This window comes from Danio aesculapii, chromosome 21 (genome assembly GCF_903798145.1).
Source record: "Danio aesculapii chromosome 21, fDanAes4.1, whole genome shotgun sequence".
NCBI lineage: Eukaryota > Metazoa > Chordata > Actinopteri > Cypriniformes > Danionidae > Danio > Danio aesculapii.
Window position 1 is genome coordinate 43682985 of NC_079455.1, and position 134108 is coordinate 43817092.

The 134108-nt window shown below is 36.4% G+C and overlaps 13 protein-coding genes across 14 annotated transcripts; all 13 read left to right on the plus strand.

The window, feature by feature from the left end:
• Positions 1-2: 2 nt before the first annotated feature.
• Positions 3-6013, plus strand: si:ch211-241b2.4 (C2H2-type zinc finger protein). Its single transcript, XM_056447127.1, has 2 exons — positions 3-93; positions 5124-6013. Exons 1-2 carry the CDS (start codon positions 48-50, stop codon positions 5903-5905), a joined length of 828 nt encoding a protein of 275 aa, XP_056303102.1. The 5' UTR covers positions 3-47; the 3' UTR covers positions 5906-6013.
• Positions 6014-10110: 4097 nt separating this feature from the next.
• Positions 10111-13788, plus strand: LOC130215211 (zinc finger protein 239). Its single transcript, XM_056447126.1, has 2 exons — positions 10111-10344; positions 10555-13788. Exons 1-2 carry the CDS (start codon positions 10287-10289, stop codon positions 11559-11561), a joined length of 1065 nt encoding a protein of 354 aa, XP_056303101.1. The 5' UTR covers positions 10111-10286; the 3' UTR covers positions 11562-13788.
• Positions 13789-18241: 4453 nt separating this feature from the next.
• si:ch73-299h12.9 (gastrula zinc finger protein XlCGF8.2DB) lies at positions 18242-19596 on the plus strand. Its single transcript, XM_056446011.1, has 2 exons — positions 18242-18406; positions 18579-19596. Exons 1-2 carry the CDS (start codon positions 18349-18351, stop codon positions 19583-19585), a joined length of 1065 nt encoding a protein of 354 aa, XP_056301986.1. The 5' UTR covers positions 18242-18348; the 3' UTR covers positions 19586-19596.
• Positions 19597-25010: 5414 nt separating this feature from the next.
• On the plus strand, positions 25011-31031 carry LOC130214361 (gastrula zinc finger protein XlCGF7.1). Of its 2 annotated transcripts, XM_056446014.1 has the most exons (4): positions 25012-25444; positions 25722-25836; positions 25921-25980; positions 30295-31031. In XM_056446014.1, the coding sequence occupies exons 1-4, from the start codon at positions 25433-25435 to the stop codon at positions 30972-30974; spliced, it is 867 nt and encodes a 288-aa protein (XP_056301989.1). In that variant the 5' UTR covers positions 25012-25432; the 3' UTR covers positions 30975-31031. The 2 variants fall into 2 exon arrangements, with proteins under 2 accessions (XP_056301990.1, XP_056301989.1); XM_056446015.1 differs by lacking the exon at positions 25921-25980 and having other exon boundaries at positions 25011-25444.
• Positions 31032-32266: 1235 nt separating this feature from the next.
• Positions 32267-40905, plus strand: zgc:193790 (uncharacterized protein LOC557346 homolog). The gene is made up of 3 exons (XM_056446016.1): positions 32267-32347; positions 33541-33626; positions 39192-40905. The coding sequence occupies exons 2-3, from the start codon at positions 33569-33571 to the stop codon at positions 39998-40000; spliced, it is 867 nt and encodes a 288-aa protein (XP_056301991.1). The 5' UTR covers positions 32267-32347; positions 33541-33568; the 3' UTR covers positions 40001-40905.
• Positions 40906-44025: 3120 nt separating this feature from the next.
• Positions 44026-60767, plus strand: zgc:66483 (uncharacterized protein LOC327554 homolog). The gene is made up of 3 exons (XM_056446019.1): positions 44026-44121; positions 55991-56086; positions 58605-60767. Exons 2-3 carry the CDS (start codon positions 56041-56043, stop codon positions 59246-59248), a joined length of 690 nt encoding a protein of 229 aa, XP_056301994.1. The 5' UTR covers positions 44026-44121; positions 55991-56040; the 3' UTR covers positions 59249-60767.
• On the plus strand, positions 44043-49796 carry zgc:113348 (uncharacterized protein LOC503599 homolog). Its single transcript, XM_056446012.1, has 3 exons — positions 44043-44121; positions 48068-48185; positions 48329-49796. The coding sequence occupies exons 2-3, from the start codon at positions 48104-48106 to the stop codon at positions 49222-49224; spliced, it is 978 nt and encodes a 325-aa protein (XP_056301987.1). The 5' UTR covers positions 44043-44121; positions 48068-48103; the 3' UTR covers positions 49225-49796.
• Positions 60768-65405: 4638 nt separating the features above from the next.
• LOC130214360 (gastrula zinc finger protein XlCGF52.1-like) lies at positions 65406-70298 on the plus strand. Its single transcript, XM_056446013.1, has 2 exons — positions 65406-65513; positions 69447-70298. The coding sequence occupies exons 1-2, from the start codon at positions 65456-65458 to the stop codon at positions 70289-70291; spliced, it is 903 nt and encodes a 300-aa protein (XP_056301988.1). The 5' UTR covers positions 65406-65455; the 3' UTR covers positions 70292-70298.
• Positions 70299-75667: 5369 nt separating this feature from the next.
• LOC130214363 (gastrula zinc finger protein XlCGF7.1-like) lies at positions 75668-84399 on the plus strand. Its single transcript, XM_056446017.1, has 3 exons — positions 75668-75809; positions 76331-76435; positions 83705-84399. Exons 1-3 carry the CDS (start codon positions 75779-75781, stop codon positions 84379-84381), a joined length of 813 nt encoding a protein of 270 aa, XP_056301992.1. The 5' UTR covers positions 75668-75778; the 3' UTR covers positions 84382-84399.
• A 6560-nt stretch (positions 84400-90959) lies between these two features.
• On the plus strand, positions 90960-95070 carry LOC130214365 (gastrula zinc finger protein XlCGF7.1-like). Its single transcript, XM_056446018.1, has 3 exons — positions 90960-91066; positions 91617-91736; positions 94323-95070. Exons 2-3 carry the CDS (start codon positions 91679-91681, stop codon positions 94991-94993), a joined length of 729 nt encoding a protein of 242 aa, XP_056301993.1. The 5' UTR covers positions 90960-91066; positions 91617-91678; the 3' UTR covers positions 94994-95070.
• A 10993-nt stretch (positions 95071-106063) lies between these two features.
• Positions 106064-107754, plus strand: si:ch73-299h12.4 (gastrula zinc finger protein XlCGF8.2DB). Its single transcript, XM_056446010.1, has one exon. It carries the CDS (start codon positions 106170-106172, stop codon positions 107322-107324), a length of 1155 nt encoding a protein of 384 aa, XP_056301985.1. The 5' UTR covers positions 106064-106169; the 3' UTR covers positions 107325-107754.
• A 6205-nt stretch (positions 107755-113959) lies between these two features.
• On the plus strand, positions 113960-122657 carry bif1.1 (BMP-inhibitory-factor 1.1). The gene is made up of 2 exons (XM_056445879.1): positions 113960-114017; positions 121666-122657. Exons 1-2 carry the CDS (start codon positions 113960-113962, stop codon positions 122655-122657), a joined length of 1050 nt encoding a protein of 349 aa, XP_056301854.1.
• Positions 122658-129803: 7146 nt separating this feature from the next.
• On the plus strand, positions 129804-131172 carry LOC130214296 (gastrula zinc finger protein XlCGF8.2DB-like). The gene is made up of 2 exons (XM_056445904.1): positions 129804-129988; positions 130155-131172. Exons 1-2 carry the CDS (start codon positions 129943-129945, stop codon positions 130994-130996), a joined length of 888 nt encoding a protein of 295 aa, XP_056301879.1. The 5' UTR covers positions 129804-129942; the 3' UTR covers positions 130997-131172.
• Positions 131173-134108: the final 2936 nt, after the last annotated feature.

The window sequence follows — 134108 nt, forward strand, 5'->3', positions numbered from 1 at the left end:
GAGACAACAGATAATAATATATATATAAATTAGAAGAGGAAGACGACATGAGTGATCTTGATTCATGCGGAAAGTATAAAGAGGAGCAACAAGGTTGGTGTTTTTCTTGATTCTTCAGTGATGATTGCTGCAAAACATTCAGAGAAGAAACCTTTAGGGGCTGAAAAAATACCTTCTATCGTTTATTTATATGCTGCAGCTTTCATTTGTAGTAAATGCTCTAGTGTTCTGACCCGTACTATAGTAAAGTGTATTATACTGTATATATTATAGTATTTACAACACTTTGTTAATGACAGCATGCTGATACTGAACTGATAACCTGTATATATACTGAATATATACTGTAGTATACTTTAGTTTTTACTAAAGTAAGGTGTGGTGTATTGTAATATAATATAGCCCATAGTTGGAGATAACTACAGTATTGGGTCATTTGTTTATATTACTATAATTGTTGTGTTATCATAGCAAATATACAACCAAATCTAATATATAATTAATAAAATGTTTAGACTTTGATTAGAAGATTACCATAACAAACATTTTTACATTTTAAATCTGTGGATTAACTTGCACTTTAATTGTTCATCTAAAGCAGAGATGCACTAGCTAGTGCCCGCAGGCCAAAGTTGGCCTATGGTACTCTTTTATTTGGCCCACCATCCCATCTGAGAGGGAGAATAATGGGAATCCTTTTGATATTGTCTATTCAAACTTAATGTAACCCTTTGTTTGTTTTATTGTTATAAGCTAACTGAAATGAAATGTTTCAATTAAATGGTGGGGCATCATGGTGGTGCAGTGGGTAGCGCAATCACCTCACAGCAAGAAGGTTGCTGGTTCGAGCCTCGGCTGGGTCAGTTGCATTTTTGTGTGGAGTTTGCATGTTCTTCCCATGTTGGTGTGGGTTTCCTCCGGGTTTTCTTTTCGGCTTTGTCCCTTTATTAATCTGAGATCGCCTCAGCGGAATGAACCGCCAACTTATCCAGCAAATGTTTAACACAGCAGATGCCCTTCCAGCTACAACCCATCACTGGAAAACACCCATGCACACTCATTTACACACATACTCTATGGACAATTTAGTTTCTTCAATTCACCTAGAGCACATGTGTTTGGACTGTGGGGGAACCGGAGCACCCGGAGGAAACCCACGCCAACATGGGAGCATATGCAAACTCAACACAGAAATGCCAACTGAGCCAGCCAGGACTTGAACCAGCGACCTTCTTGCTGTAAGATGATCGTGCTTCCCACTGTGCCACTGCGACACCTATTTTAAAATATTATTAAATAAATTATGAGATTAGCCATGGCAACTTTAATGTAAAATAGTTTAGTATCTTTATCCTCCGCCCACGGCTCTCAATGATATTTAGTTTTGGCCCTTCATACGAAAAAGTTTGGGAACCCAGTAAATCATATAGCACTGTATGTTTCATTGGTTTATAAAATTTTATGTAGATGCACTCCCTTACAACATCATCCCAATTTATAGAAAATTATTAATTAGTTCCAGACATATTCATTTCATCTGGAGAAATTATACCGTCAATATTGCAATATACATCGTAGAAATATAAAATATTGCAATTCTTTCGATATAGTGCATGACGTGCAGCCCTAATATAAACCAATCACTCTCTTTTTTAATTGTCTAATCATCTTATTTAATCCCGCCCCTTTTCGCAGCGCCGAACGACATAATTTTGCATGCTCAATCTCTAGTATGGCAACGGCATAAGAGGACTTCCTTCTTCATAGACACTAGTGGTGTAACAGATCACAAATCTGACGGTTTGGATCACATTATGGTTTTTTAGTCACGGATCGGACCATTTTTCAGATCAGCCAAAAAGGGGAGGAGACCAATGTAATTTGCTTTCCATTTATTACAGAAACAGCGCTGCAAGACACTTTTGGTTTCATAAAATAAAATGAAGAAATAATCAGCTGAATAAAAATAAACTAAAATATTCAGTGCTGTGAAAATGTACTGCTACTACTGCTGCTGCTGATGCTAAATGTAGAAAATAAACGTTATAATTTGTACAACCCATGTTTATTTTTAGTCTCATTTTCAATAAATGATTGCTATTCACTCATAAAACTTCATGTTTCATTGCTAGATGATAATTTCTGAGGAATTGTTCAGTGGTGTATTTTTGATGGCTGGTTGTCGCCACCTATTGGTTAAATAATGTAACTGCTGCCTACAATTTTCATTTTTGAGCGTTGTTAAATGATGGTGATTTTAATCTTTAGCATAAACATCAGTGGTTTTATCTAAGCTATAGACTGTTATCTACAGTGGCTGGGAAGTGCCAAACAACATTACTACACTGTTATGAAACTGGAGACAAATTTACATTTTGAAAAACATTTTAACCATCATAAGACACAATTACATAAGAAAAACAATTTTACCAAAGACGAAACAAATTAACAAGACTCAAAACACTTTTACCAGTCCCGAAACAAATTTACAATGACAGATTCTTTACGGAAAGGGAATGTACCACACACTGGAAGTGAAGCGGAAAATATCAGCTTGTGTGTGACTTTGTAGACACAGGTTAGCACGAGTCCGTGGGACACAGGTTAACACAGTCCAAAGGTACAGGTTAACTTGAGTCTACAACTATAAAAATCATGGTTTGACCAACTGCAATAAAACATTGATTTATCATTTAGAGCTATTCTGAGAAAATATCGGCGTCAGAGTATGTGGAAACATGTAAATGCGAGCACATGCAAACACGTTAACACAAGTCCACAACCAAAACACAACAAATACTGACTGATAACAATATTCAAACTGACCTCAACGTGTAGTCCTGAATGGCTCAGATAGGTCAACTGATACTTGTGATTAACTTTTTGACTTCTAATCCCGTTGATGACATGTAAATTATAATTATTTCTTTACATTAATTTTGGTTATATACCGTTCCGCCTCACAAATAATAAAATCAATCATGTTTATAATGAGACTGACACCAAGTGATACGAATATTTATTTGGTATGCGCATATTTTGTTGCTGTGACGAATCTGCCAATCAGCAAACGTGAATAGTTTACATCTGGAAAGGACACCAGTTAACACAACTGTAACACCGGCTTCGTTCAGTTTAATTTTAAGAGTCCTCAAGCAGATGTTTACACCTTGTAGACTTGACATCATGTCCATGATTACAACGTACGAGTGGCCCTCGTTAAAATATTGAACACATTGATGCCGCGTCTGGTGTTTCCGTCTGGTCTGCGTCCTTTAGAAACTCCAAACAATGACCACAGGTGAAGCAAAACCGCGTTAAGCTGCTCATCTGTTTGTCACAAAACAACCCTCAAACGGAGTCCATGTTCGGTCTCTATAAACTTTATTTACCCTATGTCACCACCAACAACACTTTTCACCACGTCACTTCCTGAGTGTGGTGCATTCCCTTTCCGTAAATAATCTGTAATTGGCTTGTGCGGTATCCAAATTTTGATACCGTCAAACCTCCTCCCTATTTTACCCTGGTATCCGGTATTACCGTGCATAATAAATAAAATTATGATGGAACCTCAGACTGCGTCACCGAACTGTTGGCTTGTGCCTAAACCATTCAGAAACTGAATACTGTATATGCAACCTTAGGTTCGCGGTCTTGTTCGTATTAGAGATCTGCACAGGATGCTCTCTCTCATACGCACACACACACACACACAAACACAGAGAGAGAAAGAGAGAGAGACGCACAGCACTACACTCTCTCTCTCATTCACACACACACACACACAAATGCATCCACGCTGGCTCGGGAGCGATATTATTAGACCACGCGTCCGCTCCCTTTCAAATGACACCAGAGTTACCGACCGCTCCTGCGCTTTATTCGGAAATTTGTTCCCGCACCGCAAGAAATCTGGTCAGCTCCGATGGTACAACAGCGGGAATGCAGACCTCTAGTTCGTATTTACCACGTCTCCCTTCTTGTTCGATCGAAACTGGAAATGCTGCCAAACTGTAGATCACTTGGTGCGCGACTCGCCACCTCTCTTTCTCTCTCTCTCTCTCTCTCTCTCTCCTCCACACTGTCCCGTGATGACAATCACGCAAACGCATTTGTAGGCATCAAATAAATAATAATTACTATTTAATACTTGTCTCCTAATTAAGTGCATTGTTTTTTTGACGGTATAACGGTATTGAAACTGACACCGTTGCTATTTTTAGATCCCGCGGCATACCATATTACAGTATTCCCGCCCAAGCCTAATCTGTAATGTTAAATTAGTTTTGGGACCGGTAAAAGTGTTTTACGTTATGTTAGTTTTTTTTCTAAATTGTAAATTTGTTTCGTCTTTGGTAAAATAGTTTTTCTTATGTAATTGTGTCTTGTGATGGGTAAAAATGTTTTTCAAAATGTAAGTTTGTCTCGAGCTTCGTAAAAGTGTAATGTTGTTTTGCACTTCTCGGCCTCCGTCGTTATCCCGGTACTGCTGTGTTATTTGACTGTTCGTAACTTCATAACTAACTCAATCCTGATGTTTTAATGATTAATCCTGCAGCTTACACTGACTGCATTAATGCAGGCTAAACAAGAAGTGACAGAAAACACCTTTAATAACCTAAGAAACCCACCACATGCTGAATAACCCACCACAACTTCTTCCATCATCATTATATTTTACAGGAACGCCTAAATGCTTTCATACGTGTGATTTAAATGATGCGAAATGCAATCTCTTTGTGATCGCTACAAATTTAGGATTAATCTACAAGTAAAAATAAATGGATTAATCCGCAGATCACGTGTGTTCTGAATCGTGGGTTGTTATCCATACTAATCACGGATCCGTTACACCCCTAATAGACACTGTGACTATGCTGACACGCAGGCATTTTTAGCCCCGCCCTCTTTTGAATAGAGCACAGTCTCATTAGAATTTAAAGCGACAGTCACCAAAACAGCACAATTAGCATCAAAGCCCAAAAGGGGCAGTTTCAGAGAGTTATAAAACATTATTAGTGTGGTATTTTGAGCTGAAACTTCACACACACACACACACACACACACACACACTTTAGGGACATCAGAGACTTATAAATTGCTGTTTAATGTCATTTCAGATCTGCTGACAATCATTGAAGTGCAGGACACACCTCACCATTTCATAACCGGAGACGCAAGTTCACAGACACACCTCAGGGATGATTTCCCCTGCACTCACTGTGGGAAGAGTTTCAGCTGTACATCAAACCTCAACAGACACAAGAAAACCCACACCGGAGAAAGACCCTTCATATGCGTTCAGTGCGGAAAGAGCTTCGCCCGTCGAGAGAACTTCTATAGACACAATCAAAGCCACATCGGAGAGAAATCCTTCGCATGCATTCAATGTGGTAAAAGCTTCGTGTTTGTGGACGCGCTCAAAAAACACATGCGCTGTCACTCTGGCGAACGACCGTATGAGTGCGAACAGTGTGGAAAAACATTTACTTTGCTGTCCAGCCTGAAGAGACACATGATCATCCATACTGATTTAAAGCCGTACGCGTGTTCTCAATGTGAAAGGAGTTTTTCCCGGCTGGACTGCTTGAAGAATCATCAGAAAACACACACCGATGCCAGACCTCACTTGTGTTTGCAGTGCGGCAGTGCGTTTAGTTCAGCCGACATTTTAAAACGGCACTGTAGGATTCACACCGGAGAAAAGCCCTACTCCTGCACCGAATGCGGGAAGAGTTTCACTCAATCGGGACACTTAATACAGCATGAAAGAGTGCATACTGGACGAAAACCGTATATCTGCTCCATTTGTGGACAGAGTTTTAGCACTGCAAGGAAACTGCCGGCTCACATTAAGAAACACCTTACAATGACAACTGATGCGTTCGGAAATCTGATGTAATCGATTAATCTGATGAGCTTTTTCCATTATTTGAAGATCTTGTGACTTAAAAAGTGTAGTAATTCAAATTAAATTGCTTAATTATATCGAGAAAATCAAATAAATGTTATGCAGACAGATAGTGATGTGTGTTTTTTACAGCTTGTCGATCGCTACTAATTAATTCAATAATGTTTTTGGTAATCAATTAAATAGAATAATTGGATTATTTCATTATAAATTTCAACCCTAATTTATTTATTTTGCTTTATTTACACTTCTAAACTACATTGGGGGCGTCATGGTAAGAAGGTCGCTGGTTTGAGCCTCATGTTCTCCCCGTGCTGGCGTGGGTTTCCTCCGGTTGCTCCGGTTTCCCCCACAGTCCAAACACATGCGGTATATGTAAATTGGGTAGGCTAAGTTGTCCGTAGTGTATGAGTGTGTGTGGATGTTTCCCAGAGATTGGTTGCAGCTGGAAGGGCATCCGCTGCGTAAAAACGTGCTGGATTAGTTGGTGGTTCATTCCGCTGTGGTGACCCCGGATTAATAAAAGGAATAAGCCGAAAAGAAAATGAATGAATAATTGGATTATTTCATTCTAAGTTCCAGCCCTAATTTATTTTTTTTGTTATATTTACACTTCTAAACTATATACTGCGGTGGTGCAGTTTGTAGCACGATCGCCTCACTGCAAGAAGGTCGCTGGTTTGAGCCTCAGCTGGGTCAGTTGGCGTATCTGTGTGGAGTTTGCACGTTCTCCCCATGCTGCCGTGGGTTTCCTCCGGTTGCTCCGGTCCAAAGTCCAAAAGATGTGCAATAGATGAAATGGATAACCTAATTGTCTTTAGTGTATGTGTGTGAATAAGTGTGTATGGATGTTTCCCAGTACTGGGTTGCATCCGCTGCGTAAAACATATACTGGATAAGTTGGTGGTTCATTCCGCTGTGGTGACCCCTGATTAATAAAAGGACTAAGCCGAAAATAAAATAAATGAATGAATAAATAAACTATATTGAAATACAGAAACGCTCTCTTTTAGCCTCATTAGGGTGTATTGCTATTATTATTTCACTGTAATACTAATAAACACTGTAGGTCATACAGTACACTGTGCACAGCTGTTAGGAAAGTTGTATTTTTAAGGATTCATTTTGTTACTGTACAACTACAGTTCTCTTGGTCAATCCAAAATGTTGAGAAACCCTCAAACTTGAACATTTTAGTAGTAAAACTGAAGTTTAGGCTTTCTTAAAAGAATATCTATATGTACACCATTATTCGGCAACTATCCACTGCCATATCACCCTGCAGCCCAATAGCGGTTACTTACTGAAGCTAAGCAGGTCTGAGCCTAGTCAGTACCTGCATGGGAGACCACATGGGGAAAACTAGGTTGCTGTTGGAAGTGGTGTTAGTGAGGCCAGCAGGGGGCGCTCAACCTGTGGTCTGTGAGTCCTAATACCCCAGTATAGTGAAGGGGACACTATACTGTCAGTGAGCGCTGACTTTTGGATGAGATGTTAAACCGAGGTCCTGACTCTCTGTGATCATTAAAAATCCCATGGCACTTCTGGTAAAGAGTAGGGTGTAACTGGCCAAATTCCCTCCATTGGCCCTTTCGATCATAGCCTCCCAATCACCCTGTACCTGGTGTGTGGTGAGCACACTGGCGCCGTTGTCCTGTGGCTGCCATCGCATCATCCAAGTGGATGCTGCACACTGGTGGTGGTGTGAAGACCCTCCTCATGATTGTGAAGCGCTTTGTGTTTATGGCCATACACAATAAATGCGCTATATAAATACACATCACTTACTTACTATTCATGTGCAGAATTATTATGCAACTATATTTTCCCACTTGTTTATTTAAATTTTTTTATTTATTTTTATTATTTTTTAGGGGTTTTCACCTTTATTGTGATAGGAGAGGAGATTTACAGACAAGAAAGTATGGGGAGCAGAGATAGGGGAAGGGTCAGTAAAGGGCCTCGAGCCGGGAATCGAACTTGGGTCGCCATGAGCACCTCAGTGCCATGTGTCGACGTGCTAACCATAAGGCTATTGGCGCCGACTCACTTGTTTATTTTCACCTGTTAAAGTGAGAATAATTAACAAAGAAACAATTATGAAATTTAAAAAACTAACCAAAACACCTGACCAATATAGCCACCATTATTTTAGATAACAATCATAAGCCTTTTATTCACAGAGTCAGTCAGTTTCTTGATCTGGTCAGAGTCATTTTTTTGTGCAGCCACAACCAGCGCCTCTCAGACACTGTTCAGAGACGTGAACTGTAGTGCTCGGCGATTAATCGAAAAGTAATCGAAATCAACATTCAAAACCTATAATCAATGATTTTTTTCAATTGCTTTCCCTATGTGTCAGATGACCCCTCTAAGTTAAAGACTGTGGCTGATTTCTTCTGGTCACATCTGATCTCTAGTCAAGTAGGACGATGAACTCATTCTTGAGCTTTACTTTGCACTACATTGACGATGATTGGAAGCTGGGCCAGAGATGCCTTTAGATGGCATATAAAACTTGTCAGTGAACTATGAGGACAAAATAATTAAATCAATAAATAAAATAATCATTCATTAATCGTAATCGGGCTAAAATTTTCAATTAATCGAGATTTTGATTTTAGGCCAAATCGCCCAGCCCTAATGTACTGTTAACTTTGACTAAATTTTCTGCTTAAGAAGCACCCAAATGTTCTCAATAGCAGTTCTCAATGTCATTAGTATTTCATCTTTAAGGCTTTTACTGGTCAGCCACGCAGTGGAGTACTTTGATGCATGTGATGGAGCGTTATCTTGCATAAAAGGTCTTCTTGAAAGATGCAGACTTTTTCCTTTTAACCATTGCTTAAACAAAGTGTCTTTTCAAAATTGGCAGCAGGTCTGCGAGTTGATTTTGAGTCCATTTTCAACCCAAAAAAGGTCCAACTAGCTCATTTTTAATAATACCTGCCCATACCTTGCTGGTGTCTGAATTGAAGTGGATCTCTGTGTCTGTTACTGATCCAACCCTGTGCCCGTCTGTCTGGTCTATCAAGAGTCACTCATCTCATCAATCTAGATATTCAGTCCAGTCTTCAGTTATCTCTTGACCTATTGGATTTTCACGCACAACCATCTCTAGGGTTTACAGAGAATGGTCTGAAAAAGAGGAAATATCCAGTGAGTGGCAGTTCTGTGGGCGCAAATGCCTTGTTGATGCCAGAGGTCAGAGGAGAATGGCCAGACTGGTTCCAGCGGATAGAAAGGCAACAGTAACTCAAATAAGCACTCGTTACAACCGAGGTCTGCAGAAGAGCATCTCTGAACACACAACACGTCCAACCTTGAGGCGGATGGGCTACAGCAGCAGAAGACCACACCGGGTGCCACTCCTGTCAGATAAGAACAGGAAACTGAGGCTACAATTCACACAGGCTCACCAAAACTGAACAATAGAAGATTGGAGAAACGTCGCCTGGTCTGATGAGTCTCCATTTCTGCTGCTACATTCGGACGGTCGGGTCAGAATTTGGTATGAACCGCATGAAAGCATGGATCCATCCTGCCTTGTATAAACAGTTCAGGCTGCTGGTGGTGGTGTAATGGTGTGGGGGATATTTTCTTGGCACACTTGGCGTCTGTTAGTATCAACTGAGCGTCGTGTCAACACTACAGTCTATCTGAGTATTGTTGCTGACCATGTCCATCCCTTTATGACCACAGTGTACTCATCTTCTGATGGCTACTTCCAGGATAACACACCCTGTCATAAAGCGTGAATCATCTCTGACTGGTTTCTTGAACATGACAATGAGTTCACTGTACTCAAATGGCCTCCACAGTCACCAGAGCTCAATCCAATAGAGCACCTTTGGGATGTGGTGAAACGGGAGATTCACATCATGGATGTGCATCCGAAAAATCTGCAGCAACTGCGTGATGCTATCAAGTCAGTATGGAGCAAAATCTCTGAGGAATTTTCTAGTACCTTGCTGAATCTATGCCACGAAGGATAAGGAAGTTCTGAAGGCAAAAGGGGGTGCAATCCGGTACTATGATGTACCTAATAAAGTGGCCGGTGAATGTAAGTTGAATATTTTGAGTTTCTCAATGTAGTTATGACGACAGTCCTCTAGATGGCGCCATTTGTTTGTTTGTTTTTTAATCACGTGAGCTTGTTGAATCCTTCTTTGTTGATAAAAAATCTGAAGCCATGGGTGGATTATTTTACATCGGAAGATTTTTACGAGAAAGTGAATCGACCCGTGTTTGATTCCGAGCGAATGATTCTTAAGAGTCGGTTCATTTCTACGGGATTAAAACGATCAAGTGTGTCGGTTATTTTAGCTCTGCTATTGAAATCTGATCATAACCGACTTGAAATTGAGGAAATATGGAGACTGAGGAAGAACCCTGCATAATAAAAGTTGAAGATACAGAGGAACTAATAGGTTTGTGTTTACATTGATTAATTCTATGTAATGACTAATGAGGAATATTAAAATGACTTCCTGTGTGTAGGAACTGGATAACGCGTAACAGTTGACGCATAGTCAAACTGACGTAAAGCCAAAGTAGATTTGTGCTAGTAATATTTGATACTTTTTTAGTTATTTACTCGTTATTTTGTTAAAATATGGTGTTTTTACTGTTGATTTTAGACCTGGTGGAAGTGAATGAAGACAAGTGGCATCAGAAACCTCATTTCATGAATGTAAACACAGACATTACAAAGGCTGAACAGAGTTTCACAACAAATCAAGCTGGAGTTTGTCTTGAAGGAAATGTAACTGAGTACATAAGAATTAACGGCAGGTTCACCTGTCTTCAGTGTGGAAAGAATTACGAGCATAAGGGAAACCTAAACGTACACATGAGGATTCACACTGGAGAAAGACCATTCACATGTGATCATTGTGGAAAGAGCTTCAGTAACAAAGGAAACCTTGAAAAGCATTTCAGAATTCATACAGGAGAGAGACCATTCAAATGTCATCACTGTGGAAAGAGCTTTTACGACAAGGGAAAGTTTAATGAGCACATGAGGATTCACACTAGAGACTCGCTGTTCACCTGTACTGAGTGTGGAAAGAGTTTTATTCAGAAAGCAGGATTGAAGAGTCATCTGAATGTTCACTCTGAGGAAAGACCGTTCGTGTGTGCTCAGTGTGGAAAGGGTTTCAAAACTGAAAGCAACCTCAAAAGTCATCAGCTCTCTCATTCTGGAGTGAGGTCGTTCAACTGTGATCAGTGCGATAAAACATTTATTCGTGCGTCAAACTTGAGGGAACACCTTAAAGTTCATGTCGGACTGAAGCCTCATGTTTGCTCCTTATGTGGAAAGAGCTTCTTACGACTGGAAACTTTACAAGTTCACCAAAGGATTCATACTGGAGTGAGACCTTATATGTGTTCAGACTGCGGGAAGAACTTTACTATATTAGGCGACTTAAAGAAACACCAGAGGATTCACACTGGAGAGAAACCGCACAAGTGTTCACACTGTGGAAAGAGTTTCACTTTTTCAGGAAACCTGAAAAATCATGAGAGAGTTCACACTGGAGAAAAGCCGTATGCGTGCTCTACATGTGGGAAGAGCTTCAATCAACTTTCTAATCTACGAGTTCATATTAAACATAACAAGTGTTGCCTAATGTCGCCTAAATAAGAAATGTTTCCGAATCAGATCTGTCACTTACAAGACAATCATGCGATATTTAAAAACAATACATTCATTTTTCTTCGGCTAAGTCTCTATTTCAGAGGTTGCCACAGCGGAATGAACCACCAACTATTCCAGCATATGTTTTACACAGCTCTTCCAGATGCAACCCAGTTCTGGGGAACACCCACACAAAACAATACATTTGGAATCATTTCGAACATTTCATCTAATAAATTAATTGTGCATTTGAGCTTTTCTAAAATGATGGCAACATCTGTTAATCCAGTCGTTTGTTTACATGTTGATGTGTTGCTCCAGGGGCCTGTTTCAGTAAGGAGGTTCAACCAACTCTGAGTTTAAACTTGAACTCTGAGTTGATTTACCGAGAGATTAAAAACTCAGAGTTTTCAGTTTCGGAATAGCAGATCTGAATTGGATCAATCAACTTTGAGTAGAGCAACTCAGAGTTAAGCGGGCACACCGCGACAATAAAAAGGCATTTTCAATGGAGCGCAGATATTACGAGTGACTATGGCAACATCTGAAAAAAGAGATCAGCATTTCTTTCTCCAGCTGAACTTGATGTGCTCATGCAAAGTTATAGCAAATATGACCATGGATTTAAAAAGCAACACCACTGCATCAGGGAAACAGAGACAGTTAGCATGGGAAAACAGCTGCTCAAGTTAATGCGTAATTTTACATCTAAAGTATTTAAATATTTAAATATAATTAAATAAGTTATGCTATGTGTGATGTTTATAAGATTTTTACACACGTTCCCACTTTTATACACGTTTATCAATTTTAATAGATGTAAAAGTGCACTTGTCTGCCTTTATTATTGATCAAGTGATTGAGGTTAATATGACATTTAGAATGTAAGCAGAACTAAACAATAGTTTTAGAAAGAATAATAATCCCATTAATCTAGTTACAGCACATGTCGAAGGTCTGTGAATTTAAGCTAATTATTTATTAAAAAAGGACAAGCCATTCTCGTACGTGACATTGTTCTTTGTTTGACTGAAATGTAGGCAATAGCTATGTTTCCATCCAAATATTAGTTAAATTTATGTGCAAAACCGGAATAAATAAAAAATGTCCAAATAAAGCAGCGTTTCCATCCAATGAGTCAAAGAGAACAAAATCGTCACTTCCTGATTATCTGGCGCCAAATATCAACAGTAAAAACAGAATTTACTGCAGTAGAAGAAGCTGCGTCAGTCTTTTCTTTATTTAATAAATGTACTTGCTCCTCAGAAGACACATGCTGACACACAATGAACACGTGGGGGCGTTTGACACTCTTGACATGCTCCAGATGCTCTGGAGGTCATTAATATTATCTTAATGATAAGATAATGTACTAATGTACTTATCCAGAGCGAGCAGAAGGGCTGCCAAAATCACTCTGGACCCCTCACACCCAGCACACTGCCTCTTTGAACTTTTACCTTCTGGTCGACGCTACAGAGCACTGCGCACCAGAACAGCCCGACACAGAAACAGTTTCTTCCCTCAGGCAATCCATCTCATGAACACTTGATGATGATAATTGTGGAACCAACATCACTACTTGCTATACACTTTTATACACATATACACTTATTTAACAACACACTTTACATGCCAATTTGCACATAACAGCTGCACATATAACGTTGTATATAGTAATAAACATGTACATACACTTGTCAATCTGTATATTGCATTCACTACTTACTTCTATTTTTTAAATGTATTTATTATCTGTTTTTTGTCCTGTCTCTGTAATTCTGTTGCACTGTAGAAGCTCTGTCACCAAAACAAATTCCTCGTATGTGTGAACATACCTGGCAATAAAGCTCTTTCTGATTCTGATTCTGATAATAATATACATTAAAACTGAAACGGTTAAGGTGTTTTAGAATGACTAAATCAACATTTCAGATGTGTTGCAGTGTGCTCAGCCTGCTGATTTGTCCATTCACACATATTTTCATCATCATCTCTTATAACAAACCTTTTTTATTGCACATAATTTGTGGAATAAATTTGTCTAGTAAAAGAAATGAAGAAGATTTCTATTTACTAAACCTATATGAAGACACATTTAATTGGTTGAGTGGAGGGCCCTACGATTCTGCCATTATATATCTTTGAAAACAGGTGATAGGTTAAGGCAAAGGGGTCATAAAAGAGCATGAGAGAGGACTTGGGGATGCATTGAGAAGCATCTGTGTCAGAAAGGCATGAAATATATACAACACATGCTGAAATGGTCATGTATATTTAAAAAGACACACACTGTATGGGAGAGAAAAGTCCAGTTTAGATGTTTGAAACATAGATACTAGTCATGATTACCAAATGTGAACTGTATGTGGAAAAACGGTGATGATTATATTAGATCTGTACATTATAAGGGCCAACAAGAAGAGTGGTCTTTAAATAGGGGTCGTAAAGGAGTAGGAGCTGGGAGAGGCCTGTTGAACCAGTAAACAGCTGTGAAAACACAAAGGTGGGAGGAAGCAAGGATAAAGGGGATAGCAAATTTGAGGAACATGGGATTTGTCCTGGGGAGAGACTGAGATGGGTCTGCTCCAGGCTGTCTCTGCTTTTTTGGGAAATATTCCAATAAAGTATATTCTTCTGATATTCATAACCCCAGTCTGAGCTTGATTCAGTAAGAGGAAAGCCAGAAACCACATCAGTTTCCATCGCAGTTTGTGTACATCTTTTCACTTAACCTCCTTTCTGAAACGGACCCTAGGTGTTTTGGCAGAAAACTACTCTTGAAATACAAATATATATATATATATAATTGACATGGGATGCCAGCTTGAAGAAGTTTTATTAAAAAGGATGCCTTTACTAAATATCTGCCCTCTGAAATGTTATGTGTGATGTACTGACTTCAAATAAATGACAATTGGATCATGTATTCATGTATACATGTATAAATTAAATTATCATGGTATTAAAATGGGTTAAAGTTGTATTTTCCATTGGTATTTTTATTGTTGTCTTCACCGTTCAACGAATATCAAAAGACAACTTTTTGAATTTAACAAATGATGTATAATAATAATAATACTAATAGAATCATGCAAATTTTATATATATATATATATATATATATATATATATATATATATATATATATATATATATATATATATATATATATGCATACAGTTGAAAGCAGAAGTTTACACACACTGTATAAAAAGGCACATAACCATTTTTTAAAAAGTCAGATGTTAATGTGACTAAACTTTATCTCTTTTAGGTAAGTTAGGATTATCACATGTGTTTCTGTTCTGCTTAACAGCAGAATAATGTGAGAGATTTTGAGAAATTGTATAACTGTTCTTGAAAGTCAAGTTTACATACAATAAGATTATTACGCCTCTGAAAAAGCTCAGATGATGGTGTCAAGGTTTTGGAAGTTTCTGATTGGCTAATTGACAACATTTGAGTTAATTGGAGGCACAACTGTAAAATAGAACACACTGCTTCCTTGTGTGACAACATGGGAAAATCAATGAGCCAGAATCAACAGAAAGCCAGACAATTTGCTAAATTACACTGGGAAAAGACTAATATTTGGAGGCATGTCCTGTGGTCTGATGGAACTAAGATTGAACTGTTTGGCCATAATGACCAGTGTTACATTTGGAGGACAAATGGGAAAGCTTACAAGCCTAGGAACACCATCCCAACTGTGAAGTATGGGGGCGGCAGCATCATGTTGTGGGGCTGTTTTGCTGCAGGAGGGAACATTATGTTGAAAGAACATTATGTAGAAATACTGAAGCAACATCTCAAGACATCAGCCAGGAAATTAAAACTTGGCCACAAATGGGTCTTCCAAACAGACCATGACCCTAAGCATACTGCCAAATTAGTTCAAATGTGCTTTAAGGACAAGAGAGTGAATGTTTTGGAGTGGCCATCACAAAGCCCTGACCTCAATCCTATAGAAAATTTGTGGGCAGAGTTGAAAAAGCTTGTGGGAACAAGACGGTCTACAAATCTGACTCAGTTACACCAGTTCTGTCAGGAGGAATGGGCCAAAATTCCTTCAAACTATTGTGAGAAGCTTGTGGAAGGATTCCCAAAACATTTGACCAAAGTTATACAGTTTAAAAGCTAAAAGCTAAAAAAGTACCAAGGAAATGTGTGTCAACTTTTGACTCTAGAAATTAATTAAAAATTCTTCTAGAATTTAGCAAATGTAAATCATTTAGGAAATCCTAAAGGACCTAGAGTAGTAAACGTTTAGTTTGATTTACCATCAGACATTTTTTTTAAGGGTTATGTTCCCATTTTTAGAGTGAATGTATTTTTCTGGTTTCAACTGTATATATATATAATTTTATTTATGTGGTTATATTTATATAAACAAATATATGAAATTAAACAAACATCATGTGAAATAATGTGTGGAAATTCTTTTAAGTGTCTTTTAATTATTTTATGTGTGTGGATTGGTGGGGGAAACTGGAGCACCTGGAGGAAACCCACGCCAACACGGGGAAAACGCAGCACAGAAATGCCAACTGACCTAGCCAGGACTCAAACCAGCGACATTCTTCCTTCTTGCTGTGAGGCGTCTGTGCTAACCACTAAGCCACTGTGTTGCCCAATCTTTTTTCAAATGCATCAAAAAAATTATGTATACAGGGTGGGCCATTTATATGGATACACCTTAATACAATGTGAATGGTTGGTGATATTAACGTCCTGTTTGTGGCACATTAGTATATGTGAGGGGGCAGACTTTTCAAGACGGGTGGTGACCATGCATAGATATATACATTAGATGTCGCCTTACTTGTTGTCTATTAGAAGGAATGCGTCAATAGAGCTGCCATTTTAGTACAGGGTAGCGCTCCTTTGAAATGAATGCGGGACCAAGCTGCAGTGGAGGACTGAGGCCATCCAGAGCCAGAGAAATACACATATACACATATATCTATGATCAGGAGTTTTCCCAGAGGTCAGTTTGCAATTTTTTTTTAATTACGAAACTTATAATTTTACATCACATTTCTACATTGATGGATAAGTGATCACTCAGGCATTCACTGATTCCTGATCTTATCTGTGTCCTGAAACACACCCCCTTCTCCTGCTTTCACTTCTCATACTGACGGAGGGAGCGATTAGTTTGTAAATGAATCTCCGTTATGAATGACTCCTTTACTAGCCGACAATAATACAAGTAACGCCGGCACCGCAGCATCTCCTTGTCACATTTCTTTTGCTTTGTTTGCTGATTTTATTCAACAAATCTAGCATCAATAACGCTACCTGTTTAGCACAGAAGTTCATAACATAAAAAACGTAAAAAACAAGATCTTACCTATGAAATGTCCTGCTTTTGTGCTTTGTTTTCTTTGTTTGCTTGTTACTACACCTGTACACAGCGCTAAAGTCCAGCATTATCATGTAGTAACACTGTCTTGACTAGTGCGGTGACACTTGTCCTGGGAGCCCTGTACAAATATGGCGGCGCTATTGACGCATGCTCAGGGTCCATATGTGATATCTAGTGTATATATCTATGGTGATCATGGTGGCCATTTTGAAGTCGGCCATCTTGGATCCAATTTTTTTTTTCAATAGGAAGAGGGTCATTTGACACATCAAACTTATTGGGAATTTCACAAGAAAAACAATGGTGTGCTTGGTTTTAACGTAACTTTATTCTTTCATGAGTTATTTACAAGTTTCTGACCACTTATAAAATGGGTTCAATGTGCTGCCTATTGTGTTGGATTGTCAGTGCAACCCTCTTCTCCCACTCTTCACTCACTGATAGCAACACCGCAGGAGAAATGCCAGCATGGCCTTCCAGTATCCGTAGTTTCAGGTGCTGCACATCTTGTATCTTCACACCATAGACAATTGCCTTCAGATGACCCCAAAGATAAAAGTCTAAGGGGGTCAGATCGGGAGACCTTGGGGCCATTCAACTGGCAATCCACTTTTTTTAGGAAACTGTTCATCTAGGAATGCTCGGACCTGACACCCATAATGTGGTGGTGCACCATCTTGCTGGAAAAACCCAAGGAACGTGCCAGCTTCAGTGCATACAGAGGGAAACACATCATCATGGAGCCATTTCAAATATCCAGTGGCCTTGAGGTTTCCATTGATGAAGAACGGCCCCACTATCTTTGTTGTCTATGGTGTGAAGATACAAGATGTGCAGCACCTGAAACTGAGCATGCTGGAAGCCTGTGCTGGCCGACTTCAAAATGGCCACCATAGTCATCTCCCATCTTGAAAAGTTTGCCCCCTCACATATACTAATGTGCCACAAACAGGACGTTAATATCACCAACCATTCACATTTATTAAGGCGTATCCATATAAATGGCCCACCCTGTGTGTGTGTGTGTGTGTATATATATATATATATATATATATATATATATATATATATATATATATATATATATATATATATATATATATATATATATATATACATACATATACATACACACGCACACACTGATGAATCTCAAGGAAGTCTGAATGGTGATTGCATGTGTTTTGTAGTTAGTGTCAATGGTCTATTTCAGAGATAGGAGGCGGTAATGCACTGATTAGTCTACGATGTGCTGTAAAACCAGTAGTAGAAGAAGAGGCCATGATTTTTTTACGTGTAGTGAATGATTCTTAAGAGTCGGTTCATTTGTAAAGAATCAAAACGATCAAGCGCGTTACTGTTACAACGGTTACTGACTCTGCTATTGAAATCTGACCATAGCCGACTTGGTATTAAGGAAACATGGAGATTGAGGGAAAGCCCTGCAGAATAAAAGACGAAGATACAGAGCTACAAATAGGTTTGTGTTCACATTAATTCTCTGTAATGACTCGATTTAAAGGATATCTGAACGGCTGATTTGAACGCAAAGTATATTTGTGCTAACATTACGTTAAATTAATGTATATTTGTTTCATTTCCTCATGTTATTTAGTTGAAATATGGTGATTTACTGTTGATTTTATTCCCAGTGGAAGCAAATGAAGACAAACAGCATCGCATTCACAACATACGTCCACACTTGACGTATAAACAGAGTTTCACACTGAATCAAGCTCAACAAGCTGGAGTTTGTTTTGGGGGAAATGTGACTGAGCACATGAGAATAAACAGCAGGGTTAAAAAGTTCACGTGTCTTCAGTGTGGAAAGAGTTACGAGCATAATGGAAACTTTACAGTGCACATGAGGATTCACACTGGAGAAAGACCATTCACATGTACTGTTTGTGGAAAGAGCTTCGTTAGCAAAGGAAACCATGATAAGCATTTCAGAATTCATACTGGAGAGCGACCATTCACATGTGATCACTGTGGAAAGAGCTTTTACGACAAGGGAAAGTTTAATGAACACATGAAGATTCACACTAGGGGTGAAGTCTTCACCTGCACTCAGTGTGGAAAGAGCTTCTTTCAGAAAGCAGGATTGAAGAGTCATCTGAAATTTCACTCTGAGGAAAGACCGTTCGTGTGTTCTCAATGTGGAAAGGGTTTCAAAACTGAAAGCAACCTCAAAAATCATCAGCTCATTCACACTGGAGTGAGGTCGTTCAACTGTGATCAGTGCGATAAAACTTTCCTCCGTGCGTCAAACTTGAGGGAACACCTTAAAGTTCATGCCGGACTGAAGCCTCATGTTTGCTCCTTATGTGGAAAGAGTTTTTCACGACGGACGACTTTAGGAGTTCACACGAGGATTCACACTGGAGTGAGACCTTATACGTGTTCAGACTGCGGGAAGAACTTTACTATATTAGGCGACTTAAAGAAACACCAGAGGGTTCACACTAGAGAGAAACCGCACAAGAGTTCACACTGTGTGAAGAGTTTACCTTCTACAGGACACCTGAAAAATCATGAGAGAGTTCACACTGGAGAAAAGCCATATGCGTGCTCCTTATGTGGAAAGAGTTTCAGTCAGTTAGGTAGTCTACAGGTACATGTAAAATATAAAAGCTGTTGCCTAATTGTGCCTAAATAAGCAATGTTTCAGAATCACTTACTAGTAAATTATATGATGGTTAACAAGAGTAAATTGTGAATTATTTTATAAGAGGTTTAGTTCATGTAAGAAGAAATAATTGTGTAAATTGAGCTTTTCTGAAATGATGGCAACATCTGTAAATCAGTCTTTGTGTGTGTCTTGATGAATTACTCCAGGAATATGAAATATAAAACGAAAAACGTAGGATGTCAGCGTAAAGAATGTTTAGTTACAATTATGTATTTTAATAAATATCCTCCCTCTTAAATGTTATGTGTAATGTACTGACTACGCATACTGAAACTATGAGAAATAAAAAGGTAAATTAATTAATTTCATCTTTATTTCTCTGGCGCTTTTACAATGTAGATTGTGTCACAGCAGCTTAACATAGACTATTTTTGTGACTTAAATTGATATATAACAGCAAGAGTGATTAATGAATGCTTCATTTATTGTTTCATTGTCATATTGTGAATTTATTTACCTTGGCATTTATATATATGCTGTTTTACTTTAAGAACAGTTTTCCTATAATGCTTAGCACTACTGAAAGCGCGCCTGTAACCATTAGCAACTGACTCCGTGTGTGTGTGTGTGTGTGTGTGTTCAGAGTTCGGAGTCCAACTTCAGTAAACAGTTCATTTTCGTTTTAAACAAAGTTTCCAGTCGTCATTATTGCTGCTAAAAGGAAAAGACAGAGCCACTATAGTAGATTGAAACTGTGTCAGTCCAGTTTTCAGAGTTGGAGTTCAGTGTGGTTTCAAGAGTTCACACTTAGCTGATGATTGATTACGAAGCGTGTTTGGGATGCTGTCCCGGGAGAGAGCCCTGAGGTCATAAAATCCTCGAGGCTGGGGCTCCCCCCCATTTGCAGGGAGTTTGAGCTTAGGAAGATCTTGAGAACTCCCCTGCTGTAGTAGCTAATGAACACATTTGCTCTTAAGAGATAACTACTTACTAGTAGCATGTCTGTGGTGCCGATTTGGATTAGTTGATTAACTTAAGTTGCATGTTTTTGGATGGTGGGAGGAAACCAGGGAAACCCACGTGAGCATGGGGAGAACGTGTAAACTCGGAAACGTCGGCTGGCTTGGTAAGGACTAGAACCAGTGACCACCAGTAGGGGTGATTCTTCAAAACGAAGAAGGCTGTTATATGGAGCTTAGGGTATTTATAGTGGGTTAGGAACTGTCTGATTGGTGAATCATAAATTGGATAATGCAGGATCAGCCGCAAGCAATCATAAGCATGTGATCCTCTCCAAATTAGTTTATAAATAAACTTTTCTTAATTTTCACTGCACATCGATGCACAGCTCCACAAGTCCCAAACCAACCAAGCCAGTGGTCTTTGGACTAAGGGGAAACCAGAGGAAACCCACTGTCAGGCAGTCACCAGATTCACCCCAGTCATCTAAACCCACCCACAGCCGTTCACTCTCCACTCTGATTACTGATTGACTGCACTTGTTCGCAGACACAGTAAGAGCACTCACCTTCACACAGACATTGCGGTCCTGATACTCGCATCTAGCATCATCTCCCAATCTCTCCATGCTACTACTCCTGTGTTCTTTCTCCTGGATTCCAGCGATCTCCTGAATTCTGGTATTGACCTGTATGTACTGATGTTTACGTCTTCATAGATTTCCCCACTTGTGTGTGTCATGTACAGGGGTGTAGTGGACATTTTAAAAGTGGGGGGGACAGCTGTATGAAATCCAAAGATTTACATTCTTAATCACCTGTTTCTAAATGGTCAGTCTCTAAAAGTGCGGGGGACATATCCCCCCGTCCCCCCGGTTGCTACGCCCCTGGTCATGTGTATCTGCAACGGACTTCTCTTCATATTCCCTCAGACTTCAAGAATTCACAGCTAAGAATTTGTTTGTCAATTCTTGCTTGTGTATTTTACTCATACTTCTGTGCTGTTCCTTTGTGAGATGTGACACCCACGGGGAGAACATGCAATACAGAAATGCCAACTGGCCCAGCCGGGACTCGAACCAGCAACCTTGCTGTGAGGCAACAGTGCTAACCACTGAGCCACCATTTCTATATTTTCGCCTATTATTTCAATACATCATATAAGAAATCTCCAAGAAAGTACTCCCCTGCTGAAAAATCCAGCCGAAACCAGCATAGGCTGGTTGGCTGGTTTTAGCTGGTTGACCAGCCTGGTTTTAGAGGGGTTTTGGCCATTTCCAGGCTGGTTTCCACCATTTCCAGCCTGGTCTTAGCTGGTCAGGCTGGAAAATGACCAGCTAAATCCAGCTAAAACCAGCCTGATCGCCTGGTTTAAGCTGGACATAGCTGGTTTTAGCTGGTCATCACCGAGCCTGGCCAGCTAAGACCAGGCTGGAAATGGTGGAAACCAGCCTGAAAGTGGCCAAAACCCTTCTAAAACCAGCCTGGTCGACAAGCTAAAACCAGCCAACCAGCCTAGGCTGGTTTAAGCAGGATTTTTCAGCAGGGTCTTGATACAAGTACTAGTGTATTTGACTTTTTATTTAGGCTAAACTGTAAGTTAGCAAATTTTGGCAAATGATAAATGTAACATTATACTATATATAGAGTTATTTCTTCAACTCTAATGCAACTCTAATGTTCTTTTATATGCTGTTTTTCTTATTGTCGTCAAGTGTTGAACATAGATGACAATTTTTAAAGATAAAAATATAATAATAAAAACGAAAGAAAGAAAAAAGGGTGAGTTAATCATACAGATTCTCATATAAACTTTCTTTTGCTTTACTATGTTTCAATCTTAAGTTACAATTCAATATAATGTTTCATATCTATCTTAAATATCAAACGATTGGGTTTTCCTTTAGCCCATATCTGTTTGTGTATATGGTACTTCATCCATTAACAATGAACATCACATTTAGTTGTAAACCTTCTCTTTAAAAATTAAAAAAAAAATACATCTTTCTCAGATAAAAAAAAAAAAAATCTTAATTACTAAATATTTACTTGGTTTTTGGTTTTCCATGGGTTGTTTTCTATCTGTATCGGGTTCCGCCTGTGGTGGCGCTCGAGGACCAGAAACAATCACGAATATCTGAAAACAATAGAAGAAGAAGCGAGAAGAACAGCCGTTCATTATGCTGTAAATCAGCTGGTAAGTACAGTAACTTCATTACTTAATTAGTCAAAGTGTCTGCAAGACTTGGATTATTATATTACACTCAAAACATGTATAAACCTGCCGGAGTACTTACAGAATTATCATTAACCCGAATTATAGCTTCACTACCGAAATAAGATTACGTCTTTATATGGATTAAAACAATGGGACAATGATAAATATAATTAGTATAAGATTACGTCTTTATATGGATTAAAACAATAGGACAATGATGAATATAATTAGTATAAGATTACGTCTTTATATGGATTAAAAAAATGGGACAATGATGAATATAATTAGTATAAGATTACGTCTTTATATGGATTAAAACAATGGGACAATGATGAATATAATTAGTATGTCATAATTTAAAATGCAGTAAATGGTTAAACATTTCTTGACTTTCATGGACCTCTTATTATTATAAATGCTGCTGTGTTATTACAGTTTTGAAAAGCTATGTGTGACAATCTCAATCATATAGTATAATTTACAGCTCTTATTAATTTAAATAAAATTGTAAAATCATTAATGTCTCACTTTATAATAAGTGGCCTTAACTAATATGTACTCGCTGAAATGATTAACATCTTACAATGCACTTATTGTATAAGTGCACGTTCTTGGTTGTGCTTATGCTTGATTAAATGTCTGCATGTAATTATATCTGTAATTAATTTATGTAATTACCTTTAGAATAACACTGTTGACCACACCTTACACTGTAAACCTACCCATACCATTAAACCTGCCCCATTAATACCATTACGCTACCCTTATCCCACATCAAGAGCACCAGATATGTTCTGCAATACATTATGAACACATCAAGTACATTGTATTTACTTTTTAATGTAAGCACCTGGTACTTATGGCCACTTAATATAAAGTGGGACCATTATTTATATTTACATCTGGGCTAATTTTACAAGTGTGTATTTTAGTAAATAGTTTAGGCAAAATTTTTTTCCATCCAATACCATACCAACTTGACACATTATTTCACTAAAACCATGTCCTCTGTGACATGTTCAAGATCATGTGACTGAAGCCTCTGTGAAGTTTTTGTTTCAGCACTTCATTCATTCATTCATTTTCCTTCAGCTTAGTCCCCTTATTCATCAGGGGTCGCCACCATATCCAGCATATGTTTTAGATTAGATTAGATTCAACTTTATTGTCATTACACATGTACAAGTACAAGGCAACGAAATGCAGTTTGGGTCTAACCAGCAGTGCAATAGCAGCAAGTGCAGGATACAGGTATAAGTTATAAAGTGCAGTTATAGAAAAACTATGGTAATATTTACAGATGGATGTACTGTGAATATTATATACAGGCTGTATTAGCTATGACAGATTTACAATAAATTAATATATGTACAGATTGCTGTTAGTAATCAGAAGTGTGCAGATAAACATAATTATATATGTCTATGTGCAGTGGGTATGTACAGTTCAAATAAGTGAATCAGTGCAATGAATATGTGCAAACTTTAAATGGGAAATGTTAAGTAGTGCAGTGATTGTGAGAAGTTTAAGTTAGAGGAGTGTGGGGGGTGTATTGGGGGGCAAAAGAGTCAGTGAGGGGCAGAGTTCAAAAGGAAGACAGCTCTGGGGAAAAAGCTGTTCCTCAGTCTGCTGGTTTTAGTCCGGGGGAGCCTGAAGCGCCTGCTGGAAAGCAGGAGTCAAAACAGTCTGTGAGCAGGGTGAGAGGAGTCCTTAAGAATACTGCGTGCTCTGCGCAGACAGTGTCTCTTCTGTATGTCCTCAATGGCTGGCAGTGTAGTCCCTGTGATGCGTTGGGCAGTTTTCACCACCCGCTGCAGTGCCTTACGCTCAGCAACAGAGCAGCTTCCATACCAGACTGTGACGCAGTTGGTCAGGATGCTTTCTATTGTGCAGCGGTAGAAGTTCACCAGGACGGCTGATGAAAGCTGGTTCTTCTTAAGTTGCCTTAAGAAGAATAGGTGCAGGTGAGCCTTCTTGACCTGGCTGGAGGTGTTGGTCGTCCAGGAAAGGTCCTTTGAGATGTGGGTCCCTAGGAACCTGAAGGATGAGACAGGCTCAACGGCCATCCCATTGATGTGGATGGGATCATGTGAGCATGTTTATCTTTTTCTGAAGTCCACAATGAGCTCCTTGGTCTTGTTGGTGTTAAGGAGCAGATTATTGTCGGTGCACCAAGTGGCCAGATGCTGTATCTCCTCCCTGTAGGCAGTCTCATCATTATTGCTGATTAGACCAATCACTGTGGTGTCATCTGCAAATTTGATGATGGTGTTGGATCTGTTCACAGGCCTACAGTCGATGGTAAAAAGGGAGAAGAGGAAGGGGCTCAGCACGCAGCCCTGTGGTACACCAGTGTTGAGTGTGACGGTGGTGGAGCAGATGTGGCCTGATCTAACATTCTGAGGTCTGTTAGTCAGAAAGTCCATAACCCAGTTGCAGAGAGACGTGTTGATATCCAGGTCTCTGAGTTTGATCAGTAACTTAGAGGGTATGACAGTGTTGAATGCTGAGCTGAAGTCAACAAACAGCATTCGTGCATAAGTGTTTTTATTGTCCAGGTGAGTGAGTACAGAGTGCAGTGCTATGGAGACGGCATCTTCTGTGCTCCTGTTGCCACGGTAGGCAAACTGATGTGGGTCCAGTGTGGATGGCAGAGAGTCGTTCAGATGTGCCAGGACCAACCGCTCGAAGCACTTCATGATGATGGGTGTGAGTGCTACAGGGCGGTAGTCATTCAGGCATGTTGGGCTGGAGTGTTTGGGCACTGGCACAATAGAGGTGGTTTTAAAGCATGTTGGCACAGCTGCTAGGTTAAGCGACAGGTTGAAAATGTCTGTGAATACCCCAGCGAGCTGTTCTGCACATGCTTTTACACAGCGGATACCCTTCCAGCCACAACCAAAAATATATGATATGACACTAAAACATACATATGTGTGATTTACAGACTACTGATTTCTCTCTAATTTTTCCCATCTTCCTACAGCTGAAGAAGCAGCAAACAGGAGGAATTACTGCAGGAGAAACAACTGACATAGTAAAGATGGAGATTGAGGAAGAACCCTGCAGAATAAAAGAGGAAGAGACAGAGGAACGAATAGGTTTGTGTTTTAATTATTTCTCTTTAATGACTGATGAAGAAAGTTAAGAGGAAAACTGAAATATAACAATACATCTGTAATTAGTAAAGACAGAGTTTAAGGAAGAACCCTGCAGAATAGAAGCTGAAGATCAAGAACAAACAGGTTTGTGTTTTCCTTCTTTCTCTTTTGGCTCGTTTCCACTGACTGGTACGGTACGGTACAGTTCGGTTTGGTACGGGTCACCTTTATCAGGCTTGCGTTTCCACTAACAAGGGTACCCTTTTGGTGGGTGTGGTGTATGACAGAAAGTTTCAGTAAACGTTATTTTGGCTGGAGGAAATGTCTACAATAAAGCTGTACAGGTCGCTCACATATCATATGAGAAGCTCTTCTCATAAAACAGATGCTTCATACACATAAATACTTGTGTAGAAATGTTTATTACTAACTGTTCTATGAACATGAGTTGATTATATCTGCAGATCAATGACAGTGCGAAACAGCCTACTGTAACGTCTGTAATTATATTAAATAACTAAATAAATGAATATATATAAACACATACAGCCCCTTACAGTCTCCGATATGTTATCAAGTACAGAAGAACTACACACAGCAGACATTTCGTCCGTATTTAGGTTTAAAAACAACACTAAATATAGCCTGCAGTCAGTGTAAACCTCTCATCTGTGTCTGTAATCTTCAGCAGCACATGTAGCCTCTGTTAGACAGTAATTCTGTCATTCCCAGTTCATATTAGTCAAAAAGGTGAAGATAATAAGTTAGTTAATCAAGGCATTTTGTTCATGTTTGCTGAAAAATAATGTGCTCCTTTTTCCCGGCTTCTCCTTTGTTTCTTCGCACTTCACTCTCGCGTTTGTCAGTGTCTGACAGGATCGGGTTTCAAAAGCACGTCAATAATCAAGCACAGGTTATTATCATCAGCTCAAGAAGTTTGTTATTTCAGATACAAGCGCGTGGCGAACGCAAGCAAGAAAGCGAAACGGCTCGCACCTCAGACTGGTTCGTAAAAAACTACGGGGGCACAGGGTAAATCTGCTCTTCTTCTTGGCTTTGTGGCTGTCCATTAAGATGACGACAAGGTTTGTTTGAGCCCAGATCGACCATGGCTTGTTATTATATGTATATATTATTCAGCTGTAATGTCTCGGCTCGTCGGCTGTGTATTTTAAACATGGCGGGTTTTTTGTTTTCATTCCAGCTTGTTGCGTAAGCGAATGACGCCTCTCTGTAAACCAATAGCGTTTAGCTGCGCGTCTAGCTCGCGTCTAGCTGGCCGTTTCCACTATCAAAAGGCGTACCGAACCAAACCGTACCACACCACTCAGTGGAAACGGGCCATTTAATGACTGATGAGGAACGTTAATATGTATATTTTGCTAATATTAGATAAATTCCATTTTTGTGTTTCATATGTATCCTTATCTAAAGAGCGCCTATTTTGCATTAAAAAAGGTCTTATTTTGGTTTTAAGGGTCTCCAACAACAGGCTGATATGCGTGCAAGGTCAAAAAACACTTTCATTGTTTTATAATATGCATTTTAAGAGTTCCCACTTAGATATGCTTAGCGTTTATAGCAGGTTTGGCATGCTGTCCCGGGAAAGAACCCTGAGCTCGGAGATATTTGAGCCCAAGACTCCCGCCTGCTCAATAAGCATATCAGGAGATTTGAGATGAGGTAGGTCTCGAGAGCTTCCTCTTGGAAAAGGAGGACATGGGGTGGAAGGTGGGATTCTTCCAAAACGAATATAGAGCAGTAGGGAAAATCGATCCATTTATTGTAAACAAGGATCAATCTGATTGGATTATTACTGATTGCAGATGAGCAGCCAGTCTTGCTCAATCATATCACATGCTCCTCTCGAAATTAGTTTATGAAACTTCACTTATTGTTACCTAATTATCCCAAGGACTCCCATATGATGTGTTCAGCGATTCATTTGTTCCCAAACCCCTCCTTAGCTTGAAGCTAATCTGCGCTGATTGGACTGATGACCCAGTCTGTTGCAATTGGTCGACTGCTTTCAGCACGAGACAGACAGAAATGCCCACCACGGCTACAGTATGAAGTAGCAGAAAGTATGTGAGAGCCCAATGCAGAAATGCAATAAAGAATGCAGTTAAACACCAGCACACTCTTACACCTAACCCCAAGTAATAACAACGACACACATTCAGTATTAATCCACACAGTGGCAAGAGTTGAACTATTTTGAAAATTGACCACGCGTGAGGATCAGCTGACTGTGGCCAAAGCAACAAACAGCAGAGGATCACTAGCTCAGAAACGCATTTAAAATCGGTAAAGGAAGAAGCACGCGTCGCGTTTTCAACGTGGTTTTGGACACAATATGTGAATAGCCCCATACAGATTTAACCTGAGAGATGCAGTACAAGCACTGATCTATAATAGATAAGTGATTACAAGCCACGCGGCGCGATTAGAACTTATAAAGATCCACGCAGAATTCCACAGATTTTTAGCCTGTTATTAATTCTGTTTATTTACTTGTGTAATTGTGTGTAAATTTATATTTATTTAGTTTTAATTTAATTTCAGTAATATTATTGACTAATATGGAAATATTTATATGATTTATTCACAATATAGTTTGTACAGTAATATTTTCTGTCTTTTAGTAGAGATATTATATGAGAGGCTTGCTTTGTTTACCAAATAAAGAGGATCTAATTGGATTTGCTTTGTAAACATTAAATACAAGTTATAGTATTACTCTTTATTTCATATATTAAGGTTTTAGTTATGATACTCCTAATATCATTCCGCATAAATTCGCAGATTTTTAACAAAATTCTGCGCAGAAATAGCAAAAAATGTCCGCAGGTTCCATCTGACCCAACTTATAACACTGAATTAAACACATATTTTGCAAACTACACAAAATGAGGCAACAATTTTAATTACACTTACATGTTATGATCCAGAGGAAGAAGAAACTGGTCCATTTGAACTAAAAGTTACTGACAAAGTCCTATAGTCTCTGCTGCTCCTTCAATAGCAAATGACCAGCGAATTGTGCCTTGCAGTGTAGCTTATTGTATCAATCATCAAAAGAATGACAGGAACAAACACAGCACTATGTTGGCTATACTGTGGTGTTGTTGTGAAAATGAACTTTAACCCTTTATTCCCCACAGCCGAATCTCCATCTGTCAGTGATCGTCATCTTCACGTCATGATCCGTCCTATGATCCCCCGCGCCTCCGCTAGTATCTGAAGTTAAAAGCGTTCACATTTTACCAGAACTGCAACTACATATTTGTTGATTTACCGTATCGACGTCGATACAATCAAACAAAAGATTCGAACCCAACTCGATTCATTTATTCGACTCTGAGTCAAATATTTCTCTAAAGAATCAATAGTTATAAACAAGGTGCTCTTAGATTTAAACCTCAGCTGGATGTTTTCATTCACTTAGTGCTGTGTTACACACTGCATGAAGCTTATTTTCAAAAGCCTATAATAGGGGCTCTTTAAAGAGACTTATTATACCCCTTTTTGCAAGATGTAAAATAAGTCTTTGACGTTTATAGATGTGAAGTTTCAGCTTAAAATACCACACAAATAATGTGTTATAACTCTTTGACACTGCCTCTTTTAGGCTCTGATCCTAATTGCGCTGTTTTGGTGACTGTCGCTTTAAATTCAAATGAGCTTGTGCTCTTTTTAAAAGAGGGCGGAGCTACAAAGGCCTGCATGTCAGCATAGCGGCAGATTCAATAACAAGACTAAGGTCCTAGGCTAATGGGGGAGAGATGGGCACTAGTGGGCGGGGCTTTCCCCCTCTGATGACACGAACAAAGGGAGAATGTCGATCAAAATGTTTCTGCAGACTGTTTCTATCAAGTCTGATTATAAATAATACAATTAATTCATGTTTACCATTAGAAGCTGGTTATATTCACACACTGCTGACACACAACTGTGTTTAAACCCCTTATAAAAGTAATTTTTGCATAATAGGTCTCTTTAATATTGAGAATTTAATGAAATGATGGTGGCTCAGTGGTTGGCACTGTTGCCTCACAGCAAGAAATTTGCTGGTTTGAGTCCCGGCTGGGTCAGTTAGCATTTCTGTGTGGAGTGTGCATGTTCTCCCCGTGTTGGCGTGGGTTTCCTCTGGGTGCTCTGGTTTCCCCCACAGCCTAAACACATGCGCTATAGGAGAATTGATCAACTAAATAGGCCATAGTGTGTGACTGAATGTGTGTGATTGAGTGGTGTTTTGGGTGTTTCCCATTACTGGGTTGCAGCTGGAAGAGCATCCGCTGTGTAAAACATATGCTGGAATAGTTGGCGGTTCATTCCGCTGTGGCGACCTCTGATAAATAAGAGACTAAGCCGAAGGAAAATGAATGAATAATGAAATGATTTCAGACTGTATTAAAAACAAACACCATTGGTTTAATCGTCTCGATCTTTTCACAGATGCAAACGCAGTCAAGGCATCTTTCAGCTGCTCCGAGTGTGGAAAGAGTTACAAAAATAAATCAACATTCAGAGTGCACATGAGATTTCACACTAGAGAGAGACTGCTGACATGCACCGAATGTGGGAAGTATTTCGCTGAGAGAAGAAAGCTGGATAGGCACACGAGGATTCACACTGGAGAAAAGCCGTACACATGCACTCAGTGTGGAAAGAGTTTCACATCTAAAAGCACTCTCAAAGAGCATCAGCTCTCTCACACCGGAGTGAAGCCGTTCAGCTGTGATCAGTGCGAGAAAACATTTGTGTCTGCATCATACCTAAGGAAACACCTTAAAGTTCATGCTGGACTGAGGCCTCACTGTTGTACTTGTTGTGAAAAGAGTTTTTCACGACTGGAAACTTTGCAAATTCACCAGAGGATTCACACCGGAGTGAGACCGTATACGTGCTCAGACTGTGAAAGAAGCTTCAGTACGTCAGCTAACCTAAAAACACACCAGAGGATTCACACTCGAGAGAAACCACACTGCGAGAGGAGTTTCACTTTGTCAGAAGCCATGAAAGATCATCAGAGGATTCACTCTGGAGATAAACCACATCAGTGCTCCTCATGCGGGAGATTTTTCAGCGTTTTAGCAAGATTACGAACCCATGAGAAAAAGCATTGCACAAAGTAAACAAAGTCTCCATTGAAATACATTATAATCAAGTAAATAAAGTGGTGTTTGAATCAAGCCTGACTGGTTCTTGTGTTGAAATTAATATTAAGTTTGATTATAGGTGGCTCAGTGGTTAGCACTGCAGCCTCACAGCAAGAAGGTCGCTTGTTCGAGTCTCGGCTGGGTCAGTTGGCATTTCTGTGTGGAGTTTGCATGTTCTCCCCGTGTTGGTGGTGCTCCGGTTTCCCCCACAGTCCAAACACATGCGCTATAGGGGAATTGATTAACTAAATTGGCCGTAGTGTATGTGTGTTGCTGCTGGAAGGGCATCCGCTGAGTAAAACATATGCTGGAATAGTTGGCGGTACATTCCACTGTGGCGACCCCTGATTAATAAAGGGAATAAGCAAGAGGAAAATGAATAAATGAATACGAAAGGAGTCTTAAAAATCAATCGAGAGTTGAGGGTTAAATAGTTTACCTTTATCTAGATCCTCGAGGGCCGGTGTCCCTGCATAGTTTTGCACCAACCCTAATCAAACACACCTGAACACCCTAATTAGCGTCTTCAAGATCACTAGAAAGCTACAAGCAGGTGTGTTTGATTAGGGTTGGTGCAAAACTATGCAGGGACACCGGCCCTCCAGGATCGAGTTTGCCCATCCCTGATCTAGATGAAAGGTCATTATACTGAAACAAAGGGACTTCTTAATGAATTACATCAAGAGTATATTTAATAATTAATAGTGAAACATCTTTAGATTCAGATAAACAATGAATATAACTAGTTTTCTTAGTTCTTTTGTAAACCTGAAATCTCAAGAATAATTTAAAGACATTTTAAGACTCGATTTGATCACGTGATTTTGATGTCGTATTGGATATACAAGATTAACTCACGCCTTTTTAATTAAAGATGAAGACCCCACTCAATGTTTGTGCTGCACAACTCCCCTTACTGTAAAGTCTTACTGAACTGTCCTGCTTTTAATGCTTCCAGAAGACTTTTTTTATAAAATGAACTCTCTTAAGGACATTTTTAGCAAAGTGACACCAGAAAAACTATTTGAATTCTTATCATGTATTAACACTAAACATATTATTTAACTTGTGTATTCATTTGTTTGTTGTTCTAAATTATTTATTTATTATTGAAATGTTCTTGCCATGAAAATAGCATTAGTTGCTGACATGGCAATAAATAAAAAACACATTACATAGTTCTTTCATATCCAACCTACGTATAATAACATGTATCGGGTTCCACCAGTGTTGGCGCTCTAGCACCAGAACCAGTGTCTACGAGGAGACGAAGAAGAAGAGCGCGGAAAAGTATAAACAAAAGAAACAGCTCTACGTTATGCTTTAAAATCTGCTGTATTCATCAAGCTGTAAGTATATTAACTTTATTAATTATTAGACAAAAAATAAACTACAAGACTCGCTTCATTTTACTTAATCCAATATACGTATAAATTAACGTAAATCCGAATCATATCTTCTTAAGGTCTCTCATAACTTAAATAAGGGAACGTTTCAGAGCGTATTACTATAGATATTTCACTATTTTGGAAAATCTACGATATAATTTTTTACCATATAAAGTTTGAAGAAATGTATATTTTTAAAGTTTATTTTATAATATATTTTCTGTTATTTCGATATTTTAATTGAGCGTTTTACGTGAACAGACACAAATTCAACACTTTCATGTACTTGAATGTAAATATAATAAACGTAAACCCCAATTAAGGATTTGTTAAACAAGAATTGGAACTGTACTTACATACAATTTTAACATCTAGTAATAAGAAAGCAGTTAAAACTTCTCAAATGAGTGCCTTGTTTAATATTCTGCATTAATTTTGCCCTTTTGTTTTCTCTACTTTCTTATACTATTTTAAATGTATAAGAGTACATTTCAGGTGTTCAATATGTTGCGTGTCAGTCTTGAAAATAAAAATAGGTGCTGGAAAAAGTACTTAAAAGTCCTTGATTTTCATTAGGCTGTGCCTGTATGAACCCTGCCCTTTTTTTCCCCATTATTTTATTATGTTATGTAGTTAGAGTTTTGTTTAAAGTTCTGTATTTTTATTATTATGCCTATATGTTTGTTTGTTGCTTTGACTGATTGTTCTATTTCTTTTATTTCTCATAATTATAAATATAAAATAAATAATTTATTTGAATGTTTGTTTCAGATACCATCTAAACCAGGGGTCGCCAAACTTGTTCCTGGAGGGCCGGTGTGCTGCAGATTTTAGCTCCAACCTTAATCAAACACACCTGAACGAGCTAATCAAGGTCTTACAAGGTATACTTGAAACACCCAGCCAGGTGTGTTGAGGCAAGTTGGAGCTAAACCCTGCTGGGACACCGGCCCTTCAGGACAGAGATTGGTGACCCCTGATCTAAACAATGTACCTTTATTCATAGCTGCTTCTATAATTATATTAATAGTCTGTTTTCTTTCAAATATTTGATGTTTCTTTTCATTTTGATCAACCTAAAATAAAACTAAAATAAGTGCTCATCTGTGATGTGCAGTTCATTCCTTTGTCTCTGCTTTTCACACATTCTGCAGGAGAAACAACTGACTTACTATAGTAAATATGGAGATTAAGGAGGAACCCTGCAGTATAAAAGATGAAAGGGCAGAGGAACAAACAGGTTTTTATTTTGCTTTCTTCTCTTTAATGACTGATGAGGAATATTTGGTGCCATAGAATGCAGCAAGAGTACATGTTTAAACAGTTCACTGATATCTGCACAGACACTAAGGGGCTTTGTGACTTCAAGTGCAAAAAAAACTCCAGATATGATTTTACATGTTCGTTTACAAACCCTTATGAACTGGCCTTGGAATTTAACATGTTTTTTTTATTAATATCTATTTAGTTTAGTCTGTTATTTTCAATATATGTCACAATAATCATAATCAGCCTGTCACAATAATCAATATATTGATCGTGCAACACATGGACACGACCTCAATCATTTTTGATGATGCAATATATATCGCTCATACATAAAAACCAATTCTAGCAACATTTTATCTGATTGTGCAACATCTCGATCTTTATTGGAGGTTGATTAATGTATGACTAATAAAAACTGTAGTATTTACTATAAATTACTATAGTATGTCTTCATGTGGGTGTCTGACAGCTGAAAATAGATCTGGCAGCAGATATCGCAGCCTCTGTATTATTATTATTATTATTATTATTATTATTATTATTATTATTATTATTATTACTATTTATTTAGGATATGTGTTTTCACATTCTGACTCCAACGACTCATTATTAAACTGTTTCAATGATTATAATTAAATGAAATATTCTTCAGAATAAAATATGATGTGATTTTAGAAGAGTATACTTGCTTTGTGATGATATTGTATTGTCATTCTGCCATTATGAGTGGCATAAAATGGTCCTAAAATGCCAACAACATCGTTTATCCCAATATATTTTGGTGCAATGTATCGCACAACAAAAATAGATATGGTGACAGGCCTTATTTGGAAGCATCATGAATAATAATGAGCTCATCTTTCATGGTTTTAGCTAATATCAGTCCCTGATGGTCACACTGTGTGATGTACACTGAAATATACACATTTTGTAGACGCCTTCTTAAATTACAATCCTTTCAACTGAAGTGATGAAGCTAACAATAATCTAGTTTAGTTATGTGCTGTGAATGAAATATAGGGCTAATTATAATCATGTCCTACAAACGGGACTGGCATTGATATATTTAGGGTTGTATTTTGTGGTTTTAACGTGGATGAAAACATGAGCAGGGATTAATATCAACCTTCACAATAACAGATCAGAATAATGACCAAAACTTTGTTTTTTGAAGGTTTTTGCTATCTTTTAACTCCAGAAAAATTAAAGTAAGATGATAAATGATGGGCGGCATGGTGGTTCAGTGGTTAGCACTGCCACCTCACAGCAAGAAGGTCGCTGGTTCGAGCCCTGGCTGGGTCAGTTGGCATTTCTGTGTGGAAGTTTTTTCCGTGTTGGCGTGGGTTTCCTCCGGGTGCTCCGGTTTCCCCCACAGTCCAAACACATGCGCTGTAGTAAAATTGAATAGACATTATAGTCATTGTGTATGTTTGTTTCCCATTACTGAGTTCCAGCTGGAAGGGCATCTGCTGCTTAAAATGTATGCCAGAATATTTGGGGGCTCATTCCCCTATGGCGACCCCTGATAAATGAGGGACTAAGCCAAACGAAAATAAGGAATGAAGGATAAATGTTAAGACACAATATGTTCTGATTTGCATATTTCTTTCTTCTGTCTTTTTACTCAAATGGGATCTTTGTTAGAACAAGGAAACAACGGTGTTTGAGACTCATGGTATGATATTACCATGCACAGATCTATTATTATTCAACTATGCCTACAGTTAAAGTCAGAATTATTCGCCCTCCTGTGAAGTTTTTTCTTTTTCAATTATTTCCCAAATGATGTTGAACAGATTCAGGAATTTTTCACAGTATTTCCTATAATATTTTTTCTTCTGGAGAAAGTCTTATTTGTTTTATTTCGGCTAGAATAAAAGCAGTTTTTAATTGTTTTAAATCCATTTTAAGGTCAATATTATTAGCCCCCTTAAGAAATATTAATTTTGGATTGTCTCCAGAACAAACCACTGTTATACAACTACTTGCCTAATTACCCTAACTTTAACCCAATTAACCTTTAAATGTCACTTTAAGCTGAATATACTAGTGTCTTGAAGAATATCTAGTCTAATATTATTTACTGTCATCATGACAAAGATAAAATAAATCAGTTATTAGAAATGAGTTATTAAAACTGTTATGTCTTCCCTCCTTTAAACAAAAATTGGGGTAAAAATAAACAGGAGGACTAATATTTCTGACTTCAACTTTATATATAGTTTTCCATTCTATGGCAACTTTAAGATTAAAACTGATACACAATGAAACAAACTATAGATTATTTATATTTAAATAAAATTAAATAAATTCCTTTTAATGCTTCTCATTTATGCTTCTTTAATATTGAGAATTCAATCCATTGATTACAGATTGAATAAAGAGGAACACAACTGATTTATTAAACCGGTAATGTGTTAGTTTATGTTAGGTAATGTATTTAATAACATGAACAAACATTAAACAATACATTTATTACAGTATATGTTCATATTACAGGGTTCAACGCTAAGGATTTTTTCTATTGGCCTGATTGGGACAGTGGTTCAGATTTTTACTTGCCCTGCCAAAATTTTCACAGGCCCCACCAAAAAAAGAATTAATAGCCATTTCTTAGCCAAATATTTTAAATAATGTGTCAAAACCCATTAATTGTACACACATAAAACATTAATTGTATACATACACTTTTTATTCAGCACAACTTTTCTATAAATACAAGTGACAATTAAAAAAAATACAATTGTGATGAAACTAAATTTGAGAAAATAAATAAATAAATAAATAAATACATATTTTTTATAAACAAAAAAGTGCACTTTAATATTTTTTAATACTTTATAAGGATTTTTTTTATACATTTGCACAAAACAGAAAAAAAAAACAGTCAACAACAACAAAACAAAATATACAAACAAATATCCCCAACACTACTTTCCCTTTTGTGGCTATAACAGAAGATATACATAGCTAATAGTCTGCAAATATAAAGTCATCAAGCGTCACACAAATGCAGAGCCAGTGTACGAATAGGGCGCATACACAACTTTAATACAGTAATGGCAAACAGAAGAATAAATGTAAAAAAAGGAAAATGCATAAAGATAAACGATACACATAAAAAGTGAATAATTCAGTGTGTAATAAAAGGAAGGTTCTGTATACCTTTATTACAAGCACTACCATTGTGAAAGGCATTACAAAGTTATAGTGACATGAAAGAGGAATAATACAAAATTTAATATTAATAATAAATTAAATAAAAAAGAGGGGGGAGGGTCTTTTGGGATTATATGAGATTTTATATATCCTCCTGCTCTAAAAATTGTAAATTGTCAACGTATGTAAGAAAGGGAGACCATGTTTTTAAAAAGTTATTCTTTGAACCTTTGAGAGTAAATTAGATTTTTTTAAGCTGAATAAAATACATCGTCTTTAATCCATCTACTATGTGTTGGGGCCTCAGTTTTTTCCAATACAGAAGAATTAAACGCCTTGCCAATAGTGTGGTAAAAGCAATTACTCTACATATTTCTTCTTTAAGCACAATATTTTCTGGGCTTGTTCCAAAAATTGCCAACAGGGGTTCAGGTTCAATAAGAAAACCATACATGTAACTAAATGATTGAAAAATATCTTTCCAAAACCTCCCTAGATTTGGGCAGAACCAAAACATGTGGGCAGTTGTGGCACGTGAATTTGAGCATCTACTGCATGCTGGGCTAACAGTAGGATAGATCTTAGACAATTTTAAATTTGTGAAATGTAAGGTGCACTTTAATTTTGACACCCACAGATATCACCACCAAATAAAAATCAGCAAAGTAACACTTTCTCATACAGCCTCATTTCAGTTGTCAAGTTTTGTAAAAATCTGTTGAAATAATCTGTTAATATAAAAAAACATTGGCTAGAATTCTATAGAGAGATAGAGAGAAAGAACAGATGAACCGACACTGCAGTCTGACCATGAAGCACATGTTGATCTATGTTCTGTCGAGGTGTCAGTGCAGAAATGAACAAAACAACAGGCCTAATACAAAATATTATGAGATTAAAATATGGAAAAGTTATCAGATGGTAACTTCGGTCAATTTTACTAACGGAGAAACAGCTCTCCGTAAAATTTCAGCATGCTTTCACTTTTGTATTCGACATGAAATGCACATTTACCGGTGGGAATAACATCCTACTCAAAATTCTCTCTTCATATAGCCGTATACGATTGAAGTCAGAATTATTAGCCCCCCCCCTTTAAAATTTTTTTCCTTTAAATATTTCCCAAATGATGTTTAAAAGAGCAAGGAAATTTTCACAGTATGTCTGTTAATATTTTTTCTTCTGGAGAAAGTCTTATTTGTTTTATTTCAGCTAGAATAAAAGCAGTTTTAAATTTTTAAAACCATTTTAAGGTCAATATTATTAGCCCCTTTAACCTATACTTGTTTCTGATAGTATACAGAACAAACCATCGTTATACAATAACTTGCCTAATTACCCTAACCTGCCTAGTTAACCTAATTAACCTAGTTAAGCCTTTAAATGTCACTTTAAGCTGTATTGAAGAACATCTAGTCTAATATTATTTACTGTCATCATGGCAAAGAGAAAATAAATCAGTTATTAGAGATGACTTATTAACACTATTATGATTAGAAATGTGTTGAAGAAATCTTCTCTCCATTAAACATAAATTGGGGAAAAAATAAACAGGAGGGCTAATAATTCATGGGGGCTAATAATTCTGATTTGAACTGTATATAGCTATTACGTAACCATAATACCCTGTGATATAGCCTGGTTCGTTGGATCGTTTTGCTTTCTCACTACAAACGATCTGCTCCAGAGTTTGTTTCAATCGAGCCGAGACCACCTCATTCAAGAAATCTCGGACTGATCGATTTGGCGTATATCCGAGCACAATTGTGGGATTCACATATGCCAAATGCCCAATTGGGCCAGTAACGATCCTGTCTACTGTCCCGAGCATTTTGCACACTGGCCCCAGGCCATTGGGCAGTCCTTATATCAAGCCCTGTGTTCGCTAATAAAAATACAGTTATTGATTGTTAGTTGATGTAAACTTACGGTGCATTTGCTAATGCAGACATCCCAAGTCTACTGGAAGTTCCGGGAGTCTCCCGCAAATGCATAGAGACTCCCGGATGCCCGAATGAAAATCTCCAGGAAATCGCGCATCTCCCGCCCGGTCCTTAAATACATTGCACACTGCATCCTCCCAGCTCTTCAGGTACGTCGCGCACACACGCCCCCACCGCTCTTTGGATACATCGCACGCCATTACGTCGTGACTCTCCAGCAAATCATCTCTGCCTCCCCCGGAAATGACTTTTCCCAACTTGGGATGTCTGCTAATGTTAGCAAGCATGAATTTGGGTGTTAATAATGCATTAGTAAATGTTGAACTATGATTAATAAATGCTGTAAATTGTTCATAATTAGTTCCTGTTAGTAAAAACATCCACTAATGGAACCTTATTGTAATGTGTGACCGATAAACCTAATCTTTTCACAGACGCATATGGAAGTACAATCAATACACAGACTGAAATGAAAGTCAAAGAAGCTTTCAGCTGCTCGGACTGTGGAAGGAATTACAAATATAAATCCGATCTTAACCGCCACATGAGGACTCACACAGGAGAAAGGCTGTTCACGTGCACTAAATGCGGGAAGGGTTTCACAACAAGCGGAAAGCTAAATGTGCACATGAGAGTTCACACCGGAGAAAAGCCTTTCGAATGCAGCCAATGTGGACAAGCCTACAAGGATAATGCAGACCTCATCAACCACATGAGGGTCCACACCGGAATGAAGCCTTTTAACTGCAAGCACTGCAGGAAGAGTTTCACAAGTAAAGGCGCTCTCAGACACCATCTGCGCTCTCACGCTGATAAAAAGCCATTTAGTTGCGGTCACTGCGATAAAACGTTTCTGACAGAAACTATATTAAAGCGACACCTGGTTGTTCATACTGCTGCCAAGCCTCATGCTTGCTCTTTCTGCGGAAATACCTTTTTATATCTGCAGAAGTTAAAAGAGCACCAGCTTATTCACACCGGAGAGAAACCTCACGAGTGCCCAGACTGCGGGAAGAGCTTCACAACATCAAGCAACCTTAAAATACACCGGAGGATTCACACCGGAGAGAAACCGCATCAGTGTTCGGACTGCCAGAAGAGCTATCCTACTTCGTCAGCTTTGAAGATTCATCAGAAATCACACGGGAGAGTAATCGTGTGCTCTGTGTGTGGGAGGAGCTTCACTCGGTTGTCATCCTTGACGAATCACCAGAGAGTTCATACTAGAGTAAAGAAAAAGTGATGATGTTTTGTTTAATGCAGGGGTGTCCAAACTCAGTGCTGGAGGGCCGGTGTCCTGGAGAGTTTAGCTCCGACCTTAATCAAACACACCTGAACCAGCTAATCAAACCCTTACTACATGCGTCAAAGTCAATTCCGGGAGAGCTGCAGCTCTGCACAGTTTTGCTCCAACCCTACTCAAAAACAGCAGATGCAACTAATGAAGGTTTTCAAGATTCATTTAAACACCTCGATTAGTTGGATCAGCTGTGTTTAATTAGGGTTTAATTAGGGCTCTGGCTCTCCAGGAATTGACTTTAACAACTATGCCTAACTACACAGGTTTCAAAGGCAGTTCCCGGAGGAGCTCTGCAGAGATTAGTTCTGCTTTAACACACTTTACTATAGGTTTCAAACAAGCCTGAAGGACTCAACTACTTTGATTAGGTGTGTTTAATTAGGGTTGGAGCTAAACTGTGCCGAGCTGCGACTCTCCAGGAATTGATTTTGATATCTATGCCTTACTACACGGGTGTCAAAGGCAATTCCTGGAGGGCCGCAGCTCTGCGCAGATTAGTTCTGCTTCAACACACTTGCCGAAAGGTTTCAAACAAGCCTGAAGGACTCAATTAGTTTGGTCAGGTGTGTTTAATGAGGGTTGGAGCTAAACTGTGCCGAGCTGCGGCTCTCCAGGAATTGATTTTGATATCTATGCCTTACTACACGGGTGTCAAAGGCAATTCCTGGAGGGCCGCAGCTCTGCACAGATTAGTTCCAACCTTGCTTTAACACACTTGCCTATAGGTTTCAAACAAGCATGAAGGACTCGATTAGTTTGGTCAGGTGTGTTTAATTAGGGTTGGAGCTAAACTGCGGAGCTGCGGCCCTCCAGGAACTGACTTTAACACCCATGCTTTACTACACAGGTGTCAAAGCCAGTTCCTGGAGGGCCGCAGCTCTGCACAGATTAGTTCTGCTTCAACACACTTACCTATAGGTTTCAAACAAGCCTGAAGGACTCAACTACTTTGACCAGGTGTGTTTAATTAGGTTTGGAGCTAAACTGTGCCGAGCTGCAGCCCTCCAGGAATTGATTTTGATATCTATGCCTTACTACACAGGTGTCAAAGGCAGTTCCTGGAGGGACGCAGCTCTGCACAGATTAGTTCCAACCTTGCTTCAACACACTTGCCTATAGGTTTCAATCAAGCATGAAGGACTCGATTAGTTTGGTCAGGTGTGTTTAATTAGGGTTGGAGCTAAACTGCGGAGCTGCGGCCCTCCAGGAACTGACTTTAACACCCATGCCTTACTACACAGGTGTCAAAGCCAGTTCCTGGAGGGCCGCAGCTCTGCACAGTTTAGTTCCAACCTTGCTTTAACACACTTACCTATAGGTTCAAACAAGCCTGAAGGACTCAATTAGTTTGATCAGGTGTGTTTAATTAGGGTTGGAGCAAAACTGTGCCGAGCTGCGACCCTCCAGGAATTGACTTTGATATCTATGCCTTACTAGATATACTAGAAACGTCCTGGCAGGTGTGTTGAGGCAAGTCGGAGCTAAATTCCGAAGGACACCGACCCTCCAGAACCGGTTTTGGACACCCCTGTGTTATGTTGTTTGTTTTATTAATTGTACGAACTTGTTTGCCTCATTCAAACATCACATGAAGTTTCGTTTAATGCAGGGGTGTCCGAGCTTCACTCGGTTGTCATCCTTGACGAATCACCAGAGAGTTCATACTAGAGTAAAGAAAAAGTGATGAGGTCTTGTTTAATGCAGGGGTGTCCAAACTCAGTGCTGGAGGGCCGGTGTCCTGGAGAGTTTAGCTCCAACCTTAATCACACCTGAACCAGCTAATCTACATAGGTGTGAAAGTCAATTCCTGGAGAGCCGCAGCTCTGCACAGTTTTGCTCCAACCCTATTCTAACACAGCAGATGCAACTAATGAAGGTGTTCAAGATTCATTTAAACACCTCGATTAGTTTGATCAGCCGTGTTTGATTAGGGTTGGAGCAAAACTGCAGAGCTGTGGCCCTCCAGGATTTGACTCTGACACTTATGTCTTACTAGATATATTAGAAACATCCTGGCAGGTGCATTGAGGCAAGTTGGAGCTAAATTCAGGAGGACACCTGCCCTCCAAGACGGAGTTTGGACACCCCTGTGTTTTGTTGTTTAATGGATTGATTGTACGTTTCAAGAATATGACTGAACTTGTTTGTCTCATTCTACACTTCAACTGCGCTGCCATCTAGTGGTTAAAATGTTTAAGATCGCGCGTTCCCCTTTCATTGGACATATATATGTTACTTTTGAGAAAATGTTTGCATTAAGGAGAATTGATTATTGGCTGAATGGTATTTGAGAGGTCAGTCAATGGTCAGAATACTAGTGTGTGTCTGAGGAAAGCTGATTTATGCAGATTAATAATGTTGAGTTCAGTTTAACACACTGTTCATATCTGTTTGTGAATCAGTGGCAGCGTCATAAATCTCCATCTGCATCTTAAAGGTTTGTTAATCTGTTTACAGGAGATGCATTGAGAATATATCTGTAAACCCTGTATATCTGAGTTGTTTATTTATCAGGGGTCACCACACTGGAATGAACCGCCAACTATTCCAGCATATGTTTCACACAGAAGATGCCCTTCCGGCTGCAACCCAGTACTGGGAAACACCCATACACACTCATTCACACACATACGCTACGGCCAATTTAGCTTACCCAATTCCCCTGTAGCGCATGTGTTTGGACTGTGGGGGAAACCGAAGCACCAGAAGGAAACCCACGCCAACACGGGGAGAACATGCAAACTCCACACAGAAACGCCAACTGGCCCAGACGAGGCTTGAACCAGCGACCATCTTGCGGTGAGGCGACAGTGCTAGCCCTGAAGAAATAATAATACTATAAAACATTCATTCATTCATTTTCCTTCGGTTTAGTTCCTTATTTATCTGGGGTCACCACTGCGGAATGAACTGCCAACTATTCCAGCATCTGTTTTAAACAGTGGATGCCCTTCCATCTGCAACCCACTACTGGGAAACATCCATACACTCATTCACACACATACACTATGAACAATTTAGCTAATCAATTCCCAGATAGCGCATGTGTTTGGACTGTGGTGGAATCCGGAGCACCCGGAGGAAACCCACGGCAGCACGGGGAGAACATGCACAGAAACTCCACACAGAAATGCCAACTGACCCAGCCGGGACTCGAATCAGCGACCTAGAATAGGTGGCAAAACAATGGGAGGAATAAAGAAATGGCAGGTGGTTGTTTAATATACAAAGAAATGTGGAGAAAGGAGGAATAACAAGTAGAAATATGAAGGAAGAAAGCATAATTTCAAGACTTAGATTTGGACTCAACAGTACATTGTACAAAATGAAACAACATCAGGCTGGAAAATGTGATTATTATTGGCAGGAATAAACAGTGAAGCAATGAAGTGCCCGAAATACAGTAGGGAAAGTTCATTCATTTATTTTCCTTTCAGCTTAGTCCCTTTATTAATCTAGTGGCGCCACAGTGGAATGGACTGCCAAATTATCCAGCACATGTTTTACGCAGCTGCAACCCATCTCTGGGAAACATCCATTCACACTCATACACTACGGACAATTTAGCCTACTCAATTCACATGTACCGCATGTCTTTGGACTGTGGGGGAAACCGGAGCACCCGGAGGAAACCCACACGAACACAGAAAGAACATGTAATCTCCACACAGAGACGCCAACTGACCCAGCCGAGGCTTAAACCAGCCTTCTTGCTGTGAGGCGACGGCGCTACCTACTGAAATTACTACTTTAAATTTGAGAAGAGTTAAAAGGAATTTTAGTTTGGTTAAAGTGTTACAAAACAAGTCAAATGAGGACTGTATTGAATATTGAATGCTATATCTGAAATGACTAAATTAGATGTCTAAATTATGTAGGGAGGATTTTTGAAGATCGCTTGTATGTTCAAGCGCAGCTCACACTCTTTACCAGCAGGTGGCGGTAACGCACCTAGAAGTTGAATACAATCCAATAGAGCTCAAGAAGAACGATTTCAGTGATGCGAAGAACAGATGTGCTGAAGCAGATCAGCGGACTTGCATTGTTTGTTCTTTAGGCAGACGGTTAGTATTTCTTTTCTGAAATTGTTTTATATGTTGTTTTTTTGACTGGTTTTTCTTTTCGTTTCCCTTCACGCTCACTTATATATGAAACGTTAACGGGTGTGCCGGTGCCGTAAACAATAGCGGGGCAGACTGGGCCGACAGCATAGACGCAGCGTTATTTTAGGATATCTCAGTCATGATAAAACAGTTTTCATAATCTTGATTGTTGTTTGCTCACAATAAGCGTTTATTAGCCGTATCTGGAGACAGCATCTCATCTGGTGCAACTCGTCCTGATATTCGGAGTCAAATTAATTTTAGCATTGACCGTAAATCATAAATCATTTTAAAGCATGTTTTAGCAGGCTATAGACCTAATTTTATTAAACTACTAATAAGAAACTATTCATTTGGACAATGCACGTATACGACCACATTAACCGGCATACCTGTCAACATTGGAATGTGAAAATAAGGGATATGCCCACTATAATAAGGGATCCCCCCCTTTAAAAAGTCCCTAGATTACTAAATATGATCATTTGGAGCTGTTTCATTGTAAATAAAAAGTTAAATGGTCTGTAATATGTTTTATTATCACTATTTACAAAAGAAAAATTAAATAGTACACATTAGCAAACAGTTCAGCTTATTAAAATGAATAGCTATTATAATGAAAAAGAATCAAGCTATAAAATCTCATTAGCCGTTTATTCACTGTATAACTTACACATTCTGATTAAAGAGCGACGAATGAATCTCTTATTTATTTAGATTTTTTCTTTTTATTACATTAAATAAAAGGTGTCACTTTAAAAATGCGATGATCCAAAGTTATAATAAAAGCTTTCGATTGCTTTCCTAACTGTTTATGCTCATTTAGGATGAAATTAGTTGTGTTTGAAAAAAAAAAACCACCAAGATCGACATCTTTAGATGTTATTATTATTATTAATTATGTGTATATGTCCGTTCAAACACGCACCCAAATCCAGGACTTTCAAGCGTCTATTGATCACTATGGAGCGCGTCAGCTGACAGTCACGCACTGCTATATGACTGTTTTGAGGATTGCATATGAAGGGGAGACGGCACCTGAAATGAATAGGAAAGGAAATCCCACCATTTTCATATTTATTTCAAAGTATTTTCATGCCTAAATAAAGCGAAAGCACAGAACAGACTCTCATTTAAGAGCAAGGGGCGGCCCCTGGTGGTTCGGCGATATGTGTTGCGTATAGGGAGACTCGGCTCTTTAAAGTTTATATGCCACCCTTCAGAGAAAGACTGAAAATACAGGAAAATGCTTTCACAGGATGATACCGGGATAGAACTGTAAAATACGGGAGAATCCCAGGAAAAACAGGAGGCTTGACAGGTATGACCGGGAGGCAGGTCACTCGTGCTATTAGGATCGTGAACAATAACATTGACCTATTCTTACATTTAGAGTTATTTAATGTAGCTACTTTCTGTTATTTCACATGTCACTCTGCAATATCTAGAGCAGAGATGCCTAAAGTAGGGCCCGTGGGTCAAAGTTGGCCTTGTAACCTTCGATTCGGCCCACCATCCCATCTGAGAGGAGAGTGAGAAGGATGGAGAGGGTTGGGGAGGTTGCCTTTAGAGAGGCAATTTCTAGATCGTCATTTCTAATTTGACGCAACTTTTAGCAGCAAAAAAGCAGACTGGAATGAAATGTTTCAATACATGTTGTAAATTAATCTGCGTTTTAATACTGTCACACATAGAGGACTATACAGAATCAAATCTAGGCAAAAACAAGTGTAATTCTGTTATAAACTAGATTGTTTTTACTGTATTACATTATAAAATGTTAAATAACTTTATTAGTTAATAGTGAGCAGTGGTTTTTGGTATTTTTTAAACATTATTAAGTAAATGACTATTAAGTAAATTATCCATGACAACTATATTTACCTCCGACTCACTTGCTAGCCTCAATCAAGTTTGGTTTTTCAAAATCTATCAGCCCAACAAACACCTCTCGTTGTAGCGATGTCTGCACAACGTTGTATTTTTTCAAGATAACGTCGCTTACATTCTAGCTACATTGTCACAACGTAGAAATGTAAGACGTGAGAAGGCTGTATCAACGTTGTCGTGTGACTTTCAGCAACCGCGAGACGGCGTTCTTACCACTTGTGTTAATATTTTTTCTGGCAGTTTATCAATACTGCCTAGGATACAGGATAAGCAGTAATTCTCTTCCAGTATTGCTTAATATTAAATATTATTCATTTATTTTGGGGCATTTTCATTTAAAAATGCCCCACAAATGATTTTAATCAAACTTTTTATTATATATTTCACAACATTTAATACATATCTTATTTAGCAAGAAGAAATAAAAGAATACTCACGTCTCCTTGGTCGTTGATGAATGAGACGACGGTCTGTTGATATTTAAACTGATTCAGCTGTGACGAGTAAATGTTGTACAGTGGTCGTCCACGCCACCTAAGCACAACCTAAAGCATGCGGCCCTCATGATGTTTAAATGGCAACATTATGACATCGTTGTGACAACCTTTACCAACAACGTAGAATCCTCAACCTTTTTGGAAGGTTGGTACAACGTTGAGGCAACGTTGTGTGTTTGTTGGGAGGCTACAGTGAGTAGGTAGGCTTTAACGTATTCAGCCTTTTAGTATAGGCCTACAGCAAAGTAGAAAAAGTTTGGCCTCATAAAATAATCCCCCAAACAGCTGTCAAAATTCACCAGAAATAATACATTTTATTGTCACTAATTGAGATATATATATATATATATATATATATATATATATATATATATATATATATATATATATATATATATATATATATATATATATATATATTCATCACAATGGAAAATATTTTTTAGAAATATTAAATAATTTTAGAATGAATTATTCTAAAATAAAATTATTTAGAATTATTATTTAGAATTATTTAGAATAAAATTATTTTAGAATTTTAAATCTAAAATAATTTTAGAATATTTATTGGTGATGCATGCAGTAATTACAGAATAACCAAATAACTGCAAAGATTGACAATCACTGATTTAGTGATCCTGAAACGTTCCTATCTGGATCAGATTGATCCAATTCTGGATTACGTGATCACGGATCGCAAAAAAAGGATTACTAAATCCGGATCAATTTTATCCGGATTAAACCTTTTGAAAAACCCTGTTGACATTACCTGTTTCAAATCGCATCATTAATTCACTACTTTACCTGATTACGAGCCCTAAACTGCTCCCGTCACAGCTTTTTTGGAACGTGTTGCAGGTCTGAGCGACAGGAAAGGATGTATACTTACAAATGAAATGAAGTTAACAAGACAAAACATGAAATAATTTGTGTTCAAATTGCCTGAAATGAAATACAAGTCAAAGTAAATATAGAAATCACTACTTTCTTTTTTTATTTGCGTTTTCCATACTGTCCCAACATTTTCTGATTTGGCATTGTAACTCTGATACTTTAACTGATAGCTTTCCTTATGTCTGACGCCAAATTAATTAACTCATCTACATAGTGGGCCATTTATATGAATACACCGTAATAAAATGGGAATAATTGGTGATATTAACGTTCTCTTTGTGGCACAGTAGTATATGTGAGGGGGCAAACTTTTCAAGATGGGTGGTGACCATGGTGGCCATTTTGAAGTCGCCATCTTGGATCCAACTTTTTTTTTTTTCATTAGGAAGAGGGTCATGTGACACATCAAACTTATTGGGAATTTCACAAGAAAAACAATGGTGTGCTTGGTTTTAACGTAACTTTATTCTTTCATGAGCCCCCTCGCATATACTAATGTGCCACAAACAGTACATTAACATCACCAACCATTCCCGTTTTATTAAGGTGCATCCATATAAATGGCCCACCCATATTTTAACATGATGAGAGTTTAAATGCTGAGGAATATTCCCATGTTCCTACAGCAGACAGGAGGAATTACGGCAACTGACATAGTAAAGATGGAGATTGAGGAAGAACCCTGCACAATACAAGAGGACGAACCCTTCATAATAAAAGAGGAAGAGACAGAGGAACTAATAGGTTGGTGTTTTCAATCGTTCTCTTTAATGACCGACATGGAACGTTAGCATAAATTTAGATTAAACAAATCATGTATCCTCCGTTGATATGAATTAATTAATTAGAGATTGTATAAAGACAAAGTAAACCTAATCTTTTCACAGATGAGGATGGATATACATTCAGTTCACACACTGAGCCAACGTTCAGACAGAAAATGTCAGGATGTTTCTGCTGCCCCGAGTGTGGAAAGTGTTATAAATATAAAGACAGTCTTAGCAGACACATGAAAGTTCACACTGGAGAAGGCCTGTTCACGTGTATTTCATGTGGGAAGAGTTACACCGAGAAAGGAGCGCTGGAATCGCACATGAGATTTCACACTGGGGAAAAACCGTTCGCCTGCACTCTGTGCGGACAGAGTTACACGCGTAAAACAGACCTCAAGAGGCACATGAGGATTCACAGTGGGGAAAGACCCTATAAATGCCCTCAGTGTGAACAGAGCTTCACGTCTAAAAACGTTCTCAAGGATCATCTGAGCCGTCACATTGGAGTGAAGGCGTTCAGCTGCGATCAGTGCGAGAAGACATTCGTCACGGCGTCAAACTTAAGAAAACACCTTAAAGTTCACACCGGGGAAAAGCCTCATCTGTGTACTTTGTGCAAAAAGAGTTTTTCACGGCCGGAACACTTACAAGTTCACTTGTATATCCACACCGGAGTGAAACCGCATGTGTGTTCAGACTGCGGGAAGTGCTTTAAAACGCCCAGCAACTTAAAATCCCACCAGAAGACGCACAGCGGAGAGAAACCGTTCAAGTGTTCGCACTGTGAGAAGAGTTTCACTTTCCCAGGAAACCTGAAATATCATGAGAGAGTTCACACTGGGGAAAAGCCCTATAAGTGCTCCACTTGTGGAAAGAGTTTCGGGTTTTTGGCCAACGTACGAGCTCATGAGAAAAAACAGCTGTGCAAAAAAGCCGAGAGTTCAACTCCAAGTGAGCAAAGCACTTCAAAGGAAGGCGAAAGTTCTGAAAAGTCTGAAAAATCTCCCTGAAGAGAGACGAGGTCTTTATCATGAAGCTGTCTCTGAATAAATATGGATGTAGTCTTTGTATTTAGTTCAGTTTAACACACTGATCGTTTACATCAGGATGTTGTAAATCATATTAAAATAATTAAACTGCGTTTAGAAAATGTTCAAAATTACTTGTTTAGGACGTCTTGAAACAATACTCTGAGGGAAAAAAAGATGAATAAAACAATAATAATAATCTTTTTGTTTGTGTTTGTGAAACTCTCTAAGCAATTTACATTTATTCCTTGCCGATTCTGTAGTTTTCTTAAATGCCTAGTTCATTTTAATAGTTTGTTTTTATATACACTCATCGGCCACTTTATTAGGTATACCTGTCTAACTGCTTGTTAACGCAAATTTCTAATCAGCCAATCACATGGCAGGAGCTCAATGCATTTAGGCATGTAGACATGGTCAAGACGATCTGCTGCAGTTCAAAGCGAGCATCAGAATGGGGAAGAAAGGGGACTTAAGTGACGTGGCATGGTTTTTGATGCCAGACGGGCTGCTCTGAGTATTTCAGAAACTGCTGATCTACTGGGATTTTCACGCACAACCATCTCTAGGGATTACAGAGAATGGTTCGAAAATATCGAAAAGTGGCAGTTAATGGTGTGGGGGGTATTTTCTAGGCACACTTTGGGTCCATTAGTACCAATTGAGCATTGTGTCAACGCCACAGCCTACCTGAGTATTGTTGCTGACCATGTCCATCCCTTTATGACCACAGTGTCTCCATCTTCTGATGGCTACTTCCAGCAGGAAAACGCACCATGTCATAAAGCGTGAATCATCTTAGACTGGTTTCTTGAACATGACAATGAGTTCACTGTACTCAAATGGCCTCCACAGTCACCAGAGCTCAATCCAATAGAGCACCTTTGGGATGTAGTGGAACGGTAGATTCACATCATGATTGTGCAGCTGACAAATCTGCAGCAACTCAGTGAAGCTATCATGTTAATATGGAGCAAAATCTCTGAGGAATATTTCCAGTACCTTGTTGAATCTACGCCATGAAGGATTAAAGCAGTTCAAGGGGGTCCAACCCGGTACTAGTAAGGTGTACCTATTAAAGTGGCCGATAAGTGTATATTGTATCTGATGACTTTAACAAGATTTATTGTCATCCTAATGTACTGGTGTACACAGAAGAAATTATTTAGCGTTGGCTCTGCAGTTTCTGTAAAGAATAACACTAAACAATTTATAAGTTAATAAATAATATAGCATACCAATAATCATATACACAGCAGCTGGCTGAAGGTCCTTATTGTCAAGTGAATCTATAGTGCAAATCATAACAGTGCCATACACACTCCCTGACAGAAGTCTTGTTGTGGATCCCAGTTGTAAGAGCATCAAATAATAACTTGACTTCTAGTTGATCATTTGAAAGTGTCAGAAGGTGGATTTCTCTGCTGAATCATCTGTTGATCTGCATCCCAATCATCATCAAATACTGCAGAAACCTACTGGAACCCACATGGAGCCAAGATTCTCAGAGAATCAGTCAAGTTTGGTGAAGGAAACATCATGGTTTGGGGTTTACATTCAGTATGGGGGGCGTGCGAGAGATCTGCAGAGTGGATGATCAACATCAACAGCCTGAGGTATCAAGACATTTGTGCTGCTCATTACATTACAAACCACAGGAGAGGGCAAATTCTCCAGCAGGATAGCGCTCCTTCTCATACTTCAGCCTCCACATCAAAGCTCCTGAAAGTAAAGAAGGTCAAGGTGCTCCAGGATTGGCCAGCCCAGTCACCAGACATGAACATTATTGAGCATGTCTCGGGTAAGATGGAGGAGGCATTGAAGATGAATCCAAAGAATCTTGATGAACTCTGGGAGTCCTGCAAGAACGCTTTCTTCACCATTCCAGATGACTTTATTAATCAGTGATTTGAGTCATTGCAGAGATGTATGGATGCAGTCCTCCAAGCTCATGATGGAGTCAGACACAATATTCATTCTGTTTCCACTGCAGCATGACCATATATTCTATACTGGACATTATTGCTGTTCAGTGACGAGACTTTTGTCAGGTAGTCTTTTTAAAATTTATTTTAAACCTGATCTGTTTTTATTTACTTTTAATCTTTGTTAGTTATACTTCCTATGACTGATGTACTTTAGATTCCTTTTATTCTTGTTTAACTAAAGCACATTGAATTATCGTGGTTTGTTTTAAATAGCATGTTTTCTGTATATCACACTACTTGTGTCTTTCTTTTCCTTTTTCATTCCTTTTAAACTTGTTTTAGCACATTAAAACAGATTAGAAAGTTGTTAAAACAGCTTTAAAAGGAGTGAAAATGACACCAATAGTACCATATAAAGAAAAACATAATTATTATTTTTATTTCTTATCTTGTTGTATTTTATAGTTCATTTATACTTGTTTATGTAAAGCACTTTGAGTTACAATTACATATGAAATGTGCTATATGAATAAACATGCCTTGCCTTGCTCTATTTCTCCAAGTGAAGCAGTGGTATCTTAATCAATTTGCATTAATAACGCGCTGCCTTAATGTATTCTGATTGGTCATTTAACATTTCCATATAATAATTTCCCAGATAGTTATTGCTAAAACTAATAACATAGGCTCATTTGCGTACTTTGAATCATCTTAGCTGTCAGTAATTCCATTCACACCCATATTTATATGCTTGTTAATGCTGTTTTTGAGTGTTTGGCGCCTCTAGTGTCTGAATAATACGTAGGTTAGTGTATGCTCCATTCAGCCATTTTCATTTCTGTCAGCTATGCCTTTAATTAAAGAATTAATAAACTCTTATACCTGAGAACTATGTTTTGTGTCTTTTTTGTGTGTTTTGTGGAAAGTAACCATGTAATAAGTTGGATAAAGTACATCCAGGTGGTTTTCACAGAATAAAGCCCTTCAGTCTTATTCACTAATGCATATATAGTCTTTATACAGGATTTATTGTGTGATAAGAGTGGGAAAGCTGTTTTTTTTTCCAGTTAATTAATTCATATCTCTAAATTAATATCTCTGAGACCTTTATATCAGGTTCGTGGGTTTAACTGTTATTTCCCCGTACACTTGAATCTCTAGTTTTTATTTTTGTGGTTACTTTTACTTTTTTAATACAATTGAGTACAATTTAATATGGTATATAAAAAATTAGTAAAATATGTTTCTGGCCAGGCATTTTTATATTAATTAAGTACATATTTCACTCATTATTTGTACATTCACATGTGTAACATTCTTAAATACCTTTTACACCTCTGCCACAATATATATCATTATTATTATTATTGTCACACTTGTACGATAACAAAGAAATATGACAATTATTTCTCTTAAGTGTAAAGATAACATACAGGAAGTTTAGCTTTAACCCTAATTAAACACACCTGATCAGACCAATTTCATGGATTGTTTGAAACCTACAGGTAAAGCTACGGTCACACTGGGCTTTGAGTGTGCAAAATTCTGTCGAACGGTGCTGCGAAAAGGGGCGGGATTAAACAAGATGATTAGACATTAAACAAAGCAAGCGATTGCTCCATATTTTAAATTTCTGTCCAGAGAGGTCCTGTTTTGATCCTCGATTGGTCTCATGCAGTCAAGTGATGCGATTTCGTAGGTCAGAGTTCACCAAGCTTGAACTTTGCACTGCAGCGAACTGCGAAATTTAACGCATGACCCTGCATTAAAGCATAAAGCTGCGGTCACACTGGGCTTTTCCTCCCATAGACTTCCATTCATACGCACGCGAATGCATCAGACCGGAAACGCAGGGTCATGCATCAAGTTTCGCAAGTTTGCTGCGGTGCAAAGTTCAAGCTTGGTAAACTCTGACCTGCGAAATCGCATCGCTTGACTGCGTGAGACCAATCGAGGATCAAAACACGACCTCTCTGGACAGAAATTTAAAACACGGAGCAATCGCTGGCTTTTTTTTTATGTCTAATCATCTTGTTTAATCCTGCCCCTTTTCGCAGCGCTGCACGACAGAATTTCGCACACACAAAGTCCAGTGTGACCGCAGCTTAAGTGTGTTGATGCAAACTCCCTCCAGGAGTTTGACAACCCCTGGTTTACATGAATTAAAGCTATTACATAATAGAGATCAAAATAAACGTCGCATTACTATTATATACTGTGTGATAAAGTGGTGATGTAGACTAAATGTGATGTCTTTTGAAAAGGGTGAGGAGCTACTATATGTCCTGCCCTGTCTTTCTATTTCAATCGATATTACGGCAAACATTGACTAAAAAAATCAGAATCAGAATTAAATTTATTGGCCAGGGACTTATTTTATGGTTAACAGGAGCTCACATACATATCAATACAATATATTACATAAGTTGGAAAATAAAGTAAACAAATTTATAGATATATAAACATATTATATACTTGATTTATGTGCCGTATGTTCATTGTTGACTGTTTTAACTGTATAAATAAATATAATACAAAATATGTATTTAGAAATAGGTGGATTTTAGGTTACAGAAACTAATATAATAAACAATGGTGCTGTATTGTTTATGAACATAAAAAAAAATACAGGTAGCAAATGATGTGCTAGCTATTTACGTTGATTATTGCCCAGGGGAGAGAAAAAAAGGATTAGATGCCTAGAAATGCACATGCACACTTTCAATTGCATGAATTTTATTTACGCACAAAATATTTATGACAGCGATTTTATTCCGTACGAACACCTTTAAATACCACATGCACTCACCCCCCTAAACCTCACTGCCATTGGGGTCACTGCACCAGTGTTACCCCTGCCAGCCCTACAATCACCCAAGCTGGGATCGAACCGGTGACTTTCCGTGTGGGAGTCGGTTGCTCTAACAAGACGATGGCCTCTAGCGTCTGTTGCACCTTTAGAGGTCTGAGTAGTGAGGTTTACCTGCACAGCACTCACTAGCGGGCCTCCGTTACACTTGCCCCCCCTAAACCTCGCTCCCATCCGGGTCACGGCACCAATGCAACCCCGCCGGTCATACACCACCAACCCGCTCTGAGCTGGGATTGAACCAGAGATCTTCCACGTGGAAGCATGGTCTTTAGCCTCCTTGTTAGAGCAACCGTCTCCCATGTGGAAGATCGCTGGTTCGATCCCAGCTCAGAGCGGGTTGGGTGGTGTAGGACCAATGGGTTTACATAAATATATATATATGTATGATTATTTATGTTCTTATTGTCTATTTACGTCTGCTTTGTTTGTAGTTTTTGTATTCTGTTTTTTGTGCAAACACAATAAAGGCCTTTCTGTTTCTGCACATGCGGGAGTGAGTAACTAACTGTGGATATAAGCAGGTGGTGAGTATTAGTAACCCAACTTTTCCCTAAGTTATTGTAAGTAATTTCGACTAATTGTGCTTTACATTTAACCTCACGCTTTATTTATATTATCAGTTAAAGTAATACAACGCTCGACATTCGTGTTACATCCTTATTATTGTTTGTTTTTAATGAATATAACAACAGACGCTGCAATACCGTTAGTGGTTTGCAGTTCTGATTGTGTTTCTAAATTGCAATCGCTTTGCAGACTATTTTATTATTGTTGTTGTTGGTGGTGATGTTGTTGTTTAATGTTACTAAAAATTGGTCATTTCAATTTTTACATTTATTTATTGGTTAATTTGTCAGGGACAGTATGCATTCCCAGCTAAAACCAGTCAACCAGCCTAGGCTGGTTTAAGCTGGATTTTTCAGCAGGGTTAGCTAACTAACATTGCTGCAAATGCACCAGAGGTGGAATGCTATTATTTTATTCGTTGTATATTGAAAGATGGTAAAATTGTCTCCTTTAAAACAATACAAGAATTATTGACCTTATTCTTCAATGCGGAAGTGCGCGCGTTTTTGCGATTGTTTTAGAACTTCCGATTCAGTTGCCTATGGGAGAAATGACTAGGAATAATAAACGGCAAAAAACGGTCAAACTACTTACTCTACAAACAAGTGTTTGCGTTAAAATACGGACAAAGTAGAATAATATCATAAGAAAATATCAGTTTGCAACACCAAGCAGCAAAACGATCTGTTTTAACGTTTAAAAATGAATGGAAGTGAATGAGACCGGAAGTTTCGAGCCAAAATGATTCAAATGGCTGCGCCCACTCGTACGCGGAGAATAAGGTGAATACAATGAACAAAGCAATTGTAAAAGAGGACTAAAACGGATTTAGACATCCTTATAACATATTTACAAACAAACTATAATACCAATATTTTGTAAAAGAAACCAGAGTTGCATTGTTGTTTATTCCTGTTGTGTTGAATTGTGAATTGAATTGGTTATTAAATAGAATTGTACGGTGCAAAAATGGGTTCAACAAGCGCATGTGGTTACAACACGACCTAAACAACGAACGAATGATTCGAATGATCATAAGAGTCGGTTCGTATTAGTGAATCAAAACAATCGACTAGGCGGTTACTGGAGACGTATTCTGTTGTTATAATTGATTACATTTCTACTGTCTTTATTAAAAATAAAAGATTTGTTTATGCTTTTCACACATTCACACGTTTAGTAAATGTCTGATTACAGCAATCAAACCCTCATTAATATACTTTCAGCTTCAGTTTAATCGACTGTGAGAGATGAATGCTAATAAATGTGTTGACGATCTGCTTAATGAGCTCAATTCACAGGTGAAGCCGCTCCTAGAGTCGTTCCTGAGGGTTTAAATGCTGAGGAATACATTCACATCTTCCTACAGCTGAGGAAGCAGCAAACAGGAGGAATTACTGCAGGAGAAACAACTGACATACTGTAGCAAAGATGGAGAAAAAACCCTGCAGAATAAAAGAGACAGAGAAACAAACAGGTATGTGTTTTCATTCTTCCTCGTTAACCCGTGTGTATTGTTCAAATTGACTCTCCTTTCATTATGTTGGGGGCTGTTTTTGCCCCATTGACTTCCGTTTTATAATCACATGTTTTGACTTCAGAATTATTTTGGGAGTATCATGACTAAAACCTTAATATGGGAAATGAAAAATAATATCTCTTTAACTTTTGTTGTATTTATTGTTTAAAATGAAAATCTAATTATATTTACTCCATTTGGTAAACAAAGCAAGTCTCTCATATAATATCTCTACTAAAAGACTGCTAAAATATGACTGTACAAGATGCATTGTACATAAATCAGATGAACATTTTCCTAGTAGTCAATAATATTACTGTAATTAATTTAAAAACCGAATAAATATATTTACTCAAGTAAATAAACAGAATTAATGATGGGCTGAAAATCTGCAGAATTCTGCGTGTGCAGATTCCATGTGGGCCTAGTTATAAGGTCTTAAAATGTATGGAAAGAGTCTTAAAGGTCTCAAAAGGTATTGAATTTCACTCTCTGATTTTTGTATATACTCTGTAAAATTATTCTTGTAAGAGGCTAAATGCAGAGGTACTTTTTTTTTTTTTTTTTTGTATTATTATTATTATTATTATTATTATTGTTTTGGCTCTGATTTAGTTTCCTTTTGCTTAATTATTTATCGTTTTCGCCAGGGGTGAATGAGGTGGGGTATTGATAGAAAATGCAGCTGGTTGCCATTCTTGTCTATAGCAATGTATGCTAGCTCGTTCATCTTGATCACAGAAAAGACACCGTAAAAATAGCTAATTTTACCCCTTCCAAACAGGGAAAACCAAAAACAATCAAGAATGCATGACCACAGTGCATCTGGAAAGTATTGATAGCACTTCACTTTTTCTACATGTGTTTTTTTTTTTTTTTGTTACAGCCTTATTCCAAAATGTATTAAATTCATTTGTTTCCTCAACATTCTACACACAATCCCCCATAATGACAATGTGAAAAGTTTTTGAAACCGTTGCAAATTTATTAAAAATAAAAAAGCTGAAAAATCTAAATGTGATTTATCATGGAAGTCAATATGGCAAAACAGCCCCAACATAATGAAAGAGTAGTCAATTTGCCCAGAGTGTAAGTTTTAGAAAAAAAATTAAGGCATTTTCCCAAAATGTGTGTCGAAATAAGATTTGTCTGCAAAAATTATTTCATTTGCTGAAGCACAGAGAAAGTTGTGACTGAAATCACCCCTCAGAGTGGATCAAAATTATCCCCAACAGCCAGGGCCAGATTAAAAATACATTAGGCCCTGGGGCTATAGCAAATCCAAGGGGCCCCTTATTTTTTTTTTACCTCACAAAAGTATGTATATGTACTGTATATAAGCTGTTGTTGTTAATGTTATCTAATTTTCCACCATTTTATATATATATTTATTTATTTATTTATATTTTATTAAATTAGGCCTGCAAGTATACAAAACTAATGGCAAAAAGTAATAAAGTAATGGCATATTATGAACTTTAAAGTTCCAACAGGCTGCAAAAATCAGCAAAACAACATTTGCAATACTTCCTAAAAAATTATTTTTGCATCAGATATATTGTCTAATGAAATCCAGTGCCAATATTTCATTGCTCCATATTATTATTATTATTATTATTATTATTATTATTATTATTATTATTATTATTATTATTATTATTATTATTATTACTGTCGTTTTCATAAAAGGGGCAAAGTAAACCTTTAATAAAGTTTGCTTTTTAATTGGTTCAGACTACCTGTTAAGCATAACCGAGTGTATTTACTTGAGATGGACACTCCGCAATGATGAATATTTTGATAACTGCTTGCGTAGGCTATTTGATTTGTTCGCACACTGTCTCGGTTATATTATGTGATGGAAGGATTGTGCGGGCGCGCGCCAGTTTGAGTTTAGCTGTAGCCGCAGCGAGGCCGAGACAGTGCTTCAGTTATGAGTCCATTCATTATGATTCCGCCTATCCCAGACTCCGTTTCTACATGTATAAGTGTATCAATGATGAAGTTTGAATTTTATTTATTGTTCTACGATGAGCTTGGTTAGCCTACCTTTGAATGGACTGTTCTCGCGATAGTGCTGAAACAAGGGACTGTCCTGTCCCACCCTTATGGGTGACTAAAACATGGCTATTCAATATTCTGATTGGGCTACAGCCACTCGGAGTCCCAGTTTAGCACCGGCGTCATTGTTTTTGAACAGCAATCGAACCGAAAGAAATACTTCACATTACTGACGAGAGAACGCATAACGCACAAAGGCATTTCCTGCGTCATCACGCAAATGAATTCTTCAGCCAATCAAGGGCCCCCTTCCGTGGGCCCTGGGGTTTATCCCCACCTAGCCCTTACGTTAATCCGGCCCTGACAACAGCACAAGGGTTAATAACTGATGAGTGAACACATTTATCCTTCAGCTGTTTTTATATTTGATGGAAATGAAGACAAACATCATTTAATAAGCCTAATCTTTTCACAGATAAACATGGAAATGCAGTCAGATCACAGACTGAAACACAAAAACAAGCTGGAAAAACAGGATCTTTTCCCTGCTTTGAGTGCGGAAAGACTTACAAATATAAATCCGATCATACCAGACACATGAGATTTCACACTGGAGAAGGCCTGATGCATTGCACCGAATGCGGAAAGAGCTTCACGCACAAAGGAAAGCTGGACGTGCACATGAGAGTTCACACTGGGAAAAAGCCTTTCACATGCTCTGAATGTGGAAGGGGTTTCACATCTAAACCCGTTCTCCTAACCCACCAGCTCTCTCACAGCGGAGAGAAGTCGTTCCGCTGCGATCACTGCACTAAAACGTTCGTGTCCGCGTCAAGCTTGAGAGCGCACCTTTATGTTCATGCTAGCGTGAAGCCACTCTCTTGCTCTTTTTGCAGAAAGGCTTTTTTACATTTGCAAAAGTTGAAAGTGCACGAGCGTATGCATACCGGAGAGAAGCCTCACGTGTGTTCAGACTGCGGGAGGAGCTTCGCAACATCGAGCAACTTAAAAACACACCAGAGGATCCACACTGGAGAGAAGCCGTATAAGTGTTCGGACTGCGGGAAGAGTTTCCAAAAGTCAACATGTCTGAAAACTCACCAGAGGATTCACACTTGAGGAAAGCTGTATTAGTGCACTATTCTGATTATTCAGGTTTTGTTTTTTCAGTCTAGCTCTTGATGTGTTACTTTAAGCCTTAAACTCAATTCCTGGAGGGCCGCAGCTCTTCACGGTTTTGCTCCAACCCTTATCAAACACAGCAGATGCAAATAATCAAGATGTTCAAGACTATTAAGCAGGGGTGAGTTGGAAGTGGTTGGAGCTTTACTATGCAGAGCTGTGGAATTGGAATTTGAGTTTGAGACCATTGCTTTAGGTCAAGGGTGTCCAAACTCTGTCCTTGAAGGCCAGTGTCTGAGAGAGTTTAGCTTCAACCCTAATCAAACACACCTGAACCAGCTAATCAAGCTTACTACCCTGCTGAAAAATCCTGCTTAAACCAGCCTAGGCTGGTTTTAGCTGGCCGACCAGCCTGGTTTTAGAGGGGTTTTGGCCACTTTCAGGCTGGTTTCCACCATTTCCAGCCTGGTTTAAGCTGGACATAGCCGGTTTTAGCTGAATTTAGCTGGTCATTTTCCATCCTGACCAGCTAAGACCAGCCTGGAAATGACCAAAACCCCTCTAAAACCAGGCTGGTCAACCAGCTAAAACCAGCCAACCAGCCTAGGCTGGTTTAAGCTGGATTTTCAGCAGGGTAGACATACTAGAAACTTCCTTGCAGATGTGCTGAAGCAAGTTGGAGCTAAACTCCGCAGGACACCGTCCCTCAGAGTTTGGACAACCCTCCTTTAGGTCATGGGTCTCAAAGTCAATTCCTGGAGGGCCGCAGCTCTGCACAGTTTTGCTCCAACCCTTCTCAAACACAGCTGATGCAACTAATGAAGGTGTTCATAAGACTTTCAAACACCTCGATTATTTGGATTTGTGTTTGATCAGGGTTGGAGCAAAACTGCGCAGAGCTGCGGCTCTCCAGGAATTGACTTCGAGACTATTGCTTTGCTTGTTTTGGCAGAGTATAACCTTTGAGAGATGAATATAAATGCAGTGATTGGGTGCCTATGCTGGCCAAGAGAGACCCTAATGTGAGGCAATTGAAGAAAATGCATGCAATCCCAAATAACACAAGCAAATTCAGAAGAGATCTTCGCCGGTTTACCTGTTGCAAATCCTCACAATGCAAACACATTAAGAAAACGGGCTGTGTTTTCTCACAACACATGCAAATATCAGGGTAGACAATGGAAATGTTTCAAGAGGACCCAAAAACGTGACTGATTTAGGCTATGGTTATTTAGGCTAATCGTACACAAAAGACAAGGGAATGGTGTAATTAGAATATTAAAATAAAGTCAAATATCCAAGTTCACCTACAAGCAATAATCATGGCACAATTAGCAAATCCCAGCCAGGTTTGTGCCTTTTTTTGGGTCCCCTTGAAACATTTTTCCATTGCGTTCCCTGCTATTTGAGTGTTAGAAATTGTAGCACATTTTCTTAAATTGTTTGCATTGTGAGACTATACCGCATATTTTCTTAATGTGTTTTACATTACCCACTCAATGTGTTTTTTTTTTTTTTTTTTTTCTTCTCCTTTTTAATTTGCTGGTGTTTTCTTATATTGGAATGCATTAAGCTCTCTCGGCCACCGTAAGTAGCAGCCTGAAATGGCTTTATTAATAATGATGTTTTATATCTGCTTTCTGAAATGTTCTGTAATGCACTGACTGTTCATACTGCAACTCTGAGAAAATAAAGTGCAATGCATTACTTATACTTTTGTTTAATTTATTAAAAATATACCTATTTATGTTCAGGAGCGAAGGAAGGATGCGTGAGATTGACCAGTGGCAGCAGTAATGTGGTCATTGTGTACCGGTCCATTGTGGTAAAGGAGCTGAGCCGAAAGATTGCTGGTTAATCTACGTTCCTACACTATGGTCATGAGAAGGGCAAGACAGAATCTGTGGACATTTTTAGTTATTTCTGCAGAAAATTTTGTTGAAATCAGCTGATTTATTTTGGAGTATCGTCACTAAACTTAATATATGAAATAATAGCTTAACTTTAATGTTTACAATGCAAATCCATCTAGATCCACTTACTTGGTAAACAAAGCAAGTCTATCATACACTCTCAGAAATAAAGGTACGCGAGCTGTCGCTGGGGTGGTACCTTTTCAAAAGATGGAGGTCCATATTACCTCAACGGTACATATTAGTACAAAAGTGTTCCTCTTAATCTTTAGGTACTAAATTGATTATCATATATATATATATATATATATATATAAGTATATTTACTTATTTGATGTACCAATATTTACCCTTTAAGGACAAATGTGTACCTTTTTTGAAAAGGTACCAACCCAGTGACCGCTCGCGTACCTTTTATTTCAGCATATAATATATCTACTAAAAGACAAAAAATATTACGTTACAAACTGTATTGTAAATAAATCATATAAATATTTTCATAGAAGTCAATGTTACTGAAATTAATTTAAACTGAATTATTATAAATAAACACATTTGCACAAGTAAATAGACTCAAGGATGGGCTAAAAAGCTGCGGATTTGTGCACGCAGATTCCGTGTGGGGCTAGTTATGAGCGAAAGGACAAGATCGGCCGAAATGAGTTTCGTTCGCAGAGTGGCAGGGTGCCCCCTTATATAGGGTGAGGAGCTCTGAGTAGAGCTGCTGCTCCTCCACATTGAGAGAAGTCAGCTGAGGGGGGTCGGGCATCTGTTGTGGATGCCTACCTAGAAAGGTGTTCCAGGCATGTCCCACCGGGAGTAGGCCTCTGGGAAGACCCAGGACACGCTGGAGGGACTATGTCTCTCGGCTGGCCTGGGAACGCCTCAGGATCTGCTATCTAGTAGTTTTATTAACCTCTGCATATACCCAAAGTTCACACACTTCATTTGGTCGCTACTCTTTTCAGTTTTCTGCTGCTGATGCTTGGAATCATCTGCAGCAGACCCTAAAGCTCAACACTTCTATTCCACCATCATCCTATTCCAAAATTCAATCCAGTCAAGAGTACAAGATCACTGTGCTTGTTTTTAGTTTTTCCTTGGTCTCAGATGTTATCTGCATCTTTGAAATTGTTATTGTATTGTGTCCCTACTGCTTAGTACTGTATATGCTTTTGATGTTGCCTCTTGGCCAGGTCGTCAATGTTAATGAGAACTGGTTCTCAATTGCCTTACCTGGTTAAATAAAGATTATTATTATTATTATTATTATTACTAGCTCCATTGAGTGCAGTGTGTCTGATATTGCATCACTGAGATATGCAATCTCAGCTTGAATCATCAAGGCTGCATCCAGATACTGTTGGAGAGCCCTCACCTCTCATTTGGTTTATAAATGTTACATTTTAAGATTAACTCAACTTAAATTAAACATGCCGTGTTTTTGGTTAAAATTTATAGTTTAAAGTTTGATTATTTGACAAGTGAAGTTTCATAAACTAATTTGGAGAGGAGCACGTAGCATGATTGAGCACGACTGGCAAGCTCATCTGTAATCAGTAATAATCCAATCAGAGTGATCCTAGTTTACTATAAATAGATCATTTTCTCCCTACTGCTCTATCTTCATTTAGAAGAATTCCCCCTTCCACCCCATCTCCTCCTTTTCCAAGAGGAAGCTCTCGAGACCTACCTGATCTCGGATCTCCTGATATGCTTATCGACCGGGGAGAGCCCTGGGCTCAAATATCTCTGAGCTCAGGGTTCTCTCCCGGGACAGCATGCCAAACCTGCTATAAACGCCAAGCATATCTAAGTGGGAACTCTTAAAATGACATTTGAGAGGTCAAGTAAAACTAGTTTGTATTTAAATAGTTTGTAACTATTTAAAAAAAATTAATAATACTGGAAAAAATACAACATAATTGAAAAATTAATAAAAGTGCACAATGTGATTTTTTTTTTTTGTTTTTGCTGGAAGCGTATCTAAATGATTGGGTTCATAATTCAGTAGTTCATATTATCTTGCTTAATTTTCAATTCAGTTCATCTTTATTTCTATAGCGCATTTACAATGTAGATTGTGTTAAAGCAGCTTAACATAGAAGTTCTAGTAGATTGAAACTTTGTCAGTCCAGTTTTCAGAGTTGGAGTTCAGTTCAGTGTGGTTTAATTTTCACTTCTGAGAGTTCAAACACTGAAGAGCAAATCCAGCGATGTGCAACTCTACAAGTCCCAAACCATGCAAGCCAGTGGCGAGGAACAAACTTCACCAATTGACTGTCACTGGGACTTTTCAGGATTCAGTCTCATGCTCTCCGCTCTTCCATCAGCTCAGGATACGACCTGGTCCAGGGTTATGGGGACCTCTAGAAGTCCTCTATGGTTAGTATCAGTGGTGTAGTCGGGGCTATGCGCACGTATACTCAGTATGCCTACTTTTTTCCACTAGCTGTTTGGGTATTACGACTTCTGAGGATCAATAATTGCGTATACCCTCAGTTTACGCACTTGTTTTGCTGATTAGACTTCCTTAATTACGTGTGTTCGCATCCCCTTTAACTGTATACCAAATGTTTTTTTAACTCTCATCTTAATTTGTTGCAATTGGTGCATTTTTGTTTATATTTTGCGCCATTCCCTGCCCCCTGACCACCACAGCAGCTGTGAGAAAATTTTTTCAAAGTCAACTGAATGATGTCTCTCTGAAACATTCAGGTAAAATTATAAAACAACATGGGGGGTTGGGTGGGTAATAGTACACCACCCTTTTTTAGGACTACACCACTGGACTACATCAATGGCGCTGCATAATCTCTCCAGAGGCCCCAGGATGAGTATCCCCATGTGGAAATAAAGAACAAAGAAAATAGAGTAGCTGCTGTTCATAGTGTTTAGACGAGAGATATTAAATATCAATGCAAAAAAGACTAACATTTCGGAAGATAGCAGTAATATAAACAAACATGTAAGGCATATGAGTATTTCTAATGCAATGGCTGGTGCATTAAGACAGGAGTAGTGTGTCCTACCTACAGGTGGTTTGTCAAGCCCACTCACCTGCATGGAGTACATGCTTCATGCTGTTATGTGATGCATTGTGTGTATGCTTTACTAAAAAGATTGATGTCTGAACCTCGAATATTATAAGGAAGGCTACTCCATAATTTCTAACATGTTGTGTTTCTCTTCAGTTTAAGTTGGAAATTAGCAAAAAAATTCTGATTTGTGGACGTGATATTTGCTGAACAAATGCTCGATCTTGATAGCATTATGTAAAAAAAATCCATCATTAGAGACATTTTCTGCTCATCATCAGATAAGTATTAAATGAAGTAAAAGCAAATAATGAGACCACAACCCATAATAATAAGAAGAGGCATAGAAACTAATAAAAGAGTTAGTATGTTTAATTAATTAACTAATAAAATAATAAGGACCTCAAAAATAATAACTAGGCCTATATTAGATTTTCGCTGTTCTTTACAAAGATTCAAATTAAAAGTAATAATATTTGTATAGATTTTCGTTAAATACTTTATTTATAGTCAATAAATAGTTATGTTCATTATTATAATGTATTGCCATTATTATTAATGGAATATTTCTATTGGTTCTGAGCTCTGATTAAACCAGTGGACAGAGGAACTGTGTGGACATGTAGAAACACGGAACGATTTAAGCGATGCACAAAACATGTTCTGAAGAAGCAGACGGTAATTATTATTTGTCATTTTGACGTGACTCTCTATTTATTTCTGTGAGGAAACGAATATAGCGCTCAACATTTATATCATCCTCATTATTGTATTATTGTTTTATACATGAAACTGACAACAGACGCGGCGTTAGTATGAGTGGGCTGCAGTATTTCTAAATCACAGTCGCGTTTCTAACACCACACTTGTTTTGATGTAGTAAAAGACGCTATTTTTATTTATATATAACTAACACTTATATTTACTTATTAGAATCACGCAAACTTGCTGAATTCATCTGTTTAATCTATTAATTATTGGGATATGTTGACTTATACAAGAAATTGGCTATATTTTGATTCCCGAACGAATGATTATTGAGAGTCGGTTCATTTTTGTGAATCAAAACAATCAGCCGTAGCGGTATGCTGTAATATTACTTGATTACTTTTCTGAAATTACCAACTCATCTACATATTTACGCATTATATGAGGGTTTAAATGCTGAGGAATATTCTCATCTTCCAACAGCTAAAGAAAGAGCAAACAGGAGGAATTACTGCAGGAGAAACGACTGACATACTATAGTAAAGATGGAGATTAAAGAAGAAACCTGCAGAATAAAGGAGGAAGAGACGGAGGAACGAATAGGTTTGTGTTTTATTTCAGTCTCTCACATAATAAAACAAGCTATAGATGAGATATTTTATTAAAATGAGATGACTATTTTTTGTTTCTCGTTTTTTATTCTTTAAATCACCCATATTTATGGATTTTGGTCTGATATGCATGAAAGCTTAAAACATTTTCATTGTCTCATAATATGCATTTTTTTAAGTTTCTCAATTATTGTTTGTTCGTAATCGTTGGAAGCCAAAATCTAAACTGAATTTTAATTAATTGCACAGCCTTTTAAAACTCTATCTAAAATTTTACATTGTGAATTAGTTTTCGACCCACTTTTGGAAATATTCGGAATTTCAGACAAAACTAGATCACTCCAGGGTTCTCAAAAACAACATGTGTTACAGGCTTATTGTGGCCTAAAAGTGTTTAGTAAAAGTGTTTAGACTTTTAAAAACACTGTTGTAATACATTGAGCTACTAAACATTGTTCTTATGACGTTTTTCTACAGGAGGAAAACGCGAAATACTTCAAACACTTCAGATATAGTGTGTGTTAGTAAATGCAAGACTATTGATGAACTCCAGCATAACACTGTATGACAACGCTTCAGATGACTGTTCTAGAGCCTACAGCTAATCAATCTGTCACATTCTGGAGTGCTTTACGGGTCTAAAGAAAAATATAAATGATCTTAAATAAAACAAATACATTTATAGAGATGGTATACAAGTATATAACTTTACTCACCAGGGAAACGAGGCCACATGAATGGTTTGTGAGCACATTAAGTGCACACAGCATCACATATCATCTGATAATTGTAAGAAATAAGTCCAAAAGGCAGCTGACTGTGTAAAGCCACATAAAACAACACAAAAATATGATGAATATGCCGAGATAAGGGGCTAATCTGCGACCAGTGACCAGTGAGACCAAGCTGTCACTCAAGTGGCCACGCCCTTAATTATGCAAACTTAATATAACCTAATATAAAGGAAATGGATGAGTTATAAAAAAAATTCACCCCCTCACAGTTGTCATGGAGGGTAATAATAGCTATATGAACCAAAATCGTTCTTTGTACCAGGCTGTAAACACCTTTTTTTCTGCTGTAAAGTTGGCCATTCTAACAGTGGGCTCAATTGAAATCTGCTCTATTATGGAGCCAGGACTAGCGGAATTTTGATGAATTGCAGTTTCAGTTACTTCCGTATTGGCTTCCCAAGGGAGAGCGGGAGGTTGCCGCTTGGTTTATATGAATTACTTAATTTTTTTATTTTATTTTGTTTGTTTGTTTGTTTTTTATGTGTGTTATTTAATTTGTTGATTTCTTTTTTGAAAAAACAAAAACTAGAGATGTTGTAATATTTGCTAATGCTATGCAATGCAATGAATATCTCAATAAAAAACAAAAAAATTAATTGCACAGCCTTAGACCAACCTATTTCTCACTTATAAAAGGGCTGACCCCCAACACACCTTGTTTTGACATTCTTCAGAGGGATCATTAAATAGGTAGTCAAACTGGCGTGTAATTTGCACCAATGTGTTGCAAAAATGCTTCTTTTCGTTAAACAGAAGTAATAAATATACAGGAGGGCTAATAATTCTGACTTAAACTGTATATAACTATTCATATTGCAGGACGTTCAAACAAAGGCCTGTAACTATGCACTAGCGATGAGTCGTTCTTGAACGATTCGTTGATTTTGAACAAATCTTTTCTGTGATTTGAGAACAATGAGTCCTCTCAGGACATTTGTGCAGGTGGAGTAGGAGATTAGTTCCTTTTTCGAGTCTTCTTTCAGCTTGGAGTCGTTCCTTCATCACGTGAAAGACAGTCATATGCATTTAGAGCTGGAAAAAGAATTGATTCATTCATTTCTCGAGTCCTCTGGTTTGATTCATCTCTCTTACATGATGAACGAACGACTCAAAAACCAGAAGACTCGAAAGGTAAACTAATTTGGCTCCTATCGGCTCTGTCTAAAGTCCATTGGTTAAGCTTATATTAAACTGTCTGTGTGACGAGAACGAACCACTCAAATTTGAAGACCTGTCAGAAGAGGTGAGCTGACACAATCATAGACAACAGAGCAGGTAAACGATAAAGGATTGTTTTCTCTTTCTTATAGCATTCTAGTGATGACTTGTTTGTATTGTAATCAACATTTTGGTGTAGTTGTAGATGAGTCTGAAAGCAGCTCATAGCATTTTATTAATATTTTAGGCAAACTGAACAAAATGATGAAATTAAAAAAGATTCGTTCACCTCGCTAAATGACACTAGTTGACTCTGAGTCAGAAAAATGATTCGAACTTCCCATCATTACTATGTAACATAGACCGTAAAAGATATGGGCGTAGAATCCGTGACGTCACAAGTGGGCGTGGGCAACTGTCTCCATTTTGTTCACGCATCATTGCGTCTACCGGAGGTAACCAAAAAAGGGCAAAGAGGCGGAGCGTGAGATGCCTGCTAGCATTTTGTTTAGACTGGCTTTTCTTTGGGCAAAACGCTTAATACTTGATTACCTGCGACTCGTTTGTGTTCTGACCACATGTCAGGGCCGTTGCTAGACATAAAGCTCTACTGGGGCACGCACTACCCCCCCCCCCCCCCCCCCCCCCCCCCCCCCCCCCGCCATATGTGCTTGGCTGTACACTGTGGCTGCATCCGAAACTGCATACTCCCATACTATACAGTACGCTAAAATCAGTATGCGAGAAGTACCCGGATGACTATCCCGATGAGATTCTGAAGTGCGCATCCCATGCATGCTGCGCTATCCCTTGATGCTCCGCGAGAGAATTCATGAATGACAGTGAAGCGACGCAACTGACGCATGTAGGTCATGTGACCATGACAAAATTGCGGATGTAGTACGTCCGAATTCCATTCATACTTCTTAGATTTGTACTGTATAGACAGTGCTTTTCTAACGGCCGAGTAGTGCGTTTAAATTCAAATGCAGTATCTACTGAGTAGTTGCCGGTTTCGGACGCAGCCTATATCAATAAATAGTTTAGCCTTTTAAAAACACTGTTGTAATACATTGAGCCACTAAACATTGTTCTTATGAAGTTTTTGTACACAAATTACTTCCAAACACTTCAATTATAGTCTGTGTTAGTAAATGCAAGGTTATTGATGAAATCCAGGCATAACACTGTATGATAACGTTTCACATGACTGTTCTAGAGCCTACAGCTAATCAATCTGTCAGATTCTGGAGTGCTTTACAGCTCTAAAGAAAAATAGAAATGATCTTAAATAAAACAAATACATTTATAGAGATGGTATACAAGTATATAACTTCACTCACCTAGGAAATAGAGGCCTTGTGAATGCTTTGTGAGCACAGTTAAGTGCACACAGCATCCCATATCATCTGATAATTGTAGTAAATGATCCCAAAAAGCAGCTGACTGTGTAAAGCCACATAAAACAACACAAAAATATGAGGTACATGCTGAGTTCAGCAGCTAATCAGCCGGAATCAGTTGAGGAGACATGGAGGAGACCTAGCTGTCACTCAAGTGGCCACGCCCTTAATTATGCAGACTTAATATAACCTAATATAAAGGAAATGGATGAGTTATAAAAACATTCACCCCCTCACAGTTGTCATGAAGGGTAATATTAGCTATATGAACCAAAATCGTTCTTTGTACCAGGCTGTAAACACCATTTTTTCTGTTGTAAAGTTTGAACCATTTGAACAGTGGGCTCAATAGAAATCTGCTCTATTATGGAGCCAGGACTAGCGGAATTTTGATGAATTGCAGTTTCAGTTACTTCTGTATTAGCTTCATGAGGGAGAGCGGGAGGTTCCTCCTTGCTGTGTACACATTTTAAATCATTTAATTACATTAGCTCTGGAGTTGCTATGCTAAAATTAGCAGATTTTTAGACTTGATGGAATTAAATAAAGACAAACCTAATCTTTTCACAGGTGAAGATGGCAATGCAGTCTGTTCACAGACTGAAAACACAATACCTCAAAAGCTGTCAGGAGAAACCGGAGCGCAAAGATCCTTCATCTGCTGCGAGTGTGGAAAGAGTTACAAACATAAATCAAGTTTTTACCGACACAAAATATTTCACTCTGGAGGAAACCCATTCACCTGCGCCGAATGTGGAAAGACGTTCACAGAGAAAGAAACGCTGAAATCACACATGAGGATTCACACCGGAGAAAAACCATTTGTATGTACTCGGTGTAAACAAAGTTACACGTGTAACAAAGACCTTAAGGTGCACATGAGGATTCACACTGGAGAAAAGCCGTATACGTGCACTCAGTGTGGGAAGAGTTTCACATCTAAAAGAGTTCTCAAAGGACATCAGCTCATTCACACCGGAGTGAAGCCGTTCAGCTGCGATCAGTGCGAGAAATCGTTTGTTTGTTCATCAAACTTAAGATTACACCTCAACGTTCACTCTGGATTGAAGCCTCATGTTTGTTCTGTTTGTGCAAAGAGTTTTTCATATCTGCAAAAGCTAAAAGAGCACGAGCTTATTCACACTGGAGAGAAACTTCATGTGTGCTCAGACTGCGGGAAGAGCTTCACCGCATCAAGCAACTTAAAAACACACCAGAGGATTCACACTGGAGAGAAACCGTATCAGTGTTCACACTGTGGGAAGAGTTTCACTCATTCAACAGTCTTAAAAGTTCACCAGAGGATTCACACTGGAGAAAAACCCTATCAGTGCTCGTCATGTGGGACGACTTTCACTCGTTTATCATCCTTAAAAGTTCATCAGAGAGTTCATAGTGGAGAAAAGCTGCACTAGTGCTGTTGATGGATTGTTCAGTTTAAAGGGGGGCTATTATGCAACAATCACTTTTATAAGAGGTTTTAAACACAGTTGTGTGACAACAACATGCAAATACACTCATCTGCCAATTAGGTACACCTGTCTCGTTAGCGCAAATTTCTAATCAGACAATCACATGGCAGCAACTCAGTGCATTTAGGCATGTAGACATGGTCAAGACGATTTGCTCCTGGCATCAGAATGGGGAAGAAAGGGGATTTAAGTGACTTTGTGCATGTTTGTTGGTGCCAGACGATCTAGTCTGAGTATTTCAGAAACTGGGATTTTCACGCACAACCATCTTTAGGGTTTACAGAGAATGGTCCGAAAAAGAGGAAATATCCAGTGAGCGGCAGTTCTGTGGGCGCAAATGCCTTGTTGATGCCAGAGGAGAATGGCCAGACTGGTTCCAGCTGATAGAAAGGCAACAGTAACTCAAATAAGCACTCGTTACAACCGAGGTCTGCAGAAGAGCATCTCTGAACACACAACACGTCCAACCTTGAGGCGGATGGGCTACAGCAGCAGAAGACCACACCGGGTGCCACTCCTGTCAGCTAAGAACAGGAAACTGAGGCTACAATTCACACAGGCTCACCAAAACTGGACAATAGAAGATTGGAGAAACGTTGCCTGGTCTGATGAGTCTCCATTTCTGCTGCCACATTCAGATGGTCGGGTCAGAATTTGGCCTCAACAACATGAAAGCATGGATCCATCCTGCCTTGTATCAACAGTTCAGGCTGGTGGTGGTGTAATGGTGTGGCGGATATTTTCTTGGCACACTTTGGGCTCATTAGTACCAATTGAGCATCGTGTCAACGCCACAGCCTACCTGAGTATTGTTGCTGACCATGTCCATCCCTTTATGACCACAGTGTCTCTATCTTCTGATGGCTACTTCCAGCAGGATAATGCACCATGTCATAAAGCGTGAATCATCTCAGACTGGTTTCTTGAACATGACAATGAGTTCACTGTACTCAAATGGGCTCCACAGTCACCAGAGCTAAATCCAATAGAGCAGCTTTGTGATGTGGTGGAACGGGAGATTCTCATCATGGATGTGCAGTCGACAAATCTGCAGCAACTGTGTGATGCTATCATGTCAATATGGAGCAAAATCTCTGAGGAATATTTCCAGTAGCTTGTTGAATCTATGCCACGAAGGATTAAGGCAGTTCAAGGGGGTCCAACCCGGTACTAGTAAGATGTACCTAATAAAGTGGCCGGTGAGTGTATAACCAGCTTCTATTAGTGACGATCTGTCCCTCATTAGCATAAACAACCCTGAGTGAGAAGCAGCCATCTGCCATTAGAGTTTTCACCTGCTGAAGATAATGTCAGCGACTAAGAGGATTATGAATTTGGAGTATTAGATGAAGCACAAATGAACACTTGAGTCTCCTTAGACTGACGCAGTCTAACACACTCATTAGCATAGGACGTTAGTCTTGTTCTTAAATCTGCCACTATGCTGACACAGGCATTTGTAGCTCCGCCCTCTTTTGAAAAGAGCACAGTCTCATTTGAATTTAAAGCGACAGTCACCAAAACACCACAATTGGGATCAAAGCCTAAAAGGGTCAGTTTTAGAGAGTTATAAAACATTATCTTTGTGGTATTTTGAGCTGAAACTTCACATATGGGACATCAGAGACTTATTTTACATCTAATATAAAGGGGCATAATAGGTCTTCTATAATGTATTGATTGATATTTCAAAGTAGGCTATGTTTAAATAAAAGACAATCTTTTACTATGTGTCTCTTTCTGTTTTTACTATTTTGATGCTGCCATCTAGTGGTTAAAATGTTTATTAACGTTTAGGATCGAGCCCTCGTCTCTCATTTGGGTTGTAAATGTTACCTTTGAGAACAATTTTAATTAGGCAGACATTTAATTATGGCCTCACAGCAAGAAGGCCGCTGGTTCTAGTCCCGGCTAGGCCAGTTGGCGTTTCTGTGTGGAGTTTGCATGTTCACCCTGTGTAGGCGTGGGTTTCCTCTGGGTGCTCCCTAAATTGGTCGTAGCGTGTGAGTGTCTGTGTGAATGTGAGTGTGTATGGGTGTTTCCCAGTACTGGGTTGCAGCCGGAAGGGCATCCGCTGTGTAAAACATGCTGGAATAGTTGGCGGTTCATTCCGCTGTGGTGACCCCTGATTAATAAAGGGACTAAGCTGAAGGAAAATGAAGTTTGATTATTTGAGAGATCAGTTTGTAATGTTGAGTTCAGTTGAACATTAATTGTTTATATCAGCATTGTGAGTCAGGTGGCAGCATCATAAATCACCATCGGCACCACAAAAGTGTGTTAGTTTTTGTTTTGAGGTGAAGCATTGATATTTTCAAAAACTTTTTATATATATGTATGTATGTATGTATATGTATGTGTATATATGTATATGTATGTGTATATATATATATATATATATATATATATATATATATATATATATATATATATATATATATATATATATATATATATATATATATAATTATTTTTTTTAATCAATCAATAAATAATAATAATAATGGATTTTTGGGGGGACAAGGGGGCTTATTTCAACAATTCAATGGTGATTCTAATAACTGTATGTTGTAAATGTTTGATGTTTCTCAGTTTGAGGGAATCGGCAAAACCCATTTTACAGAAATAAAGTAAAACTTAGTACATTTTTATTTGATGATGTTAATAAAATGAATTACATTTTATTTTAAAGAAATAAAAAGCTTAGTTTGAAAGTTGAACATTTTATTTGTAGATATAAACTTTTGGCTGAGCAAGTCTATGATTTTGACAGCATTATCTAATAAATCATCATCAGAGAACTGAAGAAAGGCTATTTTAATATTTTATGTCAGAATTATGATTAAAAAAAATATTTGGTTCATTTTTACAATCACAAAAAGAACATTCTGGCTAAAAGTAAAAATAATAAAAAATAACCATGAGTGAAAACTTAAAAACACAACCTAGGTATTATCAATTACTCCGTAAATAAATTATACGTAGACAATTCTTCTGTTCTTACTATGTTAGGCTTACATCTGACAAATCAAAACCAACGATGTGATCCACTTATTAACAGTGATTAGGTAATTAATAGTCTTATATTAAATTCAATATTTTAATTTATGTGTTGTTTGATAATTTTTAAATAATTAATATTAAAAGTTAACATTAAAATAAGGAATTTAATATAAGGTTACAATTAGTTAATAATAAGTAGGCTAGCTCATTGGATTATTGTAGGTAATTAATTTTGTAACCTTATAATTACTGCAATATTTTAATTTATGTTGTTAATTAACATTTAAATCAAGTCATGTCGAGCTTTATTGTCATTCCGCTATGTGTGGACATACAGGGGAATTAAATAAATTAGTCATGAATACAAACACAACACTGGAGCTATTATAAAAACCCATGCATAACTAGCATAAACTATACAATACTTAACACATAAGACGAACTACGCAAGTACTTTTACATGAGACTGAACAATGTTGTGCAGGAAATTGTGCAAGAGAAAGGGGAATATTGTGCAAAAGAGGTTGAAGCAAGCTGGTACATTTATTTTCATTATTGATTATATTAATTATGATTGATTATAATAATTATAAATATTAGTTGATTAATTAAAATAAGGAATTTATTATAAGGTTACAATTAGTTAATAATTAATAAGGCTAGCTAATTTATAATAACTATTATAATTCGATTTTCGCTATTAAAAACTTAACTAAAAGTAGTAATATTTTTAAAATATGATCCCGTTTACTGTTCTGGGACCTGTGGTTAAGCGGATGGATCCAATAACAAACAGTTTAAATGATGCACAAACAGATGTGGTGGAGAAGCAAATACGGTGAGTAGCTAAACGACTTTACCTGATATTATTTTATATTTTGAGTTCATTTGTGTTTCTCGTCACGCTCATTTACATCTGCGAGGAAAAAGAACGATATAGACTATAGTTTATTTTCTGTATCATCCTCATTATGTCTGTTGTTTTTATAAAAATTATACCAGACACCGCGTCAGTAGTGATCTGCAGGTCTGACTGTATTTCTATATCACAATCGCAGTACAAAACCCCTCTTTCGTTGTTAATAAATAGGCTATTAAAAATATTTTTTATTATTAAAAAACTATTAAAAATAATTTATTTTTCGTATTTTTATTTAGCCTACTTTATTCAATGAGCTTGCTGGATATATTTATCTTGGCGTATAGAACTACTTTCCATCAGCGTTTGGTAACGTTAGATTGCGACTTTGTTTGTTTGACTTTTTATGGGATATTTTCATCCAATTTTCAGCTCATAGGAGAATTGAGTGTGAGTTTATTAAGAATCGATGTTGTTTTTGTTTATTTTTTAAACAAATAGTGTGCCAAGAAAATATCCCCCACACCATTACACCACCACCACCAGCCTGAACAAGGCAGGATGGATCCATGCTTTCATGTTGTTGACACCAAATTCTGAGCCGAGCATCCGAATGTGGCAGCAGAAATGGAGACTCATCAGACCAGGCAACGTTTCTCCAATCTTCTATTGTCCAGTTTTGGTGAGCCTGTGTGAATTGTAGCGTCAGTTTCCTGTTCTTAGCTGACAGGAGTGGCACCCGGTGTGGTCTTCTGCTGCTGTAGCCCATCCGCCTCAAGGTTGGACGTGTTGTGTGTTCAGAGATGCTCTTCTGCAGACCTCGGTTGTATCGAGTGCTTATTTGAGTTACTGTTTCCTTTCAGCTGGAACCAGTCTGGCCATTCTCTTCTGACCTCTGACATCAACAAGGCATTTGCGCCCACAGAACTGCCGCTCACTGGACATTTCCTCTTTTTCAGACCAGTCTCTGTAAACCCTAGAGATGGTTGTGCATGAAAATCTCAGTAGATCAGCAGTTTCTGAAATACTCAGAGCAGCCCGTCTGGCACCAACAGCCATGCCACGTTCAAAGTCACTTAAATTCCCTTTCTTCCCCATTCTTATGCTCGCTTTGACCTGCAGCAGATCGTCTTGACCATGTCTACATTAGTTATATTTTTAACCAGCTTTTGTTGGATAGGGTCCTGCTTTTGTATTGAGCTTTGGTTAGGAAAATAGTGAGTTTATTTTTATTTTTTAAAAGAAAGCGAAAGTTCATTGACCATACTTCCCCTTAACCCTTTATGAGTTTCTTACTTCTGTTAAACACAAAAGAAGATATTTTGAAGAGAGATAAAAACCTGTAACCATTGACTTCCATAGGAAAATAAATACTATGGAAGTCAGTGGTTTCTAGCTTTCTTTAAAATATATTTATTTGTGTTCAACAAAATAAAGAAACTCATAAAGGGGTAAAAGGGTGGGAAAATGGTGACAGATTTTTGTTTTTGTTTTGGGTGAACTATCCCTTTAAGCCGACATAGAGTGGGAACTATATGGATGTGTAGAAACACGGAACAATTTTAGTGATGCACAAAACAGATGGTGCTGAAGCTGGCGGTGAGTAAATCAGCTTTCCCTGGAATTATTTAATGCCATACTGACTAAATAATGTTTAAATTTCTTATTGACACATGTAAGGAAAATAATATTACGCAGGTAATCTGTATCATCCTAATTATTGACTGTTTTATATACGAAACTGACAACAGACAGCGTTAGTATTCATGGTCTGCGGTTAAATGGCTGCGGCTGTGAACTTGTTTTATCAATATGTGAGTAGAAAGTTACTTTACTTACGATTTTTGCCGGTTTGTGAGTGTGTTTATTTTATTTTTATTGGGAAAATTCTACTCATGCGCGTATAGAGCTTGAGTTTGATTCCCGAACGAATGATTCTTAAGAGTCGGTTCATTTTAGTGAATCAAAACAATCAACAGAGGCGGTTACTGGAAACGCATCCAACTCTGATGTTCTTGTTGATTTCTTTCATCATGTCCAACTTTAAATTGACCAACTTATCTATATATTTACACGTGATGAGAGTTTAACTGTTGAGGAATATTCCCATCTTCCCTCAGCTGAAGAAGAAGCTAGAATTACTACAGGAGAAACAACTATAGTGAAGATGGAGATTGAAGAAGAACCCTGCAGAATAAAAGAGGAAGAGACAGAGGAACTAATAGGTTAGTGTTTTTATTTGTTCTTTCTTTTTAATGACTGATAAGGAGCATCACTGCAGTGGCGCAGTGGGTAGCAATGTCACCTCACAGCAAGAAGGTCGCTGCTTCGAGCCTTGGCTTGGTCAGTTGGCATTTCTTTGTGGAGTTTGCATGTTTCCCCGTGTTGGTGTGGGTTTTCATCTGGTGCTCCAGTTTCCCCTGCAAGTCCAAAGACTTGCTATAGGTGAATTGATTGAACAGTGGTGGTTATAGACCAAAGTATCTAGGGGGGTGGGCAGGCAGAGGCCACTTGTACTTTTAGGGGGCATATTTTTTAGGGGGCATATAATCTTCCATGTTAAATTATTTGATGCATTTAATTTATTTTAATTATTAAGTAACTTTGTATTTTAAGATAACACATTTCTAACATTCCAGTACATCAAGGAACTTTTATGCACCTGTAAACTTTAACAGATGCAGTTGAAGTCAATTCTTTTGCCTTCCCAGTAATTAAAAATAATGTTTCCCAAGTGATTAACAAACCAAGAAAAATTTCACAGTATTCCTGTAAAACACAAATAATTCTTCTGGAGTCATTCATTCATTCATTCATTCATTCATTCATTCATTTTCATTTCGGCTTAGTCCTTTTATTAATCAGGGGTCGCCACAACAGAATGAACCGCCAACTTATCCAGCACATTTTTACGCAGTGGATGCCCTTCCAGCTGCAACCCATCTCTGGGAAACATCCACACACACTCATTCACACACATACACTACGGACAATCTAGCCTACCCAATTCACCTGTACCGCATGTCTTTGGAAAGTGGAGGAAAAATGGTGCACCCGGAGGAAACCCACGCGTACTGCAAAGAACATGCAAACTCCACACAGAAACGCCAACTGACCCAGCCGAGGCTCAAACCAGCAACCTTCTTGCTGTGAGGCAACAGCAATACCTACTGCGTCGCCCCTCTTCTGGAGTCGTAATAAGTATTATTTCTTATAGTTTATTTCTTGAATAAAAGCAGTTTATTTAAAAAAAAAAAATCTATTTTAAGGTCAGCATTATTAGCCTCCTTAAGAAATATTTACTGTATATTTTATTGATTGTCTACACCAGTGTTTCCCAACCCTGTTCCTGGAGGCGCACCAACAGTACATATTTTGGATGTCTCCGTTATCTGACCCATTAACTTCAGGTGTTGGAGTCTCTTCTGATGTTATGATAAGTTGATTCAGGTGTGTTTGATTAGGGAGAGATTGAAAATGTGGACTGTTGGTGTGCCTTCAGGAACAGGGTTGGGAAAGACTGGTCTACACAACAAACCAGTTATTCAATAACTTTGACTAATTATTCCAACTTTCCTAGTTAACATAAGTCTTTAAATTACACTTTAATCTGAATTAAAGACTATAAAATACTTAAAGGGACTTTGTCTGAATATAACTATCTTGCTAAATAACTAGTAAAGCATTATGCACTGACTGTCACCATGGGGAAGATAAAACAAGTAGTTATTAGAAATTAGATAAACTATTCTGTTTTAAAATGTGTTGTAATCATGTGTTGAAGACTCGTTCTTTATGTCACGACGGAAATCAAAAACAAATGAAGGCAAAACTAAATTGAATATGACTTTTACATGAGTGTGACAGAAAACTACATTTGATCAACATATTACATCTGTTCTCCGGTACTTGCCGGCTGTTTGTAAATTCAAGACTGCATTTCCCAACGTTAAACTATGTACACTAAATTTCTGATGATAAAAATATGCATAGCTGAGGATTTTTAAAGTGTCGCTGTAGGAGCCATACATTGTAAATTGGCGATTGGCCACAAGGTGTCAGTACCAGACTATATAACTGTGGCTTCACTGCATGGAAGAGAGCGTTGGTAGGAAGCACACAGTTTTTGACCGTAACGTAACGTGACGTGAAGTAACTCAACTAAACATAACAACTTAAGGTAACAGAGAAATGTGCATATAGATTAAAGAAAAGTGATGAAGTAATTCTGTTGATTGGAAAATAAAGACGTTTTTATTTGCATCTATTTTGCCTACGGACTCTGACTTTACGCGTTAAAAACTCGCTCACTCTACCAACAATAGCGGCAATTGGAAGTCGCAACAGTTGCTATTGAAAACAGAAGTCTAATATATTCAACAGTGGACATTTTGATAGTTTTACTCAACATGAACATGACTGAAGTCGAATCTTTTTATTACCTGTGTCAATTTGGGGGTTAACTTCTGACAAATGCGGGGAACTGATGCGCGCAGCACCGTCACTGACAAAGTGGGCGAGTGCGTGCAAAAGCAGAGACAGCGAGTGCGTGCTACACCGAGAGTGTAGGCGACACCGAGAGCATGGAGAGAGGCCTCAGTCATATCTCTGCAGTCTGCCACCGATGGCTGATCTCGCTTCTCCGTAAATAAATATTCGGATATTGCAGAAAAGGACATTGTGATGTTTTAAAGAATAGTGTTGCTAATTTAGCCACCCTTTAATGTTCTCATATTTATGAAAAGTATTTGAAGGTATAAAGCAGCTGTTTCCTTGAAAAAGACATGATGGTGTCATTTAGGGGTGTGCGATTAGGGGAAAATATCTAATTGGGATTTTTATTTTTATTTATTTATATATTTTTAACAGATATTGTGGATTTGATTTGATTTGCGATTTTAATTTTGCTTCAGCGCAATATTCTGTATTGGAGAACTGCGTTTTAGCAGTAAGAAGCTACGTGGCGTTGACACAAAAAAAAACTCATCCAAATTTAGAGGGGCCAGAGAGGAGGCCAAGCTTGTTGCTTGTTGACACGGGGGCACCGGCCCCACCTGGCCCTCCCCTAGAAGCGCCACTGGTTACCAAGCACCACTCATGAGCCCAACGCACTAGAGCAGGCAGGTAGGAATGTCACTGAATAAATATAATAATTCGAATTATTAATATTAATTAATATTACACCTGCTTAATGAAAAATGCTCTGAGACAGTTAATGAAATCAGATGATTCACTGCATCAATAAATCACTGCTCACCGACCTACTAGAGGTGGTGAAAGAGGGGATTGACTAAATGTACTTTTTTTTGAGAGGAATAATACAGTCAGAGGATACAGAGGAATAATACAGTCAGTATTTTCAGTGAAAGTCGCTAGAGAATGGAACTCCATCCCTCCAACAATTAGTAGATCACTTACTGTTCGTTCTTTTCAGTCTCTTGTTAAAAATTAATTCGTGATAAATCAGCATTGTCAGCATTAGTACTGTATTCTTCACACTTTTTGTCCTCTTCTGCTGCCATCAGTCTGTTGTTGTTTATTTTTTAATTGTATTTTATATATCAAATTGTATTTTCTGTTATTATTCTGTGCTTCTATTTTAGGTGTGACTTAACATTCTGTAAGGGGTCTACAGATGAAAAATAGCCATTCTTGGCTAATTCTGGCCCATTTTACTGTAATGTTTATTAATGTGCGTTGACCCTGTAAACAAATAAACTAAACTAAATCTGACTTAACTTGATTAGAAAGCTAAAAAGGGGAAAAACATGAAGCCATCATTAGAAAGTAATACTGTGGCAGATAAGTTTTTCATTTCAATGCAATTCACCTTTATTTGTATAGCGCTTATACAATGTAGATTGTGTCAAAGCAGCTTCACATAAAAGGTCATAGTAAATAGGAACAGTGTAGTTCAGTTTGTAGTGTTTAAGTTCAGTTCAGTTTAGCTCAGTTCAGTGTGGTTTAATAATCACTACTGAGAGTCCAAATATTGAAGAGCAAATCCAACGATGCGCAGCTCTACAGATCCCGAACCATGCAAGCCAGTGGCGACAGCGGAGAGGGAAAAAAAACTTCACTAAATGGCAAAAGTGAAGAAAAAAACCTTGAGAGAAACCAGACTCAGTTGGGCACGACCATTTTAATTTCTCCGCTGGCCAAACGTCTTGTGCAGAGCTGCAGTCTCAGCGGCGGAGGCTGGAAGCTGACCTCAGCGGAGACTCGTCTGTCCCTGCAGCGTCACAGGAATCAGTCTCATGTTCTCCACTCCTCCATGACCACCACAGTAGCTGCTCAGGATATGGCCCGGTCCAGGATTATGGAAACCTTGAGATCATCTCGTCGTTGGTCTTGGATCGAATCAGTGACTCTGCATAGTCTGAGGGCCTCGGGAACAGTATCCCCAGGTGGAAATGGAGAATAAAGAAAATAATTAGCGTAGCTGCTGTTCATAGTGTATATAAACAAGATGCAGAAACCTGTGTGGAAGCCCGCTAGGTGGTGCATTGAGTGTATGCTTTACTGAACAGATAGGTCTTTAATCTAGTTTTGAATTGGGAGAGTGTGTCTGAGCCTCGGACGTTATCAGGAAGGCTATTCCAGAGTTTAGGAGCTATAAATGAGAAGGCTCGACCTCCTTTACTCGACAGTGCAATACTTGTTATTCTTTGTGTTTAAGGACTGGATATCTGTAAACAATTTTGCACAAAATAAATATTCAGATATTGCAGAAAAGGACATTGTGATGTTTTAAAGAACAGTGTTGCTGTTTTAGCCACCCTTTAATGTTCTCATATTTATGAAAAGTATTTGAAGTTATAAAGCAGCTGTTTCCTTGAAAAAGACATGATGGTGTCATTTAGGGGTGTGCGATTTGGGGAAAATATCTAATTGGTATTTTTATTATTATTTATTTATATATTTTTAACAGATATTGTGGATTTGATTTGCGATTTTTAATTTTGTAGTCAAGCTTCAGCTCAATATTCTGTATTGTAGCTTCTTACTGCTAAAATGCAGTGAGTGTTCATTAAAAAAAAGGAACTGAAAAAAAATATTAACCAACCCTATTTCTATATCAAATTTGTTTATAAATATATATATTAAACACTAATTTTTCTCTAGAGCAAAAAGTAGTGAGTTATCACGTCTCCTCTTGCCTTTGTGATGTTCTTTCCTACTGTGTAAAAACTCAGAAATTGTACTTTTCTGTTGCTAGCTACTAGATTGAGTACTATGAGTTGACTTTTTAGCAAGACACTCTTCATATAGCCTCCTGTGGTGCTTTTTCAGGTGCTGGATGTTGTATTTCCTTCTACTGGGGCCGCAATTCCGCGACAGCTCTTACAAATGACCTGTTTTTGTTTGGTGTCTGTGACTTTAAAACCAAAATATTCCCATATTACCGACGTGCTGTTTGTCTTTGATATGAATTCATCTATTATTGCTTCTGAAGCAGCAGACGCCATCATTCCACTTGTTCATGCTTTCCTGTTTGTTTGTTTTTTTCTGGGCTTTCCACATGGTTCTGTCACACAATTCTGATTGGGTAGAACAAAAGTGTGAAAATAAGTAAAATAACAGATATTAAATTACAGAAATTTACTGTAAAATAACAGATATTACATTACAGAAATTTATCGTAAAATAACAGATACTAAATTACAGAAATTTACCATAAATTAACAGATATTACATTAAAGAAATTTACCGTAAAGTAACACATAATAAATTACAGAAATTTACTGTAAAATAACAGATATTAAATTACAGAAATTTACTGTAAAATAACAGATATTAAATTACAGAAATTTACCGTAAAATAACAGATATTAAATTACAGAAATTTACTGTAAAATAACAGATATTAAATTACAGAAATTTACCATAAAATAACAGAGATTAAATTACAGAAATTTACTGTAAAATAACAGATATTAAATTACAGAAATTTACCGTAAAATAACAGATATTAAATTACAGAAATTTACTGTAAAATAACAGATATTAAATTACAGAAATTTACCGTAAAATAACAGATATTAAATTACAGAAATTTACTGTAAAATAACAGATATTAAATTACAGAAATTTACCATAAATTAACAGATATTACATTACAGAAATTTACTGTAAAATAACAGATATTACATTACAGAAATTTAGCGTAAAATAACAGATACTAAATTACTGAAATTTACCGTAAAATAACAGATATTAAATTACAGAAATTTACCATAAAATAACAGATATTAAATTACAGAAATTTACTGTAAAATAACAGATACTAAACTACTGAAATTTACCATAAAATAACAGATATTAAATTACAGAAATTTACTGTAAAATAACAGATATTAAATTACAGAAATTTACCGTAAAATAACAGATATTACATTACAGAAATTTACTGTAAAATAACAGATATTACATTACAGAAATTTAGCGTAAAATAACAGATACTAAATTACTGAAATTTACCGTAAAATAACAGATATTAAATTACAGAAATTTACCATAAAATAACAGATATTAAATTACAGAAATTTACTGTAAAATAACAGATACTAAACTACTGAAATTTACCATAAAATAACAGATATTAAATTACAGAAATTTACTGTAAAATAACAGATACTAAACTACTGAAATTTACCATAAAATAACAGATATTAAATTACAGAAATTTACTGTAAAATAACAGATATTACATTACAGAAATTTACTATAAAATAACAGATACTACATTACAGAAATTTACTATAAAATAACAGATATTACATTACAAAAATGTACCGTAAAATAACAAATATTAAATTACAGACATTTAGCATAAAATAACAGGTTTTAAATTACAGAAGTTTACTGTAAAATATATAAAATTATTGTGGGCTTTCCGCATGGTTCTGTCACGCAATTCTGATTGGGTAGAACAAAAGTGTGCTCACGTAATTGAATAGTAAGACTATCACACACAGACGGCAGTCACACATTTGCTCTGGGTGGGGGTAATTATATAATACAAATAAATTTCATAACGCAGCCTCTTGCGATTAGCTAATCGAAACGATTCAAATTACAATTCGATTTCGATTAATCGCACAGCTCTTGTGTCATTAAAAAATTAAATACATTAAATTTTTTTTATTTCAAGTTTTGGATATTTATGAGCTCTAATTCTTACAGAAAATGGATTCTGATACTGCTAAACATTGTGTTAACTGTTCAAATAAATCTTTGCTGAAGTACTGAATCGGTAATGAAGGTATTTTAATATAGTCAGTCGTGAACTGAAGTGGGCCAGACTAAGGCTTGAAATCCCAGGGCTGAAAAGGAGTCCCACTCCGGCCCTGCAAACCACAGGTCATATATTTAGCTACAACTGTATTTCCTATTTTGTTTCACATTTATGCTTATTTAACAGCTCTATTAAATGAATCGATTTTGGAATGAAGGCAAACACCGCTGGTTTAATAAACCTGACCTTTTCACAGATGAATATGGAGATGCAGTCAGTTCACAGACTGAGGAAACCTTCAGACAAAAACAAGCTGGAGAAACTGGAGCCAAAGGCCCGTTCATCTGCTGTGAGTGTGGAAAGATCTACCAAAAAAAATCACATTTCACCAGACACATGAGATTTCACACTGGGGAAAGTCTGTTGACATGCACTGAGTGTGGAAAGAGGTACACAGAGAAAGGAAGGCTGGTTTCACACATGAGGATTCACACCGGAGAGAGACCATACATCTGCTGTCAGTGTGGAAAGAGTTACATATATAAACACGCTCTCAAAGAGCATCTGCTCTCTCACACTGGAGGGAAGCCATTAAGCTGTGATCAGTGCGATAAAACATTTGTTTATTCGTCAAACCTGAGCGCACATCTGAAAGTTCACTCTGGACTGAAGCCTCACTGCTGCTCTTTTTGTGGAAAGAGTTTTTCACGACTGGAAAATTTGAGAATTCACAGCAGCGTTCACACTGGAGACAAACCTTACGTGTGTTCAGACTGTGGGAAGAGCTTTACGTCATCAGGCAACTTAAAAACACACCAGAGGATTCACACTGGAGAGAAACCGTATCAGTGTTCACACTGTAAGAAGAGTTTCACTTTTTCAGGAAGCCTGAAACATCATGAGAAAATTCACACTGGAGAACAGCAATATTAGTGATGTTCTTGAGCAGGGTTTCTGATTTAAAAATCTAAATTTTAGGCCTTAAAAGGTCTTAAATTGGCTGTTCTGGGTCTTAAATATTTTTGCACAGGTATTATATTTTCCTGATGTCCATGTAACGCTACATCTAATGCTCATTTAAATTCTTTGTTGTTGTTGTTGCTTGGTTTCATGGTGTTGTAGTTCTTTATTTCACTAGTGCAAATGTAATTTGCTGTATTACAACTACAAATGAGACCAACATGCAATAGCCAATCAGCTTTCTGTTATTGAACTCAGTGCGCGCGGCAAATGTGGCGTCATCATTCTGTTTGCGGAGGTTTGCTTTGGGTGCGCGCGACATGATTTCAGCTGGCGAAGTGCACAATTTTTGGAGACTTGATCGAACAGTTCGCGCAGCACCGCGTTTCATTTGAGTTGAATATGAAACACTTTGAAGAGATTCTGTCTGAAACAGATACGACTGTACAGACATCTTTATGATCCATCCGTGCGTGATCATAGGGAGAACCAAATGAACAATAATTATTGGATAGAAATTGCAACAGCCGTGGGAAAGGAAGAAAGTTTTCGTTAAAAAGTTTGAAAAAACTTGAAGGATACGTTTGTTAAAGCCAAAAGAGGCCATGGCGGAAGTGGATAACTGGAAATATTTTATTGGTGATAATGGTCAGGAATGTTGGACCATTATTGCCTTTTTAGCTTATAAGTAGCGGACAGAAACTAGCCAGACAGTAATGTGTGAATTGTTGAGTGTGCAAAAAACGTCTGTACTGTAAAAAAAAATCTGGGATTTTTATGGTTTATTTTCGGCAGGTGAGGTGCCGAAAAAGTAAAATAACGGATATTAAATTACAGAAATTTACTTTAAAATAACAGATATTAAATTACAGAAATTGACTGTAAAATAACAGATATTAAATTACAGAAATTTACTGTAAAATAACAGATATTAAATTACAGAAATTTACTGTAAAATAACAGATATTAAATTACAGAAATTTACAGTAAAACTGCAGATATTAAATTACAGAAATTTACTGTAAAATAGCAGATATTAAATTACAGAAATGTACTGTAAAATAACAGATATTAAATTACAGAAATTTACCGTAAAATAACAGATATTAAATTACAGAAATTTACTGTAAAATAACAGATATTAAATTACAGAAATTTACAGTAAAACTGCAGATATTAAATTACAGAAATTTACTGTAAAATAGCAGATATTAAATTACAGAAATTTACCGTAAAATAGCAGATATTAAATTACAGAAATTTACCGTAAAATAACAGATATTAAATTACAGAAATTTACCGTAAAATAACAGATATTAAATTACAGAAATTTACAGTAAAACTGCAGATATTAAATTACAGAAATTTACAGTAAAACTGCAGATATTAAATTACAGAAATTTACCGTAAAATAGCAGATATTAAATTACAGAAATTTACCGTAAAATAACAGATATTAAATTACAGAAATTTACCGTAAAATAACAGATATTACAGAAATTTACAGTAAAACTGCAGATATTAAATTACAGAAATTTACCGTAAAATAGCAGATATTAAATTACAGAAATTTACCGTAAAATAACAGATATTAAATTACAGAAATTTACCGTAAAATAGCAGATATTAAATTACAGAAATTTACAGTAAAATAACAGATATTAAATTACAGAAATTTACCGTAAAATAACGGATATTAAATTACAGAAATTTACCGTAAAATAATGGATATTAAATTACAGAAATTTACAGTAAAACTGCAGATATTAAATTACAGAAATTTACAGTAAAACTGCAGATATTAAATTACAGAAATTTACCGTAAAATAGCAGATATTAAATTACAAAAATTTACAGTAAAATAGCAGATATTAAATTACAGAAATTTACCGTAAAATAACAGATATTAAATTACAGAAATTTACCGTAAAATAACAGATATTAAATTACAGAAATTTACTGTAAAATAACAGATATTAAATTACAGAAATTTACAGTAAAATAATGGATATTAAATTACAGAAATTTACAGTAAAACTGCAGATATTAAATTACAGAAATTTACCGTAAAATAGCCGATATTAAATTACAGAAATTTACCGTAAAATAGCAGATATTAAATTACAGAAATTTACCGTAAAATAGCAGATATTAAATTACAGAAATTTACCGTAAAATAGCAGATATTAAATTACAGAAATTTACCGTAAAATAGCAGATATTAAATTACAGAAATTTACCGTAAAATAGCAGATATTAAATTACAGAAATTTACCGTAAAATAACGGATATTAAATTTCAGATATTTACCGTAAAATAACGGATATTAAATTACAGATATTTACCGTAAAATAACGGATATTAAATTACAGAAATGTACTTTAATATAAGATATTAAATTACAGAAATTTAACGTAAAATAACGGATATTAAATTACAGAAATTTACTTTAAAATAACATATTAAATTACAGAAAGTTACTGTAAAATAACAAATATTAAATTACAGAAATTTATCAGAAATTTAAATTTAAGAAAATTTCTGTAATTTAATATCCATTATTTTACGATAAATTTTTGTTATTTAATATCCGTTATTTTACGGTAAATTTCTGTTATTTAATATCCGTTTTTTTACGGTAAATTTCTGTTATTTAATATCCGTTTTTTTACGGTACATTTCTGTTATTTAATATCCGTTATTTTACGGTAAATTTCTGTTCTTTAATATCCGTTTTTTTACGGTAAATTTCTGTTATTTAATATCCGTTATTTTATGGTAAATTTCTGTATTTAATATCTGTTATTTTACGATAAATTTCTGTAATTTAATATCTGTTATTTGACGGTAAATTTCTGTAATTTAATATCTGTTATTTGACGGTAAATTTCTGTAATTTAATATATGTTATTTGACGGTAAATTTCTGTAATTTAATATCCGTTATTTTACGATAAATTTCTGTAATTTAATATGTTATTTTACGATAAATTTCTGTAATTTAATATCTGTTATTTGACGGTAAATTTCTGTAATTTAATATCCATTAATTTACCTTTCCGTTATTTTATCTGTTGGAAATAAACCATAAAGTTACGGTTTTTTTACAGTATTCTTTTTTTGTTGCTTTTGTTCTTTCCATACTACAAAATATAATTGTAGGGTAACCCATGTTTTGTAGTCATTAATATTTAACTTTAATAGGTAGAACTAACCGAGATATAAACAAAAGCAAGTGATGCATCAAAGTGTGATTTAATAATTCTTGAATGGTTATAAAAATCTTTATAATCATTATAATAAATATTAAAAGTAGTTTAAACAAACAATACACTACACTAAAACAATATTACTGATATGACGTAGTTCCGTAAACTTCCTACTTCTCAGTTTATCCGTCTGACTTTACGGTGGCTTTCTTTTGACCGCAGCTGTCGTTTTAAAGAGCCTCGTCCATTTAAGGTGCGCATGCAGTCAGCGGAGGTGTGTGATGCAAAAATAGTATAAATCAGCCTTTTTTTTTCAATGATGCAATTCAGTTTGAATACATGTATTTTACCACTAATTTTGTGATTTTTGCATTTTGTCTTTCTGTGTATGCGTGTTTTTGATGTTGTAATAGGTTTTAAATTGAATATTTAATGCTCTTAAAAAAATCTTAAATTTGACATTATGATATCTGCAGAAACCCTGTTGTGGCAAGATTTCTACTTAATCTAATGGAGCCTTTTCACTTTTTTAGCAGCAGAAGTCGTCATAGTTGATAAACTCAGAGCGTAGTGAATAGGAGAGTACAACAAATCATTATTCTACACTCCTATTTGCTGAAATAATAACAGAAAAACTCCATGATGGTGCTATCAAGACTTTCAGAAAGAGGAAAACACTGATAACTGCAGCAAGAAGAGAGAATAATGTGATTTACTGTCTTCCCCCCCCCCCATACACACTGCATAGGATATGTCTCTGTTTCAGGTATGTTGAACTTTTGTATATGAATAACGGTTTATTAAGATGACTTCATGTGGCAACACTCTCAGGTGGACATTTGTGTCTCCAGCAGAGATGGTTGCTGAATGTAGAGAGGTGATGCATGTTTAAATGCATACTGTTGCCAGAGGATATGCTTCTGTTACAGAATAAACAACGCATAATGCAGTTCTCTGTGTCTGCCTGAGTGATTTGTATCATCAGAAGAGAAGCGTTGCATTGGTGCCATGACCCAGATAGGAGTGAGGACTTTAGATCAGTGATTCTCAAACTTTTTTTACCAAGTACCACCTCCGAAAAAAAATGTATCTCCAAGCACCATCATATGACCAGTATTAAACTACAGTAGCGTAGTAGGCCTAATTAAGCAGCTACAGCACTGCACAGTTCAAAAACATGGCAGATTAATTATTATTATTATGAATATTTAATATTGTCAGCCACTTTAAACATTGTAAATAGTTTGAACATTAACACTGTACTGTGCTTACAGGTAAAAATAAATAAAATGTCAAGGTTTAAATTAAAATGTGCTTTTAAAAGTTAATTTAATATGTCACTGTTCTTAAAAAGTAAAAAAAAAAATGCTGTACTTAAATGTAAAGTATTATTGTAGCCTATTCATCAAACCCTGGAAATGTTCCTTGGACCTCATAAATAGGCTATATGTCATCAAATTCATCATATATGAACTCTTTTTGATATATTTTTTAAATATATGATGCATGTATATATGGCTTATTTGTATAGCTTTGAAATCTAAACATTAACTTGTATTTTAGATATATGATTTGGATTTAAATATTTAAATTAGAAATTAGATCTGTTAACTACACATTAGAGTAGGCTATTCATGTCAAAGCAAGTGATTAAACTATACCTGTAAACATTGGGAAATAAAGATACGCCCGTAACAGCTGTTACAAATATGGGGAGGAGATTAGCTTTAAATGACAGAATACATAACAAACAGAAAATTGAAAGTAAAATAAAAGGTTTAGCCAATTAAAATCAATTTACTGATCACGTCTGTGTTATCATATGCGTGAAGGGTTAAAAGTGTGTTCATTTTTTACTTTAATTATTCAGCGATTCCTCCGCATATCTGGTAAGAAGCCTGCATACCACTAGTGGTACACGTACCACAGTTTGAGAACCACTGCTTTAGATTAAGTCAATAAACTGAAATGGCTGACTTCTTAATGAATAAAAGCTACTTTAATTATTTCAAACTAAAAACATTTTGTTTTATATAAGCTCAACTAATAATATAGAAGGTTTCTCTTTTCTTTTATTTCTGACTTGTGTATAATAATGTGGATCAGGTTCTGTTAGTTGGATACAGCTGCAGCTGGAAGTTAATGATAATTATTCATATCATTTATTAAATTATCCATTAATTGTATTTTAATTGACCTCTACCCTACCCAACCATCACAGTAATGTAAAAACAGTAATTATACCAAATATTATTCATATTATTTATTAAATTACCCATTAAATTGTATTTTATTAACATCTAACCTTAAACCCAACCATTAAAGCAATGTAAAAACAGTATACAGAGTATTATTCATAATATTTATTAAATTACCCATTAAATTGTATTTTATTTACATCTAACCCTACCCAACCCTAAACCCAACCCTCATAGTAATGTAAAAACAGTAATTATACAGAGTATTATTCACAATATTTATTAAATTACCCATTAAATTGTATTTTATTAACATCTAACCCTACCCAACCCTAAACCCAACCATCACAGCAATGTAAAAACAGTAATTATACCAATTATTATTCATATTATTTCTTAAATTACCCATTAAATTGTATTTTATTAACATCTAACCTTAAACCCAACCATTAAAGCAATGTAAAAACAGTAATTATACAGAGTATTATTCACAATATTTATTAAATTACCCATTAAATAGTAATTTATTAACGTCTACCCCTAACCCCACCTAAACCCAACCCTCACAGCAATGTAAAAACAGTAATTATACCTTGTATTATTCTTATTATTTATTAAATTACCCATTAAATTGTATTTTATTAACACCTACCCCTAACCCCACCCTAAACCCATCACAGCATTGTAAAAACAGTAATCATACAGAGTATTATTCATAATATTTATTACACTACCCATTAAATTGTAGTTTATTAATGTCTAACCCTAACCCCACTATAAACCCAACCATCACAGTAATGTAAAAACAGTAATTATACAGAGTATTATTCATAATATTTATTAAATTACCCATTAAATTGTATTTTATTAACATCTAATCCTGTCCCAACCATCACAGTAATGTAAAAACAGTAATTATACAGAGTATTATTCATAATATTTATTAAATTACCCATTAAATTGTATTTTATTAGCACCTACCGTACTCCAAGTATAAACTAAATCATCACAGTAATGTAAAAATATTAATTATTGTTTTACAGCGTCATAAAAATTATACATCATATTGATATGAGTATCCGCAGCTGTATCCCTTCTAGACTTTAATTCCCGGTTACCGTCAGTGGTGGCGCTCGAGTATCGGAAACAACGACGAACATCCGAGTCAACGAGAAGAAGACAAAAAAGATCATAAACATGAGAAGTGAAACACAGCCGTCCATGATGCTCTAAATCAGCTGTATTTATCACTGTAAGTACATTCACTTCATTACTTATTAGTCTACATGACTCGGTTCATTTAAGTGAATCCAAAACACACAAACCAGCCGGAGTTTTACAGAATTACCGTTAATATCTTCATATCTGAAGACTGTCCTTTCATTTCGTCGTTAAATGATGTATAAATATTTTAAAACCTAAGCGCTTTGTTGGCGATCTTAAGTATAAATGTGTGTGATTAATTAAAACATAAAAATACACATGATATAAAAATACTAATATACAGTGGGTGAATTTAGCAGTAGAATTTAAGAAATCAAATTAACAAATATAAAAACGACATTCAAAGAAAATGAAAAACGCTGTGTGAGACTGATAATGGCAGCCATAAGAGAGAGTAATATCATAATTAATATAGATGCTGCATTGGAAACACCTCGCATAAGCATTAATTGGTCATTTTTATGCCAAAAGGTTAAACAAAAGTATAGCTTTATAAATGTATACATTCAAAAAATGATTTAAGATGCTTTACTTTCATTAGAGTTTAAATGCTGAGGAATATTTCCATCTTCCCACAGCTGAAGAAGCAGCAAACAGGAGGAATTACAGCAGGAGAAACAACTGACATAGTATAGTAAATATGGAGATTGGGGAAACACCCTGCAGAATAAAAGAGGAAGAGACAGAGGAACAAACAGGTTTGTGTTTTACTTCTTTCTCTTTAATCACTGATGATGAGAAATATATTAAAGGGTCATGAAATACCAAAACACATTTTTTTGACATGTTGACAGTCATATACATGTCCCACGTTGCTAAAAACAGTATTAGGACACATATATTTTACTAATATGAAAATTGGTGGTTTTTGTGTTGTGTAGAGCAAGTTCATTTGAAGCTACGTCACGGCGATGAGTACCGTCCGGTGCAAAAAGACATCTTTGAGTTTTCAGCATTAAAGGGCACATAGTTTACCTCTTTTTTTATGATTTAATATTAATATTATGGTTCTTCTAAGTGTGCCAGTTTAGCTTCAGTTTAAAACACAATTCAGATTTTTTTATTATAATGTGTTAAAAAGTGTCATGTTGGGGGCGTGTCCACAGCTCGCTGATTTAGGGGTGTGTTGCTTCACATGTAGATTAGTTTCAGCTTTCCGCCCAACGTAACAAGGGGCGGAGCCATGAGCTCACCCGCTCTGTGTTTGGGAAGACTGAGAGAAGGAGCAGGAGTGAGAGGATCAGCAATCAGTCGTACATATACGACTCGGACACAGACCAAGCAGAGAGTACAAAATCATTTGTGTCTTTGTACAGTTTTACAGCCAACTGTGTGCTAGTTTCAAGTGCCGAGCTTGTACACTGAGACTAATAACCACGCACACTGAATTAACTTTGACTGAGGCACCGGATGCGCCGCTCTGAGCCGCGACACGGCACACCAGACACTCTCTGTGGCGCGGCAGAAACATGAAGTGTCCCGAATCGTCGTGCTGTTGTGTGTACCCTGATAGAAACCTATGTTTAGAATTATAAAACGCACGGCGCAGCGTTAGGTACAGCAGCACCTAGTTAAGATCACAGGGAGCTTCTGGGATCACGAGAAATGCAAACGGCTGAAGTATAAGGTAGACTCAATGAGAAGTACATTGAATGGTGAATGGTGAAAATAAAAGGGATATCAGAGCTAATTTTTAGCTAAGTTAGGGGAAATGGCAGTAGTTAGCTAACGTTTTCTTTCCCAAACACCATTTAAGATCCCATTTATCAAACTCAAGTTAACGAACTGATTCTTTCACTATATTAGACTTGTCACGTTACTGAATTAAAAGAAAAAACGTCAACTTCCCGCTAACGTTTAAGGCACTGTTGATGGCGTTATTAAAACAGCACTGATTTGCCATTGTGTTCACGTGCTCAACAGAAATGATTGTGATTGGCCGAGAAGGTCATCAGTTCACTCTCCACTGTTTACCGAGCACAAACACAGACAGACGAGCGATCTGCTTAATGATTCGACTGATCTTCACGGCTGCTTCTCACTCCAGTGTCCGTGTATCTGTGTTTGCACTGGGTGAAGAGCGGTAAACTGAGTGCAAACACAGATACACGGAGACTGGAGCACAAAGCAGCCATGAAGATCAATCGAGTCATATGCGCTCAGCGGCGCTTCAATGTTAGCGGGAAATGGACGTTTTTGAAACTTCAGTAGCGGGACAACACTATTACAGACAACACGAGGGTGTGCTGCAGAGGACTGCAGTGTTTTATCACTCACCAGATTACATAGGCTGAAGCAGGAAAGCGTCCCGACGGTGTTTAACTAGTGCCATGAACTGAAGCCAAGAGGACACTTGAGCATATTACTCTTACAGAGATTGTGATGTTGTTTGTAATTGCTTTTAGTTGTTTAAATTAAACTAACTGAATGAAATTAAAGTGATGTTTACACCATTTCTGCATTTTGAAATCTCAGCAGCAGCTGGAGGTTTATAGTCCACAGCATGTTACTGCAATGTTTACAGTGCTGGTCCTATACTTCCGGGTTTCTTCCCACCGCAGCCTCGCTTTGGTTCTTTAAAAAAAAAAATCACATGGGTTGTCAGCTTCAACGCTTCCCATTCACTTTGAATGCGTGACGTCAGGCGTTGCCGAACTGCATTGTGGATCCGTCTGCGCGGATTCAGAGGCGTTGCTCACTGCAGAAGTTGGGACTTGCTCAACTTTTCAAGCGCCGACGGAGGCGTCAGCCAATCAGATCGCTGTATGCAAATACACCAGCTCAGGCAGTGGCCTATTGCTGACTAATTTCATTGGCTGACATGACAATTGCGTCAGCCCCAATTTCCGACACGCCCTCTGTGAAGCGTTGACGCTGAAGCCCCGTGTGAATGGGGCGTTTAAGATGACCAACACTGACTTATAACAATACAGACTGTAGATCAGGGGTCACCAATCTCGGTCCAGGAGAGCCGGTGTCCCTGCAAGGTTTAGCTCCAACTTGCCTCAACACACCTGCCTGGGTGTTTCATGTGTACCTAGTAAGACCTTGATTAGCTTGTTTAGGTGTGTTTGATTAGGGTTGGAGCTAAAATCTGTTGGACACCGGCCCTTCAGGAACAAGTTTGGTGACCCCTGCTGTAGATGACATGTTTTTAATCAAATTTGACAGATTTCATTTTTTTGTTTCACATTTATTCTTATTTAATTTGTTAATTTAATTTATAGATTTTGGACTGAATGAAGACTAACACCACTGCTTTAATAAACCTAATATTTTCACAGATGAAGTCGGAAATGAAGTCAGTTCACAGACTGAGGAAACTTTTAAGTCTAGAAAAGCTGGAGCCAAAGGCCCGTTCATCTGCTGTGTGTGTGGAAAGAGTTACAAAAAAAATTCAGATCTCACCAGACACATGAGATTTCACACTGGGGACAGACTATTGACATGCACTGAGTGTGGAAAGAGTTACACAGAGAAAGGAAAGCTGGTTTCACACATGAGGATTCACACTGGAGAGAGACCGTATACCTGCTCTCAGTGTGGAAAGAGTTTCAGATATAAAAACGTCCTCAAAGAGCATCTGCTCTCTCACACTAGAGGGAAGCCATTAAGCTGTGATCAGTGCGATAAAACATTTGTTTATGCATCAAACCTGAGCACACATCTGAAAGTTCACTCTGGACTGAAGCCTCACTGCTGCTCTTTTTGTGGAAAGAGTTTTTCACGACTGGAAAATTTGAGAATTCACCAGAGCGTTCACACTGGAGTCAAACCTCATGTGTGTTCAGACTGTGGGAGAAGCTTCAGTTCATCGAGCCACTTAAAAAAACACCAGAGGATTCACACCGGAGAGAAACCGTATCAGTGTTCACACTGTGAGAGAGCCTTTATTTCTTCAGGAAGCCTGAAATATCATCAGAAAGTTCACACTGGAGAACAGCAATATCAGTGATCTTCATGTGGAAAGCTTTGCTCAATTATGTGACCAACAATTTCATTCAAAATAAATGAGTAATAAGCATGTATTGCCTGACATTGTATAAAAAAGAAATCTTACCAAATCACTTACATTAAAAAATAATAATAATAGATTATATATATATATATATATATATATATATATATATATATATATATATATATATATATATATATATATATATATATATATATATATATATATATATATATATATACACACACAGTTGAAGTCAGAATTATTAGCCCCCCCTTTTTAATTGTTTAACAGAGCGAGGAAATTTTCACAGTATGTCTGATAATATTTTTTCTTCTAGAAAACGTCTTATTTGTTTTATTTCGGCTAGAATAAAAGCGGTTTATTAAACTATTTAAGGGACAATATTATTAACCCCTTTTAGCTATATTTGTTTTGGATAGTCTACAGATCAAACCATCGTTATACAATAACTTGCCTAATTACCCTAACCTGCCTAGTTAACCTAATTAACCTAGTTAAGCCTTTAAATGTCTCTTTAAGCTGTATAGAAGTGTCTTGAAGAATATCTAGTCTAATATTATTTACTGTCATCATGACAAAGATAAAATAAATCAGTTATTAGAGATGAGTTATTAAAACTATTATGATTAGAAATGTGTTGAAGAAATCTGCTCTCTGTTAAACAGAAATAGGGGAAAAAATAAACAGGGGCTAATAATTCAGACTTCAACTGTGTGTATATATACTTATATATATATATATATATATATGTATATATATATATGTGTATATATATGTGTATATATGTATGTATATATGTATGTATGTATGTATAAATATATAGGATATATACTGCACTATACAGTACTGGATTGCGGCTTACTCTAATATTTAATGTCAATATTAAGTGTAAGTGAAACTTTATGTACAGAAAGGACTGCCATTGTTCTGTGAATTACATTGATGCTTGACTATAAATGAATGGTGCTTTAAAAACTCCTTGAATCTGCTGTTCATGAAAGAGTGGGAGCTCTGATACATGCGGTGAAATGAATTTGTGTATTAAGTGATTGTTGTCCTTGAAATGAAGGGAAAAATTTGGATTTGCAATGGGATATCAGCTTAATTTGATAATTGTTGTATTATCTACATGGTCTGAAATGATGACTACATTTTGGAAAAAAATAACAAATGTGTTTTGATGTTGGTATTTGACCCAAAGTATATAGGTGACCATCGTCAAGTGGTTGTACATGATCATCCTAATACTCAGTCAGAGACCTAACAAATTTCCTGTCAAGGACAATAAAGTTTACTTACTTGCTTTGAACAATGTATTCAACATGTACCTGTTTGTATTTAAGCAGTGCACACTGTATAAAAAACTAAGATAAACTAAAATCAGTGCATAAGTTTAACTTTAGACAACAATATAATTTAAAATAATCGGTAACACTTTATTTTGATGGTCCATTTGAGTATTAGTAGATTTTCTGCTTAATATATGTTGATACTGCTGCTAAACAGACATTTAACTTACTATAAGAAACTTTGCAAGTACATGTCAACTTACACTAACCCTAACCTCAACCCTAATCCCAACCTAACAGTCTTATAATCTAATGAGAGTTAGTTGGCATGTAGATGCAGTCTAACCTAAATTCAACAAATGAAGCATCAAAATAAAGTGTCATTCATTCATTCATTTTCTTTTCAGCTTACTCCCTTTATTAATCTGGGGTTTCCACAGCGGAATGAACCGCCAACTTATCCAGCATATGTTTTACACAGCGGATGCCCTTCTAGCCGCAACCCATCTCTGGGAAACCCATACACACTCATTCGCACACATTCATATACACTATGGACAATTTAGGCTAACCAATTCCAAAATAAAGTGTGACCAAATACTTTATTTAAACTATTAAACATAGGTCAGTGTAAAATGATTCACAAATGGAGGACAGTTAAAGGGATATTTCACCCAATAAAATGAACATTTGCACACTATTTACCCTTTAAAATGAGATATTTTGAAGAATGCTGAAAACCTGTAACCATTGACTTCCTCAGTAGCAAAAACACATATGGAAGTCAATGGTTACAGGCTTTCAGCATTCTTCAAATTAACTTCTTTTGTGTTTAACAGAAGACAGAAGCTCATAAAGGGTTGAAACAGGTGAATAAATGATGACTGAATTTTGATTTTTGGGTGAACTATCCCTTTAAGCAGAGATGCCCAAACTAGGGCCTGCGGGCCAAAGTTGGCCCATGATAATTGATTTGGCCTCCCATGCCATCTGAGAGTGGTTTAGAGATTTTCATTTCAAATTTAATGTAAGCTTATACTTGTTTGTTTTGTTTTTAAGCTAGAAAAAGCTATCTAGCATTAAATGTTTTAATGTAAATGTTGTAAATTAATCAGATTTAGTTTAAAATGCACATACGACGGAGAGAGGACACTGCAGAGACTTAGACTAAGACAGATTCTGCTTTACTAGTCGTTACTAGTACTAGTGATTTACTGCTTTACTATAGTATTCAGCATTGAACTCCACTGTGTTATAAGCATGATTGTTTATGTTTTTATTGTAATAAGTTAAGTTATAAAAGTTATACTGCATTAGTCAATACGATTCAAAGTAATGCTTTCTATTTTAATATTATGAAATGAATTAGGAAATTATCCATACATTTTAATGTAAAATAGGTTGGTATATTTATCTTTGGCTCACGGCTATCATTGATATTTGGTTTTTGGCCCTTCATACGAGAAAGTTTGGGCACCCCTGCCTTTAAGGGTTAAATAGTTTACTTTTAACTATATTAATAGTGAACTGAAACGATTAAATTCTAATTACAGTTCAAAAAATGCGTTATTTAATACTTTTTGATTAAATAAGATCAACCAATAAAACAGATTGCTTCTTCTTCTACTTCGTTTTTTGGCGAATTGCATTCTTTGTGCATATCGCCACCTACTGTGCTAGTTGTGCAACCAGATTCTGTGATTGCTCTGCCCCACAGACCTCAGAGTCCAGGCGCCGGTTGACGCTGCGTGTTCAGCTCCTCTCCCATGCACACTGAACTCCTTAATATCTAGACTTGTAACAGAGCACTTATTTTATTTACTTACATGAGTTATATTTTAGTTATATTATTATTAGTTATATAATATTTTATTATATCCTTTTATCTAATCCTGTATTATATAAAACATTTAGTCCTATATCCCAGTGTTTCCCAACCCTGTTCCTGAAGGCACACCAACAGTACACATTTTCAACCTCTCCCTAATCAAACACACCTGAATCAACTTATCATAACATCAGAAGAGACTCCAACACCTGAAGTTAATGGGTCAGAAAAGGGAGACATCCAAAATATGTACTGTTGGTGTGCCTCCAGGAACAGGGTTGGGGAACACTGCTATATCCTATACGATTATAATTAAACTTATACCCCAATAGGGAACCTATATCTTTATCTTCCTTTCCTTTCTCCTTAAGATATTCAATTAGTTCCTTTCTTCTCTATATTTTAAACATTGATATATTACATGCTCGATTGTTTCTTTTACATCACTAGATTCACATAATCCATTCTCATGTATACCAATTAAAAACAACGATTCATTCAGTCCGGTGTGCCCCAGTCTCAGTCTGGTAATAATCCCCTCTTCCTTCCCATTCTTTTTGATTTTATATAGATCTCTTCCCTTCACATCTGTATTCCATACTCCTTGCCAATGTATTGTCACATTTTTTTTAATCATACTTTAAATTTCTCCTTTACTTAATGGAACATTAATTTCTGTTTCTTTTCTTTTAGTCGGATTTTTAGCTAATTCATCACTTATTTCATTTCCCACCACCCCTATATGTGCTGGAATCCAACAAAACCCAACTAGAATTCCTTTCCTTTGGACTCTCCATATTAATGTAAATACTTCATTCATTAAATCTTCTCTAGATGACTGGCTAATGATTTTAATACTGAAGCAGAGTCTGAGCAAATCACAACTCTGTCTGGTGTCAGTTCCTCTACCCACATAAGTCCCACAATGACAGCAACAGAATATATTGACAGTTCCGATGTTGTTCTTTTTTTAATAATTTTCATAAATGCATTATGTTAATTTGATCGTTCTTTGTAAATTGCTTTACATTTTTGGAACTTTGTTTGTTCTTATTTTTCACTGTCTGCTTAAGAGTGTGGGTCACATTTTATTTTGATGGTCCGTTTGTTGAATTAAAGTTGCATTGCAATTAATTCTCATTAGATTATAAGTAGACTTTAAGGTTAGGGTTAGTGTAAGTTGACATGTACATGCAAAGTTTCTTATAGTCAGTTAAATGTCTAAAAGAAGACGGTCTACTAATACTCAAATGGACCATCAAAATAAAGTGCTACCCGAGTGAGTTTTGCTGATTCTGCTTTAAATAGTCTTATGTAAACAATCATTTATTGGTCCAGAAATCAACCTTTTTTTTTCTTTTTTTTTCCCCTTAATGCCTGAATAAATATTCAAGTTTTTCCAATTCAAATCAAGTTTATTTGTATACCGCTTGTCACAATATTTATTATTTCACAGCAGCTTCACAAACGATGCACATTATTGCAATTTAATCAAATTCAGGTAAAGCTGCGGTCACACTGGGATTTTCCTCCTATAGACTTCCATTCATACGCACGTGAATGCGTCAGACCGGAAACGCAAGGTCATGTGTAAGTTTCGCAGCTCGCTGCGGTGCAAAGTTCAAGCTTGGGGAACTCTGACCTATGAAATCGCATCACTCGCATCACGTGAGACCAATTGAGGATCAAAACAGGACCTCTCTGGACAGAAATTTTAAATATTGAGGAATCATTGACTTTTTTAATATCTAATCATCTTGTTTAATCCCGCCCCTTTTCGCAGCGCCGCACGACAGAATTTCGCACACACACAAAGCCCGGTGTGACCGCAGCTTGAGTTAATGTTATTAGTTACCATAACTTTCAAGGTCAGCTTTGTTTGTGTGGCACCTTAAAACAACATGAACGTTGACCAAAGTGCTTCATAGACATGGCAAAATGAACAATTAGAGAAACAGGACCGCATATAGTACAATAAAATAACAATAGTTGTACAGTCACGAGTCCTAAAGAGAAAAAAAAGACTTTATTAGTTACAAATAACTTTAATTCACTAGTTTCGAATAGCTTTTATAAATGGGTATATATTAGTTACCAGTGACTAGTTCACTAGTAAGGAATAGCTTCTATATAGGTATATATTTAGCTATATAGCTACAGTGCATCTGGAAACTCGCAGCGTTTCACTCTTTTTCCACATTGTTTTTATGTTTCAGCCTTATTCCAAAATGGATTAAAGTAATTTATTTCCTCAACATTCTACACACAATCCCCCACAATGACAATGTGAAAAAGAGTTTTAAATTGTTGCAAATTTATTATAAATAAAAAAGCTGAAAAACACATGTACATCAGTATTCTCAGCCTTTGACGTAAAGCTCTAAACTGAGCTCAGGTACATTCTGTTTCCACTGATCATTCTTGAGATGTTTCAGCAGCTTCATTGGAGTTCACCTGTGGTCAATTCAGTTGATTGGACATGATTGGAAAAGGCATACACCTGTCTATATAAGGTCCCAGGGTTGACAGTGCATGTCGAAGCACAAACCAAGCATGAAGACAAAGGAACTGTCTGCAGACCTCCGAGAAAGGATTGTCTCGAGGCACAAGGCTGGGGAAGCTTACAGAAACATTTCTGCTGCTCTGAAAGTTCCAATGAGCACAGTGACCTCCATCATCCGTAAGATGTTTGAAACCACCAGGACTCTTGCTAGAGCTGGCCGGCCATCTAAGCTGAGTGATCGGGGGAGAAGGGCCTTAGTCAGGGAGGTGATCGATATATAAAAAAATATATGCAGTTAACCTGCAGTTATATAGTGTATAGGTGATGTGTAGTCAATTTTTCAATTAAGTTTGTGTTGTTCTCTGTTATCTACCTAGCTTAGGTAAGTTAAAACAAATCAAGAAACTGATTTATATTCAATTCAATTCACCTTTATTTGTATAGCGCTTTTACAATGTAGATTGTGTCAAAGCAGCTTCACATAAAAGGTCACAGTAAATAGGAACAGTGTAGTTCAGTTTGTAGTGTTTAAGTTCAGTTCAGTTGAGCTCAGTTCAGTGTGGTTTAATAATCACTACTGAGAGTCCAAACACTGAAGAGCAAATCCAACGATGTGCAGCTCTACAGATCCTGAACCATGCAAGCCAGTGGCGACAGCGGAGAGGGAAAAAAAACTTCACTAATGGCGGAAGTGAAGAAAAAAAACCTTGAGAGAAACCAGACTCGACCATTTTAATTTCTCCGCTGGCCAAACGTCTTGTGCAGAGCTGCAGTCTCAGCGGCGGAGGCTGGAAGCTGACCTCAGCGGAGACTCGTCTGTCCCTGCAGCGTCACAGGAATCAGTCTCATGTTCTCCACTCTTCCATGACCACCACAGTAGCTGCTCAGGATACGGCCTGGTCCAGGATATGGAAACCTTGGGATCATCTCGTCGTTGGTCTTGGATCGAATCAGTGACTCTGCATAGTCTGAGGGCCTCGGGAAGAGTAACCCCAGGTGGAAATGGAGAATAAAGAGAATAATTAGCGTAGCTGCTGTTCATAGTGTGTATAAACAAGATGCAGATCCTGTGTGGAAGCCCACTAAGTGGTGCACTAAGTGTACGCTTTACTGAACAGATAGGTCTTTAATCTAGTTTTGAACTGTGAGAGTGTGTCTGAGCCTCGGACGTTTTATATGCTTATTTATTGCTCCATAAAATACCCCTAGAGTCAGAAGATCAAAATTGACCAAATTTGCTCAGTATTTTGGGAAATTGAATTCGGAATTGGGAAAAAAAGAGGGCTAGTAAGTCCGTTTGTGAAGTCACAGTCACAGGCTATGGATAAAAAGGGCCGATCCATGGGTGATGGCTACTGTGATGCAAGCTTGGGTCTGATCAACCTCTTTTGGGTCACCGGGGGAGGGTGTCTGATGTTGAAAGATCCGAAACACCCAGTGACCCCAGTATGCATTACTGACTGTGCGTCCCAATGCATCTATGATGTATCTTGCACACAGTGGTCAAAATAGTTACAGCTAGTTTTGCAGTGACTTTTGATAGTTTCATTTAGATTAAATATTTTTATTTATTGGTTTTTTTTTATTTCACTTAACAGAAATTTGTTTTTTGACCAATAGTTTTAGTATTAGTTTTTGTTTACTAAAATAATCTTACAAACTTCAAGCCTCTTTTAATTACATGTTGGTTAAATAAGGCTTTATACCTGGTCAAAATAGTGACCGGAAGGAAACATCATAATGTGTGTTCACTACTAAGCCACTTTCACTTTCACTTTCATTAGATTTCAATCCCTCTTTGATCATGTGCAAGCATCGGGAAGCATGATCTGGCCATGCGACATTGAAGTATTTTAATAAAAAATTTATGTAAAGATTAGATTTCTTACCAAAAGCCATCAACAACAACATATTTAGGGCTTCCAGAAATAATAAAAAAGACAATTAAATGGGTCAAGCTAAATAAACGAACTGGGATGAAAGAGTAATTAGACAATATGCAGAAGAAACTTCAAAATAAGCAGATAAAGCTGAAAAAATGAACTAAACAAGAGATTGTTGGGACTCCTTTTAGTTTTATTAGGTTAGAGATAATACCAGGTGATGGAGAGGAACTACTCGGGTATGTACATACACGGAGCCCATTAAGTGATGCACACAACACAAGACGCCACAGATGCGATGTAATAAAAGAAAAGGTAAGTAACAGTATTCCTGAGAGAGTGTGGTTTTAAATGATTGGTGACACTCACTGTTACACTCTAATTTTAAATAATAAGATTGCTCAACATATAATCTCGTTTCTCGCTCTATTTACAACCGTGTTGAAGAGAACGCTCGGCATTTTAATGTTGTATTTGTACCACAAGTAGCAAAAGCCCGCAAGCTATATTCTGTTTATCCTCGTTACACACATGAACAAATACCTAAGTATTTTTTAGTAAACACTAAATTATTTTGCAACCTTACTACAGTAAAGTGTATTAACTGAGCTAATGTTGGTTTTATATTCGCACATTCGTTCATTCTTGAACAGTGACGATTTGTGAATGTTCCTATATTGTCCTTTAAATATTCGGTCTGAAATTGCGTGTAGACTTTAAAACAACATTAGCACTATTTAATTGACTGAACACTGTTGTACTTTGATAGTCATTGGCTGCTAATATGATTTTCCTAATGAAAAAAACAGCTTAAACCAGCCTAGGCTGGTTGGCTGGTTTTAGCTGGTCAACCAGCCTGGTTTTAGAGGGGTTTTAGCCATTTCCAGGCTGGTTTCCAGCCATTTCCAGCCTGGTCTTAGCTGGTCAGGCTGGGAGATGACCAGCTAAAACCAGCTTGACCAGCCTAGCCAGGCTGGGAGCCCAGCTTAAACCAGGCTGGTTTAAGCTGGATTATTTAATATTTAATACTTCTCTCGCACAAGATCCTGCACAACAGACTATCTTATAGTATATGTTAGTTATGCATAGGTTTATTAAAATAGCTCTTATATCTAGTGTTGTGTTGTATTTATGATTAATTTATGAAGCACTGTTGTCCTGCAAGACACATTTCATCCACACATGTAGCAGAATGACAATAAACCTCAACTTGACATGACTTAAACCACTCTTTACTCTCACGTGTATTGGACTAATTTCTGATGATAACTACTTTTGAGAGCATAAAGAAAAAAATAAAGTCGAAATACTGTACAGAAATAATGGTTAAACACCTTTATTGATCTGTGATCTTCCCAAACAGGATGAATTACTGCAGGAGAAACAGCTGACATAGTGAAGATGGAGATTGAGGAAGAATCCTGCAGAATAAAAGAGGAGGAGACAGAGGAACTAATAGGTTTGGGGTTTTATTCTTCCTCTTTAGTGACTGATGAGAAACATTAAGATGAAAACTGACATGTATATTTGTTTTATTTGAGTTGTAATATCCTCATTATTAATACTACTCCTATTTTTAGTGTTATTACTATTTTGACTTGTCCTTTTCCTGTTGCCTTCTCGTTATTATTGACATCAATATTCATTATCAAGTCATTATTTAAGTTGTTGATGTTGTTACTGTTATTGGTGTAACTTTTATTATTATTGTTGTCATTTTTACTGTAATTTACTATCAAAACTAGTATGGTGGTTGTTATAAATATTACGTTTACCAATATTAGTAAACTTAAGGTAGTTTAAGTGCGTAGGTAGTGCTGTCGCCTCACAGCAAAAAGGTTGCTGGTTTAAGCCTCGGCTGGATCAGTTGCCGTTTCTGTGTGGAGTTTGCATGTTCTCCCTGCGTTCGCATGGGTTTCCTCCGGGTGCTCCGGTTTCCCCCACAGTCCAAACACATGCGGTACAGGTGAATTGGGAAGGCTAAATTGTCCATAGTGTATGTGTGTGAGTGAGTGTGTGTGGATGTTTCCCAGAGATGGGTTGCGGCTGGAAGGGCATCCGCTGTGTAAAACATGTGCTGAAAAAGTTGTCGGTTCATTCCGCTGTGGCGACCCCGGATTAATAAAGGGACTAAGCCGAAAAGAAAATGAATGAATGAATATTAGCATTATTATTATGGATCAATAACCTTATTCTCCAGCACCGATTGGTTTTGTTATATTTTTTCTAGATATTATTCTTGCTTCATTTTTAATACAACTTATGATCTTTATGGAAAATGTTTTCTACTGTTATATACACTCACTGGCCACTTTATTAGGTACACCTTACTAGTACCCCTTTTTCACTGGAAATATTTCTCTGAGATTTTGCTCCATGTTGACGTGATGGCATCACACAGTTGCTGCAGATTTGTCGGCTGCACATCCATGATGGGCTGATGTTCCGCCACATCCCAAAGGTGCTCTATTGGATTGAGCTCTGGTGACTGTGGAGGCCATTTGAGTATAGTGAACTCATTGTCATGTTCAAGAAACCAGTCTGAGATGATTCTCGCTTTATGACATGGTGCGTCATCCTGCTGGAAGTAGCCATCAGAAGATGAGTACACTGTGGTCATAAAGGGATGGATATGGTCAACAACAATACTCAGGTAGGCTGTGGTGTTGACACGATGCTCAATTGATACTAATGGGCCCAAAGTGTGCCAAGAAAATTTCGTCCACACCATTACACCACCACCAGCAGCCTGAACAAGGCAGGATGGATCCATGCTTTCATGTTGTTGATGCCAAATTCTGAGCCGACCATCCGAATGTGGCAGCAGAAATGGAGACTCATCAGACCAGGCAACGTTTCTCCAATCTTCTGTTGTCCAGTTTTGGTGAGCCTGTGTGAATTGTAGCTTCAGTTTCCTGTTCTTAGCTGACAGGAGTGGCACCCGGTGTGGTCTTCTGCTACTGTAGCCCATCCGCCTCAAGGTTGGACGTGTTGTGTGTTCAGAGATGCTCTTCTATGTACCTCAGTTGTAACGAGTGCTTATTCGAGTTAATGTTGCCTTTCTGGAACCAGTCTGGCCATTCTCCTCTGGCATCAACAAGGCATTTGCGCCCTCAGAACTGCCGCTCACTGGATATTTTTTCAGACCATTCTCTGTAAACCCTAGAGATGGTTGTGCGTGAAAATCCCAGTAGATCAGCAGTTTCTGAAATACTCAGACCAGCCCGTCTGGCACCAACAACCATGCCACGTTCAAAGTCACTTAAATCCCCTTTCTTCCCCATTCTGATGCTCGCTTTGAACTGCAGCAGATCGTCTTGACCATGTCTACATGCCTAAATGCATTGAGTTGCTGCCATGTGATTGGCTGATTAAAAAATTGCATTGACAAGCAGTTGGACAGTACCTAATAAAGTGGCCGGTGAGTGTATGTGGGTAATTTTTATGTTGTTTTATGTCTTGATTTTATACTTTGACCAGTTACCTTCACACACACACACACACACACACACACACACACACACACACACACACACACATACACAAATCTGGCTGTACTTGAATCTTTTTGTGTTATTTATTCTTCTCTCTTTTCTCTTTGTATTTTACATGCACAACACTCTGAATATGTTGATTTTTAGACTTGATGAAAGTGAATAAAGACAAACCACTGCAGAGTCAAAAAGATCATCATTTCACAAATGAAGTTGCCAAATATGCTCCCATTTTAAAGACTGAAGAGAATTTAATTGAAGTAACTACACTAGAAAGTGAAGTCAAAGCATCCTTTGCTTGCTCTGATTGTGGAAAGACTCTCATATATAAATCATCCCTTAAGAGACACATGAGGATTCACACCGGAGAAAAAAGGTTTACATGTGCTCAATGTGGAAAGAGCTTCTCCGCCAAAAGAGATCTGAGTCATCACACGAGCGTTCACACCGGAGTCAAAACGTTTACATGCGCTGAGTGTGGAAAGAGTTACAATCGCCAAAGAAACTTCAGTGATCACATGAGGATTCACAATGGAGGAAATCCCTTTACCTGCACTCAATGTGCAAGGAGTTTTGTTCTGAAAACATCCTTAAATAGACATCTGAAAGTTCACTCTGATGAAAAACAGTTCGTGTGTGAACAGTGCGGAAAGAGTTTTGTTTACAGAGGAGGCTATGATGAGCACATGAGGATTCACACCGGAGAAAGACCGTTCACGTGCGCTCAATGTGGGAGGTGTTTCATTCAGAAAAGAAGCTTCATTCGACATCTAAATGTTCACACTGGAGGAAAAATATTCGCGTGTGCTTCGTGTGGAAAGAGTTTCAAAACTAAAAGCAGCCTCAATAGTCATCAGCGCGTTCACACTGGAGTGAAGCCGCTCAGCTGTGATCAGTGCGAGAAAACATTTGTGTCCGCATCAAACCTAAGAAAGCACTTTAAAGTTCACGCTGGACTGAAGCCTCACTGCTGCTCTTCTTGTGGAAAGAGTTTTTCACGAATGGAAAACTTACTAGTTCATCTGCGCGTTCACACCGGAGTGAGACCGTATACGTGCTCAGACTGTGGAAAGAGCTGTAGTTCATCAAGCGACTTAAAAACACACCAGAGGATTCACACTGGAGAGAAACCGTACAAGTGTGCACACTGTGAGAAGAGCTTCAGTTTCTCAGGAAACCTGAAAGCTCACCAGAGAGTTCACACTGGGGAAAAGCCGCATCAGTGCTCGGCATGTGGGAAGAGTTTCTCCATTTTGTCTAATCTGCGATATCATGAGAAAAAAAGTTGTGCAAAGTTATCCAAGTGACCAAAGTTTCCATCGAAATACATATTTATTATGGACATTAAGAGGTCAAAACTTAACTGTGTGTTTCCCAGTACTGGGTTGCAGTGAAGCTCATCAAGAGTGTGCAAATTAGTAATCAAAGCAAAAGGTGGCTACTTTGAAGAAGCTAGACTATGACGATTTCAGTTGTTTCACACTTTCTTTATGTATATAATTCCACAGGTGTTCATTCATAGTTTTGATGCCTTCAGTGTGAATCTACAGTCTTCATAGTCATGAAAATAAAGAAAACTCTTTGAATGAGAAGGTGTGTGCAAACTTTTGGTCTGCTCTGTACATTGTAAAAGCGCTATGGCATTAAAGATTAATTTGATTTAACCAGAATAACCTGAGAATAGTTCATTAGTTTGGCAGTGAATCTGATGTTCCTCTAGATGGCGCTGTTTACTTTCATTTCAGACAGTTTGTTTGTTTGTTTGTTTGTTTGTTTGTTTGTTATTAACAATGCTTGAACACTAACAGAAAGGCATTAATACTTTTTTTAGAATCACACAAAAGACTGAGATAATCAATTTGCATACATTAACAATCTTTCCATCATCGTTTATAATACAACAATAAATAAATAAAATCCTGCAGAATTAAAGAGGAAGAGACAGAGGCGCTAATAAGTTTGGGGTTTTATTCTCTCTTTAATGACTGATGAGAAACATTAAGATGAAAACTGACATGTATATTTGTTTTATTTGAGTTGTAATATCCTCATTATTAATACTACTCCTATTTTTAGTGTTATTACTATTTTGACTTGTCCTTTTCCTGTTGCCTTCTCGTTATTATTGTCATCAATATTCATAATCAAGTCATTATTCAAGTTGTTAATGTTATTATTGTTGTTACTGTTATTGGTGTAACTTTTATTATTGTTGTTGTCATTTTTACTGTAATTTACTATCAAAACTAGTATGGTGGTTAATATAAATATTAAGTTTACCAATATTAGCATTAGGGCGACGCAGTGGCGCAGTAGGTAGAGCTGTCACCTCACATCAAGAAGGTCTCTGGTTCTAGCCTCGGCTGGGCACAATTCTATGTGGAGTTTGCATGTTCTCCCTGCGTTCGCGTGGGTTTCCTCCGGGTGCTCCGGTTTCCCCCACAGTCCAAAGACATGTGGTACAGGTGAATTGGGAAGGCTAAATTGTCCGTAGTGTATGAGTGTGAGTGAGTGTGTATGGATGTTTCCCAGAGATGGGTTGCGGCTGGAAGGGCATCCGCTGCGTAAAAACATGTTCTGGATAAATTGGCGGTTCATTCCGCTTTGGCGACCCCGGATTAATAAAGGGACTAAGCCGAAAAGAAAATGAATAATTAATAATTCATAGTTTTGATGCCTTCAGTGTGAATCTACAGTCTTCACAGTCATGAAAATAAAGAAAACTCTTTGAATGAGAAGGTGTGTGCAAACTTTTGGTCTGCTCTGTACATTGTAAAAGCGCTATCGCATTAAAGATTAATTTGATTTAACCAGAAAAACCTGAGAATAGTTCAATAGTTTGGCAGTGAATCTGATGTTCCTCTAGATGGCGCTGTTCACTTTAATTTCAGACACTTGTTTGTTGGTTTGTTTGTTTGTTTGTTTGTTATTAACAATACTTGGACAGTAACAGAAAGGCATTAATACTTTTTAGAATCACACAAAAGACTGAGATAATCAATTTGCATACATTAACAATCTTTCCATCCTCGTTTATAATACAACAATAAATAAATAAAATAGCAAAAATAAACCAAAAACAATACATGCTAAAGAAAATTAGGTAGCAGGGGAGTTAAAATTCTCAAAATATGAAACCAAAATCTTCTTATGATGAATATAAATATCTTGCTTTTTGGCTTTCCATCTCTCTTAATGTCTTCAAATACATCACAAATTCTTCTTTATACACCACCAGTCTTGGGGGAATCTTGAAAAATGTACATTTATGAATATAGAATTTTAATAATAACATCAAATTATTTATTATATAAGATATCTTCAGACACAGTTGTAGTAGTAGTTTATGCCAATATTGTAGTTTTTGATTTCAGAATACTCTTTATTATTATTATTATTATTATTATTATTATTATTATTATTATTATTATTATTATTATTATTATTAAGAGAAAGGAATTTACTCACCTTTAGGTATTTTATTTTAATCTTGAGAAACTGGGATGTTTCTTTCTGCCAGAACTGCAGAACCCACAAAGTGACTGTTTCAGTCCAATAAATTATGCATCAGTCTTTATTGAACAACAGCTATTGAAGTTAAACAATTGGGTTGATTGTCTGGTTTTTAAATGATAATTTGAGCACTTACGCACCGCTAGATGATTGAGAGTGAATGTAAAGTGTGTGAAGTATCTGCTAAATGAGCTCAATTCACACACAGCTGGTCCACTGATGACATGTAACGAAATATTTGGCTTATTGACAACAATCGCTCTCTAAACAACTATTAAATAAACGACTATTTACATTAAATGCGTAAATCTAAATTATTAATTTATTTTAGTTTTTTTATTTAAACAACAGCAAATATACAATTTAAACATGACATCCAAAAAATACAAATATTCCTAATAACATAAACTAAAATAAATTACTTAATCAAAATAAATAAAAAGACAACTTCAACATAGAGACATTAGGAATTATATTATGATTATGATACCCAATTGACAACAAGTTTACTATTCAATTAACTTCAGCTCCTTTGCAGCTATAATTGTATCTTGACATTTCTTTCTATACTAGAGCGAGTCTATATACAAATGAAAATCTATAATAGAAACCTTTAACCAAGGTTTAGAGTTATTCAATCTACATTTATGAATATGAAATTTACCAAATAAAATCAAAAGATTCATTATAAATTACACAGATAAATAGTTTGAAACATGTTAAAATATAACATCTTTGGGGGTCAAATTACAATTAAAATCAGATTTTTTTATTTGACACAACTATAAATCTTCCCAAAACTTCTTTAAATGATGGCATTCATGAAAAAGATGAACCAGAGACTCTGGAAGATCTAAACAGAATCAGTGATTTCAGTCAGTCTGCATAAATATAGATGTTGTATAATTGCTAACATAAATGTTGTGAAGTATTTTTAAATGGAGTTCCCAATGTTTATTACTTATGCAGAAATGAAAAGCTCTGTTTTTTAAAAAAGAATAATCTAATAACTTTGTTTATACATTTTTACTACAAAAGACTACCCCATTTAAGTATACAGGATCAGGTCTATGAGTACTACATAAAGACTTCTCATTGGCATTAGTAAACCTGAGGGAATGGCTTTCGTTACAGAGCTATAATCTTTAAATTTAATAGGGAATGACCATCTTTTCAGAACATTTTTGTAGGAAAGTAAATTAGCTTATTAGTCTAAAATATCAGATAAGAAATAAATGCCTTTATCTGTCCGATTTTGCAAATTGAGAGATATCCGATTAACAATAATATAAGAATTATTCCACAAAATTGCTTTATGGCGAGAGAATTTGTGCACACAGCACAACTTCCACACTTTAGAGATTGTTGATAAAAATTGGACTGTTACTGGTATAAATCTGGATTTTTTTTTATGTTTAAAACAACAGATACATGACAATATAGTAAACAAAAGAATGCCAGGGTGATAGAAAGGATATAATAACAACACAAGAAATAAATAAAACAAACACAATAAAACAAGAGTATAAATTACAATTACCAACAACAAACAAGCAGGACTTTACATGTAAATGTTGAACCTAGAGCACAGTTGGACGGTTTTAATGGCCTTTATATTGGTATTATGCTGAATAAAAGTATTTTTTCAGTTCCTTATAACAGTGTTTCCCAACCCTGTTCCTGGAGGCACACCAAATGTACATATTTTGGATGTCTCCCTTTTCTGACCCATTAACTTCAGGTGTTGGAGTCTCTTCTGATGTTATGATAAGTTGATTCAGGTGTGTTTGATTAGGGAGAGGTTGAAAATGTGTACTGTTGGTGTGCCTTCAGGAACAGGGTTGGGAAACACTGCCTTATACAACACAGTAAAACAGGGTTTGTACAAATCTGGATTATTATTTTATTATTATTATACATTAGTAATTTACAAATACAGCAAAAGCAAGCAACAAAAATTCTAAAGATAATTACGATTCAAAAACAAAAGGACATTCAAAGGACGCCAAAAACAGATTCATAATAGCTTACAGTAAGGCAGGCAAGGCAAGGCAAGTTTATTTATATAGCACATTTCATACACAGTGGCAATTCAAAGTGCTTTACATAAACAGGAATAAAAGAAACAAGTATAAGAGAAATAAAAACAAATAATAAAAATGGTTAAAATAAAATAAAATAAAAGCTGATAAAATGTGTTATAAAAGAATTAAAAAGAGAGAAAAACATAGTAGTTCGATCTGTTGGACGTAGCACAGTGCTCATTCAGTAAAGGCACAGCTAAACAGATGTGTTTTCAGTCTTGATTTGAACGTGCCTAATGTTGGAGCACATCTCCAGTAGACAGAGTAGACAAAGTAGACAGAGCTTTTACATTTATTGCAGCTTTGAGAGACTTCATTAACAGAATAAGTTTGATGACAAAAACCTTGTACACTGAAAAAAATTATTCAAAGATGATTCCTTGGATTTACTCAATTTTTTACGTTGAGTGGTTGTAAACAATTTATTTGGGCTGAATTTAAACAAACAAATTAAGTTGAACATTATTAAATTTAATTTGTTTGTTTAAATTCAACACAAATAAATTGTTTGCAACAGTTTTCAGTTTTGCATGCAACACTTATTTTCAGTGTATAAAGGAGGAGATTTTGAAAGTCTACAGTTGTGGATAAAGAATTTACCATTTAAAATAATAAAATGAACAAAATACAAATCTGGATTATTATTTATTTATTTATTTTTTTATTGACTTCAGTAACAAATATACGAAATCCAATTGTACACAAAAAACACCATGATAGTAACAATGACAATAACAGAACAGAACAGATCAGATAACACCAACACATACAAATAAAATAAAAGAAAAAGTAAAAAGAAAAAAATAAATATATTTAAACTGAGAGACATACTTAACACAGATACAGCAATAGGAAAGAGTGACTTATGTATCTGTGATTTTCCAAAATATTTATAATAATAATCCAAGAACCTATCACTTCTTGTTATTAACCAGTCTAAGAGATTTAATTAAAACATCAAATTCAATTAAAAAATGTGAAAAAGAGGGCTGCGAATTCCAGCATTTTTGTTTGTGAATAAAATATTTTCCATACAAAATAAAAAAGTTAATAATGTAGTTCTCTGATATATCAGTTTTACCTTTATAGTAACAAATAATATCTTGTAGTTGAAAGGGTCTGGAGAGAGCAATGTAATTACCTATATGGAGATATAAACTATTCCAATAGCTTTTTGTCTTTTCACATTGAAAAAAATAAGAGAACAAATCTGGATTATTTATTTATTTATTTATTTATTTATTTATTTATTTATTTATTTATTTTTATTTATTTATTTTTTATTTATTTTTTATTTATTTATTTATTTATTTTTATTTATTTATTTATTTTATTTTTTTATTTATTAATTATTTTAATTTATTTATTTATTTATTTATTATTGTTATTTTTTATTATTTTTTTTATTTTTTTTTTTCGTTAAATTTTTTTATTTATATATTTTTTTATTTTTTTATTTATTTATTTATAATTTTTTTATTAACAACAAATAAGAATTATACAGTACTATACACAAAAATACATGCCAGAGTGTAAATATATATATATATATATATATATATATATATATATACATTCAGTAATTGAAAATCTTATATTCTTTAAGAATTGTACATTTTTATTGTGCTTTTTTATTAACAATGTTCTCCAAACGTGTGCAGTAGTCCTTAGTCTCTTGAAGGAAGTGAACAAACTTTGGCTTTGATCCAGTCCATTTTTTAATGGATATGAAACTTTCCCATAATAATAAAAAGTTGTACTAGAAAGGTATTTTTTTTTGCATGGATTGACATAATAAATGCAAATATCAAATTTTTGTAACTTGAATACAATATTTGTTTTCCTTCTAAGCTAATTTTCCACATCCACCCAGAAAATCCTTGTGTATGTACAATCACAAAACATGTGGACATTAGACTCCTTTTCCATGCAACAAAAATCACAGGAATAATCAATATCCAAATTAAATCTCTCTAAAACCTCTTTAGCTGGATATATGCTATGTAAAATTTTAAATGTAACTTCTTTTACTTTGTTATTTATACAATATGTTTCATAAGAACGCCAAGCTTTTTTCCAGTTTATATTTATGAAAACATTGGTCCATTTTAAATGATTATATATATAACTGATAGGCCTGTTAAAATATTTGTAATATATTTATTAGTATAGCTTTTTAATAATATCAATATCAACAAATCTGGATTATTCAAGGAGTGTAAATGCGGAGATGACGTAGCCAGTGAAGCCCCGCCCACATTCGGTCACGCGTGTTTAAACCAGATTTAAACACGGAGTATCCCCATTTTAAGCAAACAGCACGAGAAGCAACTGACATAGTAAAGATGGAGATTGAGGAAGAACCCTGCAGAATGAGACACGACGCTACAAAGAAACAAACAGGTTAGAATAGTTTGTATTTCTAATTAAATTGTAGCTGTTTAAAAATTGCGATATAAACTGATATTAAACACTAGACGGAGTAAAGCGTTTGTGTGAAAATGACATGCTTCTATTACATTTCTTGTGTATTTTTTCGGTGTGACTTTTAAAAATGTACTTATATTGACATTTTTAATAGTTTAAAGTGACATAGCGTTCGGGCTAGTGTTGTATATTACGCTACAAAAACCTGTTAATAAACTGCCAGGAGGCCTGTCACAATAATCAATATATGGACTTAAGGCACAACACATGGACATGAGCTCAACCATTTTGGTGATGCAATATATATATCGCCCATACATAAGAACCAATTCGAGCAACATGTTATCTGATTGTGTAACATCTCGATCTCCATTGTATGAGTCAGTGTGGTTAAACCAACACTATAGTATTTACTATAAATTTATTGTGGTATATTTCAAAATAGATCTGATAGCAGATATCAGCCTCTGTTACTCTTTATCTTGCACATTTATGTTAACATTTATTATTATTATTATTATTATTTAGGATACGTGTTTTCACATTTAGATTCCAATGCCTCATTATTAAACTGCTAAAATGAGTATAATTAAATGAAATATTCTTAAGAATAAAATATGATGTGTTCTTTAAAAGACATTTTGCATTGTGATGATATTATATTGTCATTCTGCCATTATATAATGGTGAGTGGCATAAAATGATCTTAAAATGACAATAATATTGTTTATCGTGATATATTTTTGTGCTATATATCAAACAACAAGAATAGATATCGTGACAGGCCTAACTACAAGTACATTTTCTGTTATTTTACAGACTTACTTCTCTAGGTAATACATTATATCATTTAAAATGACTGAAATGTCAATAAAATATATACCGCCCATACATAACCAATTCTAGGAACATTTTAGCTGATTGTGCAACATCTCAATCTCTATTGGAGGTGTCAGTGTCAGTATGGCTAATAAAACACTGTAGTATTTACTATAGTATACTTTCATATGGGTGCCTGACAGCTGAAAATAGATCTGGCAGCAGATATCGCAGCCTCTGTATTATTATTATTATTGTTATTTTTTTAGGATATGTGATTTCACATTCTGACTCCAATGACTCCTTATTAAACTGTTTAAATGAATATAATCGAATGAAATATTCTTCAGAATAAAATATAATGTGTTATTTATAAGAGTGTACTTGCGTTGTGATGAAATTATATTGTCATTCTGGCATAATATAATAATGAGCGACGTTAAATGGTCTTAAAATGACAATAATATTGTTTATCGTGATATATTTGGGTAAAAAATAACGTACAACAAAAAAATACATATCATGACAGGCCTTATTAAGTACATTTTCTGTTATTTTGCAGCCTTATCTCTACATATTACGTTATATTATTGAAAATGTCAATAAAATAGATATCGCCCATACATGAAAACCAATTCGCAACATTTTAGCTGATTGTGCATCATCTCAATTTCTATTGGAGGTGTCACTGTCAGTATGGCTAATAAAACACTGTAGTATTTACTATAGGATACTTTCATTTGGGTGCCTGACAGCTGAAAATAGATCTGGCAGCAGATATCGCAGCCTCTGTATTATTATTATTATTATTATTATTATTATTTTTATTATTTATTTAGGATATGTGTTTTCACATTCTGACTCCAACGACTCATTATTAAACTGTTTAAATGAATATAATTAAATGAAATATTCTTCAGAATAAAATATAATGTGTTATTTATGAGTGTACTTGCGTTGTGATGATATTATATTGTCATTCTGGCATTGAATAATGGTGAGTGGCTTAAAATGATCTTAAAATGACAATAATATTGTTTATCGTGGTATATTTTTGTGCTATATATCAAACAACAAGAATAGATATCGTGACAGGCCTAACTGCAAGTACATTTTCTGTTATATTACAGACTTATTTCTCTACATAATACATTATATTATTTAAAATTACTGAAATGTCAATAAAATATATACCGCCCATACATAACCAATTCTAGGAACATTTTAGCTGATCTGATGCAACATCTATTGGAGGTGTCAGTGTCAGTATGGTTAACAAAATACTGTAGTATTCACTATACATTAGTATATTTTCATGTGAGTGTCTGACAGCTGAAAATAGATCTGGCAGCAGATATCGCAGCCTCTGTTACTCTTTACCTTGTTAACATTTATTATTATTATTTATTAAGGATATGTGTTTTCACATTCTGACTCCAACGCCTCATTATTAAACTGTTAAAATGACTATAATTAAATTTAAGAATAAAATATGATGTGCTCTTTCGGACGAGTGTACTTGCGTTGTGATGATATTATATTGTCATTCTGGCATAATATAATAATGAGCGACATAAAATGGTCTTAAAATGACAATAATATTGTTTATTATGATATATTTGGGTGCAAAATAACGTACAACAAACAACAGATATCATGACAGGCCTTGTTAAGTACATTTTCTGTTATTTTGCAGACTTATCTCTACATAATACGTTATATTTTTGAAAATGTCAATAAAATAGATATCGCCCATACATGAAAACCAATTCGCAACATTTTAGCTGATTGTGCAACATCTCAATCTCTATTGGAGGTGTCACTGTCAGTATGGCTAATAAAACACTGTAGTATTTACTATAGGATACTTTCATATGGGTGCCTGACAGCTGAAAATAGATCTGGCAGCAGATATCGCAGCCTCTGTATTATTATTATTATTATTATTATTATTATTATTATAATTATTGATTTAAGATATGTGTTTTCACATTCTGACTCCAACGACTCAATATTAAACTGTTTAAATGACTATAATTAAATGAAATATTCTTCAGAATAAAATATAATGTGTTATTTATGAGTGTACTTGCGTTGTGTTGATATTATATTGTCTTTCTGGCATTATATAATGATGAGTGGCATAAAATGGTCTTAAAATGACAATAATTTCGTTTATTGCAATATATTTTGGTGCAACATAGAAATAGACATCATGATGGGCCTAATTAAGTACATTTTCTGTTATTTTGCAGACTTATCTCTACATAATACGTTATATTATTGAAAATGTCAATAAAATGTATATCGCCCATACATGAAAACCAATTCACAACATTTTAGCTGATTTAGTATTTACTATAGTATACTTTCATATGGGTGCCTGACAGCTAAAAATAGATCTGGCAGCAGATATCGCAGCCTCTGTATTTTTATTATTATTATTATTATTTATTTAGGATATGTGTTTTCACATTCTGACTCTAACAACTCATTATTAAACTGTTTAAATGACTATAATTAAATGAAATATTCTTCAGAATAAAATATAATGTGTAACTTATAAGAGTGTACTTGCGTTGTGTTGATATTATATTGTCATTCTGGCATTATATAATGATGAGTGGTCTTAAAATGACAATAATTTTGTTTATTGCAATATATTTTGGTGCAACATAAAAATAGACATCATGACGGGCCTAATTAAGTACATTTTTTGTTATTTTGTAGTCTTATCTCTATATAATACGTTATATTATTGAAAATGTCAATAAAATAGATATCGCCCATACATGAAAACCAATTCGCAACATTTTAGCTGATTTAGTATTTACTATAGTATACTTTCATATGGGTGCCTGACAGCTAAAAATAGATCTGGCAGCAGATATCGCAGCCTCTGTATTATTATTATTATTATTATTATTATTATTATTATTATTATTATTTATTTAGGATATGTGTTTTCACATTCTGACTCCAACAACTCATTATTAAACTGTTTAAATGACTATAATTAAATGAAATATTCTTCAGAATAAAATAAAATGTGTTATTTATAAGAGTGTACTTGCGTTGTGATGATATTATATTGTCATTCTGCCATTATATAATGATGAGTGGCATAAAATGGTCTTAAAATGACAATAATATTGTTTATCGTGGTATATTTTTGTGCTATATATCGTACAACAAGAATAGATATCGTGACAGGCCTAACTGCAAGTACATTTTCTGTTATTTTACAGACTTCTCTAGGTAATACATTATATCATTTAAAATGACTGAAATGTCAATTAAATATATACCGCCCATACATAACCAATTCTAGGAACATTTTAGCTGATTGTGCAACATCTATTGGAGGTGTCAGTGTCAGTATGGTTAACAAAATACTGTAGTATTCACTATACATTAGTATATTTTCATGTGAGTGTCTGACAGCTGAAAATAGATCTGGCAGCAGATATCGCAGCCTCTGTTACTCTTTACCTTGTTAACATTTATTATTATTATTTATTTAGGATATGTGTTTTCACATTCTGACTCCAACGCCTCATTATTAAACTGTTAAAATGACTATAATTAAATTTAAGAATAAAATATGATGTGCTCTTTCTGATGAGTGTACTTGCGTTGTGATGAAATTATATTGTCATTCTGGCATAATATAATAATGAGCGACGTTAAATGGTCTTAAAATGACAATAATATTGTTTATCGTGATATATTTGGGTATAACATTTTCTGTTATTTTGCAGCCTTATCTCTACATATTACGTTATATTATTGAAAATGTCAATAAAATAGATATCGCCCATACATGAAAACCAATTCGCAACATTTTAGCTGATTGTGCATCATCTCAATTTCTATTGGAGGTGTCACTGTCAGTATGGCTAATTAAACACTGTAGTATTTACTATAGTATACTTTCATATGGGTGCCTGACAGCTGAAAATAGATCTGGCAGCAGATATCGCAGCCTCTGTATTATTATTATTATTATTATGGTGGCTTGAAAAGCCAGCATACTGTTATCTATCTTAAACTTATTATTATTCTTCTTCTTCTTCTTCTTCTTCTTCTTCTTCTTCTGAGACTAATTTCTAAGTGTATCTCCTCCTAGGCCTTTCAAGCTACATACTTCAAACTTTCGTCAAACCTTCAAACTGGTCTGACTCGGGTTGCTATATCTTTTCTAACTGATCCGACCTTGGGTTTTCCGAAAAACGACCCAGAAAAATCCCAAAAGTCCCATTGACTTAACATTGGGTCAAACTTTGTGAGCTCATAACTCTGCATCAGACTGTCCTACAGACTTCTAACTGGACTCATTTAACTCAGTCTAGCCAGCAGCCAATAACTGATGACTTTTTAACTTACTAGCCACTCCCTAGCAACCACTTACAGCACCCTAGCAACTGTCCCATAGACTTCCATTGTAAAAGACTCCCATTTACTTAACATTGGATCAACCTTTGTGAGCTCAGAACTCTGCATCAGACTGTCCTACAGACTAGAGTCTGGCCTCATTCAACTCAGTCTAGCCAGCAGCCAATCACTGATTACCTTTAAACTTACTAGCCACTCCCTAGCAACCAATTTCAGCACCCTAGCAACTGTCCCAGAGACTGTGACTAGCTATTCTAACACACGCTAACAGTTTTAACATCCTACTGACATGCTAATCTTGCTAGAAAGGTGCTAGCAACACGATAGTGACATGCTAGTCATGCTAGTAACATGCTAATTCATGCTAGAATCATGCTAACAACATGCTAATTCATGCTAGAAACAAGCTGATTCATGCTAGAATCATGCTAGTAACATGCTAGTTAATGGTAGAATCATGCTAGTTACATGCTAATTCATGCTAGAAACATGCTAATTCATGCTAGAATCATGCTAACAACATGCTAATTCATGCTAGAAACATGCTAGTAACATGCTAATTCATGATAGAAACATGCTAGTAACATGCTAGAATCATGCTAGTAACATGCTAATTCATGCTAGAAACATGCTAGTAACATGCTAATTCATGCTAGAATCATGCTAGTAACATGCTAATTCATGCTAGAATCATGCTAGTAACATGCTAATCCATGCTAGAATCATGCTAGTAACATGCTAATTCATGCTAGTAACATGCTAATTCATGCTAGAATCATGCTAATAACTTGCTAATTCATGCTAGAATCATGCTAGTAACACGCTAATTCATGCTAGAATCATGCTAATAACATGCTAATTCATGCTAGAATCATGCTAGTAACGTGCTAATTCATGCTAGAATCATGCTAGTAACATGCTAATTCATGTTAGAATCATGCTAATAACATGCTAATTCATGCTAGAATCATGCTAGTAACACGCTAATTCATGCTAGAATCATGCTAATAACATGCTAATTCATGCTAGAATCATGCTAGTAACATGCTAATTCATGCTAGAGTCATGGTAGTAACATGCTAATTCATGCTAGAAACATGCTAGTAACATGCTAATTCATGCTAGAATCATGCTAGTAACATGCTAATTCATGCTAGAATCATGCTAATAACATGCTAATTCATGCTAGAAACATGCTAATTCATGCTAGAATCATGCTAATAACATGCTAATTCATGCTAGAAACATGCTAGTAACATGCTAATTCATGCTAGAATCATGCTAGTAACATGCTAATTCATGCTAGAAACATGCTAGTAACATGCTAATTCATGCTAGAATCATGCTAGTAACATGCTAATTCATGCTAGAATCATGCTAATAACATGCTAATTCATGCTAGAAACATGCTAGTAACATGCTAATTCATGCTAGAATCATGCTAGTTACATGCTTATCCATGCTAGAATCATGCTAGTAACATGCTAATTCATGCTAGAATCATGCTAATAACATGCTAATTCATGCTAGTAACATGCTAATTCATGCTAGAATCATGCTAGTAACATGCTAATTCATGCTAGAATCATGCTAGTAACATGCTAATTCATGCTAGAAACATGCTAGTAACATGCTAATTCATGCTAGAAACATGCTAGTAACATGCTAATTCATGCTAGAATCATGCTAGTAACATGCTAATTCATGCTAGAAACATGCTAGTAACATGCTAACTCATGCTAGAAACATGCTAGTAACATGCTAATTCATGCTAGAATCATGCTAATTCATGCTAGAAACATGCTAGTAACATGCTAATTCATGCTAGAATCATGCTAGTTACATGCTAATTTATGTTAGAATCATGCTAGTTACTTGCTAATTCATGCTAGTAACATGCTAATTCAGACTCGGCTTTTCAAGCCACCATAAAGTTTGTCCTCAAACTTTAATATCTAGTTATTGTTATTATTTATTTAGGATATGTGATTTCACATTCTGACTCCAACGACTCATTATTAAACCGTTTAAATGAATATAATTAAATGAAATATTCTTCAGAATAAAATATAATGTGTTATTTATAAGAGTGTACTTGCATTGTGATGATATTATATTGTCATTTTGGCATTATATAATCATGAGTGGCATAAGATGGTCTTAAAATGACAATAATATTGTTTATCGTGATATATTTTGGTGCAAAATAACGTACAACAAAAAATAGATATCATGACGGGCCTAATTAAGTACGTTTTCTGTTATTTACAGACCTATTTCACTATATATCATTACTTATACATTATATTATTTCAAACTAACTACTAAAATGCCAATAAAAGTCACTTTCTTAAACTGTAAAGCTGAATTTTCACCTTTTTAAATATATTTTCTATTTGTTTAATTCTAGGTGCAGTGAAAGCGATTAAAGACAAACGTAATCGATTCAAAAAACCTCTCGATGCCACTGAAGAAAATGCAAATGAAGTCACTTCACAGACTGAGAAGACTCCCAGACCAACAACAGCTCAAAAAACTGATGATAAGAAGAAATTTGCTTGTTCTCAGTGTGAAAAGAGCTACTCGCATAAACCAGATCTTACAAGACACATGCGATTCCACACCGGAGAAGATCTGTTCACATGCAGTCGATGTGGGAAGGATTTCACAGATAAGGGAAAGCTGGACATACACATGAGACTTCACACCGGAGAAAGACCATATGCATGCAAAAAGTGCGGGCAGACGTACATACACCAAGGAGATCTTACCAGACACATGAGAGTTCACACTGGAGAAAAGCCGTATTCGTGCGCTCAATGTGGACACAACTTCATTGACACGAATGCCCTGAAAAGTCACATGGTGATTCACACCGGAGAAAAGCGCGTGTTCGCTTGCACTCAGTGCGAGAAGAGCTTCTCATCTAATAAACACCTCTCGAACCATCAGCTCTATCACACTGGAGTGAAGTCGTTCAGCTGTGATCAGTGCGATAAAACGTTTACCCTGCCGACGTACCTGCAACGACATAAAAAAGTCCACGCTGCCATAAAGCCGCACTTCTGCTTCTGCGGAAGAGGTTACACGTCAATGCAAAAGCTAAAAGAGCACGAGCGTACGCACACTGGAGACAAACCTCACATGTGTTTTGACTGCGGAAAGAGATTCGTGACGTCGAGCAATTTAAAAGCACACCAGAGGATGCACGGCGACGACAAACCGTACTCGTGTTCACACTGTGAGAAGAGTTTCGCTTATTCCGAATCCCTGAAAGCTCATGAGATATCTCACACTGGAGAAAAGCCGCACGAGTGCTCGCATTGTAGGAAAAGCTTTGCTCATTTGCCTAGTCTGAAGGCTCATATTAAGAAAAAGCGATGCCCAATGCTGCCCGAGTGAGTAATACTTCAGATCCACCGTAAAATGATGTGTTTTAAGGATGTTTTCTGTTGTGAATTGCATTATGGGATGTTGATCTCTGCTTTGTCGACTTTTAATGTTGAAAATTCAACTCTGCAGTTTAACAAAGTGACTTTTATTGACATTTTAGGATAGACCTGCATGATATTTGGAAAAATCTGATCATGCGATATAAAATTTTTACGCGATTAAATATTGCGCTATGAATACCGTCAGATTGTTTCACTATTCAGTTTTCATTTCATTTATAATGCACTTTTAAACAACGCAGTTGACCCAAGTGCTGACAATAGAGAGTAAAACAAAGCATAGCACATACTTTAAAATACAAATAAACCTAAAATGTCAACATCTCACGCTGTGCTAAAAGCCAAATTAAACAAGTGTGTTTTAAGAAGAGATTTAAAAACGGTAATGGAAGAGGCTTGTCTAATATACAACGGCAGCTAAATCCACAGTTTAGGTGCGGCCACAGCAAAAGCCCGATCCCCTCTGAGCTTTCCACTGGTCATGAGCACACCCAGGAGGAGTCGGTTGGCTGACCTGAGCAAACGAGAAGGTGCGTAAGAAGCTCAGAGGGGTAAAGGTGTGCAGCACCACTTAAACAAATAAAAGTAACTAAAAATGGATCCTGAAATGCACGTGCAGGCAGTGAAGAGAAGATTAAATCGGGGTGATGTGCTCGTATTTTTGCGTGGGCCAGTTAAAAGATGCGCAGCTGCATTCTGAACAAGTTGCAGTCGAGAAATGGAAGATTGACTCACCCCAAAATAAAGGGCATTGCAGTAGTCTAAGCTGGAGGTTATAATTGCATTACTGTTTCAGTGCTAGCTCTATTGGATGTTTCTGGGGAGTCTAACAAGTACAGAAATTGAATAATAATCACAATGCAAAAAAATGATTATTATTTTTTTAATTTGTCTGGTTTATATTTTCTAGTACAAATATTTAAAAATTAGGATCAGATCAAGTAAAAAAATATTGTTTTGTTTTAAACTTGAGCACAATTGAGCCTAAATTTAAGATTTTTTTTTCACTTTAAAACAAGCAATGATCTTCCAATTGCTTTAAAATGTACAGTGCTCAGTGTATATGCGTACACCTGTTGTAAAAAAATAAATGAGTGAATATAGAAGAGAACCTAGTCCAGGAGACTCGAAACAAGCAGAATTCCTTTATTGAGACGTGTTGGTTAATCTGCAGTCATACAGCGTCTTCAAGAAGTCCATGTGTCTGCAGAGCCTATTGGAGGTCTGCAGTCTGCGAGTTTTATCACAAGTCTGAATTAAGACAAAGCTGTCCTGTCTATAATGTGTTAGGAGGTGGGAAGATGGCTAAACAAAGCATGCAAATTCAGTTTTGGAGTCAGCATGATAACCAGCATATAGGTGTTAGAAACCAGCCCAGCAACTGACCACACAAGTTAATCAACAGAAGGGTTTCTGTAGCATGTAAGCATGACCCAAAGACAAAGGCAGTCGTTAGCATTTGCATTACTCTGGCTTAGCCTGCAGTCAGAAAGACAAAGGTAAATGTCCCTCGTGGCTGGGCTGTTAATAAAATTATGTAATCAAAAACCAAAGAATAGAACTTTTCAGTTATATGTAGATTATTGTTCATTTAAAACTAGATTATATAAGTTTATATTCCCACAGACCCCTCACAAATCTCTCTTTTAAAGTCATCTTTTCTATAAAAAGCTCTTCAATATTATATCTGTGCATATACATTACATTAAACCGTACTGAAGCCAAATCTGGAGCTTATCTAACAAAATAAGATAACGATCAAAAACTAGTACAGCCAAGTTTATATGTTATAGAAAAATATTAAATACAAATTTAAAAAAAGAGGAAAAATCAAGAGAAACAAAACAATGAGAACAATTGAGGTGAAATTTGAAGTTTGCAATTGTTTTTTTTTTTGCAATATTCTGCTTGAATTTAATTGTATTGTCTTTCAATTTCTAAATATGTTTGGTGACTAAAATATTATTTTAATAAATAAATCTGTTTAATAAATCTGTTTTGTTTAAATGCACCAAAATACACATTTACTGAGAAATGCTGATAATGCTGATAAATACTCAATTATGCCGAGCACAAACAAAATAAATTCTAAGTGAGAATCTTTCATAAATATAAATAAATAAACACAATTTATCTTTTTTACACCTCCAAACATCATAATTTCCTGTGCCCAATTTTGGTCACAGGCTTTAAAAACACATGCTTTATACTTTTATATTATTTTACTAAACTTTCACTCTACTACAGTTAAACTCAGCAGTGACTCTGTAAATCACTTGTGTTCTGTACCTCCTGTGACTTTTGCTAATGCGCACATTGCGATATCAATGTTGAACCGATATATTCTGCAGCCCTATTTTAGTAGTTTAAAATAATATATTGAGAAATATGTCTGTAAAATAACAGAAAATGTGCTGTCAGTTTATTACAAGGTGTTTGTAGTGTAATATACAACACCAACACCGATAATATAGCACTAAGACTATTAAAATGACAATAAAAGTCACATTTTTAGAGCTTTTCGAGGTTAAAAGTTGTTGGAGGAAAGATCAAGATCCCATAATGCAGTTCAAATAGCAGAAATAAACAGAGAAAATGTAAACATGAATCACAAAATACAGAAAACGGCTCATTTACGGATATTTTTACAGTGTATGACGTAAAACTTGGATTTATTAAAATGTTTTGTTTTAATGTTATGATTTTTGTTTGAATTTGTTATGGTACAAACAATCTGCCAATGTGGAAAGCAAAATAATCACATGTCAAAAGGAAAAATAAGATTATTTAGCTTGCCTCACTAGCAGATTATTTAGCTTGCCCCACTAGCAGATTATTTAGCTTGCCCCATTAGCATATTATTTAGCTTGCCCCACTAGCAGATAATTTAGCTTGCCCCACTAGCACATTATTTAGCTTGCCCCATTAGCAGATTATTTAGCTTGCCCCATTAGCATATTATTTAGCTTGCCCCACTAGCATATTATTTAGCTTGCCCCACCAGCAGATTATTTAACTTGCCCCACTAGCAGATTATTTAGCTTGCCCCACTAGCAGATTATTTAGCTTGCCCCACTAGCAGATTATTTAGCTTGCCCCATTAGCAGATTATTTAGCTTGCCCCACTAGCAGATTATTTAGCTTGCCCCACTAGCAGATTATTTAGCTTGCCCCATTAGCAGATTATTTAGCTTGCCCCACTAGCAGATTATTTAGCTTGCCCCATTAGCAGATTATTTAGCTTGCCCCATTAGCATATTATTTAGCTTGCCCCACTAGCATATTATTTAGCTTGCCCCATTAGCATATTATTTAGCTTGCCCCATTAGCAGATTATTTAGCTTGCCCCACTAGCAGATTATTTAGCTTGCCCCACTAGCAGATTATTTAGCTTGCCCCACTAGCAGATTATTTAGCTTGCCCCACTAGCAGATTATTTAGCTTGCCCCACTAGCAGATTATTTAGCTTGCCCCATTAGCAGATTACTTAGCTTGCCCCACTAACATATTATTTAGCTTGCCCCACTAGCAGATTATTTAGCTTGCCCCATTAGCAGATTATTTAGATCGCCCCACTAGCAGATTATTTAGCTTGTTTCTAGAAAAAACATACTTAATTTTGGCATATTATTTCTGAAAATAGTTCAATATGTTTTGCTTGTCTAGAAAATGCTTCTTGATAAGAATTTTTAGATATTTGGACTAGAAATAAGACAAAAAAAATCTACGTAAGAAAAGCATTTTTGCAGTGTAGGGTTTGTGTCATTTTAGCAAGAGCTAAGCTGTGTAATGAGCGAAGCGTTTTTGTGTTATTAATGTCGTTTACTTCATCTGTGCCTTGTGAAATGTTATGCACTGACTGCATATTGTGGAATTATGAAAAATAAAAATGAACATCATTCATTATTCTTCAGCTTAGTGCCTTATTTATCAGGGGTCGCCACAGTGGAATGAACTGACAACTATTCCAGCATATGTTTTACACAGCCGATGTCCTTCTAGCTGCAACTCAGTACTGGGAAACACCCATACACACTTATTCACACACACACATACACTCCTATAGCGCATGTGTTTGGACTGTGGGGGAAACCCGAGCACCCGGAGGAAACCCAATCCAACACATGTAAACTCCACACAGAAATGCCAGCTGACCCAGCCGGTACTCGAACCAGCGACCTTCTTGCTGTGAGGCGACAGTGCTAACCACCGTGAGGCCCCATATTTTGTAATACTTGTGCTAGATAATTAGTTTATAATTATTGTGTGCCATGCTCAGAATTTGGACATTGGATTTTACAGGCAAATCTGTGATCTGCACACACCGTAATAGAACAGATCTAAAAAACTACTTATGGCATGAGAGATGTATACATATACATATACAGTTTAATTCTTTCTATCTTTTCCCTAATTTCTGTTTAACGGAGAGTAAATTACTTTCTTCAACACATTTCTAATCACAATAGTTTTAATAACTCATTTCTAATAACTGATTTATTTTCTCTTTGCCATGATGACAGTAAATAATATTAGATTAGATATTATTCAAGACACTAGTATTCAGCTTAAAGTGACATTTAAAGGCTTAACTAGGTTAATTAGGGTAAAGTTAGGGTAATTAGGCAAGTTATTGTATAACAGTGGTTTGTTCTGGAGACTATCCAAAACTAATATTGTTTAAGGGGGCTAATAATATTGAGCTTAAAATGGCTTTAAAACAATTAAAACCTGCTTTTATTCTAGCCGAAATAAAACAAATAAGACTTTCTCCAGAAGAAAAAATATTATAGGAAATACTGTGAAAAATTCCTGAATCTGTTCAACATCATTTAGGAAATATTTATAAATATTGCACTGGAGGGCGAATGATTTTGCCCTCAACTGTATATATGCTGCTTTGACAACTTTGCTGTTTAGTTGTAACTGGAAGTTTCCAGATAAACAAAGGCTAAAAACAGATGACAAACTTAATTATTCTTTATTTTACAGGATGTGTCTGTGACAGCTGAAGCACATATGCAGCAGGCCAAAGATAGATTAACATAAAAAAGATAGGAGGTGTGTTTTCACACCCTTTGAGCAAAAAACAGCACTTAATACCAGCTCTCAGGGTAATACCAGCTCACAGAAATACAATCTGGCATAATACATGTATATAACACACATCTTAAAAGTCAAAACTGTATATGTAGATATAAAAAATAACACATTTGTAATTGAATAATGTAAATAATATAAGTAGTACGATAATTTAAAAATCTAACATTGCGATATCTTTTTATTTTGTGATATATATTGCGATTTGAATACAATTTCACCAGATCACTTAATATCTCCTGAGCTAAATTCTCTGTAGTGTATGTGTGTATGTCCTGGTCCTCCAAAATGGGGTTTGAGCATTTGGCTAACAACCCACCTGGTAAAAACTAGATGTTACGAAACACAAATATTGTGCGGCTAAATATCAACTTTGATATAAACGCCCTGGGAGTGAGTAGTAGTACATACAGTTGAAAGCAGAAGTTTACACACACTGTATAAAAAGGCACATAACCATTTAAAAAAAGTCAGATCTCTTTTAGGTAAATTAGGATTATCACATGTGTTTCTGTTCTGCCTAACAGCAGAATAATGTGAGAGATTTTGAGAAATTGTTATAACTTTTTTTGAAAGTCAAGTTTACATACAATAAGATTATTACGCCTCTGAAAAAGCTCAGATGATGGTGTCAAGGTTTTGGAGGTTTCTGATTGGCTAATTGACAACATTTGAGTTAATTGGAGGCACAACTGTAAAATAGTATTAAAGGAAAACCTCAAACACACTGCTTCCTTGTGTGACAACATGAGAAAATCAACAAGCCAGAATCAACAGAAAGTCAGACAATTTGATAAATAACACTGGGAAAAGACTAATATTTGGGGACATGTGCTGTGGCCTGGAACTAAGATTGAACTGTTTGGCCATAATGACCAGTGTTACATTTGGAGGACAAATGGGAAAGCTTAGGAACACCATCCCAACTGTGAGGTATGGGGGCGGCAGCATCTTGTTGTGGGGCTGTTTTGTTGCAGGAGGGACTGGTCCACTTCACAGCGTAGATGACATCATGAAGAAAGAACATTATGTAGAAATACTGAAGCAACATCTCAAGACATCAGCCAGGAAATTAAACTTGGCCACAAATGGGTCTTCCAAACAGACCATGACCCTAATCATACTGCCAAATTAGTTCAAATGTGCTTTAAGGACAAGAGAGTGAATGTTTTGGAGTGGCCATCACAAAGCCCTGATCTCAATCCTATTGAACATTTGTGGGCAGAGTTGAAAAAGCTTGTGGGAGCAAGACGGTCTACAAATCTGACTCAGTTACACCAGTTCTGTCAGGAGGAATGGGCCAAAATTCCTGCAAACTATCGTGAGAAGCTTGTGGAAGGATACCCAAAACATTTGACCAAAGTTATACAGCTTAAAAGCAAAGCTAAAAAAATACCAAGGAAATGTGTGTCAACTTTTGACTGTCTAGAAATTAATTAAAAATTCTTTAAATTCTCTCATTATTCTGGCATTTAGCAAATGTAAATCATTTAGGTAATCCTAACGGACCTAAAATGGTAAACGTTTAGTATGATTTACCATCACACAGTTTTTTAAGTGGTTATGTTACTTTTTTTAGAGCGTATGTCAACTTCTGGTTTCAACTGTAGATGTTACATAGATAAAACATACATCTACATTACAGAAGTATACGTAATCAAATGGGTAACACTTTATTTTGATGGTCCATTCGAGTGTTAGTAGACTGTCTGCTTAATATCTGTTGATACTGACATTTAATACTTCAACAGACATTAACTGGTTATAAGAAACTCTGCAAGTACATGTCAACTTACACTAATCCTAACCCCAACCTAACAGTCCACCTATAATCTAATAAGAATTAGTTGGCATGTAGATGCAATGCAAATTCAACAAACGGACCATCAAAATAAAGTGTGGCCATCAAATGTTTCGCATAAATCTCCCATTGTGTCCTGTTGTTTAAAGACTTGAGTTTAAATCTGTAAAGCTGGACTGAGAGGGATTGTGTTGATGGTCTGCTAAATGAGCTCACAGGTTCAGTAAAGCCGCTCCCACAGTCGTTCATCAGAGTTTAAATGCTGAGAATATACCCATTTTAAGCAAACAGGAGGAATCACAGAGGGAGAAACAGCTGATATACTATAGTAAAGATGGAGATTGAGGAAGAACCCCGCAGAATACAAGAGGAAGAGACAGGTTTGTGTTTTTATTCTTCATCTTTAATGACTGATGAGGAGATTTAAGATGAAAACTGACTTAAATTAATACAGAATATTTTAATAAACTCGATTTTTGTTTCTCATTAATATTACTAATTATTTTTAATAACACCATTGGTTTAATTTACCTAATCTTTCCACAGATGAGGATGGAAATGCAGTCAGTTCACAGACTGAAGAAACTTTGAGACAAAAGCAAGCTAGAAGAGCTCGAGACGGCGGATCTTTCAGCTGCTCTGAGTGTGGGAAGACTTACAAAAATAAAAGAAGCTTCAACACACACATGAGGATTCACACCGGAGAAAGACCTTTCACGTGCACTCAGTGTGGAAAGAGTTTCACGGAGAAAAGAAATCTGAGGTTACACATGAGAGTTCACACTGGAGAAACACCGTATACATGCACTCAGTGTGGAAAGGGTTTTGCAGATAGAGGAAATCTGACAGTGCATATGAGGATTCACACTGGAGAGAAACCGTACACCTGTTCTCAATGTGGAATGGGTTACTCTGATAAAGGAAATCTGAATGTGCACATGAGGATCCACACAGGAGAGAAAGCTTTCTCGTGCACTGAATGCGGAAGGAGTTTCGCACACAAAAACACTCTCAAGTATCATCAGCTCTCTCACTCTGGAGTAAAGCTGTTCAGCTGTGATCAGTGTGATAAAACATTTATAAATGCAGCATACTTAAAGCGACACCTTCCCGTTCACGCTGATGTGAAGCCTCACATGTGTTTCTGTGGGAAAAGTTATGGAACAATGGATAAATTAAAAAGACACCAGAGGGTTCACACCGGAGAGAGACCGTACACGTGTTCATACTGCGCAAAGAGTTTCCCTTATTCAGAATCACTGAAAGGCCATGAGAGGATTCACACTGGAGAAAAGCCGTATCAGTGCTCATCATGCCAGAAGAGCTTCACTTTTGCTAAATCCTTGGAGGTTCATCAGAAAGTTCATCACACTGGAGGAAAGAATTAACTGTGTATTTTGATGATTTCTGAATCAATGTTGTCATTCAGTCTATCTGTTGATGTATTACTGCAGATCTTGTGTTTGTGTTCAGCTGTAAATCTGAAGTTTGCTCAAGAAAAGAGCTTAAATAAGGCTTTATTAATAATGATGTAATGGATTTGTGCCTTGTGAAATGTTTTACACTGACTGCTGCACATGTTATAACTGAGAAATAAAAAGCAAAACATACTAAATGACTCCTTTATTGAACAAGTGTAACGTAACTGTTCTTAACATCCCTGAAAGAATGATGCATTGGATTTACTCAATTTTTTAAGGTAAGTGGTTACAAACAATTTATATGGGCTGAATTTAAACAAACAAATTAAGTTAAACATTACTACATTTCATTTGTTTGCTTAAAATCAGCCCTTATCCTTACCTAATGAGACTGGTGGGCACAATGTTTTTAGGACAAGTCTATTCTTGGTTTAATTTTGAGGACCGCCACTCAGAGATCCTTCTCAATGTTCAGCTGTGGCCTGTATTTATTTTTAATGTATTTAATTGCTGTAAAGTAGTCAGTTTAACCTGGTGCTATAAAATCAATCTGTGTTGTTAATCTAACATACAATCTAATCTAACACACAATCCTATGAAAATAAACTGAAAGGCTGATTGCTTTCCATTTGCATGATGTTGCTTTTTTATGTGACTATTAACTACTATTTTAATCTTCTGTGTGTTATGGATAAAATCTGGCAATTCTAATACTTGAATGAAATTTATTTCATAAGTTTATTAGTAAAGGGACTAAGCCTAAAAGAAAATGAGTGAATGAATGATTCTTAGACTGTTGCCCCGTTTTGTGTTGTCAATATGCTTGTGTGTGTGTGTATAGGCCTATTGTTGTATACTTATAACCACCTCAGAGGAATTTGGGGGTAGCGAGTCACTGGCATTGTTATAGGGTATATGCGGAGCTAGTGTTTTTTCCATACTAATAAACTTCTGGTGACCTGTTATTGTGAGTTTTTTCTATTTTATACGGTTCCTTTTACAGCATCGATGTTGTAATGTAATTAAAATACATTCAGTTAAATAAACTTTGGCATTCATTTAGTTGTTCAAGTGTAAAATGAGACAAAAAGCCGTTTACTCGCACGCGACCGTCAGAATCGGCAGACTAGCGCAGAAGTAAGATGTAGATGCTTAATAATTTACATTAATAACACTGTAAAGGAAACATTGTTTGTAAATTATTTTGTTTATTTTGATGTCCTTTTGATTATGTTGTGTTTGTGTGAAACATTTGCTTTGTTTGTTTGTTTATATTTTTAGTTTTCGCATCTTTCAATAAATAAATCACATGGACATCAGTATTTGGGACTGTTTAATAACCGGCGGGTAGCTACAATTGTAAAACATGATTCATTGGATTTACTAAATTTCTCAAGGTAAGTTACAAACAATTTATATGGGCTGAATTTAAACAAACTAATTAAGTTGAACATTAATATTTGTTTAAAATCAACCCTTAAAATGATTTGCAACCATTTACCTTTAAAAACCGTAAATCCAACACATCATTTCTTTTCAGTGACAGTAAGAACGCTCTTGAACAAATGTGCACATCCTGAAAGATGCTTAATAATTTACAATAATAACACGGTAAAGGAAACATTCACTGAAAAAAAGTGTTGCTTGCAAAACAGTTTTTTGTGTTGAATTTAAACAAAGAAATTTAATTTAATAATGTTCAACTTAATTTGTTTGTTTAAATTCAGCCCAAATAAATTGTTTACAACCACTTAACATAAAAAAATGAGTAAATCCAAGAAATCATCTTTGAATAATTATTTTGTGTTGTTTGTATATTATTTTGTTTATTTTGATGTCCTTTTGATTATGTTGTGTTTATGTGAAACATTTGCTTTGTTTGTTTATATTTTTAATTTTCACAGTGTTCAATAAATGAAAAACATGGACATCAGTATTTGGGAAGTGTGGACTGTTTAAGCATTGGATTTATTAAATTTAAAAGTGATTGGAATTTATATGGGCTGAAATTAAACAAACACATTAAGTTTAACATTACAAATCAGCCCTTAAAATGGTTAGCAACCACTTCCGTTAAAAAAAATTGGTGAACCAAATGTATAATTTCCTTAGCGATTATGCAGTACTGTGCTAAGAAAGTTCTTGAACAAATGTGCACAGGAAAGATCCTGTGAGATGTAGATGTTTGACCGTTTCTTATCAGCATGAGCGTCTGGTGCTTCCTGCAGTTTTATTGCCTAATTTATTTACATGAGATCTTCTGATAACTCACAAGCTGCAATGCCTTTGCTTTTCTTTTATTTATATAAACTTATTTAACTCAGTTACTCAACATAGCCTTTGTGGTGTTTTAGATTACTTAAACAGTCTTAGACTAATTTATTAGTTATTCATTTGAAGTGTTACAGCATGTAAATATTGCAGTTATTAATTTATCATCTTAGTAGAACCCTTATGTGCTGTTTTGAGTCCTAATTTGGCCACAGCGTTCTCTGTGTTTCAGCAAACAATGATTTTTGGTGACAAATCTTATTTTGAAACATTTTGGGAAAATGCTTTGAAATTTTCAGAATCTCACCAATACACTGAGCAAATTGACTCCCCTTTCATTATGTTGGGGGCTGTTTTTGCCCGATTGAATTCCATTATAATCGCATTATTTGCTTGCAAAGCCATGACCGCATATCATCATGCATTCTTGATTGTTGCTGGTTTTCCCTGAAAGGAAGAAGTTCAATTTGTAATCTTTACTGTTAATCATCAGCTGGCAGCATGGTGACTTTTTGTGTTGCCAGGTGCAAGAATAAAGTAAAACATTACATAATAATAGAGGGGAAAATAACTAATTAAGGAAACTTTTCCTCAAATATTGCTATAAGCATATGAGTACTCTAATAAATGTATTCGATTTATAAGCCAAACATTACCTACAGACCCTAATAAATAAGTGAACATGGCAACCCATACAATAATAAGCAGGTTTAGTCATGACTAGAGTTTTTTGTTCATGTAAAAGCACTTGTATAGCCTGTCTTATGTGTATGAGTATTTTATTTACAAGACATTTCGTTCCTCTGTA

Coding starts and splice junctions, on each gene's coding strand:
- LOC130214363 (XM_056446017.1), top strand. CDS start 75,779: ATGCACAAAACAGATGGTGCTGAAGCTGGCG. Junction 75,810..76,330: donor AGATGGTGCTGAAGCTGGCG/GTGAGTAAATCA, acceptor ATCTTCCCTCAG/CTGAAGAAGAAGCTAGAATT. Junction 76,436..83,704: donor AGAGACAGAGGAACTAATAG/GTTAGTGTTTTT, acceptor ACCTTTTCACAG/ATGAATATGGAGATGCAGTC.
- LOC130214361 (XM_056446014.1), top strand. Junction 25,837..25,920: donor AGAGACAGAGGAACGAATAG/GTTTGTGTTTTA, acceptor ATCTGTAATTAG/TAAAGACAGAGTTTAAGGAA. Junction 25,981..30,294: donor TGAAGATCAAGAACAAACAG/GTTTGTGTTTTC, acceptor ATCTTTTCACAG/ATGCAAACGCAGTCAAGGCA.
- LOC130214360 (XM_056446013.1), top strand. CDS start 65,456: ATGGAGATTAAAGAAGAAACCTGCAGAATAAAGGAGGAAGAGACGGAG. Junction 65,514..69,446: donor AGAGACGGAGGAACGAATAG/GTTTGTGTTTTA, acceptor ATCTTTTCACAG/GTGAAGATGGCAATGCAGTC.
- LOC130214296 (XM_056445904.1), top strand. CDS start 129,943: ATGGAGATTGAGGAAGAACCCCGCAGAATACAAGAGGAAGAGACAG. Junction 129,989..130,154: donor AATACAAGAGGAAGAGACAG/GTTTGTGTTTTT, acceptor ATCTTTCCACAG/ATGAGGATGGAAATGCAGTC.
- si:ch211-241b2.4 (XM_056447127.1), top strand. CDS start 48: ATGAGTGATCTTGATTCATGCGGAAAGTATAAAGAGGAGCAACAAG. Junction 94..5,123: donor GTATAAAGAGGAGCAACAAG/GTTGGTGTTTTT, acceptor ATGTCATTTCAG/ATCTGCTGACAATCATTGAA.
- si:ch73-299h12.9 (XM_056446011.1), top strand. CDS start 18,349: ATGGAGATTGAGGGAAAGCCCTGCAGAATAAAAGACGAAGATACAGAG. Junction 18,407..18,578: donor AGATACAGAGCTACAAATAG/GTTTGTGTTCAC, acceptor TTTTATTCCCAG/TGGAAGCAAATGAAGACAAA.
- zgc:193790 (XM_056446016.1), top strand. CDS start 33,569: ATGGAGATTAAGGAGGAACCCTGCAGTATAAAAGATGAAAGGGCAGAG. Junction 33,627..39,191: donor AAGGGCAGAGGAACAAACAG/GTTTTTATTTTG, acceptor ATCTTTTCACAG/ACGCATATGGAAGTACAATC.
- LOC130215211 (XM_056447126.1), top strand. CDS start 10,287: ATGGAGACTGAGGAAGAACCCTGCATAATAAAAGTTGAAGATACAGAG. Junction 10,345..10,554: donor AGATACAGAGGAACTAATAG/GTTTGTGTTTAC, acceptor TGTTGATTTTAG/ACCTGGTGGAAGTGAATGAA.
- bif1.1 (XM_056445879.1), top strand. CDS start 113,960: ATGGAGATTGAGGAAGAACCCTGCAGAATGAGACACGACGCTACAAAG. Junction 114,018..121,665: donor CGCTACAAAGAAACAAACAG/GTTAGAATAGTT, acceptor GTTTAATTCTAG/GTGCAGTGAAAGCGATTAAA.
- zgc:66483 (XM_056446019.1), top strand. CDS start 56,041: ATGGAGAAAAAACCCTGCAGAATAAAAGAGACAGAGAAACAAACAG. Junction 56,087..58,604: donor AGAGACAGAGAAACAAACAG/GTATGTGTTTTC, acceptor ATCTTTTCACAG/ATAAACATGGAAATGCAGTC.
- si:ch73-299h12.4 (XM_056446010.1), top strand. CDS start 106,170: ATGAAAGTGAATAAAGACAAACCACTGCAGAGTCAAAAAGATCATCAT.
- zgc:113348 (XM_056446012.1), top strand. CDS start 48,104: ATGGAGATTGAGGAAGAACCCTGCACAATACAAGAGGACGAACCCTTC. Junction 48,186..48,328: donor AGAGACAGAGGAACTAATAG/GTTGGTGTTTTC, acceptor ATCTTTTCACAG/ATGAGGATGGATATACATTC.
- LOC130214365 (XM_056446018.1), top strand. CDS start 91,679: ATGGAGATTGGGGAAACACCCTGCAGAATAAAAGAGGAAGAGACAGAG. Junction 91,737..94,322: donor AGAGACAGAGGAACAAACAG/GTTTGTGTTTTA, acceptor ATATTTTCACAG/ATGAAGTCGGAAATGAAGTC.